This window comes from Ascaphus truei, chromosome 8 (genome assembly GCF_040206685.1).
Source record: "Ascaphus truei isolate aAscTru1 chromosome 8, aAscTru1.hap1, whole genome shotgun sequence".
Classification (NCBI taxonomy): domain Eukaryota; kingdom Metazoa; phylum Chordata; class Amphibia; order Anura; family Ascaphidae; genus Ascaphus; species Ascaphus truei.
Genome location: NC_134490.1, coordinates 73,924,873 through 74,061,305, shown reverse-complemented (window position 1 = coordinate 74,061,305; position 136,433 = coordinate 73,924,873). Strand labels below are relative to the sequence as shown.

The 136,433-nt window shown below is 47.0% G+C and overlaps 4 protein-coding genes, 1 long non-coding RNA gene and 4 other non-coding genes across 20 annotated transcripts in view; 1 reads left to right on the top strand and 8 right to left on the bottom strand.

Annotated features, from left to right (window-relative positions):
• The first annotated feature begins 16,856 nt into the window (after window positions 1–16,856).
• On the top strand, window positions 16,857–56,447 carry IFFO1 (intermediate filament family orphan 1). 5 transcript variants are annotated; one of them, XR_012803619.1, is made up of 9 exons: window positions 16,857–18,043; window positions 20,449–20,509; window positions 27,153–27,248; window positions 27,546–27,686; window positions 29,032–29,198; window positions 31,533–31,653; window positions 33,013–33,108; window positions 47,658–47,922; window positions 54,890–55,022. XR_012803619.1 is itself a non-coding variant. In XM_075612681.1 (9 exons), exons 1-9 carry the CDS (start codon window positions 17,466–17,468, stop codon window positions 55,875–55,877), a joined length of 1,482 nt encoding a protein of 493 aa, XP_075468796.1. In that variant the 5' UTR covers window positions 16,860–17,465; the 3' UTR covers window positions 55,878–56,447. The 5 variants fall into 5 exon arrangements, 2 of the variants coding, with proteins under 2 accessions (XP_075468796.1, XP_075468797.1); XR_012803620.1 differs by having other exon boundaries at window positions 47,658–47,918; window positions 54,890–55,016; XR_012803621.1 differs by having other exon boundaries at window positions 16,858–18,043; window positions 47,739–47,922.
• Window positions 56,448–63,502: 7,055 nt separating this feature from the next.
• GAPDH (glyceraldehyde-3-phosphate dehydrogenase) lies at window positions 63,503–68,744 on the bottom strand. The gene is made up of 12 exons (XM_075612680.1): window positions 68,629–68,744; window positions 68,056–68,098; window positions 66,104–66,203; window positions 65,898–66,004; window positions 65,559–65,649; window positions 65,307–65,422; window positions 64,987–65,068; window positions 64,571–64,722; window positions 64,371–64,449; window positions 64,153–64,236; window positions 63,887–63,984; window positions 63,503–63,719 (listed from the first exon to the last, which is right to left on the bottom strand). Exons 2-12 carry the CDS (start codon window positions 68,076–68,078, stop codon window positions 63,650–63,652), a joined length of 1,002 nt encoding a protein of 333 aa, XP_075468795.1. The 5' UTR covers window positions 68,079–68,098; window positions 68,629–68,744; the 3' UTR covers window positions 63,503–63,649.
• Window positions 68,745–71,176: 2,432 nt separating this feature from the next.
• LOC142501991 (uncharacterized) lies at window positions 71,177–74,305 on the bottom strand. The gene is made up of 3 exons (XR_012803618.1): window positions 73,029–74,305; window positions 72,776–72,809; window positions 71,177–71,478 (listed from the first exon to the last, which is right to left on the bottom strand). It is a non-coding gene; the product is annotated as an uncharacterized LOC142501991 (long non-coding RNA).
• Window positions 74,306–95,172: 20,867 nt separating this feature from the next.
• NCAPD2 (non-SMC condensin I complex subunit D2) lies at window positions 95,173–126,056 on the bottom strand. Of its 7 annotated transcripts, none has more exons than XM_075612675.1 (32): window positions 125,901–126,056; window positions 124,339–124,465; window positions 124,158–124,233; window positions 123,154–123,212; window positions 121,256–121,437; window positions 121,022–121,161; window positions 120,119–120,246; window positions 119,383–119,506; window positions 118,787–118,934; window positions 118,393–118,590; window positions 118,031–118,165; window positions 117,725–117,812; window positions 117,428–117,605; window positions 117,212–117,330; window positions 113,117–113,350; window positions 112,639–112,813; window positions 112,214–112,298; window positions 111,935–112,068; window positions 111,602–111,734; window positions 111,103–111,187; window positions 110,806–110,958; window positions 110,526–110,704; window positions 106,777–106,882; window positions 106,570–106,693; window positions 106,188–106,343; window positions 103,746–103,923; window positions 103,462–103,556; window positions 103,280–103,360; window positions 102,770–102,953; window positions 96,997–97,123; window positions 95,478–95,612; window positions 95,173–95,356 (listed from the first exon to the last, which is right to left on the bottom strand). In XM_075612675.1, the coding sequence occupies exons 2-32, from the start codon at window positions 124,454–124,456 to the stop codon at window positions 95,274–95,276; spliced, it is 4,140 nt and encodes a 1,379-aa protein (XP_075468790.1). In that variant the 5' UTR covers window positions 124,457–124,465; window positions 125,901–126,056; the 3' UTR covers window positions 95,173–95,273. The 7 variants fall into 7 exon arrangements, 5 of the variants coding, with proteins under 5 accessions (XP_075468790.1, XP_075468789.1, XP_075468792.1 ...); XM_075612674.1 differs by having other exon boundaries at window positions 125,895–126,052; XM_075612677.1 differs by having other exon boundaries at window positions 110,526–110,701; window positions 125,895–126,052.
• LOC142502222 (small nucleolar RNA U85) lies at window positions 119,717–120,026 on the bottom strand. The gene has a single exon (XR_012803676.1). It is a non-coding gene; the product is annotated as a small nucleolar RNA U85 (small nucleolar RNA).
• Window positions 120,518–120,827, bottom strand: LOC142502219 (small nucleolar RNA U85). The gene has a single exon (XR_012803673.1). It is a non-coding gene; the product is annotated as a small nucleolar RNA U85 (small nucleolar RNA).
• On the bottom strand, window positions 122,088–122,398 carry LOC142502223 (small nucleolar RNA U85). The gene has a single exon (XR_012803678.1). It is a non-coding gene; the product is annotated as a small nucleolar RNA U85 (small nucleolar RNA).
• Window positions 123,299–123,610, bottom strand: LOC142502220 (small nucleolar RNA U85). The gene has a single exon (XR_012803674.1). It is a non-coding gene; the product is annotated as a small nucleolar RNA U85 (small nucleolar RNA).
• Window positions 126,057–134,108: 8,052 nt separating the features above from the next.
• The window catches only part of ING4 (inhibitor of growth family member 4), an 8,244-nt gene continuing 5,919 nt past the window's right edge, over window positions 134,109–136,433 (bottom strand). For both annotated transcript variants that reach the window (XM_075612672.1, XM_075612673.1), the window contains exons 4-8: window positions 136,116–136,230; window positions 135,813–135,921; window positions 135,470–135,614; window positions 135,294–135,355; window positions 134,109–134,957 (exon numbers count right to left, since the gene is read on the bottom strand). In XM_075612672.1, coding sequence (XP_075468787.1) covers window positions 134,918–134,957; window positions 135,294–135,355; window positions 135,470–135,614; window positions 135,813–135,921; window positions 136,116–136,230 — 471 coding nt within the window. In that variant the 3' untranslated portion in view covers window positions 134,109–134,917. The remainder of the gene's footprint in view (window positions 134,958–135,293; window positions 135,356–135,469; window positions 135,615–135,812; window positions 135,922–136,115; window positions 136,231–136,433) is intronic.

Below are 136,433 nucleotides of genomic sequence, written 5' to 3'. Positions count from 1 at the left end.
CTTTGCAAACCTATGTCCCTAATGGGAGTGCTGTACAAATAACACAGCTAGTCCGAGATATACTTAAATTGGGCTGCAAGTACAGGCCTCAACTATACACATGTGTATCCAGACTTGGATTTTTTTCCTGCCAACTGAAGCCGTGGCAGCAACTCAATTTGTAGATGAAATCCACACCCAGTTTGCTGCAGCATAGGAGACAGTTTGTGGTGCTGGACACACAGTCTCTATTATACAGAACACCCCCTGCATTGCACCGTAGGTTAAGGCTGCAAAATGCTGTGATTGGTTGAGTGTGACTGGCGGTTGGATAAGCTTTTATTTCAGTCCCTTTGAGTATACAACAAAAGACAGGGGTGCCCAATGCTACATCCAATTGGCAAAACATATATGGTAATAAGTATAAAGTTTAAATACTTCAATAATAATAATAACTTGGTTATTTAGTTAAACCCTTTGGCCAAAGCGTTATAAGCCTGCATACCAAACGTCAAGGTATAACCAAAAATGCAGGTCCTACACTACACTTTGAACCCTTCCCTTTACCTCTGTATGAGGGGAAAGAACCATAGTAGGTCCTGTTCTTGCAGCAAAGTGAGAAGACCTCCCAAGTTAAAAAGGTGAGGAGGGGCGAGCTCTGGGCGGAGGTGCCACCTACCTCCATACAACTGTTACCAGTCAGAAATGTATTATTGAAGTATTTAAACTTTGTACTTATTACCACATATGTTTTGTCAATTGTATGTAGCATTGGGCACCCCTGTCTTCTGTTGTATACATTTGCCACGCTCAGTAGCTCTCTTTTTTGACATAAATATATATTCATGATGGGGTGGGTGTGGGAGTTTGAGCTATCTGGGAATGTGTGGTAATCCCTTTGAGTAGTAATTATATTTTGTTAATGCATTTTTTCCACATACAATCATATAGTTTGGCATGAGATGACGAATTAGCACGTGTACATTGTATTACTTACATATATGTTTATATTTTGACACACATGCACTTCCCTGTTAGAGATCAGAGGTCTGGTCTCTGAAATTTGTGCAAAGTACAGACAGGTTCAGCTGAATACTGTGGGCGTGTACACTGCCTCCAAGTTCCCCGGCTGTCACACAAACATAACCAATGTATACAGCCAATGGTACACAGTGTAATCCAATGTATACAGCCAGTGATACACAGTGTAATCCAATGTATACAGCCAATGGTACACAGTGTAATCCAATGTATACAGCCAGTGATACACAGTGTAATCCAATGTATACAGCCAATGGTACACAGTGTAATCCAATGTATACAGCCAGTGATACACAGTGTAATCCAATGTATACAGCCAATGGTACACAGTGTAATCCAATGTATACAGCCAGTGATACACAGTGTAATCCAATGTATACAGCCAATGGTACACAGTGTAATCCAATGTATACAGCCAGTGATACACAGTGTAATCCAATGTATACAGCCAGTGATACACAGTGTAATCCAATGTATACAGCCAGTGATACACAGTGTAATCCAATGTATACAGCCAGTGATACACAGTGTAATCCAATGTATACAGCCAGTGATACAGTGTAATCCAATGTATACAGCCAGTGATACAGTGTAATCCAATGTATACAGCCAGTGATACACAGTGTAATCCAATGTATACAGCCAATGGTACACAGTGTAATCCAATGTATACAGCCAATAGTACACAGTGTAATCCAATGTATACAGCCAATGGCACACAGTGTAATCCAATGTATACAGCCAATGGTACACAGTGTAATCCAATGTATACAGCCAATGGCACACAGTGTAATCCAATGTATACAGCCAATGGTACACAGTGTAATCCAATGTATACAGCCAATGGTACACAGTGTAATCCAATGTATACAGCCAATGTACCTGGGCATATGGTTTGACCCCCTCTTAACATTCGGGATGCACATTGATACCCTGACAACCAAGACCTATGCCAAACTAGGGGTACTTTACAGGAACAAATCCTCCCCAAGTCTCCTGGTCAGAAAACGTATCGCACAGCAGATGCTAATGCCAATTATTGACTATGGAGACATAGTATATGGCTCAGCACCTCAAACCCACCTTAGCAAACTTGACACCCTCTACAATTCAATTTGTCGATTTGTTCTCCAATGCAACTACAACACACATCACTGCGAAATGCTCAGAGAACTAGATTGGTCATCACTCGAGTCTAGGCGCAAAGTTCACCTTTCCTGTCTTGCCTTCAAATTCTTTCTGGGCAAGCTACCCAGCTCACAGATAGACAGACAGAGCCCCTATTGATAGCACTCTATTCCAATGTGATTCCTCGTATAGAGTGAACAGACTAGAGTGCTTGTTAATTGTCAGCAGTTGGGGCCACACATGTAGTGCCCCAGTATTGTGATACTAGTTAGTTCTCGATACTGTAGGACCTATGCTATGCTGCTACTTTGCAGCTGAAAGCATATTAAAGATTGTGTGTAAACAGATCTTGGTCAAAGTGCACCCTGTTGCTGTATTACTGTCACCTCCCTGTACAATTGGTGGTATATTAGGGTAGGTGTGTAGTGCTTAGTACATATACATCCCAAGTGTATTATGCCTGGGGTGTACTGAAATCTAGTATGTAGGATTATATACTGGTTTATAAAGTGGCACTGCTATTACTCTAATCTAGGTAGATGGCAAGTGAATAGCTGAGTACTGTTCCTTTTGGGGTATGTATATCGGTCAGTTGAGAGACCTGTCCCCATTTGGTGCAGTGCTCTTCATGTGTGGTAGTATTCTGGCACTCCAGAGGTTAATTGCTGGTTAGGTTGCCGTTGTGCTATATATATATATATATATATATATTGTACCCTATGAGCTTGACGCTGTGTCAGGGAAATAGCATACAGGCTGCCTTAGATAGTTTAATGATACAGTGTTTTGCCAGATACTTTGTTGCCTTTAGTGGTGTGTGACTAATGAATCCATTGGGACCCTAATAGTCCTGTACTGTGCACTGGTGGAGCCACGCTGACTCTCTCAGTCACTCTGAGTCAGTATACATGAATTCGGTCTCCTCCGCGTGCACGTTGTCACGTGCTTGCCGACGCGCGCGTTTCGCGAGTGCTTTTTCAAGGCTGGATAGTCTGTTCACTCTATACGAGGAATACTAGGGCCAGGGAACTATCCAAACACTGGACATTAACCCATTAATGTACACTCTTCTGGACACACTTATCCATTAGAGACAGTAACACTTGGCATATTTAATCATCGTTTTAAACCCCAATATTTTAACGTCATTGTCAATTAATAAAGTTATTTTAAAAACTCACCATATCACATTGGAATAGAGTGCTATCAATATGGGCTCTGTCTGTCTATCTGTGTACTAAGTAACATGCCCCTAGCAGCACCACTCCCCTAGCCACATATTCAAGCTGCAGCGGGGGTACACCATAAGTTTCTTCAAGCTACCCAGCTACCTGAACAAGCTCCTCACCCCTACCACATGCAGCACCTATCACCTGAGATCAGACTCCAAAAGACTATTTATGGTCCCAAGGCTCAACAAAGTATCCGGCCGCTCCTCCTTCTCTTACCGTGCACCCCAAAACTGGAACAACCTACCAGAGACTCTCACATCCACCACCAGTTTAAGTTCTTTCAAATCTAAGGCTGTCACACACTTTAATCTGGACTGCAACCATGTATTATTTGTTTTACTCTGTGCCCAGGACATACTTGAAAACGAGAGGTAACTCTCAATGTATTACTTCCTTGTAAAATATTTTATAAATAAATAATAAATAAAACTGTTTCATACGTCCATAATATAAATTTTCTTTAACTGTGCATGCAATGTCTTGTATATAATGTATACCCTGTTCATTTATGTAACTGTATTTGTAAACATGTATTATTTGTCTTAACTCTGTGCCCAGGACGTACTTGAAAACGAGAGGTAACTCTCAATGTATTACTTCCTGGTAAAATATTTTATAAATAAATAAATGGTACACAGTGTAATCCAATGTATACAGCCAGTGATACACAGTGTAATCCAATGTATACAGCCAGTGATACACAGTGTAATCCAATGTATACAGCCAGTGATACACAGTGTAATCCAATGTAAACAGCCAGTGATACACAGTGTAATCCAATGTATACAGCCAGTGATACACAGTGTAATCCAATGTATACAGCCAGTGATACACAGTGTAATCCAATGTATACAGCCAGTGATACACAGTGTAATCCAATGTATACAGCCAGTGATACACAGTGTAATCCAATGTATACAGCCAGTGATACACAGTGTAATCCAATGTATACAGCCAGTGATACACAGTGTAATCCAATGTATACAGCCAGTGATACAGTGTAATCCAATGTATACAGCTAATGGTACACAGTGTAATCCAATGTATACAGCCAGTGATACACAGTGTAATCCAATGTATACAGCCAGTGATACACAGTGTAATACAATGTATACAGCCAGTGATACACAGTGTAATCCAATGTATACAGCCAGTGATACACAGTGTAATCCAATGTATACAGCCAGTGATACACAGTGTAATCCAATGTATACAGCCAGTGATACACAGTGTAATCCAATGTATACAGCCAGTGATACAGTATAATCCAATGTATACAGCCAGTGATACACAGTGTAATCCAATGTATACAGCCAGTGATACACAGTGTAATCCAATGTATACAGCCAGTGATACACAGTGTAATCCAATGTATACAGCCAGTGATACACAGTGTAATCCAATGTATACAGCCAGTGATACACAGTGTAATCCAATGTATACAGCCAGTGATACACAGTGTAATCCAATGTATACAGCCAGTGATACAGTGTAATACAATGTATACAGCCAGTGATACACAGTGTAATCCAATGTATACAGCCAGTGATACACAGTGTAATCCAATGTATACAGCCAATGTACCTGGGCATATGGTTTGACCCCCTCTTAACATTCGGGATGCACATTGATACCCTGACAATCAAGACCTATGCCAAACTAGGGGTACTTTACAGGAACAAATCCTCCCTAAGTCTCCTGGTCAGAAAACGTATCGCACAGCAGATGCTAATGCCAATTATTGACAATGGAGACATAGTATATGGCTCGGCACCTCAAACCCACCTTAGCAAATTTAACACCCTCTACAATTCAATTTGTCGATTTGTTCTCCAATGCAACTATAACACACATCACTGCGAAATGCTCAGAGAACTAGATTGGCCATCACTCGAGTCTAGGCGCAAAGTTCACCTTTCCTGTCTTGCCTTCAAATTCTTTCTGGGCAAGCTACCCAGCTACCTGAACAAGCTCCTCACCCCTACCACATGCAGCACCTATCACCTGAGATCAGACTCCAAAAGACTATTTATGGTCCCAAAGCTCAACAAAGTATCCGGCCGCTCCTCCTTCTCTTACCGTGCACCCCAAAACTGGAACATCCTACCAGAGACTCTCACATCCACCACCAGTCTAAGTTCTTTCAAATCTAAGGCTGTCACACACTTTAGTCTGGACTGCAACCATGTATTATTTGTTTTACTCTGTGCCCAGGACATACTTGAAAACGAGAGGTAACTCTCAATGTATTACTTCCTTGTTAAATATTTTATCAATAAATAATAAATAAAACTGTTTCATACGTCCATAATATAAATTTTCTTTAACTGTGCATGCAATGTCTTGTATATAATGTATACCCTGTTCATTTATGTAACTGTATTTGTAAACATGTATTATTTGTCTTAACGCTGTGCCCAGGACGTACTTGAAAACGAGAGGTAACTCTCAATGTATTACTTCCTGGTAAAATATTTTATAAATAAATAAATGGTACACAGTGTAATCCAATGTATACAGCCAGTGATACACAGTGTAATCCAATGTATACAGCCAGTGATACACAGTGTAATCCAATGTATACAGCCAGTGATACACAGTGTAATCCAATGTATACAGCCAGTGATACACAGTGTAATCCAATGTATACAGCCAGTGATACACAGTGTAATCCAATGTATACAGCCAGTGATACAGTGTAATACAATGTATACAGCCAGTGATACACAGTGTAATCCAATGTATACAGCCAGTGATACACAGTGTAATCCAATGTATACAGCCAGTGATACACAGTGTAATCCAATGTATACAGCCAGTGATACAGTGTAATCCAATGTATACAGCCAGTGATACACAGTGTAATCCAATGTATACAGCCAGTGATACACAGTGTAATCCAATGTATACAGCCAGTGATACACAGTGTAATCCAATGTATACAGCCAGTGATACACAGTGTAATCCAATGTATACAGCCAGTGATACAGTGTAATACAATGTATTTTATTTATTTATAAAATATTTTACCAGGAAGTAATACATTGAGAGTTACCTCTCGTTTTCAAGTATGTCCTGGGCACAGAGTAAAACAAAATAATACATGGTTACAAATACAGTTACATAAATGAACAAGGTATACATTATATACAAGACATTGCATGCACAGTTAAAGAAAATATATATTATGAGCGTATGAAACAGTTACAGACCAGATTAAAGTGTGAGACAGCCTTAGATTTGAAAGAACTTAAGATGGTGGTGGATATGAGAGTCTCTGGTAGGTTGTTCCAGTTTTGGGGTGCACGGAAGGAGAAGGAGGAACGTCCAGATACTTTGTTGAGTCTTGGGACCATGAATAGTCTTTTGGAGTCTGATCTCAGGTGATAGGTACTGCATGTGGTAGGGGTGAGGAGCTTGTTCAGGTAGCTGGGTAGCTTGCCCAGAAAGTATTTGAGGGTGAGACAGGAAAGGTGAACTTTGCGCCTAGACTCTAGTGATGACCAATCTAGTTCTTTGAGCATTTCGCAGTGATGTGTGTTGTAGTTGCATTGGAGAACAAAACGACAAATTGAATTGTAGAGGGTGTCAAGTTTGCTAAGGTGGGTTTGAGGAGCCGAGCCATATACTATGTCTCCATAGTCAATAATTGGCATTAGCATCTGCTGTGCAATACGCTTTCTGACCAGGAGACTTAGGGAGGATTTGTTCCTGTAAAGTACCCCTAGTTTGGCATAGGTCTTGGTTGTCAGGGTATCAATGTGCATCCCGAATGTTAAGTGGGAGTCAAACCATAAGCCCAGGTATTTAAAACTAGTGACAGGTGTTAGGGTGGTTTTAGCGTTGGTTCTAATCAGGAGCTCAGTCACTGGAAGCTTTACAAATGTAGTCTTGGTCCCAAATACCATTGTTACAGTCTTGTCAGTGTTTAAAAACAGTTTGTTTTGGGAAATCCAGTTTTCGAGTCTCAAAAAGTCAGACTGAAGTATGTGTTGAAGGTCAGAGAGGCTATGGCTGTGTGCATGCAGGATTGTGTCATCTGCATACATGTGTATTGAGGCTTCCTTACAAGCTGTGGGAAGATCATTAATGAACACTGAGAAGATTAGGGGCCCCAGAACAGAGCCTTGCGGGACACCACAGGTGATATCCAGGGGGTTGGAGTTAGAGCCTGAGATGGACACATGTTGGGATCTTCCTGATAGGTAGGACTGAAACCAGTTTAAAGCATGTTTCCCTATTCCAGAGCTCTGGAGTTTGTTAAGCAGGATAACATGATCAACTGTGTCAAAAACCTTTGCAAAATCTAGGAATACTGCACCAGTGAGTTGTCCCCGTTCCATTCCACACTGGATTTCATTGCAAACTTTTAGCAGGGTAGTTACGGTGGAGTGTTTGGGACGAAACCCAGACTGGAATTGGCTAGGGAAATTTGTCTTGGTGTAGAAATCGCTTAATTGGGAGTGGACACATTTTTCCATAACTTTGGATAGAATTGGGAGAAGTGAGATTGGCCTGTAGTTTGAGACAGTGTTTTTGTCCCCACTTTTGAAGATTGGGACAACTCTGGCAGTTTTCCAGGTCTTAGGGATATGGCCTGCAGACAGGATAGAGTTGACTATGGACGCAATTGGTTTGGCAATGGCTGGGGCACCAAGTCGTAGGAACCTAGATTGTAGTAAGTCGGGTCCACATTGGCTGCTTAGTTTTAGTTTGAGGAGCGCTTGTGTAATCTCCTCTTCAGATACTGGGCTAAATTGAAAATTGTGGGCAGTGTTGGGAGGGGGTGGGACTATAGGGGTACTCCCAGGATGAGATTCAGGTTTGGGGTTTGTGCTGCGTTTCGCTAATAAGTTAGTGGCACACCCCACAAAGTAATCATTGAATGCATTTGCAATGTCAGTGGGGTTTGTCAGAGTAATGTCCCCCTTAGTGATATTACTTGGTTGTTGATGGTTAGGAGCCTGGAATATATTGTTGATAACCTTCCAGAAGTTAGCTGGGTTTGATGTATTTTGGTGGAGATTGTCAGAGTAATATTGTGCTTTTGCATGCCTTGTTTGCATTGTGCACATGTTCCGCATGCATCTGTAGTGATTGAGATCCTTGGTAGTGCCAGTTACTTTGTAGCTTTTCCACAAGGCATCCCTGAACTGGTAGAGTGCTATAAGGTCAGGTGTAACCCATGGAAGGTGGGCCCCCCGTACCCTTATTTTGCGTAGTGGAGCATGGGTATCGCAGAGTTTTAAGAACTCGGATTGGAAATAGTCGAGCGCAGAATCAGGGTCGGGAATTAAATCGATTCTATGCCATGGGCAGTTGGTAAGGTCATCCAAAAACTGTTGTGGGTAAAAGTTTCTAAATGTTCTAGTGAGGAGAACTTTAGGGCTTGAATGGGGCGGTTTAATTTTCCTTACACAGTATACTATTGCATGGTCACTGAAAATATCAGGAAGGATGCCAGAGGATTGGATTCTGCTGGGGTTTGAGGAGAGAATCCAGTCTAGCAAGGAATGGTTATGCGACTTCAGGTTTATCCGTGTGGGTTGGGAAATGAGTTGCGATAGGTTAAGTGACTTGAGTTGTATCTGGATTTTGTGGTTTTTAGGGTCAAGCCAATTGAAGTTGAAATCCCCAAGAACTAGCAGCTCACTCTTCTCATTCAGAGAGGAAATGGAGCCAAGAAATTGGGTGATATCAGTCAAGGATTGTAGTGGGGCTTTAGGGGGGCGGTAGATGCCAGCGAGCAAGATGGGCTTAGAAAAGGGGAGGCAGATTTTGCCAACTAGAGTTTCAAAAGAGGGTGGACTTGGTGGGCAATGTAACAGTGTAAATTGTAATGTGTCTGCAATATACAATAACACCCCTCTCTTTGACCTATCTCTCCTAAAAATGGAGTATCCCTGAATGGCGATATTTGCATCAGGGGTTTTAGAGGATAGCCATGTTTCTGTAAGAACGATGGCTTTGGGTTTATGCATAAGGCACCATGCCCTTAGTTCATCCAGTTTGGGCAGCAGGCTCTGGATGTTTATATGGGCGACAGATAGCCCTTTTTGGAATTTAAAGGTGGAATTCTCAGGGGCATGGGACAGAGCTGAAATGGGAGGACCTGGGTTAGTTTCAACATCACCTGCTAGAGAGAGTAATAGTATGAGTAGAAATTTGGTTAGTTGTTTGCAAGTTGTAAATTTGTGGTGTTTTCCATTAGAGTGAGCAGTGGTTGGTGTGCTGGTTTTTAGAGTTCTCCACCAACATTCAGTAGATAGTACAAGGCTTTTCAATAGTCCAGGGTGTATGGTGATGTTGGGTGTGGGCCAGGATGGAGGAGTTTGTAGTGGATAGAGGGAGTAACATCTCCATGAGGCCAGGAGAAAGAAAAAAGTTAGAAGACATAGCAGGTTCATGATGCCAGAGGTAGGCAGTGCTGCAAGGAGCTGTTGTGAGCAGAGTGAGTGTGTGCAGACTAAACAGCAGGGGTGGGCCTGTACCTTTTCAAGTGTTTTGCTGCATTGCAATGCTAGGGTCAATTCAGGGTTTCAGTGTTTTGTGCAGTCAGTTTTGGGAGAGGCTGCAGTGAAAGAAGTTGTAAAGGGGTGGGGGGTTAAACTATGCAGGCTAACAAGCATGGGATCATAGTGTGATCTGAATAGCTTACCGTTTGTTGTCTTGAGTAAAAGAGTTTGCAGTAGATCCAGTCCCCAGTCACCTGTAGTCTAACTGTATCACTTAAAAAGCTCACTTTAAATGCCTCACTGCCCAATGCAGCTGAGGTATTAGTATTATACACAAAAAAAGTCACATGACCCTCCCCCTCCCCAATCAGTCAGCTTGTTCCATTTGGTCAATTAACAGCACAGAGTTAAGAGGGGGAAAAAAAAAACTTTTTACATTCAAACATACTAACTTCTATATCAATTCAACAAGGCCAGATTCAGTCTTATACAGAGGGTTTCAACATCAGGAACATACTTATATATCAATTCAACAAGGCCAGATTCAGTCTTATACAGAGAGTTTCAACATCAGGAACATACTTATATATCAATTCAACAAGGCCAGATTCAGTCTTATACAGAGGGTTTCAACATCAGGAACATACTTATATATCAGCCAGTGATACAGTGTAATCCAATGTATACAGCCAGTGATACACAGTGTAATCCAATGTATACAGCCAGTGATACACAGTGTAATCCAATGTATACAGCCAATGGTACACAGTGTAATCCAATGTATACAGCCAGTGATACACAGTGTAATCCAATGTATACAGCCAGTGATACACAGTGTAATCCAATGTATACAGCCAATGGTACACAGTGTAATCCAATGTATACAGCCAGTGATACACAGTGTAATCCAATGTATACAGCCAGTGATACACAGTGTAATCCAATGTATACAGCCAGTGATACACAGTGTAATCCAATGTATACAGCCAGTGATACACAGTGTAATCCAATGTATACAGCCAGTGATACACAGTGTAATCCAATGTATACAGCCAGTGATACACAGTGTAATCCAATGTATACAGCCAGTGATACACAGTGTAATCCAATGTATACAGCCAGTGATACACAGTGTAATCCAATGTATACAGCCAGTGATACACAGTGTAATCCAATGTATACAGCCAGTGATACACAGTGTAATCCAATGTATACAGCCAGTGATACACAGTGTAATCCAATGTATACAGCCAGTGATACACAGTGTAATCCAATGTATACAGCCAGTGATACACAGTGTAATCCAATGTATACAGCCAGTGATACAGTGTAATCCAATGTATACAGCCAGTGATACACAGTGTAATCCAATGTATACAGCCAGTGATACACAGTGTAATCCAATGTATACAGCCAGTGATACACAGTGTAATCCAATGTATACAGTCAGTGATACAGTGTAATCCAATGTATACAGCCAGTGATACACAGTGTAATCCAATGTATACAGCCAGTGATACAGTGTAATCCAATGTATACAGCCAGTGATACAGTGTAATCCAATGTATACAGCCAGTGATACAGTGTAATCCAATGTATACAGCCAGTGATACAGTGTAATCCAATGTATACAGCCAGTGATACACAGTGTAATCCAATGTATACAGCCAGTGATACAGTGTAATCCAATGTATACAGCCAGTGATACAGTGTAATCCAATGTATACAGCCAGTGATACACAGTGTAATCCAATGTATACAGCCAGGGATACACAGTGTAATCCAATGTATACAGCCAGGGATACACAGTGTAATCCAATGTATACAGCCAGTGATACACAGTGTAATCCAATGTATACAGCCAGTGATACACAGTGTAATCCAATGTATACAGCCAGTGATACACAGTGTAATCCAATGTATACAGCCAGGGATACACAGTGTAATCCAATGTATACAGCCAGTGATACAGTGTAATCCAATGTATACAGCCAGTGATACACAGTGTAATCCAATGTATACAGCCAGTGATACAGTGTAATCCAATGTATACAGCCAGGGATACACAGTGTAATCCAATGTATACAGCCAGTGATACAGTGTAATCCAATGTATACAGCCAGTGATACAGTGTAATCCAATGTATACAGCCAGTGATACACAGTGTAATCCAATGTATACAGCCAGTGATACAGTGTAATCCAATGTATACAGCCAGTGATACACAGTGTAATCCAATGTATACAGCCAGTGATACAGTGTAATCCAATGTATACAGCCAGTGATACACAGTGTAATCCAATGTATACAGCCAGTGATACAGTGTAATCCAATGTATACAGCCAGTGATACAGTGTAATCCAATGTATACAGCCAGTGATACACAGTGTAATCCAATGTATACAGCCAGTGATACACAGTGTAATCCAATGTATACAGCCAGTGATATACAGTGTAATCCAATGTATACAGCCAGTGATACACAGTGTAATCCAATGTATACAGCCAGTGATACACAGTGTAATCCAATGTATACAGCCAGGGATACACAGTGTAATCCAATGTATACAGCCAGTGATACACAGTGTAATCCAATGTATACAGCCAGTGATACACAGTGTAATCCAATGTATACAGCCAGTGATACTCAGGTTAATCCAATGTATACAGCCAGTGATACACAGTGTAATCCAATGTATACAGCCAGTGATACACAGTGTAATCCAATGTATACAGCCAGTGATACACAGTGTAATCCAATGTATACAGCCAGTGATGCAGTGTAATCCAATGTATACAGCCAGTGATACACAGTGTAATCAAATGTATACAGCCATTGATACACAGTGTAATCCAATGTATACAGCCAGTGATACACAGTGTAATCCAATGTATACAGCCAGTGATACACAGTGTAATCCAATGTATACAGCCAGTGATACACAGTGTAATCCAATGTATACAGCCAGTGATACACAGTGTAATCCAATGTATACAGCCAGTGATACACAGTGTAATCCAATGTATACAGCCAGTGATACACAGTGTAATCCAATGTATACAGCCAGTGATACACAGTGTAATCCAATGTATACAGCCAGTGATACACAGTGTAATCCAATGTATACAGCCAGTGATACACAGTGTAATCCAATGTATACAGCCAGTGATACACAGTGTAATCCAATGTATACAGCCAGTGATACACAGTGTAATCCAATGTATACAGCCAGGGATACACAGTGTAATCCAATGTATACATCCAGTGATACACAGTGTAATCCAATGTATACAGCCAGTGATACAGTGTAATCCAATGTATACAGCCAGTGATACAGTGTAATCCAATGTATACAGCCAGTGATACACAGTGTAATCCAATGTATACAGCCAGCGATACACAGTGTAATCCAATGTATACAGCCAGCGATACACAGTGTAATCCAATGTATACAGCCAGTGATACAGTGTAATACAATGTATACAGCCAGTGATACACAGTGTAATCCAATGTATACAGCCAGTGATACACAGTGTAATCCAATGTATACAGCCAGTGATACACAGTGTAATCCAATGTATACAGCCAGTGATACACAGTGTAATCCAATGTATACAGCTAGTGATGCAGTGTAATCCAATGTATACAGCTAATGGTACACAGTGTAATCCAATGTATACAGCCAGTGATACACAGTGTAATCCAATGTATACAGCTAATGGTACACAGTGTAATCCAATGTATACAGCTAGTGATACACAGTGTAATCCAATGTATACAGCCAGTGATACAGTGTAATCCAATGTATACAGCCAGTGATACACAGTGTAATCCAATGTATACAGCCAGTGATACACAGTGTAATCCAATGTATACATCCAGTGATACACAGTGTAATCCAATGTATACAGCCAGTGATACACAGTGTAATCCAATGTATACAGCCAGTGATACACAGTGTAATCCAATGTATACAGCCAGTGATACACAGTGTAATCCAATGTATACAGCCAGTGATACACAGTGTAATCCAATGTATACAGCCAGTGATACACAGTGTAATCCAATGTATACAGCCAGTGATACAGTGTAATCCAATGTATACAGCCAGTGATACACAGTGTAATCCAATGTATACAGCCAGTGATACACAGTGTAATCCAATGTATACAGCCAGTGATACAGTGTAATCCAATGTATACAGCCAGTGATACAGTGTAATCCAATGTATACAGCCAGTGATACACAGTGTAATCCAATGTATACAGCCAGTGATACACAGTGTAATCCAATGTATACAGCTAGTGATACACAGTGTAATCCAATGTATACAGCCAGTGATACAGTGTAATCCAATGTATACAGCCAGTGATACACAGTGTAATCCAATGTATACAGCCAGTGATACACAGTGTAATCCAATGTATACATCCAGTGATACACAGTGTAATCCAATGTATACAGCCAGTGATACACAGTGTAATCCAATGTATACAGCCAGTGATACACAGTGTAATCCAATGTATACAGCCAGTGATACACAGTGTAATCCAATGTATACAGCCAGTGATACACAGTGTAATCCAATGTATACAGCCAGTGATACACAGTGTAATCCAATGTATACAGCCAGTGATACAGTGTAATCCAATGTATACAGCCAGTGATACACAGTGTAATCCAATGTATACAGCCAGTGATACAGTGTAATCCAATGTATACAGCCAGTGATACACAGTGTAATCCAATGTATACAGCCAGTGATACAGTGTAATCCAATGTATACAGCCAGTGATACACAGTGTAATCCAATGTATACAGCCAGTGATACAGTGTAATCCAATGTATACAGCCAGTGATACAGTGTAATCCAATGTATACAGCCAGTGATACACAGTGTAATCCAATGTATACAGCCAGTGATACACAGTGTAATCCAATGTATACAGCCAGTGATACACAGTGTAATCCAATGTATACAGCCAGTGATACAGTGTAATCCAATGTATACAGCCAGTGATACACAGTGTAATCCAATGTATACAGCCAGTGATACAGTGTAATCCAATGTATACAGCCAGTGATACACAGTGTAATCCAATGTATACAGCCAGTGATACAGTGTAATCCAATGTATACAGCCAGTGATACACAGTGTAATCCAATGTATACAGCCAGTGATACAGTGTAATCCAATGTATACAGCCAGTGATACAGTGTAATCCAATGTATACAGCCAGTGATACACAGTGTAATCCAATGTATACAGCCAGTGATACACAGTGTAATCCAATGTATACAGCCAGTGATACACAGTGTAATCCAATGTATACAGCCAGTGATACACAGTGTAATCCAATGTATACAGCCAGTGATACACAGTGTAATCCAATGTATACAGCCAGTGATACAGTGTAATCCAATGTATACAGCCAGTGATACACAGTGTAATCCAATGTATACAGCCAGTGATACAGTGTAATCCAATGTATACAGCCAGTGATACAGTGTAATCCAATGTATACAGCCAGTGATACACAGTGTAATCCAATGTATACAGCCAGTGATACAGTGTAATCCAATGTATACAGCCAGTGATACACAGTGTAATCCAATGTATACAGCCAGTGATACACAGTGTAATCCAATGTATACAGCCAGTCAGATTTCTGAGTGAGAGCAGTGATTATACACTTATTTTCCTGCAGTACTGTGACCGTAACACTGTATGTGCGCTACCAATCCACAGGGACCAATCCACGTCGACCAATCCACGGGGACCAATCCACGGGGACCAATCCACGGGGACAGTTACAGTGATGTACATATACTGCACGTTTACTCCTCTAAACCCATAGGCTGCGATTATAGTGCCGGCGCGCCCGACCAAGCGCACGATGTCACGCGCGAAACATGCACTGAGGCTGGAGGATATTGGGAGGCGACAGGGAGGCGTGGCCGTGACATCATGATAGCGCTTCGCCCTCATTGGCTGAACCGCGCATGTGACTGTCGTCGCGCGGCAAATACAAATTCATTTGTCTGGCCAAGAACCGCGCTCTGTGGCCGGCCGCATAGAGGTACAGCCTTTTGTTCGCGCAGCGCCTAATGGGGTTACAATACACACACACATAATTACACACACAGCTCACAAATAATTATGCTCGTACACAATTACATTCATATACACACACAACTACACACATTTACACTCACAAACACACGCACTCACACATATAACTACACGCACACATAACTACACGCACAAAAATGTATAATTACACATAATGTGTATATATGGCTTGGGATGGGCTCTATCGCAGTCCAGCTGTCTCTTGTGACTCACCCCCCTCGCCCCCCTGTCTCATAGCATTTGGACAGACAGCTGGGATGGAGACGCTCTGAAGCTGCAGGGGGGGAAGGGGGGGGTAGCTCGGGTACAATGTTAGAGACATTCTTCCCTGAAGAAGTGGTGGATATGTGGAGCCGCCTTCCAGCGCAGGAGGGGTGGATAATGCAGTGAGGGAATTCAAAGCTGCTTGGAGCAGACACCCCAAATAACCCTACAGATGTAACGGGGAGTGAGGGGTCACCGGAGGTAGGAGAGGAGGCAGAGGGAGTAGAGTGCTAACTCTATATATCTCCCTCCCTGCCTCTCCCTCTCTCCCCCTTCCTCCCTCTCCCTCTAATAATAATAACAGCATGTTCTTGTATAGCGCTGCTAATTGTACGCAGCGCTTTACAGAGACATTTTGCAGGCACAGGTCCCTGCCCCGTGGAGCTTACAATCTATGTTTTTGGTGCCTGAGGCACAGGGAGATAAAGTGACTTGCCCAAGGTCACAAGGAGCCGACACCGGGAATTGAACCTCTCTGCCTCTCCCTCCCTCTCTCTCTCTCCCCCCTCCCTGCCTCTCTGCCCCTCCCCCTCTCTCCCTCCCTGCCTCTCTCCCTCCCTGCCTCTCTCCCTCTCCCCGCCTCTCTCCCTCCCTGCCTCTCTCCCTCCCTGCCTCTCTCCCTCCCTCCCTCCCTCCCTGCAGTTGGTCTCCTTCTCGCTGCCTGCGGTAAAGATGCAGTTAGGAATGTGCTCCCCCTCCTCTCTGACACCCCTCCAGCTCCTCTCACCCCCACGTCACAGCTGATGTGTTCACTCCTGTCCTCCACTGCTCCCTCTCTCCCTTTGTCTTTTTATCTCTCTCCTTCTTTCACACATCGCTTACGCTCTCTCTCTCTCCCTATGTCCCCTCTCACGTCATAAATGATGTGACTCTTCCCCCCCCCTCTCCTTTTCATGGTCATCTTCCTCTCTCCTCCCCCCTCTCTCTCCTCTCTCTGATCCTCCTCTTCTCTGCTCCCTCACTTTTACCTTTCCCTGAGCAACCTCTTCTCCCCCCCTCTCTCTCCTTTACCCGATCATCCTCCTCTCTCCTCCCCCCTTTCTGATCCTCCACTCCCCCCCTCATTTTCTCCTCTCCCTGATCCTCCTCTTCTCCCCCCTCACATTCTCCTTTCCCTGACCAACCTGTTCTCTCTCCCCCCCCCCTCCCCTCTTTCTCCTCTCCCTGGTCCTCCCCCCTCTCCCTGGTCCTCCCCCCTCCCTTCTCTCTGCAGTGCTTGGACTAGCAGAACCATGAACCCTCTGCTGACTCCCAACCTCCTCCTGCTCCCCTCAGATCCCCCCCTCCAGTCAGGGGACAGCCCCCCCTCCCCCCTGCAGACCCCCCTGCTCCTTGCATCCCTGGGGTCTCAGTATGCTCAGGGTGGGGGGGCTGCGGACCTGCGCAATGACTTTGGCTCCAACATCAGCGTCCTGAAGACCCTAAACTTGCGCTTCCGCTGCTTCTTGGCCAAGGTGCATGAGCTGGAGCGTAGGAACCGCTCTCTGGAGAGGGCGCTGGAGCGAGCGCGGGGGGCAGGGCCTCTCACCCGGGACCAGGCCGTCCAGACCGGCTTCGTGGGGCCCATCCTGCCTCCCCCCGTGCTGGGGCTCACCCGTCCCTCCCCCGCCCCTCTCCCCCAGCCCTGGGTGTATGGGGTCCGCCGGCTGGGGGCCCGTCCCGAGGGGAGGGCAGTCAGTACAGGGTGCGGAGCCTACTGGGGCCACGCGGATGGGGTCGGAGTTCAGATTGACACCATCACCCCCGAGATAAGAGCTCTGTACAATGTGCTGGGGAAAGTGAAGAGAGAGCGGGATGCGTACAAGCAGAGGTGAGATATACATACAGTGTACATATATATATATATATAATCCCTTGCTGCAGCGGAAGCACTGTATGCTAGGAGATAATGGTGAAAGGCAGGGTGCAGACCTGTCTAAGACGTGCGAATGAGCTCACAAGTAATATTTTTATATGCTATACGGTGGAGGGTTTTTAGTCACCTTTTCACCCACCACAACTTAAATTATATATAGATACACTCTGTCTATCTGACAACTATTTCTATATACATATACACACACACTGACACGCAGAAGAAGAGGTGATATATATATACATATATACACACACACACACAGTGCGTATACAGACTGACTGATATATATATATAAGAAATACAACCTTACATATTTCAAGTTCTTTTGGGGAGGGGTGAAACATACATACAGGTGGATATAAAAAATATTGTATTCATGTTACAATCAACCTGCTGTTACAATATGTGTATATATAGTTGTTATAAAAATGACGTTACAGAAAGATACATATTGCCCGCAGTGTTGTGGGAAGCTGCAGCAGCTTCTTCTCCTCATATCCTCCTGCCACATCTGTGGTGTTCTTGAAGTTTGTGTTCCCTGGGGCCTGGCGTCACTGCATGTGTCTCTGTCTCTCTGTGTCTGTGTGTGTGTGTGTGTGTCTCTGTGTGTGTGTCTCTCTGTGTGTGTGTGTGTGTGTGTGTGTCTCTGTGTGTCTCTGTGTGTCTCTGTGTGTGTGTGTGTGTGTGTGTGTGTGTGTGTGTGTGTGTGTGTGTGTGTGTGTGTGTGTGTGTGTGTGTGTGTGTGTGTGTGTGTGTGTCTCTGTGTGTGTGTGTGTGTGTCTCTGTGCGTGTGTGTGTCTCTGTGTGTGTGTGTGTGTGTGTGTGTGTGTGTGTGTGTGTGTGTGTGTGTGTGTGTGTGTGTGTGTGTGTGTGTGTGTGTGTGTGTGTGTGTGTGTCTCTCTCTCTCTCTCTCTCTCTCTCTGTGCGTCTCTCTCTGTGCGTCTCTCTCTCTCCCTGTCTCTGTCTCTCTTCTCGTGTGCAGATCTTTCTGCTTATATATCTGTGTGGGTTCAAACCAGATTCCCTCTCAGAGTAAAAATGCAGAAAAAAACACTGTATAGTCATAATATATATATACAGACAAAGCGATGCATATAAGCAGAGGTGACATTTATCTATACACTATGTATAATGTCTTTTTTATACTAAACACAAGGAAAAACAAAGAAGACTGGTTTAGGTGTATATAGTGCTGTATTTGGGTGCCTATTGTGCTGTAGTTAGGTGTATATAGTGCTGACATTGTATATTGTGCTGTATTTAGGTGTATATACCACTGCCATTGTATATAGTGCTGTATTTAGGTGTATATAGTGCTGTATTTAGTTGCATATAATGCTGTATTTAGGTGTCTATCACACTGGAAGTGTATAGTACTGTATATAGTGCTGTATTTAGGTGTATATCGATCTGTATTTCGGTCTATATAGTACTGGTGTGGGGTATGTTTTGCTGTATTTAGGTGTACGGTATATAGTGCTGTTAGGTGTATATTGCACTGCAAATGTAGCATATATAGTGCTGTATTTATGTTTCTATCTTTTTTGTATTTAGGTGCATATAGATCTGTATTTAGCTGTATATAATGTTGGCAATGTATATTGCTGTATTAAGGTGTATATAGCACTGTATTTAGCTGTGTATAGAACTGGCAGTGTATATTGTGCTGTACATAGCACTGGCTGAGAATATTGTTCTATTTTTAGGTGTGTATATAGTGCTGTATTTAGGTGTGTATAGTGTGGGCAGTATATTTAGCAATATATGTAGGCGTATATGGTGGGGTATATAGTGCTATCAGTGTATATAGGGCTACATTTAGATGTGTGTATAGTGTTGTTTTTAGGTGCATATAGAGCTGTTTGTGTGTTTATAGAGCTCTATTCCTATGCATATAGCGCTGTATTTAGGTATATATAGTGCTAGCATTATATAGCATTATATACACCTGAATACAGCACTATGTACACACCTAAATATAGTTCTATTTGCATCTAAAAAACACACTATATACACCACCAGCACTAGAAACACTGAAGTACGCCACTATATAAACACCTAAATAAAAAAAGAAACCGCATTTGTTTTATAATTTTAATTAAAATGCAGAAACTTTGAAATCAATGAGAAATATTTGTTGCTCAGTTGACGGCTGCATCATGAGGCACTAAGGGGTCTGATTCTATATGTGCCGAAGCAGCCGATTGGGCAGTTTTCAGCACATATGGAATCAGCCCCTAACCCTTACTGCATTGCAACACAACTGAATACCAGACATGAACTGCATTTCTCCAAAAACCAAACAGGGCTTGTATCTGGGGCCATCCTGTATACACACACTCTGTCTCCCCCTGCAGGTGGGAGGAGGAATACTCTGCTCGTGTCCAACTGCAGCAAAGAGTGTCAGAGCTGGACGAGGTGAGTGCCACTGTGCCACTGTGCCACTGTGCCACTGTGCCACTGTGCCACTGTCTGTATACTACACAGCGCAGCCTCATCCACAGCGACATGACAACTTCTTTCATCATTAAATAAAAAGTATACACCGCGAGTAACAATAGGGAAAGTATACACAGCGTGTAAGAATAGGAATAGTATACACCGCGAGTAACAATAGGGAAAGTATACACCGCGAGTAACAATAGGAATAGTATACACGGCGAGTAACAATATGGAAAGTATACCCGGTGTGTAACGATAGGGAAAGTATACACAGCGAGAAACAATAAGGAAAGTATACACGGCGAGTAACAATAGGGAAAGTATACACAGCGAGAAACAATAAGGAAAGTATACACAGCGTGTAACAATAGTTAAAATTAACATATACACAGCGTGTAACAATAAGGAAAGTATACACAGCGAGAAACAATAAGGAAAGTATACACGGCGAGTATCAATAGTTAAAATTAACATATACACAGCGTGTAACAATAAGGAAAGTATACACTGCGAGTAACAATAGGGAAAGTATATATGGCAAGTAACAATACGGAAAGTATATATGGCAAGTAACAATAGGGAAAGTATACACGGCGTGTAACAATAAGGAAAGTATGCACAGCGAGAATCAATAAGGAAAGTATACACAGCGAGTATCAATAGTTAAAATTAACATATACACAGCGTGTAACAATAAGGAAAGTATACACTGCGAGTAACAATAGGGAAAGTATATATGGCAAGTAACAATACGGAAAGTATATATGGCAAGTAACAATAGGGAAAGTATACACGGCAAGTAACAATAGGGAAAGTATACACGGCGTGTAACAATAGGGAAAGTATACACGGCGAGTATCAATAGTTAAAATTAACATATACACAGCGTGTAACAATATAGAAAGTATACACGGTGTATATATATATTTCCCATAGGGAAAGTAAAAGTATATACGGTGTGTAACGATAGGGAAAGTATACACGAGGAGTATCAATAGGGAAAGTTAACGTATACATGGGGTCTAAAAATAGGGAAAGTATACACTGCGAGTAACAATATGGAAAGTAAACACGGCGAGTATCAATATGGAAAGTATACACTGTGTGTAACAATAGGGGAAGTATACACGGCGAGTAACAAAAGGGAAATATACACAGCGGGTAACAATAGGGAAAGTAAAAGTATATATGGTGTGTAACAATAGGGAAAGTATACACGGCGAGTATCAACAGGGAAAGTTAACATATTAACGGCGTGTAACAATAGGGAAAGTATACACAGCGAGTAACAATAGGGAAAGTGTACACGGCAAGAAACAATAGAGAAAGTATACACAGAATGTAACAATATGGAAAGTATACACGGCGCTTAACAATAGGGAAAGTATACACAGCGTGTAACAATAGGGAAAGTAAAAGTATATACGGTGTGTAACGATAGGGAAAGTATACACGAGGAGTATCAATAGGGAAAGTTAACGTATACATGGCGTCTAAAAATAGGGAAAGTATACACTGCGAGTAACAATAAGGAAAGTAAACACGGCGAGTACCAATATGGAAAGTATACACTGTGTGTAACAATAGGGGAAGTATACACGGCGAGTAACAAAAGGGAAATATACACAGTGGGTAACAATAGGGAAAGTAAAAGTATATATGGTGTGTAACAATAGGGAAAGTATACACGGCGAGTATCAACAGGGAAAGTTAACGTATTAACGGCGTGTAACAATAGGGAAAGTATACACAGCGAGTAACAATAGGGAAAGTGTACACGGCAAGAAACAATAGAGAAAGTATTCCCCTATTGTTACACACAGTGTATACTTTCCATATTGGTACTCGCCGTGTTTACTTTCCTTATTGTTACTCGCAGTGTATACTTTCCCTATTTTTAGACGCCATGTATACGTTAACTTTCCCTATTGATACTCGTCGTGTATACTTTCCCTATTGTTACACGCCGTTAATACGTTAACTTTCCCTGTTGATACTCGCCGTGTATACTTTCCCTATTGTTACACAACATATATACGTTTACTTTCCCTATTGTTACCCGCTGTGTATATTTCCCTTTTGTTACTCGCCGTGTATACTTCCCCTATTGTTACACACAGTGTATACTTTCCATATTGGTACTCGCCGTGTTTACTTTCCTTATTGTTACTCGCAGTGTATACTTTCCCTATTTTTAGACGCCATGTTTACGTTAACTTTCGCTATTGATACTCCTCGTGTATACTTTCCCTATCGTTACACACCGTATATACTTTTACTTTCCCTATGGTTACACACCGTGTATACTTTCCCTATTGTTACACGCTGTGTATACTTTCCCTATTGTTACTCGCAGTGTATACTTTCCATATTGGTACTCGCCGTGTTTACTTTCCTTATTGTTACTCGCAGTGTATACTTTCCCTATTTTTAGACGCCATGTATACGTTAACTTTCCCTATTGATACTCGTCGTGTATACTTTTCCTATTGTTACACGCTGTGTATACTTTCTATATTGTTACACACTGTGTATATGTTAATTTTAACTATTGATACTCGCCGTGTATACTTTCCCTATTGTTACTTGCCGTGTATACTTTCCCTATTGTTACTTGCCATATATACTTTCCCTATTGTTACTTGCCATATATACTTTCCCTATTGTTACTCGCCGTGAATACTTTCCCTATTGTTTCTCACAGTGTATAGTTTCCCTATTGGTACACGCCGTGTATACGTTAACTTTCCCTATTGATACTCGCCATGTATACTTTCCGTATTGTTACGCGCCGTGTATACTTTCCCTATTGTTACTCACCGTGTATACTTTCCCTATCGTTACACACCGTGTATACTTTCACTTTCCCTATTGTTACACGCTGTGTATACTTTCCCTATTGTTACACGCCGTGTATACTTTCCCTATTGTTACTCACAGTGTATACTTTCCATATTGATACTCCTCGTGTATACTTTCCCTATCGTTACACACCGTGTATACTTTCACTTTCCCTATTGTTACACACAGTGTATACTTTCCATATTGGTACTCGCCGTGTTTACTTTCCTTATTGGTACTCGCAGTGTTTACTTTCCCTATTGTTACTCACAGTGTATACTTTCCATATTGATACTCCTCGTGTATACTTTCCCTATCGTTACACACCGTATATACTTTTACTTTCCCTATCGTTACACACCGTGTATACTTTCCCTATTGTTACACGCTGTGTATACAATATGGAAAGTATACACGGCGCTTAACAATAGGGAAAGTATACACGGCTAGTACCAATATGGAAAGTATATACTGTGAGTAACAATAGGGAAAGTATACATGGCAAATAACAGTAGAGAAAGTATACACAGTGAGTAACAATATGGAAAGTATACATGGCGTGTAACAATAGGGAAAGTATACACAGCGTGTAACAATAGGGAAAGTGAAAGTATACACGGTGTGTAACGATAGGGAAAGTATACACGGTGAGTAACAATAGGGAAAGTATACACGGCGCGTAACAATACGGAAAGTATACATGGCGAGTATCAATAGGGAAAGTTAACGTATACACGGCGTGTACCAATAGGGAAACTATACACTACGAGAAACAATAGGGAAAGTATTCACGGCGAGTAACAATAGGGAAAGTATATATGGCAAGTAACAATAGGGAAAGTATACACGGCAAGTAACAATAGGGAAAGTATACACAGCGTGTAACAATAGGGAAAGTAAAAGTATTCACAGCGAATAACAAAAGGGAAAGTATACATGGAGCGTAACAACAGGGAAAGTATATTCTGTGAGTAACAATAGGGAAAGTATACGCGGTGAGTAACAATAGGTAAAGTATACACGCGAGTAACAATAGGGAAAGTATACGCGGTGAGTAACAATAGGGAAAGTATACACGGCGAGTAACAATAGGGAAAGTATACACAGCGTGTAACAATAGGGAAAGTATACACAGCGTGTAACAATAGGGAAAGTATACACTGCGAGTAACAATAGGGAAAGTATACACGGCGTGTAACAATAGGGAAAGTATACACGGCGACTAACAATAGGGAAAGTATACACAGCGTGTAACAATAGGGAAAGTATACACGGCGACTAACAATAGGGAAAGTATACACGCCGAGTAACAAAGGGAAAGTATACATGGCGAGTAACAATAGGGAAAGTATACATGGCGAGTAACAATAGGGAAAGTATACACGGCAAGTATCAATAGTTAAAATTAACATATACACAGCATGTCACAATAGGGAAAGTAAAAGTATTCACGGCGAGCAACAATAGGGAAAGTATACATGGCGAGTAACAATAGGGAAAGTATACATGGCGCGTAACAGGGAATGTATACACTGTGAGTAACAATAAGGAATGTATACACGGCGAGTAACAGTAGGGAAAGTATACATGGCGAGTAACAATAGGGAAAGTATAGATGGCGAGTAACAATAGGGAAAGTATACACGGCGAGTAACAATACGGAAAGTATACACGCCGAGTAACAATAGGGAAAGTATACATGGCGAGTAACAATAGGGAAAGTATACATGGCGAGTAACAATAGGGAAAGTATACACGGCAAGTATCAATAGTTAAAATTAACATATACACAGCGTGTAACAATAGGGAAAGTAAAAGTATTCACGGCGAGTAACAATAGGGAAAGTATACATGGCGAGTAACAATAGGGAAAGTATACATGGCGCGTAACAGGGAATGTATACACTGTGAGTAACAATAAGGAATGTATACACGGCGAGTAACAGTAGGGAAAGTATACATGGCGAGTAACAATAGGGAAAGTATAGATGGCGAGTAACAATAGGGAAAGTATACACGGCGAGTAACAATACGGAAAGTATACACGCCGAGTAACAATAGGGAAAGTATGCACGGCGAGTAACAATAGGGAAAGTATACATGGCGAGTAACAATAGGGAAAGTATACACAGTGAGTAACAATAGGGAAAGTATACACGGCGAGTAACAATACGGAAAGTATACACGCCGAGTAACAATAGGGAAAGTATACACAGTGAGTAACAATAGGGAAAGTATACATGGCGAGTAACAATTGGGAAAGTATACATGGCGAGTAACAATACGGAAAGTATACACGGTGAGTAACAATATTGAAAGTATACATGGCGAGTAACAATAGGGAAAGTATACATGGCGAGTAACAATAGGGAAAGTATACATGGCGTGTAACAATAGGGAAAGTATACACAGCATGTAACAATATGGAAAGTAAAAGTATATACGGTGTGTAACGATAGGGAAAGTATACACTGCAAGTAACAATAAGGAAAGTAAACACGGCGAGTACCAATATGGAAAGTATATACCACGAGTAACAATAGGGAAAGTATACGCGGTGAGTAACAATAGGGAAAGTATACACAGCATGTAACAATAGGAAAAGTATTCACGGCGTGTAACAATAGGGAAAGTATACACAGCGTGTAACAATAGGGAAAGTATACACGGCGTGTAACAATAGGGAAAGTATACACAGCGTGTAACAATAGGGAAAGTATACACGGCGAGTAACAATAGGGAAAGTATACACAGCGTGTAACAATAGGGAAAGTATACACGGCGAGTAACAATAGGGAAAGTATACACGGCGACTAACAATAGGGAAAGTATACACAGCGTGTAACAATAGAGAAAGTATACACGGCGAGTAAAAAAGGGAAAGTATACACGGCGAGTAAAAAAGGGAAAGTATACATGGCGGGTAACAATAGGGTAAGTATACACTGCGAGTAACAATAGGGAAAGTACACACGGCGTGTAACAATAGGGTAAGTATACACGGCGACTAACAATAGGGAAAGTATACACGGCAAGTATCAATAGTTAAAATTAACATATACACAGCGTGTAACAATAGGGAAAGTATACACGGCAAGTATCAATAGTTAAAATTAACATATACACAGCATGTCACAATAGGGAAAGTAAAAGTATTCACGGCGAGTAACAATAGGGAAAGTATACATGGCGCGTAACAGGGAATGTATACACTGTGAGTAACAATAGGGAAAGTATACACGGCGAGTAACAGTAGGGAAAGTATACATGGCGAGTAACAATAGGGAAAGTATAGATGGCGAGTAACAATAGGGAAAGTATACACGGCGAGTAACAATACGGAAAGTATACACGCCGAGTAACAATAGGGAAAGTATACATGGCGAGTAACAATAGGGAAAGTATAGATGGCGAGTAACAATAGGGAAAGTATACACAGTGAGTAACAATAGGGAAAGTATACACGGCGAGTAACAATACGGAAAGTATACACGCCGAGTAACAATAGGGAAAGTATACATGGCGAGTAACAATAGGGATAGTATAGATGGCGAGTAACAATAGGGAAAGTATACACAGTGAGTAACAATAGGGAAAGTATACATGGCGAGTAACAATTGGGAAAGTATACATGGCGAGTAACAATAGGGAAAGTATACATGGCGAGTAACAATAGGGAAAGTATACATGGCGAGTAACAATAGGGAAAGTATACATGGCGAGTAACAATAGGGAAAGTATACACGGCACACACATTATATATACGCTGTCTTTGTAGGAGGCTCAGGAATCCGCTGTCTATCAGGAGGAAATGGCCATGAAAGTGAAGCAGCTAAAGGGCGAGATTGTTCTCTTCAAAGGGTTAATGAGCAACGTGAGTCTATAACCTTTCACCTTCCTAATGGTTCTATGACCTTTCACCTTCCTAATGTGTGTCTGTGACCTTTCACCTTCCTAATGTGTGTTTGTGACCTTTCACCTTCCTAATGTGTGTCTGTGACCTTTCACCTTCCTAATGTGTCTGTGACCTTCCACCTTTCTGATATGTGCCTCTGAGCTATCCTTTGCTGATCAGCTGACACTAATATCGGTGATCTCGCTCACAAAGGCCCACACCTCTAGGACACTTCAGTTAGCGTCAGTTAGGGTTTCCCCCTCTCCCCCATTTCAGAACCTGAGTGATCTGGACACTAAGATCCAGGAGAAGGCGATGCGGGTGGATATGGATATTTGCCGTCGGATCGATATCACAGCCAAGCTGTGTGATGTGGCTCAGCAACGAAGCTGTGAGGACATGATCAACATGCTGCAGGTGAGTGCAGGAACCGCAGAGTGAGTGTGTAAATGAGTGTGTTTTGTGGGGACCGGTAACAGTGGTGTGTTGTGCCAGAGCAGGAACAGAGAGAGGGCAGTGAAGTGTGTGTGCGTTACATATGTAGCGGTGTTTCCCCCACCCTCTGGGTGATTTCCCCGGCTACCAGGTGTGTAGTGCTGGTACCTGCTGGTTTACAGAAGCTCTGAGGTTCCACTGTTGTTGTTGGGGAAGACAGGACAGGCTTATGGGGGGATAGCTGGTTCTTTCTCACTCTTGGGTCAGCGCCTCCATCTGCCGCAGGCTGCAGGAGTGCTGGAAGCAGTGCCTGCGGAAGAACTCTCTCCTACTCCCCCTGATAGACTGCACACGCAGGCAGGAGTATATTTTGTAACCGCAACTCTTTATTCTTCACACAGCATATCACAGCATACCCTGCACTCGGCCTCCAGCCTCAGGATGGTCCCTGGACTCGCACCCCTAGCCATGGGCACCTAGGGTGGTCCTAGCTCTTCCCTAACTCCCTTGTGGAGTCAGAGGTATCCGTTCCACTCCCATAGGGGAGGGAATGGAAGGTGGTCTGAGCCCTGAACTCACGCTTCCATGATATGTCTCTCTCAAGGGAGAGACAGACTGACACAATTTGGATGTACAGCCCCTTAAGTACTGACGGGGAGGGTCCAAGGTCTGAGCCCCTTATTGGGCAGAACACAGGCCTTAGCCCGCCTCCCCCCTTGTCACTCAAGGGAGCTGCTTGCTGGTGGGGAAAACCCTGGATTGGGCCTAACACTGTCTGCACTGATACCAGGACTTATATGTCCGGCAGGGTAGATTAGTAGCCAAGCCAGGCATGGCTACACATATCTTCTGTCACTTACTCTCCTTCTCCACCTTCCTTAAGTTACAACCCTCCGCTCCCCACATCTACCCTTCCCTTTCTCATTAACATCCCTCATTCTCCCTCTCTATATATATTTATTTGCCCTCTACCCCGTGCCTCTTTTGTCCCTTTTCCCTTCCTCTCATCCCTCCATTCTCCCTCTCTCCGTTTCTTCCTTTCCCTCCCTTTTCCCCGTCACTTTTTCGCCCTCTCTCTCTTTCTTCCCCTCACTTCCTCCTCCCACCCTCTCTCCCCTCCCCTATTTCCCCCCGCTCTCTTCCTCTCTTTCCCCCCTCTCTCCCTCCCCCCTCTCTCCTCCCACACTTTACCTCCTCTTTCCCCCCTTTCTCTTCCCACCCTTTCTTACTTCCCCCCCCTCTCTATCTTCTCCCCCCTCTCTCTGCACCCACCCCCTCTATCTCTTTCTCCTCCCTCTATTTCTCTTCCTCTTTCCTCCTTTTCTAGACTGTTCACTTATCTCCTATAAAGGGGTTGGGGAGGAAAAAAGAGCGAAAACCAGCAAGTGACGAAGAGAAGTCTGTGTGTGAGAGCGAGACCACCCGGGGAGCAGAGGAGGACGAGAGCACCGCACTCAGCATCAACGAGGAGATGCAGAGAATGCTCAATCAGCTGTGCGTGCGTTCCCCTCACCCCAACCACAGCCAGTGCTCTTACACTGCTCCCCCTGCAGCCAGGGCTCTTACACTGCTCCCCCTGCAGCCAGGGCTCTTACACTGCTCCCCCCAGAGCCAGCACTCTTACACTGCTCCCCCACCGCCCAACACTCTTACACTGCTCCCCCCACACCCAACAGTCTTACACTTCTCCTCCCACGCCCAACACTCTTACACTGCTCCCCCACCGCCCAACACTCTTACACTGCTCCCCCCACACCCAACAGTCTTACACTTCTCCTCCCACGCCCAACACTCTTACACTTCTCCTCCCACGCCCAACACTCTTACACTGCTCCCCCCACACCCAACACTCTTACACTGCTCCCCTCACACCCAGCACTCTTACACTGCTCCCCCCACACCCAGCACTCTTACACTGCTCCCCCCACACCCAACACACTTACACTGCTCCCCCCACGCCCAACACTCTTACACTGCTCCCCCCACACCCAACACTCTTACACTGCTCCCCCCACACCCAACAGTCTTACACTGCTCCTCCCACGCCCAACACTCTTACACTGCTCCCCCCACACCCAACACTCTTACACTGCTCCCCTCACACCCAGCACTCTTACACTGCTCCCCCCACACCCAGCACTCTTACACTGCTCCCCCCACAACCAACACACTTACACTGCTCCCCCACACCCAGCACTCTTACACTGCTCCCCCCACACCCAACACACTTACACTGCTCCCCTCACGCCCAACACTCTTACACTGCTCCCCCCACACCCAACACTCCTACACTGCTCCTCCCACACTCAGCACTCTTACACTGCTCCCCCCACCCCCAACCACAGCCAGCACTCTTACACTGCTCCCCCCACGCCCAACACTCTTACACTGCTCCCCCCACGCCCAACACTCTTACACTGCTCCCCCCACACCCAACACTCTTACACTGCTCCCCCACACCCAACACTCTTATACTGCTCCCCCACACCCAACACTCTTACACTGCTCCACCCAACACTCTTACACTGCCCCCCCACACCCAACACTCTTTACACTGCTCCCCCCACCCATACACCCACAACACTCTTACACTGCTCCCCCGCCATACCCAACACTCTTACACTGCTCCCCTCACACCGAAAGCTCTTTCACTGCTCCCCCCACACCCAACACTCTTACACTGCTCCCCTCACACCCAAAGCTCTTACACTGCTCCCCTCACACCCAAAGCTCTTTCACTGCTCCCCTCACACCCAAAGCTCTTTCACTGCTCCCCCCACACCCAGGGCTTTTACACTGCTCCCCCAGCAGCCAGGGCTCTTACACAGCTCCCCCCACACCCAGGGCTCTTACACAGCTCCCCCCACACCCAGGGCTCTTACACAGCTCCCCCCACAGCCAGGACTCTTACACTGCTCCACCCACAGCCAGGACTCTTACACAGCTCCCACCCGCACACAGTTGGCACTCTTACACTGCTCCCCCAACATAGAGCACTCTGACACTAATCCCCCACACAACCAGTGTCCCTATGCTGCCCTCCTCACACCCAACACTCTTACATTGCTGTCCCCCCTCACCCAAAACTCTTACAGTGCTCCCCCGCCACACACCCAACACTCTTACACTACTCCCCCCCACACATCCAACACTCTTACACTGCTCCCCCACCCCCACACACCCCCAACACACTTACACTGCTCCCCCCCCCACTCCCAAAACACTTACACTGCTCCCCCCAACACCCCCAACACTCTTGCACTGCTCCCCACCACACCCAAAACGCTTCCACTGCCCCCCTCCACACCCAACACTCTTACACTGCTCCCCCACCCATACACCCCCAACACTCTTACACTTCTCGTCCACACCCCCCAACATTCTTACACTGCTCCCCCCGGCCACACCCAAACACTCTTACACTGCTCCCCCCGCCACACCCAAACACTCTTACACTTCTCCCCCACACCCCTCAACACTGTTATACTGCTCCCCCCACCACACCAAAACACTCTTACACTGCTCCCCCGCCACACCCAAACACTCTTACACTGTTCCCCCCGCCACACCCAAACACTCTTACACTGTTCCCCCCCGCCACACCCAAACACTCTTACACTGTTCCCCCCCGCCACACCCAAACACTCTTACACTGCTCCCCCCCGCCACACCCAAACACTCTTACACTGCTCCCCCCGCCACAACCAACACTCTCACACTGCTCCCGCTCACACACGTAGTACTCTTTCTCTGTTCGCCCACAAATCCAGCTCTCTTGCAATGCTCTCCCTGACACCCAGCCTAAAACTGCTCCCTGTGCCCTTACAGGCGTGAGTACGATTTTGAGGATGACTGTGACAGCCTCGCGTGGGAGGAGACAGAGGAAACACTCTTGTTGTGGGAAGATTTCTCCGGATACGCAATGTCAGCATCAGAGACCCAGGGAGAGGTGAGAGACCCCGCCCCAATATCCGAGAGCCACACCCCAATATCAAGGAGAGATATTAGAGAGACAACCACATCACCCGGAATCAGAGAGAGACGCACATCTGGAATCAGAGAGACATCTCCCCAATAAGTTTATTATGTTCTTACAAACAGAACACACAGGCCATCTATGCTGTTTTCCCAGGCCCTTTATATTAATATAACACACAACGTCCCCCCTCCCTGTTGTCCAGTATAATACACACCTAGTGATTAATAGCACTGTTAGGATGTTCCTCTTCTGGGCCCAACCTCAATGACCTGCCACCCCCCTCTCTCTCCTCCCCCCCCACTGAATGATCTCTCTGCACCCCTCTCCGTAGCTCAAAAGCCCAGGGCCCTGATCAAGACTTCCATCCTGGTGTTTGCCTGGTCTCCTCTGAGAAGTCATGTGGTTACTTTGTTGTCTGAGAAGTTCAAATCTCTGGATCCATTTAGGCCATCCATGTGGTTTAGAGAAAGACAACCCACATTTCTATCGGACAGAGACGATCCTCCAATCCAGATATCGAACAGAAACCCCCTTCCCAACTCCTGATATCAGACAGAGACAACCTCCCCCCTCCCGATATCGGACAGAGACAACCCTCCAATCCCAAAATCGAACAGACAACCTCCCGTGCGCCCGATATTAGACAGAGACAACCCCCCCTACTACCGGTATCGGACAGAGACAACCCTCCAATCCCGATATTGAACGGAGACAACTTCTCCCCTGCTGATATCGGACAGAGACAACCCCCCACACCGCTGATATCGGACAGACACCCCCTGCACCCCTGATATCGGACAGAGACAACCCCCCAATCCCAATATTGAACAGAGACAACTTCTCCCCTGCCGATATCGGACAGAAACAACCCCCTGCGCCCCTGATATTAGACAGGCACCCCTGATATCGAAAAGAGACATCCCCTGCACCCATGATATCGGACATAGACAACCCCCACTCCTGATATCGGACATAGACACCCTCCACACTTGATATCAGACAGAGACACCCCCACCGCCGGTATCGGACAGAGACTCCTCATCACCCATATCAGAGAGAGGCACCCTGCAATATCAGAGAGACCCTGCATGATATCAGACACACCACTCCCCCGAATATCATAGACACCACTGATATCAGAGAGACACCTCCTCAATATGAGACCCCCACCCAGATTTCAGAAGGAGACACACCCTCCCCCTTATTTATAAGAGAGACGCATCCAATCTGTCGCCCTCTGTCAATGACGGTCTCTCCCTCCATCTCTATCTCTCTTTTTCTATCTCTCCCTGATGGTTTCTCCTCGTCTCTCTTACCGGACTGTCTCAGACACAGGAGGACAGTCTCGAGGAGGTGATTAAAGACACAGAGTCTCTTTTCAAGAGTCGAGAGCAAGAATATCAAGAAACTATCGGCCAAATAGAGGTGAGATGAGAGGGGGAAAGAAATAGAGAGAGAGGGGGGGGGGTGGAGAGAGAGGAGGCGTTTGAGAGACTAGGGGATAGAGAGCCAATTGGAAGTGTCAATATGGCACGAAAAAACAACTGTCCTATCAATGTAAACAAGCGGACGTCAGCTGAAAGCGTGCCCCATACATGGAAGGGCCCGAGAACGGAAGAATACTGTAGATACTAGGTGTTTTAAAGGAGTGAAAGAAAAGAAACCGAGAAAGCATAGTTGCAATTACATATTGATTCATTGATACAGTGTTTATCAACCGGGGTTCTGCAGCACCCTGAGGTTCCGCAGCACCCTGAGGTTCCGTGAGGTGATCAAAAGGGAGCCCCCTGATTTCCCAGAGCAGGGAGAAAGCAGGGCAGACTCTCTGCCCCCCCCTGTCTCCTGTGACTCTCTGCCCCCCCCCCCCCTGGATCCTGTGACTCTCTGCCCACCCTTGCTCCTGTTACTCTCTGCCCCCCTGTCTCCTGTGACTCTCTGCCCCCCGTCTCCTGTGACTCTCTGCCCTGCCCCCGGCTCCTGTGACTCTTTGCCCCCATGTCACCTGTGACTCTCTGCCCCCCCCCGCCCCCGTCTCCTGTGACTCTCTGCCCCACCTGTCTCCTGTGACTCTCTGCTCCCCCCCCCTGGCTCCTGTTACTCTCTGCCCCCCTGGCTCCTGTGACTGACTGTCCTGTTGTGGGGGTGCCTCAGTAACTGAGCTCTGTGATTAGGGGGGGAGCTCAGTAACTGAGCACTGTGATTAGGGGGGCTCAGTAACTGAGCTCTGTGATTAGGGGGGCTCAGTAACATTGCTCTGTGATTAGGGGGGCTCAGTAACTGAGCTCTGTGATTAGGGGGGCTCAGTAACTGAGCACTGTGATTAGGGGGGCTCAGTAACTGAGCTCTGTGATTAGGGGGGCCTCAGTAACTGAGCACTGGGATTAGGGGGGGCGGGCCTCAGTAACTGAGCTCTGTGATTAGGGGGGCCTCAGGAACTGAGCACTGTGATTAGGGGGGCTCAGTAACTGAGCACTGTGATTAGGGGGGCTCAGTAACTGAGCACTGTGATTAGGGGGGCCTCAGTAACTGAGCTCTGTGATTAGGGGGGCTCAGTAACTGAGCACTGTGATTAGGGGGGCCTCAGTAACTGAGCTCTGTGATTAGGGGGGCCTCAGTAACTGAGCTCTGTGATTAGGGGGGCCTCAGTAATTGAGCACTGTGATTAGGGGGGCCTCAGTACCTGAGCACTGTGATTAGGGGGGCCTCAGTAACTGAGCTCTGTGATTAGGGGGGCCTCAGTAACGGAGCACTATGATTAGGGGGGCCTCAGTAACGGAGCACTGTGATTAGGGGGGCCTCAGTAACTGAGCTCTGTGATTAGGGGGGGCCTCAGTAACGGAGCACTGTGATTAGGGGGGCTCAGTAACTGAGCACTGTGATTAGGGGGGTCTCAGTAACTGAGCACTGGGATTAGGGGGGCCTAAGGAACTGAGCACTGTGATTAGGGGGGCCTAAAGAACTGAGCACTGTGATTAGGGGGGCTCAGTAACTGAGCTCTGTGATTAGGGGGGGCCTCAGTAACGGAGCACTGTGATTAGGGGGGCTCAGTAACTGAGCACTGTGATTAGGGGGGTCTCAGTAACTGAGCACTGTGATTAGGGGGGCTCAGTAACTGAGCTCTGTGATTAACGGGGCTCAGTAACTGAGCTCTGTGATTAGGGGGGCTCAGTAACTGAGCACTGTGATTAGGGGGGCTCAATAACTGAGCTCTGTGATTAGGGGGGCCTCAGTAACTGAGCACTGGGATTAGGGGGCCTCAGTAACTGAGCTCTGTGATTAGGGGGGCCTCAGGAACTGAGCACTGTGATTAGGGGGGCTCAGTAACTGAGCACTGTGATTAGGGGGGCTCAGTAACTGAGCACTGTGATTAGGGGGGCTTCAGTAACTGAGCTCTGGGATTAGGGGGGCTCAGTAACTGAGCACTGTGATTAGGGGGGCCTCAGTAACTGAGCTCTGTGATTAGGGGGGCCTCAGTAACTGAGCACTGTGATTAGGGGGGCCTCAGTACCTGAGCACTGTGATTAGGGGGGCCTCAGTAACTGAGCTCTGTGATTAAGGGGGGCCTCAGTAACGGAGCACTATGATTAGGGGGGCCTCAGTAACGGAGCACTGTGATTAGGGGGGCCTCAGTAACTGAGCTCTGTGATTAGGGGGGGCCTCAGTAACGGAGCACTGTGATTAGGGGGGCTCAGTAACTGAGCACTGTGATTAGGGGGGTCTCAGTAACTGAGCACTGTGATTAGGGGGGCCTCAGTAACTGAGCACTGTGATTAGGGGGGCTCAGTAACTGAGCACTGTGATTAGGGGGGCTCAGTAACTGAGCATTGTGATTAGGGGGGCCTCAGTAACTGAGCACTGTGATTAGGGGGGGCCTCAGTAACTGAGCACTGTGATTAGGGGGGCCCTCAGCAGCTCAGTACTGTGATTAGGGGGGCCTCAGTAACTGAGCTCTGTGATTAGGGGGGGCCTCAGTAACGGAGCACTGTGATTAGGGGGGCCTCAGTAACTGAGCACTGTGATTAGGGGGGCCTCAGTAACTGAGCACTGTGATTAGGGGGGCCTCAGTAACTGAGCTCTGTGATTAGGGGGGCCTCAGTAACTGGCCGCTCATAGCGCGGGCCCTGGGCCATGGTCCCTGGACTGGTTAACAGGCTGACCCCCCCAGTTGGCTCACGCTACCTGCCTCAAGGGACTTGGTCAGCTCTAACTAATCACCCTTCCTACGCCACCTCCCATGGGCGCCCAAGGCGTACTGTGCGAGAGTCTGTGCCCTCCTGACTACCCTCGGCATATGCAATTGCGCCCATCCTTCTCCAACACTTGCACAGAGAATGCATCTCACTCATCCCGTTCCGCTTTGCTATAAGTCGGCCCTGTTCTGACATATATCTCAGCAGCGCCTCCAAATGTAACCCTGCTTCCTCCCTCCCCAGACTCTAGGGTGGTGTCTAGGGTGCATGAGGGCAGATTACATGCGTCGTGGTGGTGCATACCTGTGAGGAACAGGAGGGCCTGAGCTTCCTGCGATGTTATGAGCTCTTAGTGGTGCAGCGCCTCCATCTTCTATACTCCCAGGAATATGGGACAGGACCTGTATAGAAGAACCCCTTCGGTCCCAGGGTGATAACCTCCAACTCACACACAGTCTTTGGTACAAAGGATAGTCTCTTTATTGGCAGATCAGCGACTCCCAAAATGTAGTGGCGTACAGCAGCCGCAACAACAACAACAGCGAAGCCTTGCTAGTTACTCCGCTCTCCTCCCCCACCGATATTTCCTGCTCTCCTTCCCTTCATGTCTCTCCTCCGACAGGATGGTCTGGGCTGAGGCTTCAATACCCCGCGGCCCACCCCCGAGGTTATCCTCGCGGTGGGGCTTGGATTCTCCCCATCACCCCAGGCATGGGGGTGAGGGGCATTGGTCCACCAGATCTATAATGCTATCAGCTCTACTCAAAGTGGCAGAGTCCCTCCACTCTTCTCCCCCCGCTCCTGCACGGCCGCGCAGGCGGGACCGCGGTCTTCTCCAACTCCTCGGACCGGAACAGACACTTACATTAGCTGGCTGCTAAATATAGAGCTAGCCCCACCTCTCGTGATGTCAGCAGAACCTCCCCTCTTGCTCACGCCTGCAGCAGAGTCCAGGGCTGCATCTACCACTCAGGGCAGGGCTATCAAGGGGGGAAAACCCAGGATGATTACTGGTGCCTGATCTTAACAGGACTTACCTCAGTAGAAGGGAGATAGGTATAGCCTGTGCTGTTTACAGGGGGCTACACTCTCCCTATGGTGGAATCCAATGGTCCCCACTTGGACCTATCTTTAGCAGACCCATCCTGCGGCGAACCATCTGGGAAACAGCACACATAAACATTGTCATAACACATAGTATAATAAGGGAGTTCAGTACAAGTACACCCGGGTACTCCCAACATGGAGAACCCTACAGATAATGCCTAGGATCAGGCTTTCTTACCCGCCGTCCATTATGATCAGTGACGGTCACAGCGAACGATTGGACTGGCCCATGCTCAGGCCTATATGTGACACCGTGCATGTAGATACATCTACCTATGCTCCATATGCGTACTAATTCGCTAATCTTATCCTCATTGTGATACCCTCCCTGACTGAACTTGGTCCTAAGGTATTCCTGGACTGCCTCCCTGAGCCAACTGTCTCGGTTCTCTTCAATTTCCCTCATGATGGGCTCAGGCACATAGGGATACTCATACCCGTGGGACTGCCGGTATTTAGCGACTATGGCCCAGTCAGCTCGACTTAGTTTGGTAAGCCTGCGTTGCCCTGCCCTGCTCGGCTATACCCAAAATACAGGCTCCTCTGGGGCTACCTCATCGTACAAAATACTGGGGCCTCGAGGTACAATCAGTTTCTGTTCTATCTCCCTAAACCGGTGATCTAACTCATCCTCCACCTCCTGCGCAGTGAAAGAACCAGCCGCCCACCAATGGACTACTACATCATTCTTAATTAATAAGAACCGTGTACGGTCCATCCCCTCATGGTATCCGGTGAACAAAGGCGCCCACCATTTGTCGCGGTGTTCGTACTCTGCGGAATGACTAGTGCGTTCTACATCGGACTCTACCTGTGATGATACACCGGACGTACCCGCATCAGTAGATCGCGAGCGATCTCTCCTCCCCTTTGCATTATAATACGTAGTGGGGTTCATTTTGTGCACCACTTTGCCGGTAGACCCAGCCTCTGCTGGAGTGTGAGACCCACAGGCCCTCCCTCTAGCTGCAGGAGAAAACGGCACAGGCTTAGACACAGGTATAACACTCGAATACGGTATCTCCCCATCAGACCCTTCATCACTCAACTCCCAATCCCACAAGTCGTTGGCGTATTTGGGGGATTTACATAACTTATCCCTGGTAGGTCCCGGTGGCACCACTCGTGACTGGGCAGGGGCAGTGGCCAGGGCAGTGGAGCTATGGGCCGGGGCTGAGGGAACGTCCATGGCATTGTCCAGCAAGCGGGTGACACCACGCCCGATGAACATTTTCTTAGAGGCACTTTCCGCCATACTTCTGGCTTCTTGGGAGGGGCCTCGACTCTGTAGGGTAGCTAGGGCAATGGCGGAGTCTATGCTCCTAGAGGAGAACACTCCTCCAGGCCTTCTATTTCCGGTGGGACCGGAAACGACGTCATCAGGATCGCCTGTAGAATCTCCACCCGCTCCGTGGTGACGCACCGGAAGTGTGTCGAGGACCTGCAGGGGCGGTGGCGGAGCATCCGGTACACGGTCGAACAAGTAGGCCTCAAGCCTCTCTTTCTTGTTCGCCGGGGTTGCGGTCTGCGCCTGGTGGGAGTAAGGGGGTGGTGGAGTCTCCTTACCGCTCCGCTGCTTCTTGATGACATCGGGCTCCTCTAGGATCGTCTCGGTCTCCGTCTCTGTCGCACTGGGAGTCACCACTGCGGTGGGACTCTTACGGGCCTCCGGCTGCACCAGTGCTCGCCGTCGGGTGGTCTCTGGACTCGTCTGCTCTCTCTTGAGGCCTTTGGGGTGGTTCGCCGGTAGGCGCATCGCCACCGATGTCACGCCAACCTCTTCCTCCGAGGAAATCACGATCGGTTCCTCCGCTAGGGAGTCACCTGGTTATTCGGCGATACAACCAGTGGGTATAGGTACAAAGTAGTCTCGCTCTGGTACCTCCACTGCGGTCGCGCTCTTCTCTGTTGCCAGCTCGCTCAGTTCAATAGCGGGCTGCGCCTTGGTTCCTCCCGCTTGGGTATAACGGGGAACCAGGGCAGTCTTTTCTTTGCCTTCCGCCACCTCCGTCAATGTTCCCGGAGAGGCACCCCGCGGGGTTCCGAACAAAGGCCACGGCTCATTCGGCCAAAGGTAAAACGTGCCACATTGAGGGCATCGGGCCTTGGTGCTCGGTACCGCGCCCGGTGTACCGCAGTGAACGCACAAACACCGAATGTATTCGTGCCCAGCTACCTCTACTATCAGTAGGCCTCCTGGTAATTGGTAAATGGAAGTATTCATCTCGGACATGGTTCGCTCAGGAATGGAACAGCTGTGTTTCAGCTCCTTGCTCCTCGAATGCCAGACAAAAGTGAAGCTCTTCGCTCAGGCTTCCGGTCCCTCCCTTCGCTGGGGAGGACTCTCCTGATTGGCTCTCCTTGTGCCCCCTTCCTCTGGTGGAATCCAGAGGCGGGATCTTTTCTTCTTCATCGTGACGTGGCCTGGCTTTCTGACCAGCCACAGCACAGGTGGGTGGGCTTTCGGCTTTCGCGCCGCTCCGCTCCCCTTGCAAAGAATCCGGGTTTGGCGCCAGATTACTACACATTTCCAGCCACATTCTCCTTATAGTCTCTGTGCATGACGAACGTGCTTGCTCCAGGCTTGGCGGGAACCGCCATTTTAGATCACTGTCCTTGCTCCGCGGAGCACATGTAGGGAGGGACGCCATCTTGGATGAGTCCTCCAAATGCCCATGTGCCCTATCCTCAATGTCTAACGGGTATCCCGTACCTAAACACTGACTGCCTGCCAACTGTGTGCTCTGCATTCTGTTTCTCACTAACTTGAGGTGGCTTGTACCCCAAGATCAGCGGAACTCCTCTCCTCCATGCACTGTACTCGATGTATACCATGCAAGTGTTCTGCGGTGCGTGTGTGTGGGTGATAGTTATGATACCTCTCTTCTAGGTATGGGCGTCTCCTACTTTTGGCCATAGCGCGGGCCCTGGGCCATGGTCCCTGGACTGGTTAACAGGCTGACACCCCCAGTTGCCTCACGCTACCTGCCTCAAGGGACTTGGTCAGCTCTAACTAATCACCCTTCCTATGCCACCTCCTATGGGCACCCAAGGCGTACTGTGCGAGAGTCTGTGCCCTCCTGACTACCCTCGGCATATGCAATTGCGCCCATCCTTCTCCAACACTTGCACAGAGAGTGCATCTCACTCATCCCGTTCTGCTTTGCTATAAGCCGGCCCTGTTCTGACATATATCTCAGCAGCGCCTCCAAATGTAACCCTGCTTCCCCCCTCCCCAGACTCTAGGGTGGTGTCTAGGGTGCATGAGGGCAGATTACATGCGTCGTGGTGGTGCATATCTGTGAGGAACAGGAGGGCCTGAACTTCCCATGATGTTATTGGGGAGCCAGGGCCCGGCTTCTGGGGTGGTAGCCTCCATGAGCTCTTAGTGGTGCAGCGCCTCCATCTTCTATACTCCCAGGAATATGGGACAGGACCTGTATAGAAGAACCCCTTTGGTCCCAGGGTGAAAACCTCCAACTCACACACAGTCTTTGGTACAAAGGATAGTCTCTTTATTGGCAGATTAGCGACTCCCAAAATGTAGTGGCGTACAGCAGCCGCAACAACAACAGCGAAGCCTTGCTAGTTACTCCGCTCTCCTCCCACACCGATATTTCCTCCTCTCCTTCCCTCCAAGTCTCTCCTGGGGGTGTAAATTAGATCCATGGGGAGAAAATGTACACGACCAGTGAAAGATTGGTAAATTACTGATATCAGTAGGTAGCCGCGGTCTGTGAGTCATTTGTTGTTGGGCGAATTATCTTTGCGGATTTGGATCTGCCTTTGGTCCGCGGATTTCCTAAAGGGAGCGTCATTACGTCAGACGCTACGACATTACGTCATCATACAGCGCAGAGAACAGACCGAGATCTGCGCCGATGCTACGGAGGCTTGAGGAATACAGAGCCACACTTTCCTGAACTCTCTAAGGACGTGTGATACCCGTTGGCCTTCTCTACTAGCTGGGACGCGGACCCATCCTGTTCCGAGACCGGACTGCATTAAAGACACAAAGCAAGAACCGGATGGTGGTGATTATAATCACACAATGCCTTTATTACTTGTACCCTTGTGAGTGCATTTTAACCACCCCCCTTACCCCCCCTTCCCTCATTAAATTACCTTTTTACGCTATGGGGCGTGCGCTCTCTCCTCTCTTTTTCTTATATATATATATATAATGTGGTAGGTTCTGGTGTTAGAGCTTGCTGCAATTGTGTGTTTAGTTTAACAAATGTCCCTTAAATCTGTGTGGAAAATTCTAAAGTGCGAGCGGATGTAAAAATGGTGCAAATCCACCCAGGAGTTTAATCTGTTTGGAACCGTCAGCAACTACATGTACATGAAGATATTACCAGGCAGCTTTCAGTGAGCTCCCTTCTCAACACTACACTTGGTTCTGTGTGCCACTACCCTCCCCCACTTTCATGTACCACAGTCTCTCTCAGCACTTCTACTTGTTTGCTCACAATCATTACACCTTCCTGTCCTGCATGTCCCGTCCTCCACGATGCTCACCCTTCTTTTCCTTCTGTTTGCTACAACATCTTTTCTCAGTAACACTTTCTCTTCCTTTAATCGACCTCACAGTTCTCCTTACTATGTACACATCTCCTCCTCCCTTCTTCCCTCTCCCCTTCTTAGCACTTCTGACACCTTCCTCCGCTCCTCGTAAGAGCAGATTCTCCTATAAGTCTTCAGCTCACCTCCTGCCCCTAGCGCTCTTCCTTCCCTTGGCTGCTGCACACATCTTTCCAAGCCCTGCACCCTGCCATATCCCCACTTACTCTCGCTCTCGACTGCTAACCTTCACATCTGCAATATCTAAAACCTCCAACCCTTCCAACCAATCTATTCCCCGCTCGCCCCCTGCTTCTCTCCTTCTTTCATATGCTCTCTGGAAAGCTCTCTAACAAAACACTGGCTGGCAGCTCTATCATTTGGCGGTCTTTCCTTCTCACACACATCTCGCCCCTTGGGACTATGAGGTGGAGTGGGAATTCTTCTCTCTTCGCCCCTAACTACATCTTCTTCCCTGACATTCTCATTTTGAGGCCCATACGATTTGCCTTTTCTCTCTAGTGTCTGTACATATTGCTGTCATCTACAAGCCACCTAACTACATTATCACACTCCCATTTCTTTTCCGACTTTGCATCTTGGTTCTTCTTCTTTGGAATCTTCCTCTCTTCTGACTCCCCCACTCTCTCCTCTTAGGAGACTTTAACTGTCATATTGATGACCCATCTCAGTCTCCGGCATCTTGCTTCCTCTCTCTCACTTCCTCCTTTGGTCTCCTCCCACAGACTGCTTCCAGCCCCGACAAGGACGGCCACTTCCTTGAATTCGTCTTCACTAAAAACCGTTGCGTATCCGATTTCTCAATCTCTCCTTTCCCACTCACTGACTATAACCTCATCACCTTTTCTCTCTCTCACACTCCTCGCGCTCCACCTCCAGCCTCTTCCTGCTATACTTGCAACCTGCATGCCATTGACCTCCAGGCCTTGGAATCTAGCCTACCATCAAAGTTTTCATCACTACCACCCACCAGTGATCCAGACAGTCTTGCTTACAAGACTGCCCTTGCCTCCTCACTTGACCAGTATGCTCCCCCTGTATGCCGACACACAGGACTCCATCCCAGAACCCTGGCTAAATACACAGACACGTTTCCTGCGCTCTCTTGTACTCATTCCACTGAACGCCTATGGAGGAAGTCAAACTCTGGCTAATTTCCTTCACTATGAATGTATTCTGTCCTGTTCTGAACTCTGCTTTTTTCTTTTCTTTTTTTGTCAAACAGGGTTACTTCACCTGTCTTATAAGCAGACATAAATTCAACCTCTTCTTTTTCTTTAACACCCTTCTTTGACCTCCCACTACACCCTAATCCACTCTTTCCATTACACCCCAAGACTTTGCCGACTATTTCAAGTGAAAGGGGGAAGCTATCTGCAAAGAAATTCCCCCTGTCCCTTCCGCATCCCTCCTTCCTAATCTTCCTCCATCTGCCTTTGTCTCCTCTCCAGTTACAGAGGAAGAAGTATCTCTCCTACTGCTCTCCTCAACCTCCACCACGTGCAGCCTCGAGCCCACTCCCTCCCATCTCCTGAAACCTCTGACTTCTACCGTGGTCCCCATCCCCACTAACATCTTTAACTTATCTCTGTGTTCTGATACTTTCCCATCTCTTTTTAAAACAAGCTATTGTTAGACCTATTCTTAAGAATAACAACCTAGACCCTATCCGTCCCTTCTAACTATTGCCCTGTCTCACTTTAACGTCTAAACTTCCCAAGTTTGTCCCAAGGTTGTCTCGTCTTTGCACCTTTTTATCTCTACAGCCCTCTCCCATCTTAAACCTTTCTCACTAACCTCTCCCTACCCATGAAATGCTCTTCCACTCAATATTCATCAAGCGCCTTCACTTTCCACATTCAAAGCCCAGCTGAAAATTGACCTCTTAAAAGAAGCCCCTAATTAAACGTGTTCTGCCTCTGCTACGAACTCCAGAGGCACTTCTAATACTGCACTCTTTGCTCCTAATGCAGGGGTGGCCAACTCCAATCCTCAATGGCCACCAACAGGTCAGGTTTTCAGGATATCCCTGCTTCAGCACAGGTGGCTCAGTCAGGGATGCGGAAGGGACAGGGGGAATTTCTTTGCAGATAGCTTCCCCCTTTCACTTGAAATAGTCGGCAAAGTCTTGGGATATCCTGAAAACCTGACCTGCTGGTGGCCCTTGAGGACTGGAGTTAGCCACCTCTGTCTTAATGTGTCGGTAAGTGTCCCCACATATTCCCATGCACTTATTCCCATTGTAACATTGTAAAGTGCTGCGTACATGGTTGGCCTTATATAAATAAAATGATACCTATGCATACTAGGGTTCATAAGAAAAGGTGGCTTAGTCCCTGGTGGAGATGAAAGGATCTCTCCTACATTGCCAGATTTGACACTAGTCCACCGAGTCTCCATTGGAGCTCATTGGAATTACAGCAGGAATGGAGAAACCACAAATCCAAGAGGTGATATATTTAATCCAAGAGGCGATATGTGTTATCCAAGAGGTGATATGTGCAATCCAAGAGGCGATATGTGTTATCCAAGAGGCGATATGTGTTATCCAAGAGGTGATATGTGCAATCCAAGAGGTGATAGGTGCAATCCAAGAGGTGATAAGTGCAATCCAAGAGGTGATATGTGCAATCCAAGAGGTGATATGTGCAATCCAAGAGGTGATATGTGCAATCCAAGAGGTGATATGTGCTATCCAAGAGGTGATAGGTGTAATCCAAGAGGTGATAGGTGTAATCCAAGAGGTGATAGGTGTTATCCAAGAGGTGATAGGTGTAATCCAAGAGGTGATAGGTGTAATCCAAGAGGCGATAGGTGTTATCCAAGAGGCGATAGGTGTAATCCAAGAGGCGATATGTGTAATCCAAGAGGCGATATGTGTTATCCAAGAGGTGATAGGTGTAATCCAAGAGGTGATAGGTGTAATCCAAGAGGTGATAGGTGTTATCCAAGAGGCGATATGTGTAATCCAAGAGGCGATATGTGTAATCCAAGAGGCGATATGTGTTATCCAAGAGGCGATAGGTTTAATCCAAGAGGTGATAGGTGTAATCCAAGAGGTGATAGGTGTTATCCAAGAGGTGATAGGTGTTATCCAAGAGGTGATATGTGTAATCCAAGAGGCGATATGTGTAATCCAAGAGACGATATGTGTTATCCAAGAGGTGATAGGTTTAATCCAAGAGGTGATAGGTGTAATCCAAGAGGTGATAGGTGTTATCCAAGAGGTGATAGGTGTTATCCAAGAGGTGATAGGTGTTATCCAAGAGGTGATAGGTGTAATCCAAGAGGTGATAGGTGTAATCCAAGAGGTGATATTTGTGATGCAAAAGGTGATAACTGCAATCCAAGTGTAGGTAAAAGTCTAAGGGGGAAATTCATTCAAGTCCCATGCTGCCGCTCTGGCTGTTTCCCTCAAAAAAACCTATTAGCGTCAGCGTTATTGAATTTCCCCCTTATTGTATAGGGCTTTAGTGTCCAAGCTGTGACTGTGGATGGTTCTATGGAGTTCTGTTTATTGTGCTATATTAGGATTATGTATATTTTGTGCCTTTGCCATTATTTAGCATGACTATATTTCAACTCTACACGTTTCTAAATACTGGTAACGGGGTTTTACAATATATATTACTCGGGCTTGAGATATTTCTACATATTAATATTAATGATTCAATATGTAATTGCAATGATGTTTTCTTTATGTTTCTTTTCTTTCACCTGTGGTCCTTGTTAACACTGGAATCTCTTCTTCCGTTACCAGGTTATTGCCACTAGGGGGCAAGCTTTACCCTCGGGTGCTTGCTTGTTTCCATGGGGATCAGTGTTTTGCTTTGGGCCTGTTCTGCTGCTTCTAATTGGTATTGGCATTTATACCAGTTCTCCTCAATGTATCTTGACAACGGTCCCTGCAGGGAGTGCAACGGTCAACAGCTGTAGTGTTCACTAAATAAATATAAATATATATTAGGTTAAGAGGGAGAGATAATATCTATATAATCATCACTAGGGGTGGACAGAAACTTAAAATGCATAGGAGCCAGTCTCAATTTTGTTAGGTGAGGGGGAGGGGCAGTGTGTGCATGCACAAGTACACATAGCTCTCTGCACACACAGATACACAGTAATCTACACACACACACACACGTAGACACATACATTGCTCTGCAGACATACAGAGAGACACATAGATAGACAGACTGCTCTGAATATACAGACACACACTGCTCTCCACACAGGCACAGTGCTTTTCTCACACACACACACACACACACACACACTACTCTCCACACACACACATTCTCACACAGAAAGACACAAACTCTCACACAGACACACTCTCACACAGAAAGACACGCTCACACAGAAAGACACGCTCACACAGAAAGACACGCTCACACAGAAAGACACGCTCACACAGAAAGACGCACACACAGAAAGACGCACACACAGAAAGACGCACACACATAAAGACACGCTCACACAGAAAGACGCACACACAGAAAGACGCACACACAGAAAGACGCACACACATAAAGACACGCTCACACAGAAAGACGCACACACAGAAAGACGCACACACAGAAAGACGCACACACAGAAAGACGCACACACATAAAGACACGCTCACACAGAAAGACGCACACACAGAAAGACACGCTCACACAGAAAGACGCACACACAGAAAGACGCACACACAGAAAGACGCACACACAGAAAGACGCACACACATAAAGACACGCTCACACAGAAAGAGGCTCACACAGAAAGAGGCACACACAGAAAGACGCTCACACAGAAAGACACGCTCACACAGAGACACGCTCACACAGAAAGACACGCACACACAGAAAGACGCTCACACAGAAAGACGCCCACACAGAAAGACGCACACACATAAAGACACGCTCACACAGAAAGACACGCTCACACAGAAAGACACGCTCACACAGAAAGACACACACTCTCACACAGAAAGACGCACACACAGACGCACACACAGAAAGACGCACACACAGAAAGATGCACACTCTCACACAGAAAGACACGCTCACACAGAAAGACGCACACTCTCACACAGAAAGACGCACACACAGAAAGATGCACACTCTCACACAGAAAGACGCACACTCTCACACAGAAAGACACGCTCACACAGAAAGACACGCTCACACAGACAGACACGCTCATACAGAAAGACACGCTCATACAGAAAGACACGCTCACACAGACAGACACGCTCACACAGAAAGACACGCTCACACAGAAAGACACGCTCACACAGAAAGACACGCTCACACAGACAGACACGCTCACACAGAAAGACGCACACTCTCACACAGACAGACACGCTCACACAGACAGACACGCTCACACAGACAGACACGCTCACACAGACAGACACGCTCACACAGACAGACACGCTCACACAGACAGACGCACACACAGAAAGACTCACACGCTCACACAGAAAGACACGCTCACACAGACAGACACGCTCACACAGAAAGACGCACACTCTCACAAAGACAGACACGCTCACACAGACAGACACGCTCACACAGAAAGACACGCTCACACAGAAAGACACGCTCACACAGAAAGACTCACACACAGAAAGACTCACACACAGAAAGACGCACACTCTCACACAGAAAGACGCACACACAGAAAGATGCACACTCTCACACAGAAAGACGCACACACAGAAAGACGCACACACAGAAAGATGCACACTCTCACACAGACACACACACTCTCGTCCCCTCCCCCTGCCACGGTGTACATTGAGAGCAGGGGCAGTCAGAGTATGCGTGGGCTCCAACTAGCTCTGCCCCCTCTGACTAGCTCCGCCTCCAGCCCTCTCGCAGCCTCTGCCTGCTTTCCTATGAGGATCCCACCCCTCTCCTCACTGAGCACTGGTGACTTGACCTGTCAATTACCGCCGCTGCCAGGCACCAGGTCCAGCTTTGATGTCACTGGGGAGCGCAGCAGTGATTGACAGGTCAGTCTTCACTGCACACAGCGCTGGCGCCAGGGGGGGGGAATTTTAGGCGACCAGGCATGCAGTAATTCTCCATTCTTGATCATCTTTAGCCCTTGTTGGTCCACTACTGGATGAAGGCCTCGCCAACTATCTTCCAGATTCTCTGCTTTCCTCCTCCCATCTTACTTTAGATTATCGTCCTGGTCTTTTGATATCCCTTGGAATCTAGTCGAGTGCCAGCTTTGTCCAACAATGGTCATTTCATCTTGTCATGAGGCTTGGATGAAAAAGTTAACCACTGTCAATAAACACCGTCAATCACACATCCCACAAGAGTGCTGGTCTTGCAGAATTGTTCAAGCTTCAGATATGTAGGTAATAATTCAATTGTTGCTGTGAAATGTTTTGGTGGCATCCTGCTTGTGTGTTTTACGTAATGTTTGGTTGATGTGGCATTCTTGTAAATGTTCCTTGTAATATCAATATATGCGTCTTCTTCTTCACTTTAAAATGGCTGACGTATAGACACAATGAAATGCTTTTTCATAATCATTGAATCCTGAACTGAGTGGTAGAGCGTGTCTATTACATCAGGAAATCACTTCTTGTACGACTTGTATGTGGTCCATTGTGCTGTTGATTTGGATCAGAACAATCGTCTGTAGAGTATCTGTCCCCGTCCAGATTATTTTCCTACGTAGGTAATGCGTGCACTGAGAAAAGATCACGCTGACACACGTTCAGTATGATAATGTCTGACTTTATTCCTACAGACCACGTTCATATATAGGGGCTGCAGTGGGGGATTGTATGCAAAAGGAGCTCTTTCAGGTCTAAAGGTTGTGTGTAAATACACATGTCAGTATCTCATTGGTTCTTGTTGGGTCTTTTCCTTGTATGGTCTTGTTGTTGCAGTTTATGGTCCTGTTATTGCAGGTTTTTTGGACACATCAGCATTTGAGGGGAATTCCTCGTGCCATCTTCCTTACTTGAAGGGAGGGGTAGCTGCGGTAGCCATTTTGAGTAAGGAATCATAGCAAAGTATTACAGATGAAGAAATAGGCATTTTATCCAATCCATCACACTGTCTCCACTGTAGAGCCCCACCTGTCCTCTAGGCTGGCAACTCCTGGGTTAGTTGCAGACAATTAGTATCGTCATAAAAATCTGGTAGGTGCTTGGAAGTAGGCTGATACGTCTGTCGTTTTTGAGATCTTCTTTGTCTCCTTTCTCGTGGATAAGGATAACTATGGCCTTGTGCCATTGATCTGGAATGTTCCTGTCCTTGAAGCAGTACCGTATGTAATGAGTTTTGCAAGGATTTTCTCTCCTTGTAATTCCATCTTCCCTGGGGCCTTTCCCATTTTTCATAGTTGTTTTTGCTTTTGCTGCTTCTTCTGGAAAGGCACACAGTACATTGTTGGTGGTTTCTTCTCGCTTTTCGTGTGCTTGATTATGCCCGGTGTTATCTGTGTTCTTGTACAACTTCTCTCTTTATAATAAGTGCAATAAAAGAACAAAATAGTCTTTTTTTTTTTCCATTGTTGATCCATCGTCCTAAGTGCAATGATTTGCTTCTTCCCGATCATAAGTCTCCGCTTCGTCTTCTTCAAACTTTTGTTGTCTTCGATGGTCTTCTTCCCCATATCCCAGTTACATTGTCTTCTATCTTCAGTTATGCGCTTGCAGATCGTCTTGCACAGCTCGGTATATTTCATTTTTGTTCTTCTCTCTTCGGATTGCTTCATTTCTTACCGTTTCCTCTGCAACTCCTTTGTCGTCCAAGAAAAACCGTCTGGCGACTCAAGGTATAAACACTTTATGGCTGATAGCCTGTATATGATTGCTAAGTGGAGCAAAGGAAAAAGCCTAATGGAGGTATGGGGTTAAAGCTGTGTGCAAACGCCTTGGTCGTACCTGATATTGTCTCGTACTGTTTTTTTTGTTAGCGATTCTTCCTTTATTTTGTTTTGCTTTAAACTACAATCTTCATAGGTTTTTCATAATTGCTTGTTAAACGACCCCCACTCACCTAGGATAAGCTGAAGGGATTGTTTGTCTCTATTTGAAATTACTTGCTGTTATTCTTGAGGTTGATTGTTTTTTTGTTTCCGTTTTAATCCCTTCTTTGCATGTACGATGTGATTTGCAGCAAACCAATCAATCAATGATCCCTTCTTGTGATGAAGCGGTTAATGATGGTGCAGTCTTTCATCACATATTTCTTGATAGTCGGGTTAATCAATTTCATTCTTGATTCCTCTTCATGTCCATTTTAATTCTATGTATGAATTTTGCAGCTGAAAGTGCAGAGAAAGCTGGAGGAATCGCTAACAAAACACAGAGGAGACAAAGCAGTTACTAAGGAAACAGCAGGAAATTGAGCAATCTCAAGATGCAAGAACAACAATGTAATACCCAGAGCAGTGCAAGGAGATCCGCAAGCTTACAGCTGAGGCTGGAGATACGCAAGCTTACAGCTGAGGCTGTGCAAGGAGATCCGCAAGCTTACAGCTGAGGCTGGAGATCCGCAAGCTTACAGCTGAGGCTGTGCAAGGAGATCCGCAAGCTTACAGCTGAGGCTGTGCAAGGAGATCCGCAAGCTTACAGCTGAGGCAGGAGATACGCAAGCTTAAAGCTGAGGCTGTGCAAGGAGATCCGCAAGCTTACAGCTGAGGCTGTGCAAGGAGATCCGCAAGCTTACAGCTGAGGCTGTGCAAGGTGATCCGCAAGCTTACAGGTGAGGCTGTGCAAGGTGATCCGCAAGCTTACAGCTGAGGCTGTGCAAGGAGATCCGCAAGCTTACAGCTGAGGCTGTGCAAGGTGATCCGCAAGCTTACAGCTGAGGCTGTGCAAGGTGATCCGCAAGCTTACAGCTGAGGCTGTGCAAGGAGATCTGCAAGCTTAGAGCTGATGTTGTGCAAGGAGATTCGCAAGCTTACAGCTGGGGCTGTGCAAGGTGATCCGCAAGCTTACAGCTGAGGCTGTGCAAGGTGATCCGCAAGCTTACAGCTGAGGCTGTGCAAGGAGATCCGCAAGCTTACAGCTGAGGCTGTGCAAGGTGATCCGCAAGCTTACAGCTGAGGCTGTGCAAGGTGATCCGCAAGCTTACAGCTGAGACTGTGCAAGGAGATCCGCAAGCTTACAGCTGAGGCTGTGCAAGGTGATCCGCAAGCTTACAGCTGAGGCTGTGCAAGGAGATCCGCAAGCTTAGAGCTGATGTTGTGCAAGGAGATTCGCAAGCTTACAGCTGAGGCTGTGCAAGGTGATCCGCAAGCTTACAGCTGAGGCTGTGCAAGGTGATCCGCAAGCTTACAGCTGAGGCTGTGCAAGGTGATCCGCAAGCTTACAGCTGAGGCTGTGCAAGGTGATCCGCAAGCTTACAGCTGAGGCTGTGCAAGGTGATCCGCAAGCTTACAGCTGAGGCTGTGCAAGGTGATCCGCAAGCTTACAGCTGAGGCTGTGCAAGGAGATTCGCAAGCTTACAGCTGAGGCTGTGCAAGGAGATCCGCAAGCTTACAGCTGAGGCAGGAGATCCGCAAGCTTACAGCTGAGGCTGTGCAAGGAGATCCGCAAGCTTACAGCTGAGGCTGTGCAAGGTGATCCGCAAGCTTACAGCTGAGGCTGTGCAAGGAGATCCGCAAGCTTACAGCTGAGGCTGTGCAAGGTGATCCGCAAGCTTACAGCTGAGGCTATGCAAGGTGATCCGCAAGCTTACAGCTGAGGCTGTGCAAGGAGATCCGCAAGCTTACAGCTGAGGCTGTGCAAGGTGATCCGCAAGCTTACAGCTGAGGCTGTGCAAGGAGATCTGCAAGCTTAGAGCTGATGTTGTGCAAGGAGATTCGCAAGCTTACAGCTGAGGCTGTGCAAGGTGATCCGCAAGCTTACAGCTGAGGCTGTGCAAGGTGATCCGCAAGCTTACAGCTGAGGCTGGAGATACGCAAGCTTACAGCTGAAGCTGTGCAAGGTGATCCGCAAGCTTACAGCTGAGGCTGGAGATACGCAAGCTTACAGCTGAGGCTGTGCAAGGTGATACGCAAGCTTACGGCTGAGGCTGTGCAAGGTGATCCGCAAGCTTACAGCTGAGGCTGTGCAAGGTGATCCGCAAGCTTACAGCTGAGGCTGTGCAAGGTGATCCGCAAGCTTACAGCTGAGGCTGTGCAAGGTGATCCGCAAGCTTACAGCTGAGGCTGTGCAAGGAGATCCGCAAGCTTACAGCTGAGGCTGTGCAAGGAGATCCGCAAGCTTACAGCTGAGGCTGTGCAAGGAGATCCGCAAGCTTACAGCTGAGGCTGTGCAAGGAGATCCGCAAGCTTACAGCTGAGGCTGTGCAAGGAGATCCGCAAGCTTACAGCTGAGGCTGTGCAAGGTGATCCGCAAGCTTACAGCTGAGGCTGTGCAAGGAGATCCGCAAGCTTACAGCTGAGGCTGTGCAAGGAGATCCGCAAGCTTACAGCTGAGGCTGTGCAAGGTGATCCGCAAGCTTACAGCTGAGGCTGTGCAAGGAGATCCGCAAGCTTACAGCTGAGGCTGTGCAAGGTGATCCGCAAGCTTACAGCTGAGGCTGTGCAGGGAGATCCGCAAGCTTACAGCCGAGGCTGTGCAGGGTGATCCGCAAGCTTACAGCCGAGGCTGTGCAGGGAGATCCGCAAGCTTACAGCCGAGGCTGTGCAGGGAGATCCGCAAGCTTACAACCGAGGCTGTGCAAGGTGATCCGCAAGCTTACAGCCGAGGCTGTGCAAGGAGATCCGCAAGCTTACAGCCGAGGCTGTGCAAGGTGATCCGCAAGCTTACAGCCGAGGCTGTGCAAGGTGATCCGCAAGCTTACAGCCGAGGCTGTGCAGGGAGATCCGCAAGCTTACAGCCGAGGCTGTGCAGGGAGATCCGCAAGCTTACAGCCGAGGCTGTGCAGGAAGATCCGCAAGCTTACAGCCGAGGCTGTGCAGGGTGATCCGCAAGCTTACAGCCGAGGCTGTGCAGGGAGATCCGCAAGCTTACAGCCGAGGCTGTGCAGGGAGATCCGCAAGCTTACAGCCGAGGCTGTGCAAGGAGATCCGCAAGCTTACAGCCGAGGCTGTGCAGGGAGATCCGCAAGCTTACAGCCGAGGCTGTGCAAGGTGATCCGCAAGCTTACAGCCGAGGCTGTGCAGGGAGATCCGCAAGCTTACAGCCGAGGCTGTGCAAGGTGATCCGCAAGCTTACAGCCGAGGCTGTGCAAGGAGATCCGCAAGCTTACAGCCGAGGCTGTGCAGGGAGATCCGCAAGCTTACAGCCTCGGCTGTGCAAGGAGATCCGCAAGCTTACAGCCGAGGCTGTGCAAGGTGATCCGCAAGCTTACAGCCGAGGCTGTGCAAGGTGATCCGCAAGCTTACAGCCGAGGCTGTGCAAGGTGATCCGCAAGCTTACAGCTGAGGCTGTGCAAGGAGATCCGCAAGCTTACAGCTGAGGCTGTGTAAAACATGTCACTGCAATATGGTGAGGAAGACTAGTGAAGATTAAAAAAAGTTAAAGGTGAAGCAGCAACTTTTGATTGCGAAGAAGCAAAGCCCCTCACCCAAACAAGACGATGGAACAATAAAAGCGTGCACGTGTGTATGTAGTATATTAGTATATTAGTATATTAGTATATTTGTTTAGCGCCATCCATGTCCATAGCTCTTCACAGCCGTAATAGACACAACAAAATAATATGAGACATGATGGGAATAAGGGTTTCAAACATAAAGGTGAACATTCGTAAAATGCTGTTCGGGTTTAGCTTCTAGCAAGTGGTGCGTCGTAATCACACACCATCCACCCCAAATCATTGCGCAGCTAAACATCAGTGGGGAGTCCATCTATGACCCCCACCACAATAATATCGTCCCGCTCCTCAATCCAGGAAGATGTGGGCCAGTGGAGTAGTAACCCACTCCCCAGAAACCTGAGGGCCAACTGCACCCTGGTCTGCTGTATCCCCTGGCAGCTTGGTGTCTTGCCTCTGCAATTCCTTCAGGGGGTCCGCCTAGGACTGCCCTTCATAGGGTAGGCCATCGTCTTGGCACAGGGTCACCAGCCTCTGTCCAGCCTATATAGCGCCAAGCCATCGTGGCTTCAGTCAATACCACACTGGTTCAAAATGCCCGTGTATATCAATACAAAATTGGTGACAAAATGCCCTTGTGTACCAAGGTCTAAAGTCAAGACATCAGTGTTGGGAAACCCACAAGTATTCCAAGCACTGAGCCTAGCGATCCCACTGTGGTAGCACTAACAAACATGTCACAAAATGCGTGAAGACGGCATACTTTCAGGGATCCAAGGTACATACTAGGTCTCCAAAGCAAAACAGGGCTTTGGTGACGACCCCCAACAGCTGGTGTGTTACCTTAATACAGTCTACAAGGGTCCGATTCCCCATCGAGAGGTTCCAAAGAGAATCACCCAAGTCAAGCAAGTCTAGCCTGGTTATAGTTTCCCGGGTTCCCATTCATAAAACGGTCACCGGGTAAGTGCCAATAAGCAGCATCAGTTTAATTATTGGACCAATCTGGAAGATGGGCAGCCGCGATTGGCCAATCACAGACTGGGAAGAGTCACAGTTCAAACTGTACCGCCCATTCAGGGGAGCACCAACAAAGCTAGTGCTGCACATAGCTGGGCAGAGTCCAGAGTCCCCGAAGAGCTTGGCGCCGAGCTGCCGGTGTAGGACAATGCTCCGGCTAGGAAGCGCAAGTCCCCTCTCCGGGGGCGACTGACTTCCCGGAATACAACAATGGCCCCGACAAAGTTAGTGCACTCAACATATACAGTACATACAGTGGTAACCTATCACAATAACGTAGCGATAAAAGGGAGACAGAACCCCCAATCTTTACAAAAGGATAGTCCTATTGACGGCCAGAGGCGGCAGACGGCCGTGACCTTTATTGTGAAGTGACCTGACTGCCTCTTTCGTCACAGACCTTAACGGCAAAGATAAATCAGCAGCTTCAGACAACTCAAAGAAGTAGAGAGATGTATTCTGGGTATTATCCAGAGAGACTAAAATAAATGAATGGCACCGGAAGCAAATAAAAGTCTGTGACATCATCACAGGGGTGAAGAAATGAAAATGCACCATGGAAAAGAGAGGCCTGCAGCAGTACCTTAAAGATCATTTGGGAGACCTTCATCCAGCAATGGGTCAACAAGGGCTGTAGATGATGATATATATATATATATCATCTCTATCATGTGAGAGAGTACTCCCAGAGGTTATAGATTTATGCTTATATACAGAGGGTGGGTGTACATATATATATATATGTATGTATATGAGGTTACACAGAGATACTGAGCGGTGGCTTCTCCCTCCGCGCAGCTGGAACTGGCTACAGCAAAGAACGATATGACCCGTCACCTGCACGAGTATATGGAGATGTGCAGCATGAAGCGGGGGCTGGATGTGCAGATGGAGACGTGCAGGAGACTGATCAACCAATCAGAGGACAGGTGAGGGACCGACCCACTAAGATGAGAGGTGAGAGACTGACCCACTTATCAGAAGAGAGGTGAGGGACTAATCAACCGATCAATCAGAACAGAAGTGAGGGACTGATGAACCAAAAAGAACAGAGGTGGGGGACTGATTAACCAATAAGAACAGAGGTGAGGGACTGATTAACCAATAAGAACAGAGGTGAGGGACTGATGAACCAATAAGAACAGAGGTGAGGGACTGATGAACCAATCAGAACAGAGGTGAGGGACTGATGAACCAATAAGAACAGAGGTGAGGGACTGATGAACCAATAAGAACAGAGGTGAGGGACTGATGAACCAATAAGAACAGAGGTGAGGGACTGATGAACCAATCAGAACAGAGGTGAGGGACTGATGAACCAATCAGAACAGAGGTGAGGGACTGATGAACCAATAAGAACAGAGGTGAGGGACTGATGAACCAATAAGAACAGAGGTGAGGGACTGATGAACCAATCAGAACAGAGGTGAGGGACTGATGAACCAATCAGAACAGAGGTGAGGGACTGATGAACCAATAAGAACAGAGGTGAGGGACTGATGAACCAATCAGAACAGAGGTGAGGGACTGATGAACCAATCAAAACAGAGGTGAGGGACTGATTAACCAATCAGAACAGAGGTGAGGGACTGATTAACCTATAAGAACAGAGGTGATGAACCAACCAGCCAATCTCAGACTGACCCAGGCTCTGCCGCTGACTTTATTTACCTGTGATTCCGCTTCTCTCCTCAGGTCACCTCCCCCCAGCAGCGACTCTGCCTGTAACGAGGAACCTGAGGATTCCGATCGGGACCCCCCATCCTCTGACAGCTCAGCCAGATGAGGGGGGCAGGATGTATCCCCGATACCCGTCACTCCCCTACACATCCTCCCCCCTTTGGAAACAGTGCAGCGCATAGCTGATATATTTTGGGTTGCAAGGCTGTCTCAGATGCTGGATATATATGCTGGATATATTTTGTGGTGCGATGCGCTGTCTTCATGTATACAGTAGGAGAAATATTTTCTGTTATATATTGGGGTGCTCTGCTGTGGGTTTTAGGGTTAAACCTCATATATAAGCTGGGTGCTGTGAAATTGCCTCTATACTTTGGGGTCCCTTAATGCTGGGTGTATTATTGGGGTTTAATCAAGAATATTTTTTTCTGTGTTTTTATCCTGGAACAAAAAACTCTGTGTGTAAATATGAATACATCTATGTATAAATATGAATCTATATACAGTGTGTATGTCGGTATGTGTGTGTGTGTGTATATGTCTCTCTCTCTCCATATATATATATATATACACACACACACACACATATGTACAATGGATTTATAGTGTGTATATAAATACAGATCTTTATACACGTGCGTGTAGATAAACATCTCTATATAAATATGAAAACAGATATATACACTGTGTGTGTCTGTGTATATTCTTGTGTGTGTGTATATTCTTATATGTGTTTGTGTGTATATATAGTCAATATTGTAACAGCACTACCAAAAATTCCATAAGATCCTGTTGCTTATCCGATATGCATAAGATACCAAAAGTTACTAGATGTATTTCCACACACACACATTCCCAGCTAGCTCAAACTCCCTCACCCACCACATCATGAATATATATTTATGTCAACCAGAGAGCTACTGAGCGTGGCAGTGGTGTACAACAAGAGACAGGGGTGCCCAATGCTACATCCCATTGACAAAACATATATGGTGAAAAGTATAACGTAAAATACTTCAATAATAATATTAAATACTTGGTTATTTAGTTAAACCCTTTGGCCAAAGCGTTAGAAGCCTGCATACCAACGTCAAGGTATAACCAAGATAATGCAGGTCCTACACTACACTGTGAAACCTTCCTTTTACCTCTGTGAGAGGGGAAGAACCATCATAGGTCCTGTTCCTGCAGCAAATGAAAAGACCTCCCAAGTTAAAAAGGTGAAGGAGGAGTGAGCTCTGGGGGGAGGTGCCACAGCCTCCAAACAACTGCTACCAGTCAGACATTGATTACCACACATTCCCAGCTAGCTCAAACTCCCACACCCACCCCATCATGAATATATATTTATGTCAACAAGAGAGCTACTGAGCGTGGCAATTGTATATTACAAGAGACAGGGGTCTCTTGTAGGTTCAGATGTAAGTCCAGTAGAAAGGAGACAGCACACAGTTCTTGTATAATCCAAAGGTTTGTATTGAAAATACAGGGCACCGCAACCGACGTTTCGGTCCACATAGAGGGTCCCTTTTACTGGACCTACATCTGGTAACTTTATGTATGTATTTATGTATGTATGACTAATACATACCTAACATGGATCTTTACACGTGTGTGTATATAAACATCTCCCCATATAAATACAGATCTATATACTCTGCGTGTGCGTCCTGCTCTTTAACTCCTGGTATAAGCAAAGAAGATAAAGAAACCATAAATAAGGGGGGGAAAATAAAAATAATAAACAGATATCAGCCATTTAGGTATGAGCAGAGAAAGGATCATGTGCTAACCCGATCTCATCCTAACAAGCAGGTTACACCCTAACGAGGTTATCACATCCTAATAAGCAGGTCATATGCTATTGAAGGATTCCCGTCCTAACGGGATCACGTCTTAACGAAGGCATCATGTGTTAACGAGGGGATCACATCACAGCCTAATGAGGTTATCACCTCCTAATGAGCAAACCACATCCTATTGAAGAATTTCACGTCCTAACGGGATCACCTCTATACAAGAGTATCCCATTCTAATGGGCAGGTCATAGCCTAACAAAAGTATAACATACTAATGAGCAGGTCGCATCCTATTGAAGGACTTCACATCCTAACAGGATCACGTCTTAATGAGAGAATCTCATCACATTCTAATAGGCAGGTGACATACTATTTAAAACCAGAGACAGAACATGAAACACAGACAGAGCTCAGTGCTACATCCTATGACACTAATACACAGTACAGTGCCTAAATATATATATATATATATATATATATATATATATAGATAGATAGATAGATAGATAGATAGATAGATATCTTTTGAATAAAATGGTCTTTAAGTTTAACTCTTTGGCCAAAGTGTTGTAAGCCCTTGAGCCCCGCCAAGGCAGACCACGTCTCAAGGGTCCTAACACTAATATAAATTCTTAATAACCTGTGCATTACCAGGAAGAATGATTTATAATAAATCTGTCAAAATTAGTTGCATAGTTCTTTGGGGGTTCAATATGAGCTTATAGGGGTCCTGTATGTATGTTAGGTGACATCCTAACAAGGTTATCACATCCTAATGAGCAGATCGCATCCTATTGAAGGATTTCACACCCTAAGGATGGGATCACATCACATTGTAATGGGCAGATCACATCCCAATAAGGGTATATCATGTAACGGTCTAGTGATTCAAACCCACAGAGCAGCAAAAACTGACATTGTTTCTTCATTACAAATTCTCTCAAATGTGGAGGTGTGAGGGGTTTCCCCTAGGGATGAAAGCAGGTACCGGCGTCACTGGTGGTGCAGACTGGGTCCTTCATACTACGCAAAAAGACAATGTTTGATGAGACCCGGGGCACAATAACACATCCTATTGCAGCTTATTTTATTTATTTATAACATGTTTTACCAGGAAGTAATACATTGAGAGTTACCTCTCGTTTTCAAGTATGTCCTGGGCATGAGCATAATGAGCTTATTTGGCAGATGTAGCGACAGCACGTTTTGGGGCTCTATTAAACAATCACACGTGACAAAGGGGGTTAGACACCCAGAACGTGTTATCACTACACATCTGACAAAGGAACCTTTATGCTTCAGGTGCTATAAGGTGTGTAATTGTGCAAGGGGTCTCATCGAACGGTTTCATTACAAATCATCTGCGGAAACATTTGTCCCAGGGAGTGAAATGCTGAATAATGTGTAAAAGTACTCCCTTTATATTTTTGGGGGGTTGAACCCGATCTGATAATTGTTGCTTTTTCCTTGCCAATGATGGAGGAGAGTATTCATTTGAACAAAAGAAAACAGGGGGAGAGACCCAAGTCCCCAATCTCCCTTTATATGCACGAGATCATATACAGTTTGGTCCCGGAGCCTGTAACCCAATAGGACTCACTAATGGGACTGAAACCAACGCTCCACTTGCTCAGGTGAGAACATTGCAGGAATTGCCCAGACTGGCGTTTAGGCTTTTATTATAAAAAAGAAGCTGTGTGTGCTGTGCACGCGCATAGTAAGTGAAACTTCTTTGACTTTTGTCACAGAAATTGCATTTGTGTTGGTGATGTTTTAATTAAAAATCAAAATACAATTTCATTGACAAAACGCAAATAAATTTGACTTAGAATGCGCGTGCTCGGCACACATCCCCTGTATTAGCTATTTGCACTAAGTGCGAATTCCTCGTGTGTGCGGGTGACTGAGTGTGCGCGGGTGACTGAGAGTGCGCGGGTGACTGTGAGTGCGTGGGTGACTGAGTGCGCGGGTGACTGAGTGTGCGGGTGACTGAGTGTGCGGGTGACTGAGTGCGCGGGTGACTGTGAGTGCGCGGGTGACTGTGAGTGTGCGGGTGACTGTGAGGGTGCGGGTGACTGTGAGGGTGCGGGTGACTGAGGGTGCGGGTGACTGTGAGGGTGACTGAGTGTGCGGGTGACTGTGATGTGTTTTTAGTCTCACCCTTTATATTCTGCATGAATACACCATGTTTGTAAAATTAGTACCATTATTATAGTGTCCTTTGCTCAAATAACTGCTCTCTCCTGCAGTCAAGCACAGCACCACTGAGGTTGTATTAGTACTGTGACCACGGCATTTTACAATCTGATATATTGCTGACTTTATATAGATCAGATATTTCCAGTACACAGAAGAATGTTATATTTCATTTGGGTTGACAGTTGAGATTTGTCATACAAATACCTTGTTATTTCCTTAACCCTGTGTATTTACTAGCACTGAGATTCCCAGTGTTTAGTGTGTCCTGTTTGACAGTCTTTAATTGTTCTGCTGAAGGCTCATGCCAGTCTGGATGGTTCCTTCAGTGCATTTTAGCAGAGAGCACAGGACACCAGGAGCTGCATGCAGCTATATCTCACCATCAGAAGCAGCATCGGCAGCATCTGACACTGACTGTACCTTATTCATACACACACACAGGCACTGAACGGCTGGCTGCAAGGGCAGGGAATGCACATCCACTTCTGCCCTGTCCTGCTACTCGCTGCACACACACACAATCACTAGGACTGTGATGTTTTCAATGTGATGTCCCTCTCCCCAGCCTATTCTTCCTTTGATATCCTTTAATGTGGACATCGTTGCCGGGTCCGATCTCACCACTCCCTCCTTCCCTCCTCCCTCTTCCCTTCCTGTCCATCGGCAATTCGGCATGTCAGCGACACACCGCTCTGCTTCCTCCCGGTTACCCTCCATGATCCCTGGGCTCCTCTCCTCCTCCTCCGGCCCCGGCGGCGCTCAGTCAGCGGGACACAGGGAAGCGGAGGGAGGAGAGAGGCTGAGCAGCGGCTCACTGAGTCTGATTTAAAATCCCCGCGCCTGCCTTCTTGCTACACCTTTCACACTAGCACCGGAAGCTCTGCAGCAGCCATCTTGCTATACCCATGGCAGCTGACGTGTGGGGGTAACGGCGGCCGTTACGGCAGCAGGTGTGTGGGCAGCATGTCACAGCGGGTGTGTGGGGGGGAGCGGCGACTGTTAGGAGCAGGCGCCGTAGACGCGGGGGAGCCGTGACGTCACTTCCGTTTCACATTTCGCCCCCAACTCTCCCGTTTTACTCCATCAGAATAGGTGCCACTAAAGAAGTTTCACTTCAAAAGTTTGATTAGGGATCGTAAATCCCTCACCCCAACAAGGGAAACCAGACTTGTTCATTGGCTTCAGATTTACTTGACCACAGAAATATTTACACGTTTCCATTTCAAAGCAGCACCACAAAAATCCAAACTATGCTCATTCTGATAATGTGCGGAATTAATGTTGCTAGCATCGCAACCTGCATATGAACGCCAACCTCTTGCTCCTTCTATAATCCCTATGCTCACACAGATCTTTAACTCTTCCCTCTACTCTGGTACCTTTCCATCATCCTTCAAGCATGCAACAGTCATACCATTACTCAAAAACAGCAAGCTTGACCCTACCTGTCCTTCTAACTATCGACCTGTCTGCCTCCAAACTCCTTGAACGTCTTGTATTCTCTCGATTGCTACACTTTCTCAACACCTATTCTGTCCTAGACCCTCTACAATCTGGCTTCCCGCACTGCTCACTCTACTGAAACAGCCCTCACTAAAATAACTGATGACCTCCACGCTGCCAAAGACAGAGGTCATTACACTCTGCTCATATTACTCGACCTCTCTGCAGCATTCGACACCGTGGACCACCCTCTTCTCCTTCACATTCTCCATACTCTTGGTATTCGGAACAAAGCTTTATCCTGGATCTCCTCTTACCTCTCCCATCGTACCTTCAGTGTCTCTTCTGCTAACACCTCCTCCTCCTCTATTGATCTCTCTGTGGGGGTACCCCAGGGCTCTGTCCTGGGACCCCTTCTCTTTTCTCTCTACACACTCTCTCTAGGTGGACCTAATCACATCTTTGGGGTTTAAATATCACCTCTATGCTGACGACACACATTTACCTTTCAACCCCTGACCTTACACCTGCTATACAGACCAAAGTTTCTGAATGCCTCTCTGGAATATCATCCTGGATGGCCATCCGCCGACTGAAACTTAACATGGCAAAAACAGAGCTCCTTATACTTCCTCCCAAACCTGGCCCTACTACCTCCTTCCACATTGCTATTGGAAATACGATCATTCACCCAGTAGCCCAAGCACGCTGCCTAGGGGTTACACTTGATTCCTCACTCTCATTCTCCTCTCATATTCAAAACGTTTCTAAAACTTGTCGCTTTTTCCTCCGCAATATCACAAAGATACGCCCTTTCCTCTGTTACTCAACTGCTAAAACTCTGACTCAGGCCCTCATTCTCTCACGTCTCGATTACTGCAACCTCCTGCTGTCCGGCCTTCCTGCCTCACCTGTCTCCCCTACAATCTATCCTAAACGCTGCTGCCAGAATCACTCTACTCTTTCCTAAATTTGTCTCCGTGTCTCCCCTCCTGAAATCCCTCTCCTGGCTTCCGATTAAATCACGTATCTCACACTCAATTCTCCTGCTCACTTTTAAAGCTTTACATTCTTCTGCCCCTCCTTACATCTCAGCCCTAATTTCTCGCTATGCACCATCCCGACTCTTGCGTTCTTCTCAAGGATGTCTTCTTTCTACCCCATTTGTACCTAAAGCTCTCTCCCGCCTTAAACCTTTCTCACTTTCTGCCCCGCACCTCTGGAATGCCCTTCCCCTCAGTACCCGACTAGCACCCTCTCTATCCACCTTTAAGACTCACCTTAAGACACATCTGCTTAAAGAAGCATTAGAGTAGCACTGCATAATCATGGACACGACACATAAAGCTTGGCCCCCTGCAGACGCACTTACTAGTATTCCCTCCTACTGTCTCTGTACGTTCTCCCTAACTACCAATTAGATTGTAAGCTCCTCGGAGCAGGGACTCCTTCCTTAATGTTACTTTTACAGTATGTCTGAAGCACTTATTCCCATGACCTGTTATTTATATGATAAAGATTACTACTGTGAAGCGCTATGTACATTTATGGCGCTATATAAATTAAGACATACAATACAATGGCCAATTTAACCTCCAGGACAAAAAAAATAAAAAATTCTCAGCAACTGCCCCCGATTACTCAGACGGTGCAATTGCTAGGAGCAGTGGGAACTCCACAGGGATGGCTGTACTGGACGGATTGGGTCTTAAGAACCACACCCTGGGGTGCCCAGCTCCTCACTTAACCAGTGTCCCTGTAAAGCCAGCGTTTTAACTTTTAGTTAAGGCAGGGGTACGCAAACTTCCTGCGCAGCATCAAATGACACTTTGGGGCATGTGACATCGTGACCCACAGCATCGTTTGACACTGTTTCCATGGCAACAGGGTCACTCATGTTACATCACATGGCCCCATGTCATTTGATGCTGTGTTGTCATGGAAGCTGGGCAAGCGTGGCATGCACCCCAGTTTGCACACCGCTGGGTTAAGTAACCCTATAATTTTATTGTTAAAATCTAAGGCACCCAAACCATCTAATAGCACGTCTGAGATAAGATGACTTTACTAATACTTCTGTATTGGTAACTATTTTAAGTGACATGGAAGTTACAAGGAACCCCTTTTAAAGAGGCCGGGAACCAGTTAACCCCACAGTACTAAACCTGTGCCAGAGAAGCCAGCGGCTGTTACCTACGTGAGCATTTGATCTGACAGGAGAGGGGGAAAGGATCCCACTGGGGGAGAGAAGGGGAGATCCCCGAGTCAGTTTAAAGTAACAGTACAGACATGATGTTTCACAAGTTGTTTTATTTATTACTACGCAGCAGTGACACAAACAAACAGGAAACTAGTGAGGGCAACATGGGTCCCCTACAGGTAACAGGAGAGGGGACACTGGGTGACAGGGCAGATGTAATTGCAGCAGGCTGTGCTTTCACTCCTTGGAGGCCATGTGACAGATCAGGTCCACCACACGGTGGCTGTAACCGAACTCGTTATCATACCTGCGAGATGATAAAAAGCTCATTAGTGTACTGTTTGGGTTATGACAACAACCCCCACAAGAGCATCCAGGTACCAAAACCCAAGCACCTTCCTTCCTGGCAGACTTGACTGCTCCCCACTCCTCCCCCACCCTGTACACATCCCTCCATGCAAGTTCCCTCCTTACCAGCACACCAGCTTCACAAAGTGATCATTCAGAGCAATTCCTGCACCAGCATCAAAGATGGATGAGCGAATATCCCCGTTAAAGTCAGTGGAGACAACCTAATGAGACAGTCAGGATTAGGGCAAGGTGGCATTTCCCCATTATAACCCCCCCCCCCCCATAACAAGGGGGACACCAAGTCTTCAGGAGATGTGTCAGCCCACACATGTAAACCCTCCTCCCCAGAAGGGTGCTAGACATTTGATCACCCACTGCCCCCATCTCACCTGTTCCTCTGTGTAACCCAGGATTCCTTTCATTGGTCCTTCTGCTGCAGCCTTAACCACAGCCTTAATGTCATCATATTTGGCCTGGTAAGGGGAAGGGTGTTAGAGGAAGTGCTCCTAAATACACATCAAGCCCCACAGAGATTTTTTTAAATTTATATACACACGTATTGCCAACGTAATCATATACTGCGCCCACCCTTCTCTCCCCCACTTACAGGCTTCTCCAGGCGGCAGGTCAGGTCCACGACAGACACGTTTGGAGTGGGAACACGGAAGGCCATGCCAGTCAGCTTCCTGTGAGAAAGGGGAGCAGGGTCAGGACATGTTTCTAGAGGGATGCAGGCCTCTCCAGCACCACATTACCAGCAGTTACATCGGTCCTATTACAGGGCCCTGCATTAGCACAGTGTCTCACCCATTTAGCTCTGGGATGACTTTGCCCACAGCCTTTGCTGCTCCAGTTGATGCAGGGATGATATTTTGATGGGCGCCTCTCCCGTCACGCCACAGTTTGCCAGAGGGTCCATCCACAGTCTTCTGGGTGGCAGTGTAAGCGTGGACAGTGGTCTGGGGAAGAGAGATTGGAGCACAGGGTTAGCCCCTCCTTGCAATACATGGGGGGGCGCACACGCAGGGGGGGGGGTCTATACAGGGCTATGCATGAAAGCTCCACTGAACTGAAAGTGAGCCAAGTGCTGGGATGCTGCAATGTTACCACCTTAGATGTTCAGCCTATAGCCCCCGTGGGGTTCCAATAGCTGGAAGGGCTGGGATCATTATATATATAGTGGCCAACAGCAGGATTGTTGGGTGGGAGTCCCCGATACTCACCATCAGTGCCTCCACGATGTGAAAGTTGTCATTGACTACCTTCGCCAGGGGAGCCAGGCAGTTTGTGGTGCAGGAGGCGTTACTGAGGGAGCAGAGATGAGTCAGACAAGATAAACATCCCACAACTCTCCCAAACCACATCCGTCAGGGTGCAGGAAGTGGTAGTTACATGTTAATAACCCACCTGTGAACCCGTGTGCATATGCACTGTAGACTATGTATTGGCACATGAATGCCTACTGTATATTCCATGTAGAATCCCACCCCAGCTATTTTTTGGTCCCTGTGAGGTTACTTAAAATAGCCACTACACCAGTTACCTGACTACTTTCAGGGAATTGTCATATTTCTCATGGTTCACACCCATGACAAACATCGGAGCGTCCGCAGAGGGGGCAGAGATGATAACACGCTTAGCACCTCCCTTCAGATGAAGCTGGGGAGCACAGAACAGGAGTGAGGTGCAAAACAGTGACAAGTGGGAACAGACAGCCCTGCCCCAGAGATAGAGGTGGGGGAAGCACAGCGTGGGGGGCTATGTCACAGTTTGAGGGGCAGCCCCCAATACTTACAGATGCCTTCTCTATGGTGGTGAAGACACCTGTAGACTCCACCACATAATCAGCACCGGCATCTCCCCATTTAATGTTGCTGGGGTCACGTCTGTTGGGAAGGGAGAGGAATTAGTCACAACAGGGGCACCACATTTTACAATCTGGAGGGCAGGAAGGTGCTGCATCCAACTGAACCACTCCTTTATAAATGGCCCTATATACAGCCCCAGAGGCAGGGAAGAGGTTATGTCAGCTGATTAGTACTAGTCATTCATTAGGTGCAGGATGATCCCTGCAAGGTGCTGCGCATCATAAAGCCACCATCTTTGATTTGCCCATTTAATGAAGCCCACTCACTCCTGGAAGACGGTGATTGGTTGGTCATTAATGACCAGCTTCCCTTTCTCAGCTTTCACGGTTCCCTTGAAGCGTCCGTGGGTGGAGTCATATTTGAACATGTAAACCTGGGAGGGGAAGGAGATAGGAACTAGCGTCACCCCCAATACTGCAGTGGTGGTACAAATCCCAGCCATAGGAAGTGGGTGGGTGAAAGGGCCACTCACCATATACTCCAGATCAATGAAGGGGTCATTAATGGCCACAACCTGAACCTTGCCAGAGTTGAAGGCAGCACGGGTCACCAGGCGCCCAATACGGCCAAATCTGGAGGAGACAGACACCCTTATTATATACACACACACCAAAATACATTTTTTATTCACCACAGTTTAAGAGCCATACTGCACTGTACTAGAGTGCAATGTGTCATGTATGTTTTTGGACTGTTACCCCTGTGTGCAATTTGTATGTAATCTGGAATGCTCTGTCCCTTCTCTGCACGTTCCTGGAACAGCCATGAAAGTGATGGGAGGGAGGGGGAGGGAAATCCAGAGACTTGCCCAGGACAGTTTATACAAATTCTGAATGCAACCCAGAGGCCCAAAGACAACACAGGGGAGGGTGTTATTACAAGGACCCCAAACAATACCCCTTCAGCATCTGTCTAAGCCAACACAATGCAGACCCCCACCTCCCCCACCCCTCCATGTTGCTTCCAAGTACCTCCTGCAGGAGCAGTGCTCTGCCGGTCACCACATGCTACAGCAAACCTCTCCCTTTCTGCCCATAGGGCAAAGTGCACGGCTGAGTGTACAAGATATGACAGGACAAACAGGAGTGATCTCTGCCCTTGTGATAGAGGGAAATGAGCAGGAAAGGGGGAGACTGGAAACCAGGCGTAGGGGGCAGATAAAAGGGCAGGAATGATGGAGGGCATTATACATGGCAATACACCAGCCATGCTACAGTGAACACCACAGTAAGGATTAGTGGATACCGCACAGGGAGTGTCACCCTGCTCTCAGAGGGCATGGGTACCCAAAACTTTGAGCTCAGAACAATGACCCCCACCTGCAACAGTACAGGGGCAGTTTGAGTTCTTTAGCGACCAGCAAGCATCTATAATTAGATGACCTACTTTACTACAGAGGGAGCGCAAGGGCACGCAGAATGCATCTGGGACCAGGGAATACGATCCGTAAAAGCGTAATCTGGAGAATGCTAAATATAAGCGCCTTGTGCATAGCCAGAGATGCAATGTAACAGTACTGATAGCAGAAACCTGGCAGTGACCAGGGTATAAAGATCTCCGCACACAGAGGCCACAGAATACGTGACATGCTCTGCAGCCCAGACACTATGCCCTGTATAAAAGCAATAGTTACATCCTCACAGCAGCCCACTCTTCCAAGCAGAATAAAAGGAGCGAGGTGTGATCAGGGGAAATAACCTGCTCGTTAAAATGAACCGCTGCAGGGGATGTGTTGAGGGAATGGAGTCAGTCCCCAGCATGCTGGGTCTACGTGCAGGATGTGAGTCAGCATCCTGAGTGTGTGTGCAATTACTTGTGGTAATAGTAAGTAGCAGTCACTAACCAGGAACAACCCAACACTATAGTAAGGGTTATACACAGTACCCCTCTATATACAGTATCACAGCCCCCCCTGTACAAAAAGTTGCCCCTTTTAAAAGGCAGACAGCCAAGAGACAGGGAGGAGTTCTGCCTCCCCCCCCCCCCCCTACGTGACAGGGACAGCTGCAGTGACCTTGAAATGTCCTCTAGTTGCTGCAGCAGCAGCAGGGGAGGAAGGAAGAAGCAGCAGCACCACCACACTGCACATCCCAGGGAGGGGAGAGCACAGGCTGGCAGGTCTCTGGCAGAGAAGCAGCAGCACCCTGCACATCCCAGGGAGGGGAGAGCACAGGCTGGCAGGTCTCTGGCAGAGAAGCAGCAGCACCCTGCACATCCCAGGGAGGGGAGAGCACAGGCTGGCAGGTCTCTGGCAGAGAAGCAGCAGCACCCTGCACATCCCAGGGAGGGGAGAGCACAGGCTGGCAGGTCTCTGGCAGGGAAGCAGTTAACACGCAGCACTTATTTTGAGACCTTGTCCATAAGACCTCGTGCCCCCTGCAGAGCATTGCTCCATTAACCCCTCCGTGGACACTTATAGCTCACCCATTAACTCCAATTTTCACCATGTTGCCAGTTGGGTCAGTTCCTGAAAATGTGGGACAGAATCAGAGTAAGATACCCCAGGTGAGTCCCCTCCCCCAGCCACCACACCCGCAACAGCATTATACAGTCTGCAACCACAGTAGGATACACCAGATACGCCCCCCTGCTACACTGCCCCCTTCCCAACCGCGCAGGGAGAGAATCAGTGCAGAGCCCAGAAACATTCAGCTCCATCCAGCCCAATGCTTTGAGGGACAGAAACGCACATACCACACCGGCACTCAGTCTCTGCAGAATCCTCCGCTGCCCTCAACCCTCCTCAGATTCTCTCCCCCCCCTCCTCAGATTCTCTCCCCCCCCTCCTCAGATTCTCTCCCCCCCCTCCTCAGATTCTCTCCCCCCCCTCCTCAGATTCTCTCCCCCCCCTCCTCAGATTCTCCCCCCCCCCTCCTCAGATTCTCCCCCCCCCCTCCTCAGATTCTCCCCCCCCCCTCCTCAGATTCTGCCCCCCTCCTCAGATTCTCCCACTCCCACCTGTGCCCATTCCCGCCCTGCACAGCCCCGCCCACTCACCTGTCTGCTGTGTGTGTCCTTCTTCGGCTCCTGCTGCAGAGTGACTGGGAGAGTGCGGACCCCCCTTTATATACCGCTCCTGATGCAAACCGAACGTCCCGCCCACCAACAGCCACTGACCAATCACTGCAGGCACACTGCACACCCCCCTCTGCCACTGCTGTGGGGGCTACGTGCTGCCGTAACTCTCCGAAGAGCCGCGCGCGGGTAGCAATGACTGAGGAGTGTATACAGAAATACGTACTTATCAATATAAATATAGCCACGCATATTGTGATAAGCAGATATACCGCATCGGTATATAACATAGCCCGCAAGTCATTAAATCACTATATATTAGTATACCTCATTTGTTTTATATATATATATTATCACCTAATACTTAAGAACTCATTTATTCTGCACTATCGCAACTGGAATAACACGGCTATTTCCGTTTTATACATATATTTATATATATTTTTTTATTACTTAACTAAGTATTTTTTTATATGTATATATGTATGTATTCATACAATGAGTGGCGTATATGGATAGATGAACGTGCTAACATACTACACACACATTTATATATATACACCAATTAATACTGATCAATAGCTGACAATGTGACGTCACAGATTACTCTCAGTTCCCATGAGCTCTCCACTGTGATTTGGTGACACCCGATGACCTCACTATGCACTGTGCTCTGCTAGGCTCTACACTGTGCTGCGGTACAGAGCTTTCTGAGGTTGTGTGACATAAATGGACCCACTTTTGTGTGTGCCTGCTTATATCACACCTATTGCACTGCGTATAGCATGCACACACATCTGCGTATATTACACACACTGTTCTGCATCTATATATTATGTATCGTTCTGCGTATATCACACAGACACTGCTCCGTACACAGATATATATATTACTCTGCAGATATATACATTGCTCTGTATACAGATAAATATATGCTGCTCTGTGCACACACACATATAAATAAATGTAGGCAACACAAGGCAAGACACACTGTCCCCAGACAGGTTTATGCAATTTATAAAAACAAACACACAGAACTGTGTTTTTACTGTGTATTTTTGTCATATTGGATGTGGCATTGGGCTTCTCTGTCGCTTATGCAATTTATACACTGCTCTGCACACTGATATTTATATGGACAAATGCATACACTTCTGCACACAGATATATACATTGTTCTGGTCACAAATATATACACTGTTCCGCACACATTTACTGTACATCGCTCCGCAGTGCATTGCAGGCCTCACAATGCTCTGCGAGCTGCGCTCTCACTCATGCTGTGTTCCACGTTATGAGACTTCTGACTGAAACGTGCCTTCTGGAACGTGCCGTCTGTGACAGAGCTGGCCCCTCCCCCTGATGATGTATAGCCCCTCCTCCATGGGCTGGTGATGTCACACACGTCTATGTGACATGAAAGTCCCCACCCCTGGTTCGCTGCCAAATCACAGGCCAGAAACAGGGGGTGGCCATTTTAAAATGCTTCCTTAACTGCATGGAGCCAGAGTCTGGCAGGGGAGGGGTTAATAGAATGATGCTCTGCAGGGCTCCAATAATAATACATGTCTCCCACTAATCAAAGCAGAGCGTTGCAGTATTAACCCCTCCCCAGCTGCAGAGCAGTTTATTTATCAAATGTTTTACCAGGAAGTAGTACATTGAGAGTTACCTCCCGTTTCAAGCTTGTCCTGGGCACGGAGCCATGATGACAAATACATGGTTACATGAAGTGAACAGAGGTTATACATTCACTTCACAGACATTTCATGCACAGTTAGAGATAACATGAATTGGGGCGTATGTAACAGTCACGGAACTTAGCCTGGTGGCGGCTGTGAGAGCCTCAGGTAGGGAGTTCCAGGTGTGAGGGGAGGAGGAGGAGGAGGACTACTTTGTTGATCCTTGGGACCGTAAACAGTCTTTTGGAGCCAGATCCTGCGTGACAAGTGCTGGGTGTGGTAGGGGTGAGGAGCTTGCTCAGATTGGTGGGTAGTAAAGCCAGAAAGTATTTGAAGGCAAGACAGGAAAATTGTACTTTGCGCCTGAACTCAAGGGAAAGCCAATCTAGATCATGGAGCATTTCGCAGTGATGTGTGTTGTAGTTACATTGTGGGTTTGGGGTGCTGTACCATATACTGTGCCCCCATAGTCTATAATTGGCATCTGCTGTGCAATATGCTCTCTGACCAGCTGGCTTAGGGAGGATTTGTTCCTATAAAGTACACCTAGTTTGGCATAGGCTTTGCATGTCAGGGTATCAATGTTCAACCCAAATGTTAAATGGGAGTCAAACCATATGTCCAGACCGGTGTTAGAGTTAGTTCTGATCTGTAACTGTTGTTGGTAGCTTTAGAAATTTAATCTTAGTCCCAAATCCCATTGTTACAGTTATGTCAGTGTTTAAAAACAGTTTGTTTTGGGATGATTATTGCATCATAAACCTCTGCCATCTGCAGAGCATCGCACCATAAACCCCCGCCACCCGCAGAGCATCGCACCATAAACCCCCGCCACCCGCAGAGCTTCACATCATAAACCCCCGCCACCCGCAGAACATTGCAGCATAAACTCCTGCCAACATGCAGTGTATTGCAGCATCAAACCCCACCGCCGCAGAACATCGCATCATTAACTCCCTCCACCCGCAGAGTATCGCAGCATTAACATCTCCCCCGCTGCAGAGCGTTGCTCCGTTATTCCTCCTCTGCTGTCCATGTCAGAATAGGACGGTGACCTCCTCTCAGGTCTCTGTCACTATTCTTGGCCTCCCTGAGGAATGTGAGCGTCTGAAGGGCAGCGTCTTAATATAGAGCCGACCGCAGGCATGACCTTTAAATAAAGGTCAGACAGGTGAGGGGGACCGCAGAGGACAAGGATGGGAGGGGGGAGGTCAGAGAGGAGGGGGGAGGGGTCAGAGGTGGGGGAATCAGATGGGACATGGGAGATCAGTGAGAACAGAGCCATATACACAATATATCGCTTGACATTCTGCTATACACCCTGACCTGTATACTGATACATACTGCCTAGTGATATATACACCCTGATCTGTATACTGATACATACTGCCTAGTGATATATACACCCTGCTCTGTATACTGATACATACTGCCTAGTGATATATACACCCTGATCTGTATACTGATACATACTGCCTAGTGATATATACACCCTGCTCTGTATACTGATACATACTGCCTAGTGATATATACACCCTGCTCTGTATACTGATACATACTGCCTAGTGATATATACACCCTGCTCTGTATACTGATACATACTGCCTAGTGATATATACACCCTGATCTGTATACTGATACATACTGCCTAGTGATATATACACCCTGCTCTGTATACTGATACATACTGCCTAGTGATATATACACCCTGATCTGTATACTGATACATACTGCCTAGTGATATATACACCCTGCTCTGTATACTGATACATACTGCCTAGTGATATATACACCCTGCTCTGTATACTGATACATACTGCCTAGTGATATATACACCCTGCTCTGTATACTGATACATACTGCCTAGTGATATATACACCCTGCTCTGTATACTGATACATACTGCCTAGTGATATATACACCCTGATCTGTATACTGATACATACTGCCTAGTGATATATACACCCTGATCTGTATACTGATACATACTGCCTAGTGATATATACACCCTGCTCCGTATACTGATACATACTGCCTAGTGATATATACACCCTGCTCCGTATACTGATACATACTGCCTAGTGATATATACACCCTGCTCCGTATACAGTATGCTGTATAGTCAGAGGCGGAACTAGGTATATTTGCACCCGGGCAAGTTCCATCAACTATGCCCCCTTCCTTTCCACCCACCCCGCTCCCCACCCCGCTCCCACCCCGCTCCCCACCCCGCTCCCCATCCCGCTCCCCCCCTGCTCCCCCCCTGCTCCCCCCCCTGCTCCCCACCCCGCTCCCCACCCCGCTCCCACCCCGCTCCCCACCCCGCTCCCCCCCGCTCCCCACCCCGCTCCCACCCGGCTCCCCATCCCGCTCCCACCCCGCTCCCCACCCTGCTCCCCATCTCATCATTTATAGAGCCCAAGGCAAAACAATCCTGTAACTGTTACCTGTATTTGTGAATCTTTTGTATTTCGGTGGGACCTGTGTTTGGGATACAAATTGCAGGTTAACTTTTGTTCTTGATTAAAATGAAATAAAACAGAATAAATAACCCTCTCCTTCCTCCCTCTCCCCCACTCTCTTGCTCCCACCTCTCCCTCTCCTCTCTTGCCGCCCTTTTCTCTCTCTCTCTGTCCCCCCTTTCCTTACACCCCCCCTTTCTCTCCCATCCACTATAATTCTGTCCCCCCGGGGCCCTACCTGTGGAGCGGAAGGGGGTGGTCCATCTTGGCAGACGGGGCCCCAAGAAGCAGCCGATATCAGAGGTTGGCACCACTTCGCCGTCAGGACCGGGACAGATGTCCCCTGTCTCCTCTCAAGTACAATGTAAGAAATGTACAAGCTACGAAAGAAAAACTCCTATTTCTCGTTTAATGAACATGAAGCTCCCGCTGCGGATCTGGCCCTCGTTGTCATAATACAGTGGCATCAATTTAGTTAACATCAGTTGATTGTCTACATTGTGCTTCTTATATAGTGTTAATCAGGGGCAGATTGGAGTTGAAATGGTGCCCGGGGCATTTCACTTACCTGCTGTCCCTCCTCCAGCGGCGTCTTGTGATGTCACAGGACGCTGCGTTGTCATGATGACGATGGAGCACGGCCGCTCGAGAAAAAGTAAGTGTCAACAGAGGCCCCGCGCTCTGCCCCGGCAATCATTTTCCTTGTTGTGGGGAAGAGCGCGGGGCCTGTGCAACCGCGATACATAGCGCAGCACCGGCCCACGGCGGGCATGCGGAGGCCCAGTGTGGGCAACCCTCCCCTGGTGTTAATCTACATAACAGGCCTACAACTGTGCAAATGTTCATGGGGATTAAAACCGAAATTGAATGGAGCTCATGACATTGTCCCGCCAGATGTCACAAACATATCCTCCTACAGCGCAGAATATCAGCGTTCCGCAGGATTCAATGGCAGGGTAGTGTACGTGGGGTGACCCCTGCTGGTGCTCCACTCCCCCCCCCGCTGGTCCTCTGCCCCCGCTCGTGCGTGCTTCTGCACCCCGCTGATCCTCCTCTCACATCTCGCTTGTGCGCGCCTCCGCACCCCACAGTAGGGTCCACGCAGGCCCCACACCCCCCAAGGTAAGGTGTGGGAGGGCGTTATTACAGGGAAGGGGGGTTTATGGGGAGAGGCGTTTTGTGGGGATAGGGTTTTTTGGTGGTGGAGGGTGTATTGTAGGGGTGGGGGTTTTTGTGTTGGAGGGGAAGTATGTGTATTGTGGGGGAGGGGGCACTGTGTGTGTATTGTGGGGGTGGGAGGGCGCAGTGTGTGTGTGTATTATGGGGGAGGGGGGGCAGTGTGTGTATTGTGGGGGAGGGGGGAAAGGATGGGAAAGAGGATGAGCGGGAGTGTGTGTCAGAGATAGAGAGAGAGAGAGAGAGAGAGATAGTGTCATTGTGTCAGAGAGCGTAGTCTGACTCTCTGTCTCCTCCTCCACCCCCTCCCTCTCAGGGCCATTCTGTTTCTTCTTCTTTAGATGGGGATGGAGAGAGAGGGAGAGAGGGGGAGGGGGGGAGAGAGGATGGATGGATGGAGAGAGAATGGAGAAGAGATGGGGAGAGGCGATGGGGATGGGGATGTGGATGGGGGAGAGACATACCAGCGACGGTTACATTTTTTATGAGAAAAGTGTACGCTTAGGTTAGTGACTATGTCATTTATTTTGTCCTATGCGGCCCGAGTCTTGCAGTCGGATTTAAGAATTGCCCCCCAAGCTAATCTGAGTTCGACGCGCCCGGTGTAGGTGATTGTGAAGATCAATTTCCCGTTTGCTCAAACGTACTAAGTCATAGTAGGCTTTGACATCGCATTATTGATCACAAACCACCACTCAAACAGGATGGTAACCAATGCAAACTCCTATTAAAACGAGATTCGTTTTTTGGTCCCCCGGAGGATTAAGGGAATACCTATGTTACCGTTCCTGGCCATAGTGTGGCTCTGTGTCTGACATCGAGCATGTAACGGTCTCGGTGAATATATAGCGATTCTATAATCATGTTTTTCTTTCATAGGCTGCATATGAGGTGCCTTGCAGAGCTGTACCCTCCCCCCACCTGTCCCATGTAAGCGGGGTTGCTCCGGATACCCCCGCTTGTAGAAAATTATGGGTTTATGATGCAGCTGCTTTCCCTCAACCGGGTATGCAGCGTTGTTAACTGCACGATTATATAAATGTATCTTTCTTTATAGCCCTTAGGGGTATTTACACAGAATTTTGCCTAAGGTTTCAAATAGAGCGATGCTTCATCATTGGTGAACCATGTACATCTTTGTGTACTTTGCGCTTTAGTGGGACACCCATTTTTGCCTAATACGTCGGATTACCCCACTTTTATAGTATGGAACACTTGAACGGATTTGTCCACCACTAGGGGCGCATCATGCCAGGGAGCAGCACTGCAGTATGTTCGGCACCCAAGCACCGGACATTACATGGGCTGCTCACTGACCCCACCACACTCTGTACCTGAGGACTTGCTTCACTCCACAGAGAGATGCAGTATGTTACACACTGATCCGCTATTCTCGCAGGATGGACGTGACCACACGGAGTGCCACCATCAGTCCCATGTCACCAAAAGCCTACATTAGTGTTTGTAGATTTCGGGTTAAGTTTGGGGTACGTCTGTAAACTTGGATAATTTTTTTTTTGACTACCATTGTGGTCGGTGATCTTTCTAACCAAGATTCATACACGTGCAGGACATTCTTTGCTACCTTTTGCAGCTTGCAGTAACGGGAAGTGTTGAGCCCGACCTGCTTCAACACGTAGTTGTATCTCACTCCCTATGCCAGGGGTGGCCAACTCCAGTCATCAAGGGCCACCAGCAGGTCAGGTTTTAAGGATATCCCTGCTTCAGCACAGGTAGCTCAGTCTTTGACGGAGTGGGGATATCCTTAAAACCTGACCTGGTGGTGGCCCTTGGAGACTGAAGTTGGCCACCGACTAGCACCCTCTCTATCCACCTTTAAGACCCACCTTAAGACACACTTGCTTAAAGAAGCATATGAATAGCACTGTGGATATTACTAGACACATGATACATAAGGCTAAGGCCCCGCTCCCAGAGTCAGCGCACCCGCACTGCTGACAGGCGGTGCGCTGAGATACACAGACCGCGATATGCGGTCTGTAGGGAGCGGGAGCCGGAGCGGGAGGTGGGCGGGTGGTGGGCGGTTTGACAGGGAGGGGGGGCGTGGCTTGAGCGGAGGGACCCGCTACTCTCCCCCCCTCCCTCCACGGACTCGGGCTGGAGCTGGAAAGTAAGTTTAAACACACACACGCAGGCACTCATTCATATACACACACACGCGCACACACACACACACAGGCAGGCACTCACGCACTCATACACACACACACACGCGCGCACACACAGGCAGGCACTCACGCACTCATACACACATGCGCGCACACACGCGCAGGCACTCACGCACTCATACACACACGCGCGCACACACACACACACACAGACAGAGGCAGGCACTCACGCACTCGGGCACACACATACACACACAGACAGGGACACACACACAGACAGGTACTCACCTGCTTTCACTCCACACTCCTCCCCGCTCCCCGAAGCCTCTCCTCCTCCCGAAGCCTCCCCTCCCCATTGGCTCACAGCCACACACGTCACGCGTCAACGCTAGGAAACACCATTCTCTGGTGTCTCCAGCGGCTGACGCGCCACAGCGTGTAGTCAGCTGTGCAGCCAGTGGGGACCGGGACCGGCTCGCGAGGATTCCCCTGCTGGTGGGGAACTCGCTACATTGCCGCCCGCGCCAACGAGCGCAGTGGGACCGAGGCCTAAAGCTTGGCCCCCTGCAGACGCACTTACCAAAATTCCCTCCTACTGTGTCTGTACGTTCTCCCTACCTACCAATTAGACTGTAAGCTCCTCGGAGCAGGGACTCCTCTTCCTAAATGTTACGGTTGTCTGAAGCACTTATTCCCATGACCTGTTATTTATATTTATTATTTTTTATTTATGATTACCATGTGTATTACTACTGTGAAGCGCTATGTACATTAATTGTGCGATACAAATAAAGACATACAATACAATGTATATATGTGTATGGCATACTCAGCTATGTTTTGCAGTTTGCTGTAACAGGACGTGTTGAGCCAGATCTATTTCAGCCTTTTGCTGATTAATACGCATTGTGTTTTACACTTTGTCATACGTAAGAGTCGCGTTCTATTAGTTTTATCTCCTTTACAGGGACATGTAAGTGTGCCTACAACATTTTACCTGCTTTGCTGCTTCCACTAACAGGCAGTGTTGAGCCAGACCCGTCTCAGCACATTGCTCTATATGTCCCCGCACGCCCCTTGCTTTCTGACATGTTTTGCAGCACCGTTTCACATTGTTATATGCTTGATCTGTTTCCCGCGCCGTTGTCGCATATCCTTACACAATTCGGGCACACGTGCCCTGAATAACACCTCTGGAGGGCTGAGTATTGCTTTATCTATCTGAATAAGGAAAGGACACATTTTGGTTTTTCATTTTCACCTTGATGATTCTCCCGCATTTAAATGGCGCCTTCGACCTTTGTCTGTATACCGGGACACTATAGCAGGTCCCAGCAGGCCATTTACCACGGTTGCTTAGCAACCCTGGCAGTGGTGAGTGGCAGCATTCTTTCCCCGTCCCCTTTTTTGTACGCAAGGTGGGGGGAGGGTACAAAGGGTTTGTTTGGTGCACTGTGTCTTTGTCTTGGGAAAGGCTCCTGAGTCCAAAATGTCAACACTGTACTTTAATTAACTTTTTTGCTTTTTTTAATAAAAACAGAACATTGCCTGTTCTCACCATTTTTAACACGCACGGAAACCAGGCCTCCTTTTATTTATATTCGTATCTTGCAGAAAAATCACCACATTTCATGAGAATTTGAGCAATTTTAGGTCTGTCGCAGTAGATTATTATAGTTACAAATTATTTGATAATCTAATAATTATTCTTTGGAATTGGTGACGGCGTGATGACCTCATCAAGCGCATAGTTACAAAATGGCGTTTAGTGAAGAAGATAAGCACGTTATAAAGTGCTTGACAGAGCAAAAACGATGGTCCAAAACATACTGGCATCCCATGTTTCCTGATAAAGAATGGTCGCTAGGAGGACTGAAAAAAGTCATTAGTAAAACAACGTATCGTTCAGGAGCGGGAGCCGCTGGATCAGCGCACTATCGATTATGCAAACAGATACTGGCGTTCTCGTCCTCAGGCGTGCGTTTCAGCAGAACGAAGATATTTTGAACACACTAAACTCAAACTTTATAATAACCTTAGTGTTTCAGATTAGATTACGAATTTAACACATTCACGAGCTACGAAGGAAAAACTCCTATTTCTTGTTTAATGCACATGGACCTGCCGCAGCGTATCTTGTACTTGTTTTCATAATGCTGTGACATCAATTGAGTTATCAGTTGATTGTCTGCACATTGTGCTTCTTATACAGTGTTAATCTGTAGAACAGACCTACAATTGAGCACATTTTCATGGGGATTGAGTGAGAAATATATAAAATGCCAAAATAACAAAAACGGGTCCCTTTTTCTGAACGAGGTGTACATATATGTAAAATAGATGATCACATTATCCCGCCAGATGTCACAAACACCCTTTCACAGCGCAGAATATCAGCGTTTCGGTAGGATTCAATGGCAGTGTTGGTTGCAGGATATTGTAAAAGGGATGACACAGCGTGGACCCAGATATTAACCCTTTGGGTGCTCCAGGAGATGCCTTAAGGGCCGGCCCGGCAGAAATCCCTATGACAGGCAATGTCACACAGTGCTTGTTTTCCGCCTCCATTCACGTTACCGGGGCCAGGTGCCACCACGCGATCACTACCCCCAATTCACGGAAGACCGGTGGCAATCATACAGTGTTTTTCTGGCACCCACAGGGTTAATGAGACACTCAGAATTAGGCGTGCCACCCAGGCTATTTAAATCAGTGCTAAAAGTATATTTTAATTATTTAGCCTTGTTACAGTATCCCAACATCTCATACCACAAGAGGGAATCAATCAGTCTCCCCCACTAGAAATAGAATTTGATGAAAGATTAGCACTGCTGCTCTCTCCCCTCTGTATAACCACAGATCCCCTCTGTATAACCACAGATCCCCTCTGTATACCCACAGATCCCCTCTGTATACCCACAGATCCCCTCTGTATAACCACAGATCCCCTCTGTATAACCACAGATCCCCTCTGTATAACCACAGATCCCCTCTGTATACCCACAGATCCCCTCTGTATACCCACAGATCCCCTCTGTATAACCACAGATCCCCTCTGTATAACCACAGATCCCCTTTGTCCCTTCGGTTTCCTTCATATCTAGTATCCCCACAACCGGTTTGCATTTTCTCTCTGAATTCACCCAGACCATCTGTTTAGAGTTAGACACTAATCCACGAATTCCTCACATGGTCCCGTAACCCAGGGGTGCGCAATATTTCTCCCGTGCGCCCCCTGCCGGCTCCCCCCCCCCCTTGCTCGCGCGCCCCCTCCTTACCTTGGCCCCGGCGTTCTGACGTCACTTGATGCCGCGTTGCCATGGCGACGCATCACCAGAAGCCGTCTGAGCCAAGGTAAGGCCGCAGGCCCAGTGCCTTCTACAGCGCACACGCCGAGTCGTGCGCTGCGCGAACAAACACCGCCCCTCAATGGGGCTGGGCCCAGTATGCACCTTTGCGCGGAATGTGCAGCCGCGCTGTACTACACTTTTTCACAAAGCCATTGGAATTACAATTTGTGACTGAGGGGTGGCCACGCCGTCAGTTCAGCCGATGAGTGCGAACCAGCCGCATGAGGTCATGGCCACTCCCCCCGCGCGTCGCAATCTCCTGCATCTTCTCACAGACCGCAGATCGCGGGGCGCTACAGTGACACTGGGACCACGGCCTAACGTACCTTACATAGGTCTTCGCCGCTCCCCCGGCATTTAATTTAAATGCCTTCGGGAAGAGCACGCGGCCTCTGTAAGCACCACACCCCCGAGAAAATCTCACTCCCTCCTGGGGGGCGCAGCCCCCAGTTTGCACACCCCTGCCTTAACCTTCCCCCTCCAGCTTCAGAGCAGACCTCTTATTCTAGGACTTCTCTAAAACAAGCATTGCTCAAATACATTGTTTGAACCCTTCATACATCTGAACAGTTCAATCGGAGCCTTTTCTCTTCCACGTGTACAGCTCGGAGAGGTGGGGGAGAAACGTGGAGAAGCCCTTTACTCTTTCCTATTAAGATAGAGGTAAGCATGACACATCATACGTAGAGGCGCAGTATGTGGTTTGTAACAAGTAAGCCTGTCTGGAAACCTGATTTTTAAAAGGAAGCTGATTAAGACACCAGCTCTTTCTACTACAATTGGAAGAATGGCAACATTTTTCTAGTATATTTTCTTTGCTCATATTATGTTCCCTCTTTCTCACACTCGTGTGTACAGCCGTTTTTAAGATGATTTGAGCATGAAATCAATCTAAATCAATTCTTAAGTTTGGGCTGCTCCTTGTGAATAATACGAGTAAATAAATTGCTTTGCCAGCCTCTCCAGTGGAGGACCTGCCCTGCAGCAGCAGCAGATCCAGTCCCTCAAATGCATTGCAGCAGTGCCATCTAAATCTGCAGATAGTTACACAGTAGATGAGGTTGAAAAAAGAAATACATCCATCAAGTTCAGCCTATGCTAAATTTAGACGACAGATACTTTATACTATATTTATACTCACAGTATATTGATCCAGAGGAAGGCAAACAAAAAAAAACCCCAGTGACATATCTAATGATATCTCATAAGGGGAGAAATAAATTCCTTCCTGGCTCCAAATATTGGCAATCAGATTTCTCTCTGGATCAACATCCTTCTCATATTTACTTATTTGTTAAATCTCTGTATACCATTCCTTTCTAAAAAGATATCCAACTTTTGTTCTTTTTTAACATATCTATTGTATCTGCCACCTGAATTCCACATTGTAACTGCCTTTACTGTAAAGAACCCTTTCCTTTGTTGCTGGTGAAATCTCCTTTGACCCAAAGTTGTTTGTACTGCCCTTGGGATGAAAAGTTATTTTGAAAACTCCTTGTATTGTCCCAGAATATATATGTATATAGTTATATCTCCTGTTAGACGCCTCTTTTCTTTTTTTTTCAACAATAATTTTTTTATTGGGTGTATGGTACATGTACAACACAGTCTAACAACACACTGTCTTATATTTCTGCCCACACTTTCCCTTATTTTTGCGTGTGAACCAACGTGACTCACATGACATACAACAACGACACTTGGAGGGGGGGAAGGGGAGGAAGGGGGGGGATCCGCACGCAGAGCTCAGGACTCGTTATCCTTTTTGATCTTCGCTTCGTGGCAAAGAAGGCATTCTCCTCGGGTTCCAGGCCCATGAGTAGTGCAGTGTGAATTCTTGTCAGCCCTACCTGTCCTCTTCCCCATTAATATCTGTGCTGGCACTTCAAAGGAGAATGCATCTCAGGCTATCATTGCAGTATAGTGGCGGCATCTACCCCGGGGATATCAGATTGGGCCAGCCACGGAGCCCAGACTTTTAGAAATTTTGTGCCGGTGTCATTAACCAGACTCGTCAATTGTTCCATCCGGCACCCGTACCACATTCTATTCCTAATTTTCGTGATTGTGGGTAAATCTGGCTGCTTCCACAATGCTGCGATTTCGCGCCTCAGGGCTGTTGCGAAATGTGCAACCAATTTATGCGCTGGTCCGCTTAGCCCATGGGTGCGTCTGCCTAGCAAGAACAACCAGGGGTCCAAGGGGACCGCGATTCCGAGAATTCTCTGCAGCCAATTTCTAATCTCCTCCCATATCGGGGCCACCTTGGTGCAGTTCCACAGCATGTGCAGCAAGTCTGCTTGTTCCCCACATTGTTTCGGGCACAATGGAGGGTAATCCTTCACAAACTTAGCCAATCGTATTGGGGTGAGATACCACCTCATCAGGACTTTATATGCATTCTCCTTTAAGGTTGTGCATATAGAGCTTTTTGCCGCTGCCAGTACAATGGTGTCCCAGTCTGCGTCTTCTAGCGTCTCCCTTAAGTCCAGTTCCCATTTAGTTCTATAGCTAAGTTTAAAGTCATCAGCTGTTCCAGGACAGACCACCTCCCTGTAAATCCTAGAAGTCCCGTGGTGTCCGTCCCTCTCGAACACAGCTGCTCAAAATTTGTGCGCCTGGGGCGTTTTGCGGTTTGTGTAAAATGCTCGTATTTGGAGGTATCTAAAAAATTCGGAGTTTGGCAACTCGCTTTCTGATTTAATTTATTCAAACGTTTTTATAGAGCTTCTACCCTCCAAATGTAAGAGCCTCGTGAGGCCCTTCCGTTTTCATATTGCTAGGTTCTTGTCCGATAGGCCCGGAGCGAAATCAGGGTTCCCCACAAACAGGGTCATTTAAGGTGTCTTGTTGTAAGGTCAAATCTATACCTTGTAGCCTCCCAAGTTGCTAACGAGCCGCTCAGCGCGGCTTATTGTACACCAATGATCTTAATTACCTTTTTTGGCAGCCAAATTAGGTCCTGTAGTACTACAGGTGCACAGCAATCTTTTTCCAGTTCCACCCACCTCCGCAGGCTTGGGTGTAGATGCCATTGAATAATTTGGGATAATTGGGCCGCTCTGAAATACGATATCAAGCAAGGTACCGCCAGTCCTCCTCTCACAGTTGGCCTAATTAGTGTACTAGATTTGATACGTGGTTTTTTATTACCCCAGACAAATTTCACCATAGAGGACTGCAGACTAAGGATATCATCTCTGACCACCTGCACCGGCAGGGTCTGAAAGAGGTACAAGATTCTAGGGAGGAGATTCATCTTAAGGCTCTGGATCCTGCTGATCCAGGAAATTGCGTATCCTGACCACTTTCTGAGATCTTCCTTCAGTGTCCTTATAAGTCTGGGGTAATTGGCTTTATATAAGGCGCTATAGTTTTTGGTAATGTAAACCCCTAGGTATTTAATGGAGGAGGCTTGCCATTTGAAGTTGAAATTCAACTCGATTAATTTTTCAGTGACCTTTGGCAGGTTTATGTTTAGTACTTCTGACTTGGCCTGATTGATTTTAAACCCAGAAATCTTATTAAAATCTCCCAACAAGCTAAAAACATTCGGCAGAGAGGTGAGGGGCTTTGATAACGTTAGGATAACATCATCTGCGTACAGGGCCACTTTATGTGACTGCTCTTGGATTTGTATTCTTGTTATGTCTGGGCTGAGGCGTATATGTGCCACCAAGGGTTCTATGCATAAGGCGAAGATAAGTGGGGACAGGGGGCACCCCTGTCTGGTGCCGCTCTGTATCAGGAAGTCTTCCGACGGGAAGCCCTGGTGCCTAACCTTCGCTGTCGGTTCCCGATACAGAGCTAGAATTGCGCCCAACATTCTCCTCCCTATACCAAACTCCACAAGCGTCTCTCAGGCAGGGCCAGTCAATCCGATCAAAAGCTTTTTCGGCGTCCAGACTTAGGGCCTTATGCAGAGAGCATAGAATTTTAAAATTGGCGAATTTCATAAAAAGTAGCTTTTTTGGAGAGTTTTATTCTCCATATGCAGAAAAGTGCGAATTCTGCTATGTTTAACATGGATGCGTGTGGCGAGTTTAAATTGGCGAGATGCGCGCTTCAGAAACGTGTAAAAACAAATTCGCGCCTTTTTTTCCCCTTTACTATAGGCGGCGAGCGCCATCTTGCCATCTTTTCCTGGCGCGGCAAAAATGCGAGAATCGCGCCATTTTTTGGCGCGAACAGCCGCTTTATGCCGTTCGCACCTCTCTGCATTCGGAGAGTTTTAAAAATGGCGAGATGGAGGTTCTCGCCAGCCGCGAGGCGAGTTTTAGCAATTGAAAAAACAAAATGGCGCGTTTTTCGGAACTCGCCATTTTCTGCCGGTTTCTGCGCGAAATTGTACAAAAAATGGCGAATTTCGAAATAACGATGCTCTCTGCATAAGGCCCTGTGTGCCATAGACGGGATATTTTTTCTTTGAGCCAAATCAATTAGGTCTATTATCCGTCTAGTATTGTCTGCCGCCTGTCTGCCACATATGAACCCTACCTGGTCAGGGTGGACCAGCTTTGGCATTACTTTGTTTAATCGGTTTGCCAATAATTTGGAAAATATTTTTATGTCCGAATTTATCAACGATATTGGTCGATAGCTTTTACAATCTGCTGGGTCCTTCCCTTGTTTATGGATCACAGAGATTGACGCCTGTAGCATCTGGCTAGGTATTGGGGCACCCACCAGAAAGGAATTGAACAACTTCAGTAGGTGAGGAGTTAGTAATTTCCAGAATTTTTTGTAATACAGATTAGAGAAGCCATCCGGGCCCGGTGCTTTGGTTGGCTTCAGTGACTTAATTACCTCTGTCAGTTCCTCACCTGTGAAATCCTCCTGTAGCGCGTCCCTCTCCTCTCTGCCCAATCTGGGTAACTTAGCCCCTTTCAGAAATGTCTTTAGTTGTGTATGAGTGGTCTCATTATGGGAGACCTTTGCCCCATCATAGAGTGTCTCATAGTAATTTTTAAATTCTTCTACAATTCGTTTTGGGTCAGAAGTATAGTCACCATTCTTTGTCCGAATATCCTGAATGTGAAAAGTATGTGTTTTATCTCTAAGTTTATTGGCAAGCAGGGTATCTGGCTTGTTGGCTTTTTCATAGAATTTTCGTTTAGACCAAGTCAGCTCCTTCTCAGCTCGGGAGGACATCAGTAGGTTTAACTTTGTTTTTGTATCAAGCCAGGCCTTCAGGGTCTGAGCCTGTTTATCATTTTTATGTAGGGCCGATAGGACTGCCAATTCCGATTGCAGATTTTTGATCTCTCTGTCCTTTTCTTTTTTCCGCCTACTTGCTATCCCTATGAGCTCACCTCGCATTGTCGCCTTATGGGCCTCCCATAGGGTGGATTGTGATGATACACTACCCATGTTTTCCAGGAAGTAGTCCCTGATTCTATCCCCTACTTTTAGCTCAATCTCTGGGATTTTGATCAATAACTCATTGAGTTTCCAGGTCGCTCCTGGTCTGTCTAGCCCAAAATCAGTGCACCGCAGCTCTACTGGTGCATGATCTGACCATGAAATATCATGGATTCCCGTGTGGGAGATCTGCGAAACCATTCTGTTGGACACAAAGAGGTAGTCTATCCTGCTGTAATGGTCATGCGAATAGAATGTAAATTACTTCTCACCCTGGTGCTGTTCGCGCCAAATGTCTACTAACCTATTTGCCCGCAGGCCCCGCACCCAGGCGGCTCTAACCTTCGGACGTTTGTGGCCTCCTGGGTGCATCTGTCTTTGATTGGATCTAGGGTTTGATTAAAATCACCTCCAAGGACAACGCAGCCTTGTGCCACTTTGCTCAGGGTTGTGAAGAATCTGTCCATGAAGGTGTCCGCCTGGTTGCTGGGCGCATAGACGTTCGCCAGCGTGATGGGTTTCCCATGGATTTCGCCCACCACAATGATGAACCTCCCATTTTTATCTTTTTTGGTTAACTTAATATCTAACGCTACGCGATTATGTATGAGGATTGCTACGCCTTTTTTCTTTTTATTGGTCGCAGCTGAAACCCATTGCTGGTATCTTCTATCTATATACTTCGGGGAGCTCTCTTTAGAAAAATACGTCTCTTGTAGTAAAATAATATCGGGGTCTTGTTTTTTATAATCATTCATGGCCATTTTCCGCTTATGGGGGCTGTTGAACCCCTTAACATTATGGGAAATTATCGTAATGTTCCTATCCATTTGTGGTGTCTGGGGTCTTTTCTTGTCCGTGGGCCTTGCTGTAGGTCCGCGAGTTCGGTGCTTCTTTCACTCTGTCTCGGGTCCGGTCGCATTTGTCCTGCTCCTTTCACTTGTGCGGGGGAAAAACAAAGGGGTACACACCAGGGGGACATAGAAAGGACAACATATATACAAATGAAACAGCCGGTGGGCAACCGGGGATAAATCCCCGTAGCCACCCTGCTTGCCCCTACTGGTTTTCCGGTCCGGCCTCTGGTTAGGACGGTCTTCGGTCCTCTCACAGAGCCCAGTTCAACCGGTCCAGTGGGGTCTTTCATGGGCCCCCTGGGGACTGGCCCCCAGGTACCCATGTGGAGTCCCATGACGATGGCGGGCGTGGAACCACCACGAGCAATACATATAAAATAACAACAACAACCAACATCCACTTTATTGGCTTCAAAGAAAAAAAAACCTTAGCGCTCCCTAATTGCGCCCTAGCACTATGATTGGGGTCCCCCTTTCGCAATTGTTTGTCGCCGGCCCCTCCTTTCTGCCTGCGTTTACCCGCCTGCCCTTGCCCCTGGCCCCCTATACCCCAGCTGTGGTCTCGGGCTGGTGGCTCTATCTTGTTTTTCTTTTCCTACGGGGACGGCTTCCTGCTCCTATACTACTGTGCCCTCATTGGCCTATGGGTCAGGTGTCTGTCTTATGTAGCTTATCTTATCTGTGGCTCCCTCCTCTTCCTCAGTATCTTACCAGCTTGCTTGATTAAACCTCTTGCTCGCCTTCTGCCCTCTAGGCTCTATGTGTCCTTCTTTGGTGGCCCACATCAATTTCCCATCCTTGCCGCCTTCTTCTCTTACACCCTGCCTTATGCCTGATACGTTCCCTGCCTAGGTGCAGGGGGCCCCTCAGACCCCATCAACCTCTCTCTAATCTCCCAGACTTAGGTCCGCGGCGGCCTGTGCCATTCCATCGCGCGGGTGCGCTAGCCTCATTATGCTATATGTCCGCTAATGAGCCCCTGGGCCCGTGGCCTAGCTTGAGCATGTCCCGGCTCCCAGTTGCTGTCAGTGTCAGGGTCGCGCCTCCGTGATGCGGACCGTGCCGCCGCTGTCTCCTTCCGGTGCGGGTCTCTATGTGCCTCAACCAAGATGGCCGCCTGGCCATATCCGGTGACGTCCTTCCGGTTTCAGGCATTTTCGCGCCGGACGTCAACAGGGGTGGATGTCTTCCCGCGCTGTCTTCCTGCCACAGGTGCTTCTTCTTCTGCTTCTGCACTCACATTTTTTCTTGGCCAGACGCACCTCCATATTGGCTCTCCTGCGTTCCACTGCCATCTTGCCTCCTTAGTTGCCCACCTCGAGCCGCCCGATCAGGTAAGTGTGTTGGACAGCTGCTTTTTTTTTGGTTCACCGCCTACCCTGCAATTTCGGGTGTCTTTATAGAGCCTCTCAGGATCCGCTGGGGGACTTTATTTTCGGTGCAAGTGGGGGGCGGCCCAGTGCTGTTCAGGCTGTGTGATCAGGGAGACTGCGCCATTTTAACTGTAACTTTTTCCACAACTGCGGCAACTTAACAAAGAGAAACACTTTGGGTCATAGCCCTTATGCAGTTCATTCTTTCTCCGTCGGCGACTTGTCGCGGCCTCTGTTTGAGGTGCCAGCCCTCTGCCATTCTGCTTCTGGCGCAGGTTCCTCTTGAGGCTTCTTGGCCTGGCCCTCCTTCAATCCGAGTTTATGAAGGAAGTCATCTCCTTCCTCAGGCTCCTTCATGGAGATGGCCCTCCCGTTCCTAATGACCAGCAGACCGAACGGGAAGGTCCATCTGTAGCGTATGGCCCTGTCCCTTAGGATTTTGGTGACTGGCTGCAGCTTCCTCCTTCTGGCCAGTGTTAGGGGAGAGAGGTCCCGGAATAGCTGAAGGGTGGCCTCTTCAAATTTGCACGAACCCTCACTTCTTGTTTTGTGAAAGATTGCCTCTCTGGTGCGAAAGTAGTGCAATCTGGCGATGACGTCTCTAGGCTGTTCATTTGCCATGGGTCTGCTCCTGAGCGCGCGGTGGCAGTGGTCCATCAGGAGCTCAGCCACTGGGGTGTCAGGGAGCAGGCTCTCCATCCACCGGGAGACAAATCCCTCCACCTCAGTGACCTCCTCAGGGATGCCGATTATATTGTTGCGGCAATCCGTTTTCTGCGTTTTCCTGCCGCTCGGCTAGTTCTGTAATTTGTGTTTGCAGATGTGATGATCTCTTCTCCATTTTTTTTTATTTCTTTTGAGGAAGCCGCCATTTTTTCCTCGAGGGCTCCCGTGCGCTCCCCCAGTCCCTGGACTTCCTTACGGAGCTCCTGTATTTCTGCGCGAAAGAGCGATTTCATGTCGTTATAGTCTGTCGAAATCGCAGCGGCTCCGGCTCCTCTATCCCCTCCTCGTCCCGGTCTGAGTCCGAGCCGAGGCGGATCCCGCTGCCATTTCTGCGCCGATGCCCTTTGCTGCGGATCTGCTAAGGTATTTGCGCAAATCCCCAGTATTTTTCTTCTTATTTGGTTGTGGCGCCATCTCTATCAGTTCCCTGACTTGTTTAAGTTGTTTTGGCTTTTATTCGCTTGTTGAAAAGTGGATATTTGTGCTTTAACAGCGTGGCGGTGGAGGGAGCTCAAGGCTTAAGCAGCCATCCACTTCACCATCGCGCATGCGCCTCTTCTAGACGCCTCTTTTCTAATGTAAGCAAATCTAATTTAGCTTGCATCTTCTCGTAAAATAAATTATCCACCGCCCTTTATTAATTTGGTGGCTCTTCTCTGCACTCTCTCTAGTTCCATAATGTCTTTTCTAAGGAGTGGTGCCCAAAATTGTACTCCATATTCAAGGTGTGGTCTTACTAATGCTTTGTAAAGGGGTATAATTATGTTTACTTCCCTTCCATCCATTGCCCGTTTGATGCAAGATAAGATCTTGTTTGCCTTTGCAGCTACTGCATGACATTGGGCACTATTGCTAAGCCTGCAGTCTACAAGCACTCCTAAATCCTTCTCCATCAAGGATTCCCCCAATTTATCCCCATTTAATTTGTAAATTGCCTGTTTATTTGTGTATCCCTAATGCATAACCTTACATTTATCGGTATTAAACCTCATTTGCCATTTACCTGCCCACGTTTCCAGTCTCTCCAAGTCCTTCTGAAGAGAAATTACATCCTGCTCTGATTCTACTACCTTACACAATTTAGTGTCGGCAGTAAAAATGGAGACTTTGCTCTCTATACCAAGCTCAAGTTAAAAAGCAAGGATCACAGTACCGATCCTTCAGGTACTCCACTCACTTTAGCCAAACCTGAAAAATAAGTGTGTGCCTAGCACATGCATTTTAAGTGAAACTTTTGTCACAGTAATTGTAATGTTTTAATTAAAAATAAAAACACAAAAAGCAACTCACTGTTTTTTGCAATCCCCCATGTATGTATATGAAAGCATATTGTATATCGCTCTGTTCAATGTTCACAGCTGTGGTTTGTAATCTGCAGTCCCAATAAAAAATATTTGAGGGCCCGTAAAAAACAAACAAAAACAAAAAAATAATAATTTCAATGACAAAACGCTTAATACATAACGGCATAAAGTGACACGAGGGAAGTCTGCTTAGCATGTCATTGCTAGAAAGACTTCAGTGACCTCTCAATTTAAACGATTTGTTTTAACTAACTTTATTTGAAATCATTTCACCGTTAGGTTTCTAACCAGATACCTTTTGTTCCAAACATTCTTTTCAATCCCCATCTGTATATAACAATCCTGTGTCAGAAAACGGCAATATCTATTTTGTGGTAGTGAGGATTACAAGCCTTTGTTTATCGTTGGGTTGGGGGTGCGTGGTCTCCGTTAGGGTTGTTCCTGCGCATGCGTGCCGATCCGGCAGCCAGCCTCTTTTACCCAGTGACGCGCGCTGGCGGCCTCTTGCCTTTTTTGCCCAGTGACATCACTTCCATCACAAGTTAATTTGTTCCAACGAACGTTATGTAGGTGCCATCAAAGTTTCACTCCAAAAGTTCCTTTATTACAACTCTGTTGTCCAATTTGCTTTATTTTGTACACAAACCTCGTGTGTGAAACTGTATCAAAAGCCTTTGCAAAATCTAAGATGATCACATCAACTGCATTACCCTGGTCTAAATGAGGTTAGTTTGGCATGACCTATCCTTCATAAATCAATGCTGGCTATTACTAATAATTGTGTTTTCCATTAGGTATTCCTGAATATTATCCCGTATTAAACCTTCAAGTAGTTTCCCCACTATTGAAGTCAGGCTTACAGGTCTGTAATTCCCCGGTTGTTATCTAGCTCCCTTTTTTAAATATAGGCACCACATCTCCTTTATGCCAACCTTGTGGTACTGAGCCTGTGGCAATGGAGTCCCTGAATATTAAATATAATGGTTTGGCTATTACTGAGCTTAACTCCTTGAGAACACTTGGATGTATGCCATCGGGGCCAGGTGCCTTATTTACTTAAATTTTTTCAAGTCGCTTATGAACTTCTTCCTCAGTTAACCAATTGGTCATTAATATGGAGGTTGTGGCTTCCTCCTGTGGCGCTACTATTGAACTTGATTCTTCCCTGGTAAACACAGAGGCAAAGAATTTGTTTAATACCTCTGCTTTTTCCTTATCTCCAATAATCTGCCTACCCATCTCACACTGAAAGGGTCCTATATTTTCCTTTCTCATTTTTTTGTTATTAAGGTACTTAAAGAACTTTTTAGGGTTTACCTTACTTTCTATTGCAATCCTTTTTTCATTATCCATTTTTGCTAATTTAATTGCCCTTTTGCAATTTTTGTTACATTCCTTATAATTCTGATATGATGTCTCTGTCCCTTCTGACTTAAAGAATCTAAACGCCTTCCTCTTCTTGTCCATTTCCTCCCCTACCTGTTTATTTAGCCACATTGGTTTTGACTTATTTCTTTTATACTTATTACCCAAGGGTATACACTGATAAGTGTGTTTTTCTAACAATGTTTTAAAGACTGCCCATTTATCTTCTACATTTTTCCCTGCAAAAACATCATCCCATTGTATTACTACTAGATTAGACCTCAGTTTATTAAAGTCTGCCTTTCTAAAGTTTAAAGTCTATGTTGAACCCAAGTAATCTGTTTTTTGATAATTTATTTCAAATGAGACCATGTTATGATCACTGTTACCCAAATGTTCCAGGACTTGAATATGTGTTATTACTTCTACATTGTTTGATATGACCAAATCCAGAACTGCCCCTCTCCTGGTTGGTTCCTCAATAATTTGGCTCATATAATTGTCTTTAAGCACCCCCAAAAACCTGTTTCCTTTTGTTGTAACGCTAATCTCATTGCCCCAGTCTATGTCTGGATAATTAAAATCCCCCATTATGCAAACATGACCCAGTTTTGATGCCTTCTCCATTTGCAAAAGTATTTTAGCTTCCTCAATCTCACAGATATTTGGTGGTTTATAGCATATTCCCACAAACATTTTCCTTATACTTTTACCTCCACTGCTAATTTCTATCCACAAGGTCTCTACATTTTCATCATTCCCTTCATAGACATCATCCCTTATAATAGGTTTTAGATCTGGTTGAACATATAAACATACTACACCTCCTCTTCTATTTGTTCGATCCTTCCGAAAAAGAGAATAACCCTCTAAGTTAACGGTCCAGTCATGAGTTTCATCCCACCATGTTTCAGTAATGCCTATGATATCATACTGCTCCCTTGTAGCTATTAATTCAAGCTCCCCCATTTTAACTGTCAGGCTTCTTGCATTAGCAAGCACGCATTTAAGTTTTTTTTTCAACCTGTACTATTATCTTATCTGCTCCTTCCTTTCTGCTCCCACTTGGTTTAGACTTTAGAAGTTTTCTAGTATTATCTCTATTTACTCAACACTCAGCAATTGGCTTTGGGATACCTTTTACACAGCTCAGCAATTCATTTTTTTCCTAGTAGGGCAATTTTACCCTCAGCACTTGTTTACTGAAAATTCCCCTGCTTCAGCACAGTCTTGCGTCAATTTTCACACTTTTCTGCATATACTCCATTCACAGCTGGTAGACCTATGTGGTGTGGCAGCCTTTACTTGCAGAATCAGTACCGCTCGTGGGTCACCATCTGTATTCACTGCTTCAGCAAAACAACAAAATTTGAAAACAACAAACGCCTATCCCTTTTAAGGGCTAACTTACTTCTTGAACCCTGACTACGGCTGGAAGGCAAAACCCCTATTTCAATGACCATATTACACTTTATTGTTATAGGCAAGTAAGGTTTACCTGCTTCAGCAGTCTCTCTTTTCTTCAGTGCAGTGTAGATTTCCTGCCTGGATATGTATCACTTTAATTCTGGTCTCTGCTGCATGTGATTCTTTGTTTATGTTGCTCAGACTGTTTGTAGGCAAAAAGCACAAAAAAAAATTCACAGGCAATCTCCGGGGCCCATTTAACTTCAAGGGCCACCTCAGTCCCAATTCTGACACCATATATAGGAGTACGTGCGCAGAGGTATGCAAGGGAGACTTGTTAAGGTGAAATTAAATAAGCCTTTTATTGCGCCTGTTTCTTTAACATAAGAAAATCATCCAAACATATTCAAATAAGGGGTCAAACAAAGCTTCTGTTCCACTTGGGAGTATTTCTAGTGAAACCTATGCAGTCCACAACTCCCTTTAGATTAGCATGTCTCCCAGCCCCAAATATATATATATATATAGGAGATTGTTCCTGAGTATCGCAAGTTGTGGGACTGACCATAGGAACAGATGTCTTGAGCCTGCCAGAAGAAACAGCAGAGCTGCTTGCAAGACACAGGGGAAAGCACCTCTAAACCTGTATCTCCCCGGTTGTTATCTAGCGCCTTTTTAAATATAGGAGCATCTGCTTTACGCCAATCTTGTGGGTCTGAGCCTGTGGCAATAGCGCCCTTGAATATTAAACATAATGGTTTGGCTATTACTGAGCTTAACTCCTTGAGAACTTTTGGCTATGTGACATGGGGGCCAGGTGCCTCATTTACTTACATTTTATAAAGCAGTCTATGAACTTCTTCCTGTTAACCAATATAGAGGTTGTAGCTTCCTCCTGCAGCACTACTAGTGCAATTGATTCTTCCCTGGTAAGTACAGAGGCAAAGCATTTAATGCCTCTGCTTTTCCCTCATCTCCAATGTACCTGCCCATCTCACACTGAACAAAAAAAAAATCCCTTCATTATGCATGTTTTGCTAGTTGGATTCCCCTTTTGCAACTTTTGTTACATTCAATATATTTCTGATCTGCTGCCTCCGTCCCTTCTGACTAAGAATCAGAATTTCCATCTCCTCCTGTTTATTTAACCACATTGCTTTTAGACTCTTTTGTATTTATTGCCCAAGGGTAAATGTGCTTTTCCAACAATGTTTTAAAGACTGGCCATTTATCTTTCATTCTTCCCTGCAAACACATACCAAATGTATTCCTGGTAGATTAATACTCAATGTATTAAAATCTGCCGTTCTAAAGTTTAAAGCCTTTGTTGAACACAAGTAATATGTTTTAGATCATTTATTTAAAAATGAGACCATGTTATGATGACTGTTACCAGACTTGAATATTTTTTTTTATTACTTCTACATTGTTTGATATCACCAAATCCAGTATTTCCCCTCTCCTGGTTGGTTCCTCAATAATTTGAGTCATAATTATCGTTAAAGCACGGGCACCCCCCCCCACCCCCCCCCAAAAAAAAAAAGTTTCCATTCGTGGTAATGCTAATCTCATTGCCCCACTCAGAACAGGCCTGCCGCTTAGGCTGCGCTTACAGTGACGGCGACCGGTGACGTCACCTGTCACCATTTGCAAAAGATGTGTTTTGGATTTGGGCGACGTCGCTGGCTGCAAGGCCAGCGACATCATAAAAAAGGGGAGGGTACAGACACGGAGAAACTCGATTGGTTGCCAGGGGAGACTGTTGCGCAAAAAACCCCCCCAAAAAACCCCAGGACTAGCAGATTTCAGGTAGCACTGTCGCCGTCACATGCACTATAAGCGCACGCGACGGCGATAATGCATTTTTGCCGCACGGCCGCCATCGGTGGCACTATAAGCGCAGTCTTGGGCCGTGCGTATAGTGCCCGTGACAACACCGCCCAAAACAAATACATTGCCGCCGCCGCGCGCTTATAGTAAGCACGACGGTGGCGGTGCGGACTTTGGAAGCCGGGAATATTTGATTTTTCAAAGGCTGTCGCCTCATGTGACAACCCCATAACAAATAAAATGCCCGGAAGCCCACGACGCTGTCGCAAAGCGGAATATAGCTTGCTAGCGGCGACATCACACATCCCCGGGCACTATACGTGCGGCCTTAATCTTTCCCCTGCTTCCCCTTCTCTTACCCAGCTACCTACCTGTTCCTCACTCACAGCTCCACCACTAGTCCCAGCCAGGGCCTGCTCAGTGAGCACTAAACGCCTTTCAAAATTCTCACTATTGTAAGTTTCCTCTTCAGATAAGCAATCTGAGACCCCAAAGAGATCACGTGCTCACACTTATCACAGTAGCATGCTCCCTGGAACAACTGCTCAAAGTGCACATATACATATGTGACAAGATGTACATTGGGTGGCACTCAATCCTGCTAAATGTTGCAACTATGGAGTTATAAGTACTAACAATCAACTCCGCTATAGTATACCTTGTTCCAACGCCTTCTGGTTCTATCTCCACACTTAATACAAACAGCACTTGAAATCAAACAGTAATCCACTCACATCAGGACATCCTTCCAAGCTGCTGTTAGCTGAGCTGTACAGCAACGACACCAAGAGGTGCAGAACCCCTTACTGCTGACCAGCTGATGTTCTACATGTGCCGACCAGAGACTCCAACACCCCATCTCCCCCCAAAACAAGAGCTCTTACTACAGATGGAGTCGCCGAGTGTCCGCTCAGAACATGGACACTGCATAATTCCCTGGATTTGGGAGGCTCCTTTTCTTATGTCTCTGTAGCCCAACCTTCAGGTCGCTGTCCAGCAAGGGGCCAGCTCCGTCTCAAACACAAGACCAGAGAATAACCCGCAGAGCAAGAAAAACTTGTCACGGTGTTAACAGTTACACTTGTCCAGCTGTTGATGCCTCTGGTCATTGAAAGCTTCCCGCTGTGATCACTTCCCGACACTGGAAATAGTTAGGCTTGCCAGTATCTCTCCAGTCTGACATGGCTAGAGGCACTGCCCGTGTTGAACGTGTCAGAGTGAGGGGGGAGTGACAGGGAAGGGTTTTCATGGCACTTTGGTGCTGCAGAGCCGGAGATTCCGGTCTCACTTTGGATGTACGTGTCACTCCTCCACATCTCCCCTTGGACACAGTCCTCCATGAACATTGACTTCTTATCCCTTTACCTGCGGGAGGACAGACCTGGTCACTGCAAAGTGTGACCCTGCAAGAATCACATGCTCATGCAGTCACACTGTAAATAAACACAAAACTGTGACGGCCGAGTAGTTTTGGGATGAGTATAAAGTAGAGAGCCAAAAGATATAAAAACAGATAAAAATTTAATATCATTACAGACAAACAGGATAAAAGTCACTCTGCGGTTTCTACCCCTCAGAGCACGGGATTAAAGTGCGTTTTGCGTGTCATTTGGCACAGGATCGAGAAGTGCGTCTGATGGGGGTTGGGTTTTTAGGGGTTTCTGCTTCGCTCAGCTCAGCCTCCAAATCTGTTGAAGAGAGAGAAAGAGAGAGATTGATAGGGAGCAGCTCAGGAAACCCAAAGCCAGCCACTTGCCCTTGTGAAGAGACCACCGTCTGACCCCTTCCCCTGCAGGCTCAGACACTCACCTGACTCTTCATCGCTGGAGAAAGTCACTACCACCTTCTTGCGGGTTTGCCGTGTGGCACGAGGTTTGGGGGTCCGGAAATCACTTTCGTCAATCTTCCGAGCACCGTTCACAGAAGAGAGGGGGTGACGCTTCCCTGCAGAGAGAGGCGGAAGGTGACGATACAGGCACACAGAAGTGTGACATGCACGGGCTGCTTGTAGCTCTGCAGCTATGGCATTGCTGCTGGATCTTTCCTCCATTAATTGTGAAATCCTAAACATCCCCTGATTAACGCAGCCCGTGTTGTATAGAATGTGGGATCTGTTCTGATAAAGCAGATTAACTCAGCCCTACAACCACTAGTGTGTGGTCATTGTAAGAGGGCAAGCAATTTATTGAAGCAACATTTGGGAATGCATCTTAACTTTTTTTTACACAGCAGAGCCTGAACGCAGCCAGCACGATAACATGCAGAGAAATGCCATGCAAGCTTTTGGCAGTGGACAGGTTAAAGACTAGCGTTTCACCCTAAACCGGTCAATGTCCTACACCACAGATCAGTGCTACGGTCAAAGCACACAGCTGTAAATGGAGGCGTTTAGTAAACACGTGAAAAACAATATCAGCTAAACTGCGCAGAAACCACAGACCGCAGGGTACAATTCACCAGCTCCTTACGATGGCTCTTTCCTATCCACTCAGCCCCACCAATGTAAAAAGGAGCATAACAGGTGCCCACAGTAACCTGCAGAGACGTCTCCCTGCATCAAGGTCAAACTATTACCCTGAAAAACTGGACACCAATTACTTCTGGCCGTCTGTTACAGCTGTGCCCGTGAAAGACTAATATATTCTTTTCGGGGGAGGGGAAGGGGGGGTTAGCTGTAGATTTAAAAATTAAATGCCGGCCGCTACAATGATCGGCATCAGAGCTAGAACATGAGCTTTACACAGCACTATCGGGGGCCTGGTTTTTACATTTGCAGGATTTAAACTTGTGATCCAATTGGAAATGCAGATTTGTAGGTCTCAAACCCCAGGGGGTAGAGTCATGCGTCCTAAAATAAATGAAAAATCACTGCTTGATGCACTAGACCACGTCATTTTATCAGAACTTGGATGAGAAAGTATGTAGATTTCTTGTCTTTACCCAGCAGTTTAATAAGGGGGGGGGGGGAGGGGGGGAGAGTAGGAGAGGTCAATGTAAATAATCGACCCCTGATAAGGTCAGGGACAGAAACATGGACCATCTGTGGCATTCAATGAACCCACACCGTTAATCCCGTTTGTTACATTAATTTGGCACGGAGAAACCCATGTCAGACAGCATCTATATTCAGCAAGCTATTCAGGATAAGCACAGTGCTATACTGCAGAACTATATCACGCACACAGTATAGAGATGTGTAATAAAGCTGTACAGTCTGTGCACATCTGTACATCTGTATAATACCAGGATAAGCACAGACTTCAGAGCTATACTGGACACTATATACAATAGGTGTGTGTAATATAGTGTGGGCACGCATAGTACTCACCTGGGTTTTTTTTCTTGGCATGAGGGGGCAGGTCTCCTGCTGGCACAGACTCTCCCACGACCGCCATGTTCTCCAGGCCTTTATTGTGACACGTGTGCAGCTTTTGCTCAAACTCGTCTATCACAGACTGGGGCAGGAAAAAAAAAAAAAAACAGACATGAAGAGCAAGTGCAGAGTGTGCTCTTAATGAGGTACTTTCCAATTAAATATATACAATAATTAGAAATCTGTAGGAGTCGCATTAAAGCATGAAAAGGAAGCCAGAACGGACCAAGAAATAACTGAATCCCAGACAGTCAAAAACATAAGCACCCGTCTGTACACAACAGCGGAAACCGCATGGAATACCGAATACAGATACAGACACACACAAAACAAGGAAAGGTTTGCTTTAAACTTATCAGCAAGACAAAGTCCTAAACAGACCAGGTTGATCACCTTTGTCCCTATGTGTTTAACACCTCTGAAATTAAATGGGACGAGGAAGGGAGCACAGAGGACACTGTACACCCAGAAACCGTTCTTACAGGTAAAATCAGCAAACTTCCTTTGCTTACTGAGCCCTCTGGCCTGACACTGAAATGTACGCATAAGCCATAAAAAGGAATCAGACTAGGTAGGAAGACAACTGAATGAATGATTTAGTTAAGAGCCAGACAGCACAGTGCCAAAAGTAAGTGTACTGCAACCGCACCATCAGGATGCGCTTCCAAAATAAATGCACAACACAACATGTTCACAACCAGATCACATCTTGTCCCAGACATCATACCCACACTGAGCACCAGCAAAGAATACACGTCAAGCTGCAGAGGGGCGTCTTCCAATTTAAAGCGTGATTAAGGAAACTACCGCAGGAGGGTAGTATAGACTAAAAAGGACTAGAGCAAATATGCTGGAAGCCAACTACTATACACAACCTGCAGCAGAACAAGCAGCTCGGGGGAGAACTTAAGCAGATCAAAGAGGGATGGGACTGCACAGTCAGACACAGCAACCTATAAACACACCAACATAAAATAGCCCATCGACAAAAGCTTCATAAGAGACCAGCACTGATCACCTAAACCAGAAAAGAGGCCATGACATGGTGAAGAGCAAATCACAAGCTCTGACACAGGGGGGGGGGGGGGGGGGGAGAGATATAATCCCAACCACTACTGTCCTCAAAACATCCCATGTACCGAGGGTAACAGGCAGTACGCCAGCTGCAGCAGACTGTCATACTCATTGATTCAACCAGAAAGTACCTGGACAGCAAAACGTTATTCCCAGGGAAACCTGGAACGAGGAGCCTCTGCCCACAACACAGCAGCCCTGGATATCCGAAAATCAAACTTCAGAGACTCCAGGTACATCACATACAGGCTCCAAGGAGCTACACGCCCAGGAGAAAAATAGTGGAGAATCTGACACAAATTGATAACAGTTTCCCTACTACAAAGACAAAATCATATCTAACCAACTACCCAGACAAGAAGTCTGAAATCCCATGTAGCACACCCGAGCCGGCCAGAAGTCACATCTCTAACGTGCACCAGGCTCTGCGGGACTATATAAACCACCACCACATATGAAGGACCACATGCACCTCAACCAGCAAGGCCTGCACTGCCCTTTGCAAAGACCCGGAAAGACCTCACCCTGCGTGAAGAGCTAGATATTGCCTGCAGGAAAGAGGAACCCACCTCAGGCACTACCACTTACAAACGGCAATAGAAAAACCACCAACAAACTCTAGGAACAGACCAACTGCGGCCTAAATTAAATGAGGCTACTACAGTACCATTGGCACCAGACTGATTATACAGGTGTGCAAAAATGCTATTTTTACAGGACTGGAAAAGAAAATGCACTTTTCCAAGAAAAGAAACGTGAGAACTGTGGCGGGTGCAGAAAGAATTTGGAAGCCGAGCTGTCCGTCACCGCTCTGCTTCTTAAAGTTGCACCCCATACTGCAATGCTTATTCTGACGTAGCCACAGGCTTCCCTACACCTGCCCCCTCACAGTGTACTGGCGCAGATATGCGACACTTTTACAGCCTGGCAATTTACATAGATGCAAACAAAAACCATACAGGTGGGTGTAGGGAAGAAGGAGTTTAAAAAGCCAAATAAACCCATGTTACAAAGAAGAGTCCAGGGTCACCCAGCCATACCTCAGTGCAGCATATATCCCCCTCTTAGAAGCCAGACCTTGCGCACCGTGCCGATATGTGGAGACTGCAATGCTAGAACAGGCAAAGATTACAACATCTATAGATAGCAATACCTACATCTTTGGAATGGACACCTGCTGTGTAATGCCAAAAAATCCCACTAGGACAGCAAAGCAACAAAACCTGGTAGAGCTGCTATGTCTAAGCCGGGTACCGTACATAATCAATGGGCTGACTAGGAGACGCACTTATAGTGCTGGAGACCGCGCCACCCGCAAAAGTTATAATTTAACTTTCAGCGACAGGGTCATTGATTGGTTCAGAGACAGTAACGTGACGACAGTCACTGAAAAAAATCAAATTTACCCGGCTTCCACATTTTGTTGTGACATCACCCATCGCCGTCACTATAAGCACAGTCAGGCAGACACATACGATTGAGCAGTAGCGTTGTGGACTATGCAGTTAATGACAAGGATCCATAAAGCCTCAGAGCATTCATAAGTAAACCAGCATGCCCAGTCAGACCACACTCCAAACTTGCTTTAAAACTGAGAGAAGATCTGCAAAGCAGCACAAAAAAAAACCTGTGTAACCTGAAAAACACCTACAAAAAACGGACAGTACTGTGACGGCTACAGAAATCAGAAGCCCATAAAACAGAGCTAAACAAACGGAGTATACCTGGCAATAAGAGCTCAGCAAAATATTTCATCAGCCAAAATGTCAAGTGAATCTCTGTTGCGCGCGCCCCCCCCCCCCAAATACAGCCCGATTAAGCCAATCACAAAATCTTACTCTTGCAGATTCACTCAACACATTCTTGCCATTTGTTTGAACTTTGCTGTACCAGGCTAAACCAAGCTACTGTTCCACCCTGGTCAATACTCCAGCCTAACTCGCACTACGACTCAGACCACCTGCAAGTGTTTTCTTCCTCCATTTCACTTTCAAACTTTGCCGTCTACTTTAAGTAGGTGAACTCCATTCACCAAGGCACCCCCTTTGTATCCTCATTTTATATGTTTATTTTCCCCTAACTCCCGCTTCCTTGATTTCAGAGGGAGTCTCCCCTTGCCCTCATCTGCCATCACCTCAAAACTCTGGCTTGCACTGCAATTTAAACACACCCACATTTTCCAACACTAAGGATGTAATTACACCTTTTCTCAAAAAAAAACACCTTGGAACCTACCTGTTTCTCCAGCTACATATGATGCACTTCCTCCCAAACTGACCCTATTGCCGCCTCTATTATTGTGGGCAGCACCAAACAGTACATCACAATCTCGCTGCCTGGGTGTCACTTTCTACTTCTCCCTCACATTCACACTAAAACAGTAGCTTTGTCCTCAGTAATAGCCTTCCTCTTTCACTACTGCTAAAACGAACATGCCTTCATTCTCTCCAGTCTTTACGAATAACCTTTTTGCGATCTAACCTTCCTCCCCTAGAATTCATCCTAAACACGGCTGCTAAAATCACTTCTATAATAAATTTGTCTCAGCCTCCACGCTGCTGAAATCCCTCTCCTGCCTTCCCATTAGGTCCCATATTACTTGCAAAACTCAACTTCTCTTTTAAAGCTGTACACCCTTACACCCCACATAGCTCGCTATACCTCTGCCCACCTCAAGGATGTCTTCGGTCAACCCCTATTAGCTCTAAAAGCCTTCTCCCGCCTGAAGCCTCAGTTACTGCACAACCTCTGGAATGCCCTCCCCCTCAATATCCACAGTGCACCTCCTCAATGCCAGTCTTAAAACACCTCTAAAAGCATTTCGGTATCTGTAAAGTGCTTGCCCGTTTCATATACACTTACCAAAAACATCTTCCTGTCTCAACGTTCTCCCTACAAGAACATTTAGATTGTAAGATCTGCGTGGCAGGAAATATTCTGGATTGTTTTCATTTGTGTGAGGTGCGTATTCCCTTTACGGTATTGCCTTAGTGCTGTGCCATGCACATGGATGCACTATACAAATATAAACTAGAACTCTTCCACCAGGGCAATGGCGTTAGACAGGACTGCAGTCCAACACTAATATATACAATGAGTGCTGCAGTCCTGGAATACTGTACTCCCAAGCATCTGGGCTCACCTAAGATGTACAGGACGCCTGCAAGCTCATATTGAACCCCCAAAATAACCACAACATATATAAGCATATAAGTGTCACCTAAGATGACATGAGAACAAATCACTGCTGTCTGCAGGTTACCTGCTGCCTCCAACACAAGCCCTCCTTACTAAAATACATCCAGGACTGGTCACTGAACAAAACCAGAATAACTTCCAATATACATATCGCAATTCACCCTGAATAGAGCTACACTGGAAAAGACCGCAAGCTACAAATACCTCCAATCAGTGCATCAGGGAGATTCAGCCTATGTTTTGTACAGCCTGGCTTTACATGCTCTGAAAAGGCCTGCAGAGCTTTATGAAAACAGCTTTACCACCTCAAACCACCAAGAGTGGAAGCAAATCTGAGCCAGCAAAACCCATCCATCTGTATGGCAATGACGTGTGGGGTCTTGTGACCTACAGACACGCGATACAATTGAAAACAAGCTTAAGAGACATTGCATATGGAATTCTGCAAACACCAAGGGTACATCAGCATTGCATGCTGGTCTGAGCCGGGTCACTGCCCTGTAGGGCTCACCATACAGAAGAGCACAAAATACTGGGCTCACCCAAAACAGCAACTCAGTCTTACTGCTACAGAGCAATGAGAAGCAAAGTGCTCCTTACCAACTAAACCCTGTGTCAGACAACGTGTCCTCACTGCCAGAACAAAAACCAGTCACATCAATAAACTGCCAAAATACTACAAATCAATTCAACCACCAGCAGAATGAACAATGCTGTGACCTGGAAAAATAAAATCCATCTCTTAAGATGAAGAACTAACACCATACAGAGACTGTACCCCTGGCATACTTACTGAGGGTAAAGACCCCATAGCAGAGAGACTGTCGCATTAAACTCATTGCCCATCATCTAGAAATACAGGTAGACAAAACTGGAAGCAGAGAGAAGACCGTGCCAGTAGTGAGCAGGGAGGTAGGGGACACTTCCTGCTGCACTGAACAAAATACGCCATGGTGAGGAGCGCCTCCTTACAGAAACGCACAGCTCGGGTTCAACATTTCATTTAGAAGTGATAAAGAAATAAGCCAATCTTGCTAGAAGGCGCTGCAGAACTGGCGCACATATCTGCACCGGTCACAGATACCCTGTAAGGCCGCACTTAGTGCCCTCGCCGGCAACTGCAACGCCCCGCTGCGGTCACTGAAAAATCAAATTGAAGTGACTTCCAGCGATTGGGCCGCGCCTACTATAAACGCACACGACAGAGTAAATACATTTGTTTTGATGCAACGTTGCCGTCGCTATAAGTCGGCCTAACCCCCACGTATTTGTTAAATATTGTAACTTGTCCCTTTTTAAACAGGCTTTGAGCACACAAACGTATTCTGTCGTGCTTATTTGATTTGAGATATGAGCAGCAAGAACTCAGAACTCTCCACCCCTCCCCTTTCTCAAGCTTTAAACTGCCCCCATCCTTTTACCCCTCTAGCTCAAGCTTTGCCCCACCTCTCCTCACCTTCAGCTCTGGCTTTGCTCCCCTGCGAATCTTCCCCACGGTGCTCACGAAGGAGTTGTATACGGCCTCTTCACTTAGTTTGTCCCCGTAGCAGTCGAAGCAATCTTGCATCTTACGCAGACCCTTCTCCGAGAAAGGTAGGAGGGAAAGGCAGTGAGCGATGTCCCTCCACTGCCGCTCCGTCCTGAGAGGAGAGAGAGAGACCTTGAGCACTGCATGTCCCAGATCCCTCCACAGACACACCGTTGAGTGAGGCATGGAGGAGGGAGCGAGACCTATACACATACTGCGACACCACGGCTGGGATTCAAAGATCCTATAAGAGGAGCTAGGCGTTCGATCCCACATTCACGACCATTCAAGTCAATAGCAATTAAAGTGGGACCAAGACGCTACTCTTCACCGAAGCTTCATAAACCTTCCCCCAAGACGCCAAAACTGACTACATAGAGGGCTGCAGCTTCACATGGGGAGATGGAGTATGGGCAGCAGGTCACAGGTGGGCATTACCTGGCTGTGCGGAATCGGTGGCAGAGCTTCTCCACCAGGCTCTCTGTCTGCTTGTCCTTTGTGATGTAGGAGAGAAGCTGCCTGAGAGAAGGAGTTTAATGAGAACCAAGGAATGGGAGAGCTCAGGAGCACAGTGCCCACCCCGCTCGCCCTTAAGAGCAGAGATCACCCTCCATACTGACCTCATGATGGTGTGGAAAGATTCCTCCTCAACACCACCCTCTGGATCAGAGAGGCGGCTAATGATGTCCGGCAGGAGGTTATACACCGCGTTACCCTGAGTGAGGAAACATGACCATCTCAATACAGCCCTATTAATATCAGGTGGTTATACACAGGGTACATAAACATAGTTAACCAACATCCCTACTGAGCCTGGTTATTTCACGTGCCATGGCACCTCATCCATACCAGAGCCCTCCGAGAGGACACAACAATGGCACCACTATTTCCACCTGCTTCCTACCTTGTTTGAAAGCTCATTGAAGAAGTTCCTGGCCAGCGCAGCTATCTCTTGGTCAGAGTCGATGAGCAGGACTGCCATCTCACTGACCTGACCCTTCACCTTGACCATGTCCTTGAGGATCAAGTGGGTCATCACCAGGCCAGAGGTCTTACGGACATCACGGGAGGGGTCCCTCAGCCTGTGGGGGAGAGGTCGAACTAAGGCAGGCAGAAGGCACATCGCCCCCCCCCCCCCCCATCCCCGTGTGAAACATTGCTGTTCCAGTAAAACATGTAGGATTTAGAAAATGTATGACGGCACAGGCACCGGGCACCCTGCAGTACCACTGGCACCGGGCACCCTGCAGTACCACAGGCACCGGGCACCCTGCAGTACCACAGGCACCGGGCACCCTGCAGTACCACAGGCACCGGGCACCCTGCAGTACCACAGGCACCGGGCACCCTGCAGTACCACAGGCACCGGGCACCCTGCAGTACCACAGGCACCGGGCACCCTGCAGTACCACAGGCACCGGGCACCCTGCAGTACCACAGGCACCGGGCACCCTGCAGTACCACAGGCACCGGGCACCCTGCAGTACCACAGGCACCGGGCACCCTGCAGTACCACAGGCACCGGGCACCCTGCAGTACCACAGGCACCGGGCACCCTGCAGTACCACAGGCACCGGGCACCCTGCAGTACCACAGGCACCGGGCACCCTGCAGTACCACAGGCACCGGGCACCCTGCAGTACCACAGGCACCGGGCACCCTGCAGTACCACAGGCACCGGGCACCCTGCAGTAGCACTGGCACCGGGCACCCTGCAGTAGCACTGGCACCGGCCACCCTGCAGTACCACTGGCACCGGCCACCCTGCAGTACCACTGGCACCGGGCACCCTGCAGTACCACTGGCACCGGGCACCCTGCAGTACCACTGGCACCGGGCACCCTGCAGTACCACTGGCACCGGGCACCCTGCAGTACCACAGGCACCGGGCACCCTGCAGTACCACTGGCACCGGGCACCCTGCAGTACCACTGGCACCGGGCACCCTGCAGTACCACTGGCACCGGGCACCCTGCAGTACCACTGGCACCGGGCACCCTGCAGTACCACTGGCACCGGGCACCCTGCAGTACCACTGGCACCGGGCACCCTGCAGTACCACTGGCACCGGGCACCCTGCAGTACCACAGGCACCGGGCACCCTGCAGTACCAGCCATTGAAGGCTCTATGTGTGAAAGTCATATTGCAGCAAAACCAACGCAAATATTTACACCTTGTGCATGTGATGAGATGCGTCACTGCCTGCACGTCTTTCTATTAAGTTTGTCAGGAATTTCCTGCCTTGTAACAATTTGCACCAACAAATGGAAAAAAATTTTTTATGGGGGTGCCAATCCTCTGATGGCCACACCACATAGAGAAGGTAGCACCCATAACTCACTGAGCACCCAGTGAGTCTTCACTACGCCTAGAGAAAAAAAAACCCTTAGGCTGTTGAGGGAGGCAAGAAGGAAAGCGCTAGTAGAACGCGCTAATAGAAAGCGCTAGCTTCCGTGCTCCTCCTCCCCAGCGTCGCACTTGCAAACCCAACTTGTTTGTATTGCAAAGCGCCGCTCTCCCTGTAGCGCATGTGCACTATGCAGTACAACATTGCCGTCCTAGTGTTTGTTTCGGCGCGAGCTACGCAGCCTGCCCTGTGGACAAATGCAGTGTGTGTGCAGCGCACAGCAAAGGAAGATAGAGAGCAGGTCTGGCAAAAAATTATTTTAATGTGAAGCCATAAAATAGAGGGTTGCAAACCTTCTACGCGTTTCGTGCGATACGGGCACTTTATCAAGAAGTGTCATACACAGTACATAGAACATAGAACATTTAAATAGCAGCCGTTTGCCGATTTGGCGCCAAAAAATCCATGACGTCATCACATTTTTTTTACCATTGAGCACAGTCCCCGTTGCGCAACGTGAGTACGTTTACCTGGGGCCAGCCCAATGAGGTAAAGGGGGGGGGGGGGGGTGTATCCGTGCACCTACCCCCACCTTCAGGGTGGATCAGGGCCCCATTATAGGTTCAGTACTTTTTATTGGATATCCCCCAGCATATGCTTTATTCTCCTGTCATTACTAAGGATATAGGTCCCTGTATTTTTGAGCACCATTCCTCCACAAATGCACTGTGGGCGAGGCCTTCGGCGGCTGGAAGCGCCGCGTTTTTGCTTGGCATGCTGCACAATAAACTGCAACCTATATATCTACATATGGACCGGCAAGAATGATCAGCGAGTTAGGAGTGCTACCCTTTTCTCCATTTCAGTAACAATATGCACCAGGCGACCATTACGGACGGGAGATGAGGAGCCCTGGGTAATATATGTGTAGGTGCCATGTCCAGGGCCTGCACACCATCTGGGAAATAAAAGGCTCCGTTTGTGTGTTGGGCGGTTACCTGGCGTACAGGTGGGGGGTCCAGGGCTCAATCAGGTTGGGGAAGCGGATACTCAGATCTCCCAGAGCAATCATGATGTTTGAGCGAACCCTTGGGAGAGGAGACTTCTCCAGGAGAGTGAAGAGAAGCCGCAGGTGAGTGTCACAGATATCAGAGCTAGAGAAACAGAGGGAAAGGAGGAGTGAGACCAGCAAAGGGTGGGGAGAGGGACAAAACAGAGGGAAAGGAGGAGTGAGACCAGCAAAGGGTGGGGAGAGGGACAAACAGAGGAAAAGGAGGTAGCAGCAAACATGGGGCGAAGATGGAGAAATCAGGACAAGGGGGGTGGGGAGGAAGGGAAGACAGCTGCTGTAAACCTCAGACGAGAAGACAGGAGCGTTACCTGACCATCATGAACTTGGCAAGAGTGAGGGTACAGACTGTGCAAAGGTCGGGGTCACTGTATCTGCCAGGATTATTACACACCCGGATGACCAGGGGCAGGAAGGCAGAGAGGTATTGCTGTCCTGCGATGGAAGAGATCCTGTCAACTGACATCACATCCACTGGCCGAGACACACAGGCCCCATCAGCCCTGCAACAGACTTACCATCCAGGAGCTCAGAGTCACAGATCTTCCGGATCAGCTCAGCCTCAAGATCATCAGCGGAGGCCCCGACCAGCCCCAGATCCTCCTCCATCGTGCTCTCATTCTCCTGGGACATGACAAGAGTAACACACACTGAGCAAGGAGACTGCGGAGATATTCACTTCAATATGGTAGTTCTGCTCTCAACTTGCTCCACTTCTCTCCCTCTGCATAATGAAACGGATAAAAGGTTTTCTTCTAAACTGGTTGTATTCAATGTATAAAACTTGTGAATGTCTGGTTGAGCCACCACCTTGTGGGTTGAACTGCATTCTGGTAAAAAAAAACAGCATTGCATGTTCCAAATGTTTTTTTTTTTTAATCCTCCGGTGGGAAGCACAAGGTCTCCGCAGCTCTGGTGTTAACTTCCGCTGCAGGAACCCCCTGCTTCCCTCCATAGGTACTGCCAGTTCATGGAGGTTTAAATCTCCTGCATCAGCCTTGTTGCCTATTAGCTCCTGTGCCACAGGAGAGTTAAGCCTCCATATTGTTCACCCAGCCAGGGATGCTACTGACAGCAAGTATCTGCGGTTCAGCTCGAGACCCAGTTGCCCCACATAGAAGGAAAAAAACAACACTAGGCAGAACCACCCAGTTCTTGGTTTCACCTCTCATACCATGCGTGTCAGGGCCTGCAGGTGGGAGGTGTTCTCCTTATAAAAAGCAGACTTGTTTAAAATATGTACCATTCGTGTTCTTATACTTTTTGTTCAGCTTGTTTATCATTTACCAGCCGTAGGCATCATCTTGCTTACTTAGGCATACAGCCTAAATTACCATGGGCAGTATATAAGGGAACTAATTAGTCCCAGCATACATATAATACAGAAACCAGGAGGGATAAAAATACAAAAATAAAATTTTATTAATTACTTATAACTCTTCTAGGTGAAAGAAATATGTATATATACACACACACTAATAAAATGATTTAAAAACCACTGAAGTATGCCTGTTTTGTGGACCATTCATATAAACAGTGTTCGACAAACCTATACATTTGCTCGCCCCGGGCGAGTGGAGTTAACCCCCGGGCGAGTAAATATTGGCCCAAGCAGCACACGTTTGGTACTAGGTGGCGAGTAGATTTTTTGCTGATTTGTCAACCACTGCATATAAATATATGAATGTATATGTCCTTGTTATATTACATTTTGCAGGTATTGAACAAGTACCCCTAGGGCCATGTAAAGGTGATTGGAACAAACAACTACTGCAAAAAGAATGTAAATGTATCTTTAAATTGAAGACACTGAGCCCATTAGGATTGAATGAAGGATTCATATATTCACCATTCATTTAGCCATGATACATATCTAAGCTTAATAGGTTTCTGGAATTCAGTTAGATTAAATACGGTAATATTTAGAGGGACCGTATTGGCCTTAGGGGTGGTCCATGTAGTAAGTCCTCATTCCTACACCTTTACATAATTAGGATGGAACTACTATTGTAGTGAATCACTACAGTGCATCACTAAGGTACATCTGTTACCCTTATTATCTGCCCTGCATTTATACAATCCCTATTCTGCTGGTACTTTTGAAAATGTCACTAATCTGATTCCGGTATTTTGTGCCGGTGTACTTGGTATTTTATAAATAGACTAATCACTGGGACCTCACTGTAGTGTGGAGAAACGCCTGTTATAGGCATGTATTATTCATTATAAGCCAACATAGCATTAGTTTGAGTGCTGTGTGCAACTATTCTGATTAAATTCAGGACAAGCAGGATCCAACCAATAGGGACACTAAAACGTAATGTACACGCCCCTGATCCTGCCCCCAGGAGGTATAAAAACTCCATTAACGGGAGTGCATGTACACTCCCCCCCTTGAAGAAGCGCCTGGTAACAGCGCGAAACGGTCAGGCTGTTTGGCGACGCGCTCACTGACGTCAGCCGGTTCGGAGCAGTATGCCGGGCAAGATCTAGACCCTGCACAGACGCTGATATACGGTTGTATTAATGTTACACGCAGGGGGTAACCTCACTAATACCCAGTTACTACATCACATCATAAGAATGCACATAAAAAATAGTGCTTTGTATGCAACGAGGGAATTAACCCCTTGTATGGCTGTTATAGTCATTTATTGGATATAGGTTCAGCCTCCACAAACGAAAGTACACATGTGGTATGTGATGGTTACAATCGCGTCTGTATCGCTACTATTGGTCAGTTTGGGAACATGAGAGAGAGACAGAGACAGAGACAGAGAGAGAGAGACAGAGAGACAGAGAGAACTATTATTTGTATGTATACACCCTATTTATAGGGAGTGTGTATATTTTACAGACCATTAGACCACATTTAACCCACTGAGAGGTCATCCAATTACAGACTCTATACTGGTTTGTTCTTGCTCATATGTATTGTGAACAAACGTATACTTGCCTTATCCACTTGTACTGTAGATGTCAACATTTTGATATCGGTGACACATTCCTGTCACAGACTATAGGGTATTTGAATACGAGATTATGCGTTCACTATAACAAGGACATATACATTCATATATTTATATGAATGGTCCACAAAACAGGCATACTTCAGTGGTTTTTAAATCATTTTATTAGTGTGTATATATATATACACACACATTTTTTTCACCTAGAAGAGTTATAAGTAATTAATAACATTTTATTATTTTTGTATTTTTATCCCTCCTGGTTTCTGCATTATATGTATGCTGGGACTAATTAGTTCCCTTATATACTGCCCATGGTAATTTAGGCTGTGTGCAAACTAGTGGGAACCATTTTGTGATCATTCTTGGTCATTTGATAAACATATCTATTATTCCCCATGCACCGCCATATCCTTTATATACTATTGAATATTAAGGTCGAGCTGTGATAACTATCTCCTACTCTATTACTTAGGCATATAATGGGGCACTCAGCTCACCACATTTCTGGATTCCTTAAAGCAGCAGTTCAAGCAATATCCTACATGTGTTTGTTTTTAATAAATCAGTTCTGTACTATGAGAAAATACTTGTAGCATTTAAAAAAAAGAATGTTAAAGCGATTTCTAATGTTTCCAATGTAGGAAGCATTTCCAAAGTCACATCCCCTTCCTCTTCTGATAGGCTCTGGCTCTTGACCCCCGCCCTCTCTCTAGCAGTGCACCAATTGTATCTAGTAACTGCCCAGTCAATCATATTCCAGGAACTACATTGCCCAAAATTCTGTGCAAGCACTGAATTAAATAACTGAGCAAGCGATTGATTGCAGGAGAACGGATCGATCTGCAGCTTAGCTAATCACTTGTCAGTGTGCAGATTGTGTTGATGCACATATTGAATGGGGGAGGGGGAAGAATTTTTTATTTTATTTTTTTTAAACGGCAGCTTTAACGTTATTATGTACACAGTAGGGCAGTGGTTTCCAAACTTTTCAGTACGAGGGACATCGTACATTCTACACTTTTTTGCGGGCCAAAGAAATGTTTAAAAATGTTTTATATATATTTTATAAATGAAGGTTTGTAGCAACGCTTCATTTTGTAATTACTATATACCATGTGATAGGTAGTGGAGCAGAGGGTTGTAAAGCATTATTAATAAATGCTCCGGTGTCCCGAACAAGGTTTAGTCAGTTTAGGTCAGTGTCTCCAAAACTCCACACAGCGCAGAGATCAAAGGTCATTAAGAACAAATTCAAGCGGTCACTGCCACGTGCTCTGTATAGCGCCCAGTCTTACCTTGCTCTTCCGCTGCTTGCCCCGCCCTGGCTTCTCTGCCTCCTGCTCTTCCTTTAGGACCCTCCTCCTCCTGAGCTCTACACTCACTGCACGCTCCAGGTGGACCACCTGCTGTAGCACCACGTCCCCCGCCAGTGACAGTAGGTGTGTGAGGAGGAAGGCGGGCATGGAGGGAGCTGCTAAGAGGAATAACGGGCAGGTGACTGAAGGAACCGCAAGTCTGTCCCGCTACCCCTCCCAGGATTACAAAAAGGCACCAGTTTCCCCTCTCCCCTCTCACCTCCCTCCTGGGTGCTGAGCTCTTCCAGGACCTGCTGACTGCAACGCATTAGAATCTCTGCACAGATCTCTTCTGGCTCCTCGCCGAGCTCATACACCAACCGCACAGCAGTCTCAGCGAAGGGGAGCCACTGCAGGCCCGCTCTGCTGATCCCTGCAACAGAGGTTAACAGTGCAGGCGTGATCCATCCATCGCCATGTGGCAAAGGACACATAAGTAAAAGCAGCATTACTCTGCTGTTCATTAAATGCTTCTGTCCTAGAGCTCCGTGGAGCATCCAGGGGTCCCGACACTCACCTCCTGCAATTGCCTCCGTCAGACGCTCAAAGAGCAAGTGATCCCGTGGCAGCCGGAAAGGCACAGGACTCTTACCCAGCGTTGACTGAAAAAAAAAAATAAACTTGTTACAGTAAAGATGACTGAAGTTTTCAACATGAAGTGACTGAAAAAATCATGGTACTGCAGGGACACAGAGCCACGACATGCCAAAGCAGTCAGCAAAACGACACAGTGACCTCGCAAGTCCTACTCCTACAGGAAACAGACCATCCAGGGACAACGTCCGTTTCTTCCCCTCAACAGGATCAGAAAAAAAAGTATCTTTTGATTGGTCTACTAAATGACACCAAGACTACATTGGCAGTAGGTTGGCATCTAAAATAGGAGCCTACCCCCCCACCCAAGGGGGGGAAGGTGAGCGAACTGCAACACCCAACTGACTACAACTCATTTACATGCCAATTACCAAGCCATACTCCCCTCTGTACACACACACACACACACACAGCCACCTCACCTTCTGACTGTCTGTGATCTTTAATATGCTGTTACAGACTTCCCTCGCCAGGTGATAATCCTCCTGCACTTGCTCTCCGAGACCGACTGTCACCAGAGTGTCCAGGTTACTGGCCACGATCTCAGGCTGACCCCTGAGAGAGAGCGCCGGGAACAGAGCGAGAAGGTGGGGGTGTAATTCAATACAAGTGGGGAGATGTTACACAGCAAGTGTGTCAGGTAGGGACAGAGACATGACAGTTCAGACAGGATGACACACACCTCTGCAGGATGCCTCCCGTCTGTAGGATTCGGGTTACTCTTTGTAAAAAGACATCACACACTTAAGTCTCACCGTGCCATCATGCCCAGCAACATGACAGCCGCTCGCCGCTCCAGGGGGGAACAAGGAGACTTCTGGGTGAACTTCTCCCACAGCAGCTGTATCACGGAGGGACGGATTTCACCCTTCTGTACAAACTCGGAGACCTGGGGAGGAGGGAACAGAATCAGTAAATACTGGAGCAAGAAAAAAGAGGGCAAGGAAGTGTAGTTACAGGAAGGCATCTGCCACAAAACCAGAGACAAGCAGGCAGACTGGCATGAACACTGATAAGACACCCTCTCTACTCACTATTTCCTCCAGACACTGTATGATTCCTGAGGACGAGTCTACCATGAGGAGAGAGAGACTGTGAACCAAACCCTGCGCCTTCACCCTGAGGAAAAAGAGATACCAGACATGATGCATTGCCCAGGTGGCAGAGACTTCAAACCCTGTGACAGGGAGCAGATGTTCCTGAGACTACAAGCTGGCATAACAGAAGATAAAGGACTTTAATGAGGACAGTACGAGACAAGCAGCCCATGTCAGAATGAGACACGCGAAGCTATACATGCAAAGTTCTGAGCTTCCGAGAGCTGGCAGACATGGTCCATCACTTTGCCAAAGCAACCCTTCCCACCGAAACTTTGCTACATGTGCTCCGAGAGGAGGCAGCGCAAGTAATGCAGGTTTAATGGACTATGCAGCGGAGAGTGAGAGAAGGCAGTAGTAACCTGTCTGATTCCCCGCTGGGGCTGAGGTACAGCCGCCGGTAAGCGCTCAGCACGGCCTCACGGACACCAGGCTCTTTGGACCAGACCAGAGGCAGCATGCGACGGACCCCGAGCAGAGCCTGGGACACCCCAAACTGCGACACCGTGACAAAGAACTCAATGACTTCCTGCACCACTACAAAGACAAGCACACAGAGGACACGTCACTACTGATTTTCCCACTAAGATGGACGAAATAATCAATATTGGTGGTTTATCCTAGTTTGGCTGGAAAAATAATTCAGTAATAGCAGATATGCTTTGATTCAATATTAATTGTCATATTAAAAGAAACTTTAAATAGAACTAATAAAAAATGTTTAGTCTTCATTAGCAACATTTTGTATGCAAGCTGTTGCAAAGCTAAAGGTTAGGTTAGGTGTAGGATAATGACCCATACCAGCTCTGCTCGCAGTTAGCCGCTTCCCCCTTGTGTTACCTGACACAGCCGTATCATACATCATCTTGCTGATCACATCAATGGCCTCTTCTATCTTCAGTGCAAAGTGTTGAGCATCTGTCAGGTACTGAACCAGCATCTCCTGCTTGTGAAGATCGGCGCTTTGCAGTCCCAGTGTGGGGCACTCTGAGTCCAGCGCCTCTCCCTGGGGAGGGTCCACTTCTTGTCGCTCTGGTTCCTCGCTGGCTGTGGGTTCTGATCCTGGCTCCTTCCCTGCACAGGGAGACCCCATATCAGACCAGAAGCCTGCTGAGGCTCTTTGGGCCGAGTGTGTTTTAATAATAATAATAATAAAAATAATAATAACAGCAACATGTTCTTGTATAGCGCTGCTAGTTATACGTAGCGCTTTACAGAGACATTTTGCAGGCACAGGTCCCTGCCCCGTGGAGCTTACAGTCTATTTTTTGGCACCTGAGGCACAGGGAGATAAAGGGACTTGCCCAAGGTCACAAGGAGCCGACAACGGGAATTGAACCAGGTTCCCCTGCTTCAAACTCTCAGTGCCAGTCAGCGTCTTTACTCACTGAGCCGCTCCTTCTCCCTTTCACAAACATACACCAGAAACACAAGTGACTTGCAGCCAGAGGGCAGCCATTTTGGATTAATTTAGTCTCAGGCAAAACTGGAAGGACCAGAGGCTGCAGCATAGCACGACACCCCACTAATTTCACTGGATATATTCTCTGCCCTCAGCTCGAGGCAGGGGGTGCCAAAATGTGATCTCAGGAGAAAATAAGCCCGAATGATTAGTGAGGAATTTCAAACTGTAGCCTTGTAGGTATAAAATATTCTGTGATCTTGTGGTTTTTTGATAAAAAAAATCTATTACTTTGTCATCATGACACCAGCCTTTTTCCCTGCCATGCTCCCCAGTACAATCTAGCAATGGTTAACGATTATTAGTCTGCACTCTGACCCCTAGCTTATTCTCCATGAGCTCTATCCCCGCTTTGATAGACAATAACCTTCCTATAGAATTAGTCTTTTTATTCACTGTTTTTAATGCCCTTTGTGCAATTTTGCACTTCTTTTTCTACTACTACTCCTGTGGTGAGCACACTATATCAAGCAGTCTGTAGTCGCACTCGTGTGAATCTCAGATTAGTCACGGGTTACCATGGCAACCCGTGACGCTATAAATATACCCCTCCCACCACAGTTGTCAATCAGTCGCCCCTGAAGAATCTCCGTGAAGGAGGGAAACGCGTAGGGCGTTCGGCGTGGTGACGTCACGAGGGAGGGACAGATGGGAGTTTGGTATCGTTGTTACATTGTGTCTCTGGTTTGATTGCCACAGATTTATTTCTTTCAGCTATTTGCCTTACCTTTGCTGCAGGCTATCACACTGTGTGTTGTGTATATGGGAAATGCAGTCTCATTGCTACTAATGCTATTCATTAGGATGGTTTAGTGCTCTGTATTGATACACTGATTCATTGGTTACATTGTTTAATAGCATTGTAAGACATAGACTGCATCTTCACACATTCAAGTTATATTCAAGTGCTGGCCACAATTATTTCAGCTGCGTGCAAAGCTATATTTGAATTCAGTGATAATTGCATCAGTTGCAGTTGCATTCTAGTGATCCATGTGCTGTGTATATTAACGTCATCTGGCGTAGAGTTAATCCACGTACCAGCAACCTGTTATTGTGTTGTACCTTCGGTGTAAACATTATGTTTCATTGATTCAGAATATCAGTATATTATAACGGGCATATCACTGTTTGGTGCTACACTTTACAATTACAGGCTGGCTTGATCGGTATGCTACGCTAAATGCCGCACAACATATGCATGTCTGCAACTGTTAATGAAGCTTTATCAGTGGTGGCTATCATGAGATCCTATGTCCTACAATAATAGGTGACTCCAGGTGTTTATTTAGCCGATTTCTGCCTTGATTAATTTGAGGTAATTTTAATCTGTGCTACACACCCTGAGCCCAACCCTGCCTCCCCATCACCCTTCCTTTTTAATTACATTGTGTGTTTATAACCATTACTTTGTATGTAAATTTTATTTTAGTTAGATATCTATTAAATGTTACGTTTTAACCGCCCAGGAGTGCTTTTGACAAATGAGCTACTAGTTGGTGAGTTGAGGCACTAATATACTTCCACTCTCTAATTTTTGTTAATCTAGGTATAAAATATCACTTATTTGCCATGTAGACAAAGTGATTTAGTGTAAATTTTTATTTTGAAATGTATTGTGGGGAATTTCTCCAAAATTACAAAAGTAGAAATGTAAACAATAATCCCATAAAATAACTCAAGATTCAAAATATGGTAATGTTTAAACTAAGTATATCAAATCAATTACCACGGGTTGTAAGAGCAGATGCAAATATGTTTAGTCATTGCAGGAGGTAGCATCTTAGAGTAATGTATATATCTCATGGCCCAGGAAGGATTTAACCCCCTGGCACATTAATAATTTACCGATTAAGTCTAGAAGCACTATGGTGTACCAAGTTTCCCACAGAATAAGCAGTATTAGAAGTTAAAACAAATAACATTTATTAAAATATAGGCAAATGAGCACAAATAGGTAGCTCCTATAATAGCAGTCTACCATACATTGAACCTTATAACTTTAAGCTTAATTACATATACATTAATATTATTAAACAAGAACAAATGTGTCCAAGTAATGGACTAGATCAGAAGAGATATGTAACCACTCAGTATTACAGAATAGTGTCAGCAATATGTCCAAGGTTGGATTTGTATCTGTGTTCATGTTGGGACACAGTAACCACCTTTGTGTATAATTCCCTCTTGTCCAGGGAAATGCAAGTTGAAGACTGAGTTATACACCAGATATAATTGTGTTCTGGTAGCCTGAGGTTTTTTGTTAGATGTTTATATGTTCAATTGTGGATATTGGAGGGACTCCACCAGGAAAGTGTATATTTACTGTAATATGTAGAGTAGTACTCTACTATTATCCTTGGTGGTTAGTTTTTATTAGGAGATGTCAGTGCTGCATGTATTGTAGGTTTGTGGGTACTTATGCCAGTAACAGTTCATGCACAGTTCTTACTCACGGACGCCTACCAGTGGTGGCACGACTCTCCGCCCCATTTTGACTGTCTGATTTCCGTGCATGCGGATGTCTGCAGCTAAAGCCTTGTGTGTTGGTTACCTTTTCTGGCAATCTACTTCCACCACGATCTCCCCGCAGCTTTTGATCAACTCTTTTAAACTTCTATCTTCTTGCTCCGACTCCAGTTACTTGGTATCCACAGAAGACCCAGATTTCACGGCAGGCTCCGCCGCATGTCTCACACCCGGTGCAACAAACAGGCAAGAGGTCTTGTCAAGATGTGAGGAGCCTGCCGTGAAATCTGGGTCTTTCCGTGGATACCCAGCCTAACTGGAGTCGGAGCAAAAAGATAGAAGTTTAAAAGAGTTGATCAAAAGCTGCGGGGAGATCGTGGTGGAAGTACATTGCCAGAAAAGGTAACTAACACAGGGACGGACGCTTTGGCTGCAGACATCCGCATGCACGGAAAGCAGACCGAGTCAAAATGAAATCCAACCTTGGACATATTGCTGACACTATTCTGTAATACAGAGGGGTTATAGATGACCTCTTCTGATCTAGTCCATTACTTGGGACACATTTGTTCTTGTTTTATGATATTAATGTACTGTATATGTAATTATGCGGGTTGATTAAGCTTAATCAAGTTACAAGGTTCAATGTATGATAGACTGCTATTATAGGAGCTACCTATTTGTGCTCATTTGCCTATATTTTAATAAATGTTATTTGTTTTAACTTCTAATACTGCTTATTCTGCGGGAAACTTGGTACACCATAGTGCTTCTAGACTTCATCAGTAAATCATTAATGCGCCAGGGTGTTCCTTCCTTCCTAGCACTGTGTGGAGGTGCGAGATCCCCACTTCAACTAGGCAGCAGAATAGTTCACACTTTGTATATATATTTAGGATTCACATTTAGCGCCTTGATCTTTTTGTTCATATCTCACGGCCTAGCGGCACCAACACAGAACATTGAGGCTGTAACAAGCAGCCGCACCTTTGTCGGGTTAGTACCTGTGAAGATTCTCTCTAGGATTCCCAGCAGCGCGCCCTCCTCAGACTGGTCTTCCGCTGTGAACAGAGCATCTCCCTGAAAGAGCAGGACTCCTCTCTGTGCCAGCCGGATCGCATTCCTACAGAGCGGGAAGCCGGTTAGAGGACATGGTCAGTTTTATCTGATGTCAGAGCCTCGCCCCTCCCCAACCTCCCTGCACACGTCTCCTCACTGACTTGTAACTGGTCTTCCTCAGGAGGTGCAGGATCTGCTCACACAGTTGCTGGGAGGAGTCTGCCTCCGCGTGCCTCTCCCCTTCACCCGCCTCGTTACTCTCCTGCAGCAGTGTGTGCAGAGCCTCACGCAGTTCCGGCAGCATCGCCTCCCACTCCTCCTCCGGGGAGATCACCACCGCTTAAAGAGAGGTAAAAGGAGAGGTAAGCAGGGAGAGGGCCCCATCATGGTGAAGATGGGAGGAGAGGGCTGCGACAGGCCATGGAAGCTGCCATGTGATTGGGAGATTGAGTCCATACCTGGCTGTTTTGTTTTAACTTCTTCCTGCATCTCTCTCAGCTTCTTGGTCTCCTTTTCCAGGGGCTCCTGCAGGTCAGCACTGCTCAGCTGTGAAAAGGATAGAAGGCAAATCCAGGGCAGGTCACAACAAGATGTATATACCAGACGTGGTGCACACCCGTTTGTCACGTTGTATTCTCATGCGTGGAATGTGGTGCAGTGTGTACATGCAAGTGTCATGATCTATTTACACAATATACCCACAATGGTGGCACAATGCCATGCACGCTCACACTGGGCTGGGTCAACACAGGCGGTGTCCTCACCTTGCATGTGAAGGGATTATTTGCCAGGAAAGATGCCAGCAGCTGGATGGCACTCTTACAAACAGTCACCGACTTGTCAAACAGACGTCCGACCACCAAAGTGACCACAGACTGGAAGCGCGTCAGGGGGAGGGCCTGAGGGAAGAGAACAGTCAGACAGATGGGGAGGGGGGAGATTGAGTGAAGAGTCCAGACACTGAGCATGTGAGCAGCAAAGCCTGGGGGAAAATACACTGATCTTCCTGTAAATATTACAATGCATTTCTCCTATCCCTGCATTGGCTTTGTGGGGTACGGCCCCTCATGTCACCCTGACGTGGGATACCGTCTCCTTGCTCAGCATGCCCAGGCGAGAATCTCACCTTCTCCTGCACAACGCGATTGTAAACGTGCAGGACACAGATGCGCACAAAGGTGTTCACATCGTGGACGTGTTCCTGCAGGGTGTCCAGGAAGTGATCCCGCGTTCTCTTCTCTGCCTCCTCCAGCTGATCCCCACTTAGCACCCGGATCACCATCTCCCCCATTATTGTGAGCACTGCGTTCCTCATTACGTAACTCTGAAACGAGGAGGTGGAGGAACAAGAGTGTGAACCCTTCCACGAGCCACCCCCAGTCACGAAAGCCCTATCAGACAATCATGTGCCGACAAATGTCATTCCGAATGGTTTATTTTTTCTGAGGACGCTGTAGCCTGTTAAATACACGATGCATCAGACTCCATGTTTCACACAACACCCTGGGGCGATGGCTCACCTCTCCATCCAGGTAATCCAGCAGGACACTGATGCTGGGCATCATGATAGCAGGAATCCGCTCGGACAGCTCTGTTAGAAAGGCAGCCAGCGCCTTCACAGCGGAGGACTCTCGTGAGAGGTCCTGGGAGCACTTCTGTCCTATCTCTCTGCCAGAGCAGGGAACGGGAGTGCAGATTAGACAGGAGGAGAAAGCAGCGAGTAGAGTGTGAAAGAATTTAAAAGCGGGACGAAGTATAGAAACAGGAAAGCAGCATGAGGAAAGCTAGACAAACTAGTCAATTTTAGAAATAGAAACCGTTTATAGATGGAAATTAGTCATTAAGATAATTACTACACAGTGTACACTAACAGTGCTGCACAGGATACTACCAACAGCAGTTACCAGAGATCACCCCCTCTGCCCTGAGAGCGGCAGTGACCACCTGACCACATGACCTCTAGCCTTGTCCTGTCCATAATCCCTCCTGACCCCCTCATCTCTCATGGTGGGGGTCAGCATATATAATTGCTTCACACCCCGCAGGTTCATCACACAGAGGAAGCCAAGCCCAGCCCAGCAAGGCAGAGGGGTCTACTGAGTGTGAAGCCCCTCACCTCATGATCTCCCCCACAATGGGTTTCATGTTGTATTCTGTGGCCCACAAAGTCACTGCCTGAACCAGGACCGGAGCCAGATGCTCAAAGTGCTGCAGGAGCTGAATCACCTTCACACTGGCACCTACAGGGTAGGAGACACAGCAAGAGTCATGCACGGGTACAGAGACCGCAAGAGATCAGCGATATACAGACAGATCACAAGCGCGTCACCGAAGTCGGGAGCAAGAGTTCAAAAAACAGAGCAAAGACTGAATGAACACACACACCACACACACACACACACAGTAACCAGAACCCCACTCCCTTAATATGTTGCTTTTAACCGCCCATTTGCCATCAGATTACCAAAGATGTGTGCTCATGCCTCCCCGTGACCTCTATCGGGGTTATGACCTCTGACCTGTCCCTTCTTGTCACTTCTCCATCCTGTAGGTCCCCCCGGTCTCTGCACACTCACTCTGGTGAGCAGATCCGCATTATGCGGGGGGAGACCAGCGGTAATGGCTGCTGTTGGTCTGGCCTTACAGCGGCAGCGAGAGGCTTCTCCACAGCCACCAAGATTACAGACCGGGGGCAGGTAACAGAGGCTCACACCCAGAGGGGGAGGAGGACTCACATTCGCCATGGGCTCATCACTTGGCAGCAGTAATAAAAACTGCTCATTTCAGAACACATTCCAGCCATCTCTACCTCTACAGACTCAAAGCACCCTGCTGCCTCCCCATATACTCACTCAACATGTGGTTGTAGCGTTTCACAGTGACCCCCAGGAGGTGCCCCAAAGCCTCACGCATGGGCTTGTTCCTCGCATGTGTAATGCTGGGGTTCTCCATCATCTTGTAGCAGCAGCCAGTCACCATGCTGAGGAGAGAGTAGAGCCATGAGTCCAGGGCAGGTCAGTCTGTTACAGAACAGACAGCAGAGGCCCGACTGAGCAGGACAGAGGGTAAAGCTGGGCTTACACAAAAGTAGGTCTTTATTTCAGCCTCTGCAGAGGAGTAATCGAAAAGCCAGAGTGCTACAAAATGCACAGCCAGGATTACACACCACAGGAAAAATAGTCACATTTGGAAAGGTCACAAAGATAGCCCTGCACAGAGTTGTGTACACTTGCAGCCATGCACGAGACAATCACCATCAGATTACCAAAGATAAGCAATCACCCCCCTCTGCCCTGAGCGAGGCAGTGACCCGCTGACCCCATGACCTCTAGCTCTGACTTTGTCCTGTCCGTACAGTCCCTTCCGACCCTCTCAGGTCTCATGGGAGGGGTGGCATATATGAAGGGAAGTGCTGCACGTTCTGCTGTCGGTCTGCCCTTACAGCGAGCGAGCACAGCTCAGCAGCGCACGCCAAGATTACAGACCATGTTCAGAAGTCAGGGGGGTCTGGGGTCACCGCCAGACAGGGTGGTCATGTCTGCCTTTGTATCATCATGTGGATGCAGGGGCTAGGGACAGAAGACTAAAGGACCGAGTGACACGTGACAGACATGGAAGGCAGTGCAAGAGGCAAGACTTGCCACACGTTCCCAGATACACAAGTGTGCCCCACACACAAATTCTCCAAACCAGTTATGCAGAACACACGTGACAGGAGGAGCACACACGTGCAGAAACCCCTCCCAATCACACACCTGACAAACTCTTCCTCCACCACAGACAGGCTCCAGAGACGCCTGATCTCAAGCTGCAGGAGTTGTGTGATGGTTTGCAGGACGCTCTCGCGCTCCGATTCCCAGGCAAACTCTTCTGCTTTGGGTTTGCTCTTCTTCCTCTGACAGGAGGGGAGACTGAGGCATGAGCTGCATGCGGCCTATTGTGGCTCAGAACTTGCTGCCCTCCCAACTCCCCCCATCCCGCCTCATTACCTTTCCACTGGGCTCCACACAGCCCAGTGCAGCCTTGTAGGTCTCTGCCTCGAAGGCCTCCACCAGCTGTGTCAGGAGGAAGCAGTTCATCTTGAGGGCGTTGAGGTGAGCGCTGCGCTCAGGCTGGGGCAGAGTCAGATCGTTTAAGACAGCAGGAAGCTCACTGGCATGTCGGGAGGTGGCTGCGAAGGGAACAAATATAGTTCAATAGAAAAAGAAACAATGACCCTCATGGAGGAGACCGGCAAGGAGGGGAGCAGCAGGCAGCATAACCAGTGGAGCCAGTCTCCCCTGGGGTTACCAGATGTATATGGAGAACTGTAGCGAGTTTCTAAATCTTTACCAATTCAACACGTGGATCAGGCCAGATGCCCTAAATGGGGTGGGGGAGAAGCAAGCCATAAACCCCAGGGCTACCTTTATTCTTAACCACACCAGTGAGGAGGTAAAAATAGCAGCTTTATTCCCAAAAAGGTTACCAGTCAATGCGACAAATGTCACTTCACATTTAATAGAAAAAGAAAATCCCTTTACACAAGTTCTCACTCTTATTAAACGGTGCAACAAGCCATAATCCAAAGTATAACCCAGACAGGAGATTATGGTTAAGGCTCCGTAGCATATTACAGAATTCAACAATTAATGCATCGAAGCTGGAGTGCGCAGAAAACCTTGATGCTTAAAGTGAATAAAAAGCAGGAGCGGAATCACCTTCATACTGGCACCTGCAGGGCAGGAGACCGAGAGAGTCATGCAAAGGTACAGAGACCGCAACAGATCACAATGTCCACACTGGACACTGTGTAATATATGTTGCTTTTAACCTCCCATTTGCCATCAGATTACCAAAGATGTGTGCTCATGCCTCCCCATGACCTCTATCGGGGTTATGACCTCCGACCTGCCCCTTCTTGTCACTTCTCCATCCTGTAGGTCCCCCCGGTCTCTGCACACTCACTCTGGTGAGCAGATCCGCATTATGCAGGGGGGAGACCAGCGGTAATGGCTGCTGTTGGTCTGGCCTTACAGCGGCAGCGAGAGGCTTCTCCACAGCCACCAAGATTACAGACCGGGGGCAGGTAACAGAGGCTCACACCCAGAGGGGGAGGAGGACTCACATTCGCCTAGGACTCATCACTTGGCAGAAACAGTCAAAACATAGCAGCTGTGACAAAGGCTACCAAGCACAGCAAAATAGACAAATAATCCCTTTACACAAGTTCTCTCATTACAAGAATAGAACAAACTATACTTAGAAGTAGAACTCAAAACAGGAGGCAATAGTTAGGGCTTCATTACACATTAAAAAACAATTCAATGCATAGGAAGCTACATTGCCAAGAGAACTCAAGAAGCGTCAAGTGAATATAATAATAATAAAAAAGTGGCAATAGGTCTGGGTTTCAATTTGCCACAAAAATAAAGAAAGAAGGAGTCCAATAAGTAGTGTACTAACCCATAGGGGCTAGCAGTAATATATTCTAGCTCACGTGGTGTTATTTATCCAACTGCACCCAGGAACATTCGAGTTTAAACGTTGATCTGCTCAGAAGAAAAAAAAACAGGAAGCAAGAGCTCTGGCCACACGTCAGACAACCGCAGAGCCACAGTACCGTGACACCGCCTATAATCAGAACCCTGCTATCTGGTAGCAGATAGAAACGCATGGAAGGGAGTGTTCACAGGATTGTGCTTGCCAATGGTTCTACAGCAGTCACAGATAACAGTATACAGCAGATACACAATCCAGGTTTAGAATCCCACCATCAGATTACCAAGGATCAGGGATCACTGTCCCGAGAGGCTGTGATCCTCTGATCTGCCAGCCTGCCCATACAGCCGCTCCCATGTAACTCGCTGGTAACTGCCCATTCTGTTACACCAAGTAATGACTTTACCTTTCACGATCACCTCAAGAACATCCTCCTTCAGGTCAGGATCCAGGGACCTAAAATGACTGCAAGAAACGAGAAAAGCTAAGTGTGAGTCCCGCTCTCACCAGACAAGCGCACTTCATTCATATGTTGCTTTTAACCTCCCATTTGCCATCAGATTACCAAAGATGTGTGCTCATGGCTCCCCGTGACCTCTATCATGGTTATGACCTCTGACCTGCCCCTTCTTGTCACTTCTCCATCCTGTAGGTCCCCCCGGTTTTCTGCACACTCACTCTGGTGAGCAGATCCGCATTATGCAGGGGGGAGACCAGCGGTAATGGCTGCTGTTGGTCTGGCCTTACAGCGGCAGCGAGAGGCTTCTCCACAGCCACCAAGATTACAGACCGGGGGCAGGTAACAGAGGCTCACACCCAGAGGGAGAGGAGGACTCACATTCGCCTAGGACTCATCACGTGGCAGGAGATGTCTGTCACAGCGAGCCTGCGATTGTGCCCTCTTACTGCAGAACTCCCCCCAAATTGACACCCAAGGACAGGTATGAAATGCAAGCACTTGTCGGCTGTGTATTAGTAGACAAAAGAATGGTATTGAGATTAAACACCTGACGAATGTCTATATATTTCTCAACAGTTTGCGACATGACACCAGAGCAGTTACGTTGCTGTGCTTTCTATACGTCAACTGTGAGACCATGCAGATAAGGAGACTGGAGCTGTATCACCCTAAACCTGATCACCCCGATTCTGTTGTCAGCTCAACAGGATGCGGTGTTACTGGCTCAGCCTGTATATTTAATACATTGTCTGAGAACCACTTTCAAGGAAGTGTGCGATTATCTTTTGTATTCTAGTGAACGTTTGCAATTGCGACGGTTTTAACGGTGATCACACCAAGATTCTCTGCACCACCGAAAATCAATTGCATCAAATCAACGGGAGCGCACAACAAATACATATTTTGGGGATTTGGGCTGGAGGAACTTAACACTGTGTATATATACTTACTGCAACATGCTATACAGAGCGTCAAAGTGCTGCAGGACAGCCAAGGGGCCTTGTGTCCGTAGAGATGTCTGAAAAACTGCAGAGAGACAGACAAAGTTAGACAGAAAAAGAAAGCAGGACAAGCTTAGAGAAAGCGAGAGGGTCTCCCGAGTGGAGCCCATCCACAGGTTAGAAGGCTCACCACTGAGCAGAGGGCTGAGCTGCCGCAGCGGCAGAACCTCCTGCACCACATACTGCCCAATGCCTCCGCTCTTCAGCAGGTCCTTGAAGGTCAGTGGGATGTGAAACTCGAAGGACATGATGGGACCCTGCAAGGAGAGATAGTGTTAATACTGTGGCCAGTCACCTTATCACTGACCCTTCCTCAGTGTCCAACAATGACCAGACCACTGCTTGAACGCACAGTTACTGCACAGACATGACAGGACACCACCAGTCCCACAATGAACACATCTGCCCCCAATATCGTCCCTGGCAGGACCACACTCACCCAAAGATCCTTGAGCTCATGGCTGCACAGCTCATAGTACACTATGCCAGACCTCGTTTTGCAGCCGCTCACATTACACCAGGGATTTCAAACTTGTTTTGGTTAAGGAACCCCAAGTTAAATTCTGAGAAACCCCCAACCCTCTCTAATAGCAGCTCTGATAAGATGCATTGTAAGGAACCCCAACCCTCTCTAAGGCTTCGGGCATGGTCGGCGCTTAGGCGCTGACCCGTGCTGCTGCTCAGCGCTTAGGCGCTGACCCATGCTGCTGCTCGGCAGCGAGCCCCTGCAGCCGCAACGAGAGCGGCTTTAGCAGGGGCTTCCGCACGCTTGCGGAAGAGTGTCTTAACAAATCTTTCGTTTCTGAGCTCGCCGGAGCGCAGGGCCGGTCACGTGAGCGGTTCGCCCCCCCCCCCCGACTCGCCCCCGGACGGCGCACGGTCTAAGGCCAGGGAAAGCACCCGCTGTCCCTCAGCCTCCACACGATTCAAGTCTCTATGGACTCAGCCTAATAGCGCGTCTGAGATCAGATGCATTGTAAGGAGCCACAACCCTCTCTAATACAGTGCATCTGATCTCAGAGGCGCTATTAGAGAGGGTTGGGGTTCCTTACCATGCGTCTGATCTCAGACGCGCTGGGGTTCCTTACAATGCATCTGATCTCAGACGCGCTATTAGAGAGGGTTGGGGTTCCTTACAATGCATCTGATCTCAGAGGCGCTATTAGAGAGGGTTGGGGTTCCTTACAATGCATCTGATCTCAGACGCGCTATTAGAGAGGGTTGGGGTTCCTTACAATGCATCTGATCTCAGAGGCGCTATTAGAGAGGGTTGGGGTTCCTTACAATGCTTCTGATCTCAGACGCACTAAGAAGCCCCAACCCTCTCTAATAGCGCCTCTGAGATCAGATGCATTGTAAGGTCTTCTATATTTGATACAGTTTTCAAAGGACCAGAAAATGGCAGGGAACCCTTTAGGGATGCCCGGGGAACCCCTGCAGTAAAACACTGCACAGTTACACGGGGGGGCATTCCCTCACCCCCACAGGCTGCACACGTGCACGAGACCCCCGGCCACCATATCAACGTACAAAAGAGCGGAGGCAAAAATAAGACAAATGCACCGAAATCACCCCCCGTGAGGACGGGACCCGGGGACCCCCGCATTAACCAGGCACGGCGGCCAATCCTGGAGTCACTTAACAGGGAAATCCCGCCCAGCGTGACGTAACCGGCCGTTACTTAACTCTTACTTCGCCTGAAAGTCCGCAGCGAAGTCACTTGATGCGAGAAAGCGGCGCTCACCGGCTCAGCGACAATAAAAACAACCGACAGCACCGCGCAACTGAGCGAAGGGGAGCAAGGGAGCGCGCGCGAGTCCTTTCAAATCCGCTCCTCCCGCCAAACACAACCAATGAGAGCGCAGCAGCGCGGAGAGGGACTATCTGAATAACCTATCACCGAAGAGAAGAGACCGGATAGGGCAAGGTTGAGTGTTTCACGTTGACCAATCAGCAAGCAGCAAGGGGGAGTGCCAATAAGAACGCAAGAGGGGCGTGGTACGAAGAGGCGGGGCAAGCAGCAAAGTCTCTAGCGGAACCATTGGAGGCAGAAAGGAAGGGCGGGAAGAGAAGGCGGCCATTTTACAGTCGGGCAGAGCATGTTGTTTATTTAAATGGGTCCCAAAATATTTGTTACGGAATTTTAAACAGAAATTAACCCCAGAGGCAGAAATATACATACCAGTGTGAAAAATAATCGCTATTTAAATAAGTATGTCTAAGTTTCAAGTACATTATTCCAATTGGAAGTGAATTTTGAGTCATTCTCAAACGTAGATTTTTAAAGAATTCTTAGGCCGCGTCCATCCTGTGTGCGACCGCAAAAGGCCGCACCTCAATGAGGCAGGTCATAGAGCGCGCGACGGCGCCGCAGATTCATCGCGAGACAATTTTGCGTTTGTCGCGCGACAGCCAGGTCACGTGGGCGGTTCAACCAATGAGGGCAAACCAGCCTCGTGAGGTCCCGCCTCCGTCACGCCTCCCAATCGCACGCATCATAGAAATCCCGAAGGCCACGGATCGCTGAAGCTACAGGCGCGTGCACCTACTATATCCCAGGCCTTAAGCCTCTGGGAGCCAATTTGTTTTCCAAATAGTGTTGGAGGGGTAATAAATCCCACCCATTTTTAATTTCCTCCATGGACAGCTCCAATCTGACAAAACTAGATTTAATACCAACACTGTTCTCTGTATCCGAAATAGCAGTGCCCTCTACAGTTTTAATCAATGCATGTCTTCTTGCTAAGCTCTGCTGACATGATTTCATCATCTTGAAATACAAAATGTGACACTAAACTCAAATAAGATTAATTAAATAATAAAATAACATTAAATGAAGACGATATGGGCCTCAAGTTTACCTTTGTTACCCATCCCACATGTATTATCTTTTTGGATTTAGAGCTTTTCGTTTTAGCTGGTGATTACAAAATACAGACCAAAACCCACTTCATGGTGGTAACAGTAAATAGTTATTTACATGCTTCGAACAACCACCATCAAAAATGGTTGGGAAATATTCCTAGGAGCCAGTCCTATAGGATTAAGAGAAACTGTTCTTTGGAACTAGCCTTCTTACAGCAAGACCTGCTCCTTGCTCAAAAATGTCTAGATAAATGCTATGATAAGGAAGTGGTGCCTGGGGCATTTGATCAAGCTATGTCAGCAGATAGAAATTGTCTACTTGACAAATCGAAAATTAGAAACAGTTCTATTAGAGCTAAATCATTATCCCGACAGGAGAGGGTCCACTCAATTAGCTTATCCTAGGTTTATTACCAAATATAATCAGGCCGCTTCATCCATCAAAGGTGACCTGAGAAAATAGTGGGACACTCTAATAAGCGACCTGATTTTGGGTCCTACAGAAAGGACAGACCCACTGCAGTCATTCTCCCTCCCACAGAGGTCGCATCATTAGCTACGAAACGCGTAGGGCTGTTTCTGGACTTGCTGCTGGTGTCCTCACACTTACAGGGGCCACGCATGGGGAACTGCGATTTTGGTATTGAGGATGCCAATTGGAGTTACACTCCTCTCCCTCTGTTTCCACGCGGACCTATATCACTGCACCCAGAAGTACAGCGTTACCGGCCCTGGTCTCCGCCGGACGGCTCCAGCTGATGACCCCCGAGAGTGATTTTCTTTATGCGTGTTTATCTTCAGCGCCTGATAGTTTTTTTATTTTAGATGTCGGTCTGATAAAATATTTTTATCTGAGTTACGCAATGGAGCTTGCGCTCTCTTCTTTTGTTTTATATATATATATATAAATAGACGTGTGGTGTGGTAGACAAGGCCGCCAACGTTTCGGTCCTCACAACGGGACCTTCCTCAGGGCAGTGCACAACAGACTAAAACAAGCACCCATATATACCCCTAAAAACATACATGAAATCACCTGAAACCAATCACAGAAAATCCTAATTACAATCCCAGGTACAACCCACAACACGTCACAGCCAATCGTGCATACTGATACTGACCAGCACCAATGAAACAACTTGAACTAAACCCTTGTATACTTGGTCACCTGTTATACCAATGCTGTCCACATAGTGACGTCACTGCGCACCCTGATTGCGTCTTGGTAACCATGGCTAAACATGCATATTGTACTGCATATGCAATGACGTCACTATGTGGACAGCATTGGATTTTCTGTGATTGGTTTCAGGTGATTTCATGTATGTTTTTAGGGGTATATATGGGTGCTTGTTTTAGTCTGTTGTGCACTACCCTGAGGAAGGTCCTGTTGTGAGGACCGAAACGTTGGCGGCCCTGTGTTCCACAATACACTTTTTTGACATCAACCTTGCAGTGTGCTGTCTTCTTTGGTCATCAGGATTCCCTGGTTACCACACGTCTATATGCTACGTATGGGACAAGCATCTGCCTCCTAAACTAAACCGTGAGTGCAAATCTCCATACCATGACTATATATATATATATATATGCAAATATAGCTGTATGCTCATCTGCATGTCTTAGGCAGGTCTGCAACCCCGCCTTTCCCCATTATCACCCAGCATACAGCACTTCCACTGCAGCAAGGGATTCTGGGAAATGACATGCAAATGAGCACACAGTGTCACTTTTTGCCTCAATAACCATTTTTAACATGGTTCCCTATAGGCTTAAGCTTGCTGCATGGTCACAGCTTTGAGCACAGCCAGGGTTAAGGTGCATACCCAGAAAACCACCCACAGACAGCTGTTTCGACCTTGATGGGTCTCATCAGTGTGGGGTTGATTTTACTGGGAATGCAAGAGAGGCTATGGGATAGGCTAAACCATAATACTGAGTTAAGTTATGGTGAGTAAAAAAAGTGACAAAAACCCTCCACAGGAAAGCAAATATGCAAATATAGCTGTATGCTCATCTGCATGTCTTAGGCAGGTATATATATATACATTTTACAGAATGAACAGGGCATTGCACAGGACTTGCAGGTACAAAAATATTTTAACACTTTTATTCAAACAAGAATCAACATTTCGGTCAACAACACAGACCTGTATGAAGATATAAAAAGCGTGACAAACAACCCTTATCTATCGCTCACCATTAAGGATATGCCCAGTGGCGGATTTCTCATTAGGCCCGGGCCTAAGGCGGCAAAAATTTTGGGCGGCAGAATTTTGGGGCAGCATGCGCGATCTGCGCTTGCGTGGCCAGCATCGTGACATCATACAGCGTCTTGTTGCCATGGCAACAGGCTGGAGCTGAGCTGAAGGAGGAGGGTGGCACCAGGTAAGTGGCTACGGGTGCCATTTTTAAAAATCTGACACTGTATATGCCCCTTTTGGCACTTATTGATACCTAGCAACTGTTGCTAAGAAACAGTGTTGTTACAGGGACGTATTTAAAGGACTGAACCTATGCTGCACTCTGGCACTAACAATAATTGTGTGATTCAAAAATAGCTAAAAAAAGATTACAATGTGCAAGTATACATTGAAATGAGCACATTGTTTTATTCTAAAATAGCTAAAAAGGTTAACAATCATTGTTAGTGCACAAGTTCAGTATAGGTTGAGTCCTACAGCGAGAAAGGTCCCAGAACGGACTGAAACGTCGTTTTTTGTTTTTTTAAATCAATTCCACCATTTTTGTATAAGTTCCTATGAGTGCGTTTTTGGAACTGTTTCCACAATTATACTTGCAGTTACCGATACAATACGAAGCAGAACCCCCCAAATACAGAGATAAATAACCAGCATAATATAAGATCTTGTGTCATGTATGTCCCCACTCTCACATGGCTCTCTGTGCATTGTGGGAGTACATACAACAGTCCTGGTTTATATAGAGTCCAGTGTTCAGGAACGAAGGGAAGGGCTGGAGGCAGAGATGAGCAGTCACAAACGCACGCGCACTGTGGAAGCCAGAGGCAAGGTAAAACACAACCCCAACACGCGTTTCGCTTAACAACCTGGTCCTGTAGAATTTTTGGGTTTCTATTATAGTTACCACTGTCCCAACAAGTACACTACATCGTAATGATATACTGTTGCACTAGTGTTTTGTCTCTTATACAAAAATTGTTTATATTTACTAATAAAATACTATTTATGTATGCATAGTCTAGGCCTCGTCCATGCTCCTCCCTACCAATGTCTCCATGCTGCTTGTAACCAGTGAAGTGCTCAAGTTTTGAATGTTTGCATATAGCTTCTTTTGTATTTAATTGGAAATCTGCTTGTTATTTATACTTAGTTTCTAAAGGTATACTTGTTAATTTTGTATGGTACACAATCGGACTAGGTGTTATTTAGCATGCTCAAAAAATACACACACCCTTTCTCTCGGTTACATTTATTGGTTGCATAAGTATAAGGCCCCTTAAGTCAGTACTTGGTAAAAGCACATTTTGCAACAATTACTGATATGAGGTTTTTTTTGGCTCGGTCTCTACTAGCTTTGCACAGTAGGGTGGTGACAATTTTGCCCAGTCTGCAGAGGAAAATTGATCCCGTTCGGAGTTTGTTGAGGATCATCGATGGACAGCAATCTTCAAGTCTCCCCATAAATGTTCGATTGGATTCAAATCAGGACTGTGACTGGGCCACTCGAGAACATGAATTCTCTTCTTGTTCAATCACTCCAATGTAGCTTTGGCTTTATCCGTCGGGTCATTGTCCTGCTGAACTATGAATGTCCTCCCCAGTTTCAGAGGCTTGGCAGTGTCAGGCTTGCACCAGATGTAACGCTTGGAATTTACATTAAAAAGTTAATTTTTTTTTTGTCTCGTGACCACAAAACCCTTTTCTATATCTGCAGTATCATCTATATTCATTTTCAGAAACTCCATACACTTTTTGGTCTAAATTCCAAGCATTACTTCTAGCGCATTACCACATTACCCAGTCATCACCATCCCAACTGACAAGCATGACGGTGGCAACATCATGTTATGGGGATGCTTCTAATGGCATGTCATTTCTAGCAAACCTGATTGCAACTAAATCCGGAATATCTCCTTCATTTACACGTGAAGTATACTCATTTTGGGAGTGCAGGTCTCACCTTTTATTTTACTAATTCTCCCTATAATACACTATATTTTTCTGTTTTTCCTTCCATGCATGTAATTAACTCTGCTGACAAATACTGCTAATGTGCTTGTCTGTAGGTGTGACATTTCAGAAAACTCCAGACACCCCTCCCCAAATAGGTCAATAACCGTACGCAGCACAAGATTTTTCAAACAATAAACCCTGTTTTCTTTATTTATAAGTATCAGAGATGACCCCCTCAGAGCTGCACAAAAAAACCTATCAGTGTAGTATTAAACAAATCTTTTAATGATATGTGGCGAGCATCCCGGAGTCGGACGCATCCCGAGTGTGAACCCGCCCGGTACCCATCTGCTGGAGCGGGGTGAAGTGTTATCCTCTCTCGGGACCTGGACGGCAGGTTTGCTAGAACAGAAATCAGCGTCCAGTATTACTCCAGTGACTCTAATTCTTACCTGCCTCCCAACACCATTGTATCCCGATAAGGAGCCGGTGCGAGGGGCTGTCCGCCCTGGAGATCACTTCCATACGGTTTTTTTTAAATACCATCAATGTTTATTTTAATCATCTTTGTTGTACGTGCATTTATCACCTTTTTTTTATACCACTAAAAGATTTTTAAATACTACACAGAGGCTTTTGTTTGCGCTTTTCTTCTTTGTTATCCATTCCAGATTTGTAATGGTGAGCCATCCAATTTGATCAGCAGCAGCAGCAGCCTCTATTCACAAGGGAAGTTTTTGTGTTTCTTTTGTTTCCCAACACCATTTCACTTGGTTTCTCATCATTTTCAGATTAATGTTACACTTGCACTATTGTATTAAGTGCCTTATGCACTCTTAATTCTGATTGTTTTTCACTATATTACTTCCCCATCTATATCTTGAGTGCAACACAATTGTTTTCCCCCCCATAGCTGCGCTTGCTCTCCCAACACTTAGATTGTCATCTCCTGTGTGCTGTTGGCTTTCGAGTCTGAAGTGTCCACGAAACTGTGATCCAGGCAGCAAAGTGCGTGGAGCTGCAAAGGCTTAACAGAGCGATGCTCTGGTCAGCGGAGAGATCATCTGCCAGGATAATGGGGAGGGAGGAAGGGGAGAGCACCCAGGAGAACAAGGAGAGGAAAGGGAGAAAGGAAGGGGGGAGTGTCCATGAGAATGGATGGGTGGAAGGGATAAGAGCGTCCGGGAGAATGGAGCTTACAGGAGGAACGGAAGGGTTGGCACGCAGGGTGGTAGTGGCATGAAGCATAGGGGACGCAGGGATGGTTGGGAAATGTAAGTCCTTTTGCAGGATTGCTTTGCAGGCCCCTCTGGCCTTCTAAGGCTTTCACCTTATCAAACAACCAATAGGAACTAGGAGATAGGAAAATATATATATTTGACCCATCCTGGAAGTGGCTTCTGTGTGATCCTATAAAAGCAGACCCATCTTTAAAAATAAAAAACATCTCCAACTGTTTTTGATTTCATGTTTTATTTAAGAAGGCCCAAAGCCTGTAGTAGTGTGTCCACATGGCAACCCTGTGTATTCTCACTTTCTCCCCCACAGCAGGGAGCACAGAGCTGTTCTCAGGCAGACTTCAGAGAAGTCTGAGCTTGGAAGATAAAGCTCTATGAAGTCCAATTAATGTCAAGTGATAGGGACTGAGCAGCCATGATTATTTTGGTTTTCTGGGCTCATTTTGTAGGAATACAGTACACAACTTAAAATAACAAAATAAATCAGTAACCACAGTAATAAACAGAGGACGAACCAGATGCCGTATTGTACAGTGTGGAGGTTGAAAAATGTTTAACAAATAGAAAAATAAACACCGGATAAACGGATCATGGGGCGCATTAACAAGCACGCACTAGGGCAGGGGTTCTCAACTCCAGTCCTCGACCCCCCGAAAGCTCAGGTTCTCAGGATATCCCTGCTTCAGCACAGGCGGTGCAGTCTTCGACTAAGCCACTGATTGAGCTACCTGTGCTGAAGTTGGGATATCCTGAAAACCTGACCTGTTGGGAGGTCTTGAGGACTCTAGTTGAGCCCCCCTGCGCTAAGGGTTTAGGAGCTACTAGGACAGTCTCCCTTGGTGCTTGGAGTGGTGTTTATTTTGGGGTCCGTATCTCCGCAAGGGGGGCGAACGTAAAGTGGAGATGAAACGGGGCATGATCTACAGCATAAGACTTGGAAAGACTACAGGACCTTCATATGTACATCTAAGGCTTCGTTTATAGCGGCGGAACGTGTCTGCCGCTCGAGCGATCCCTGCACTCTGATGGGGAGGCGTGGCCGTGACCTCACCAGGCTGGTTCCCCCTCATTGGCTGAACCGCTCACGTGTCGCGGCCGGCGTGAGAAGAAAAAAAAACGGCATTATTTGTCAGCTCAAAATTCTGCCGCGTGGTCGCTCTTCCTCGCCCACTGTGGCCAGCCCGGTAGAGCTACTGTATTTTGTTCGCGCCGCGCGCACTATAATCGCGGTCTTAGAAAGGATAGAAGGGAGAGAGATTAGAACAAGAGCTCGTGTGCTGAAGCAGGAGGTTCCGGGGGAATGTGAGGAAGGATTTCTTTACAGAAAGGGTGGTGGGTCAGTGGAATAGTCTCCCAGCAGAGGTGGTAGGGGCTAATACTGTAAGGGAAATCGGACATGCCTGGGATAGACGGGGGGATATTCTAAACGAGGAAGAAAGCCGGGGATCACATACAATCTGATGTTTTACAGCGCATAGGAAAATGGGCAGACACAGTGGGTCAGGGGGGGAGAGGGGAGAGAGCGCATTCAGGTGAGGGGAAGGGAGCTTCCACGGAGAAATAGACGCTCAGAGCTGCAAGAGTTAGAAGCAGGAGTAAAAACGGAGATTGAGGGGGGTCGCTTACAAACGATAACGTAATAGGTGTAAAACAAAAAGTTTAATAAATAACCAGGTATCCAAGATGGAGAGACCGATCTGAACCTGCACACAGATATACACGCACGCAGTGACGCACACACATAGCGAGTGTCACACACACATACTTCTTGTAAACACTGCTCCTTCTAACCGTTTAGCTGTGAGAGGGGACAGCTTTGCAACGGGTTCCAGGCCTCTCAGGCAGTGAGAGGTTAAAGCATTGTGTTTTACCTCCCACTCATGTTTTATCCCTCTCTCCCAGAATCCCTTGTGTCGCTTCTCTCGGACATTTGGGGTTTTGACGCTTCTCAGTAACCGTCACTTTATCAAAAACGTCGCACACATGGACAAATAAAGGAAGAGGATCTTCCAGCACCAAAATCTAGAGGGGGGAGGGAGGAAGAGGACTGATATCTGGAAGAGGTGGGGGAACCTGGGGCCCATAAACCCTCTCCCCCGGGCTTCTGCCCCCCATCTCCATGGAAATGCCTTGTAAACGGTCACACAGCTACATGATGTCACGCCCCGCCTCGGATACCGAGTGATGCAAGGGAAGCACCGGCTCACAAGGGGCAGAACAGGGGGCGGGGGAAGACAGGAGGGAGGGGTTAATACTGTCAGCAACACAAGCTCTAATTCTCCAGAGAGCTTGGCAGAAAGAGGGGAGAGTGCAAGAGATACATGGAACCCCAAATACACACTGCACCTCTGTGAGGATGCACAAAGGGGGAGAGTAACCCCCACCCCGCAACCTCTTCCATATAGACACTGCTCTTCCATATCCTCCCAGGGAGCGTTTGCTGTACATCTTATTTCTTCTTCCGCTCCTGGGAGCAGCGTGGACAAAACCTGGGGAGAGAGGGAGAGACAAGGTGTGGCAGGTGGGAGAGAGCGAGGGAGAGGGAAGAGGGGGTGAGGGAGGGGGAGAGGGGTGAAGGGGGACAGGAGGGAGGGGAGTGGAAGGAGGGAGGGGAGAGGAAGGGGGGAGGAGAGAGAAAGGGGGGAGAGGAAGGGGGAGGGAGAAGTGGAAGAAAATGGATGGGGTATGTGAATGCGGGAGTGTGTGTGGGGTATGTGAATGCGGGAGTGTGTGTGGGGTATGTGAATGCGGGAGTGTGTGTGGGGTATGTGAATGCGGGAGTGTGTGGGGAAGTGGCGGGGGTCTAGTAACACATGCACACTCACCATTTCCCGCGTGGTTTTGTGGTGAGTCCAACACAAGCGAAGTGAAACCACTCAATGGAGCACTGCAGGGAGACAGGGAGAGCAAGCTTGTGATATATACGGTGTGTGAATGTATGTATGTATATATTGTCTATTCTTTTGTGTACGTGAGGGTATATATGTAGTATCACACTCACATCCGGGTTATCACAGCCGATCATCTCTCCGTAGGACACCTGATGGCACAGACAGTACGTAGGCTCATTGGGGTCCACAGGCATGTCCAGCACATCAGAGGGGTGCACCTTCCCGAAATTACCAACAGGGGCTCCGTACTCTGCCCTGAGAGGAAAGAGGAGTGAGGGAGAGAGCCAGGAATACTAGTCTAAAACCCAATGCTGTGACTGAGGCAGGGACACGGATCCACACCCTGCACAGGCTGGGAGAGGGCAAACAGCACGACAACAAGCACGGGTCACAAGGACAAAATCTCTCCCCATCCCCTTTCTTTCCCTCCTCTCCCCTCCCAGGGCCACTCACGTCTGGACCAGTTTTATCTTCTTCTGGGTGTTCTTCGATGTCTCTTCATCCGAGTTCTTGACCTTTGACTTGACCTTTGCTGCCTTCTTCTCCTTCTGACATCTACCCTCTGCACGGGGGGAGGGGGGATAATCAGAGTGTTACCCCAAGTGAGGGCAGGAACAGGGGAAGGGCGCAGGGGTGAGAGGGCAGATCTGGAGGTAAGAAAACACATTTCAAGGTTTATGGGTGCACAGTGGTGGGGTCAGGGTGCACTGCCCCCCCGGGGCAGGCAGGGGGGTGGGGGAGGGGCAGAAGTCTCACTCTTTTTTCCTTTGCTGGAGCAACTGTCGTAGTCGCTGGACTCGATGTGTTTCTCCTTCAGATCAGCCTCAAAACGAGCAAGATCGGTATCCAACCTCCGGATGTGCTTATCTACCTAAGAGGAGGGGAGAGGAGAGAGGATGGGGGGCGGGGGAGGAAGCAACGGGAGGGACAAGAGAGAGAGGGGGGGAGGGACGAGAGAGAGGGGGGGGTGGGAGAGAGAGGTGGGGGGGAGAGAGAGAGGTGGGGGGAGAGAGAGAGGTGGGGGGAGAGAGAGAGGTGGGGGGGGGGAGAGTGGGAGGCAGCCAGGGTTAGTAT

Excerpts from the sequence above, each read along its gene's own strand:
- IFFO1 (XM_075612681.1), top strand. The coding sequence starts at position 17,466 with ATGAACCCTCTGCTGACTCCCAACCTCCTCCTGCTCCCCTCAGATCCC. Across the intron at positions 31,654-33,012 it reads CATCAGAGACCCAGGGAGAG|ACACAGGAGGACAGTCTCGA; the intron begins GTGAGAGACCCC and ends GGACTGTCTCAG. Across the intron at positions 33,109-54,889 it reads AAACTATCGGCCAAATAGAG|CTGGAACTGGCTACAGCAAA; the intron begins GTGAGATGAGAG and ends CCCTCCGCGCAG.
- GAPDH (XM_075612680.1), bottom strand. The coding sequence starts at position 68,078 with ATGGTGAAAATTGGAGTTAATGG. Across the intron at positions 65,650-65,897 it reads CCAATCACCGTCTTCCAGGA|ACGTGACCCCAGCAACATTA; the intron begins GTGAGTGGGCTT and ends CCTTCCCAACAG. Across the intron at positions 65,423-65,558 it reads CCACCATAGAGAAGGCATCT|CTTCATCTGAAGGGAGGTGC; the intron begins GTAAGTATTGGG and ends TGTGCTCCCCAG.
- NCAPD2 (XM_075612675.1), bottom strand. The coding sequence starts at position 124,456 with ATGTCCTTCGAGTTTCACATCCCACTGACCTTCAAGGACCTGCTGAAG. Across the intron at positions 106,694-106,776 it reads TGACTCTGAGCTCCTGGATG|GACAGCAATACCTCTCTGCC; the intron begins GTAAGTCTGTTG and ends CTTCCATCGCAG. Across the intron at positions 103,924-106,187 it reads ACCCCCCACCTGTACGCCAG|GCTGAGGGACCCCTCCCGTG; the intron begins GTAACCGCCCAA and ends TCTCCCCCACAG.